A 144,179-nucleotide genomic window follows, 5' to 3' on the forward strand; every position below is an offset into this window, starting at 1 on the left:
GACACGGGTGGGGGATCGGCAGCTGACATCACCGGATGTTAAACATCCATTCGCAGCCTGTGCGTGGGAACACACGCTGCAAGGGGATAGGAACAGAATAGCAGGTGCACCATTCAACATTTACATTTTTTTATATATAATATATTAGGTTCTTGGCGTAGTATGAGCCTGCCTCCTCCTCATCAAGGTGACCTCGTGGGACCTCATATATTATATTATATATAAAAATGTAAATGGTGTATGGTGCACCTGCTATTCTGTTCCTATGCCCCATTGAGATGCACAGGAAAATCTGCATGTTGGGCTACTGTAATTCCGAATGATGTGCGCAGCCAGCCATCGGTTATAATTGAATTGCCCCCACAGTTTATTGTCCAAATACATGCCAGCAAGAGAAGGTGTGACTCATGTAGGAGGGAATATGCCAGGTAGCCCATCAATTACCCCAGGTGAGTAACCTTTTCAGGCAGGGTTGTACTTTGAAATTATAGAATTTTCAACTTCTGGTGTAATTCTGGTTTTACTAATTATTATCATTTGAAATATTTACTGAGCCATAACCTACATTCACTTATTACTGTCACTGTAGTGTTGTTTGTTTTAATTGCATTGTGATTCCATGTGTACTAAGCCTGACATTGTTGTCTATGCGAGTTAAACACCCGGGTTGTGTTCCCCTACAGGTCCACATGCTGATACCGCCAGCGGATGCCAGAATCTGCAGTGTGGTTTTCGGGCCTGCTGCCGATCTGGTGAATGATCTGTTCTGAATTCCCCCACCCACATGCAGCCATTCTTTCATGCACTTTACCTTTTTACCACACGCTGTGTGCTAGTCAGTTTTTGGAATCCCTCTCAGAGCGCAGCATACATCATAGTTCCTGAGCAAACTGTCAAGTGTAGAAGCAGTTTTCGCTTAATAAAACTTTGTTGTCTGAAGTAACTTTTGTCTCTGCCTATTTTGTTTCATTAGTCTATTTAGTATACAAACACATCTAGCATTGGGGGTCTTCATGGCTTATCTACATTACAACGTAGATCGTTTTTCTTAAAGGGTTGTGAAAATGTCAACATGTGCTAAAGAAAACCTGCCTGGAGCCATAACCATCAAACAATCACCGATTAAGTTATTAGTGGAAAAGATGACCAGTTATAAGGTTGAAAGCAGTGGTTTCCAAACTCTGGCCCTTATTCTGATCGGTGCGGTAATATCTGCGTGCGTTCGTGCCGCTGATGTTTTGTGTCTGCGCATGTGCAGAGGCGTCTCTGCGCATGTGCGAGCGGGGCGTACGGCCAAATCCCGCATGAAATGTGTACACTCCGAACAAGGGGTGGAGAGGGGCTTGAAGGGCTATTTGGGCTCATTACCATATGTATACGCCCCGCGTTTCATGGGCATTCCCATGCAAACGCTTGGCGTACGTATGGTAATGCGGCCGTGACGCACGTGTAGGGGGCGGGCATATGACATCGCCGGATGTCAGCTGCCCGCCCAGATCTCTGCTTTTGCACGGAAAAATGTCCGTGTGGTCTGAGGTTGCGGGAGCTGGTGGAGCACTCGGTCCTGCATTCGATGGTCTGCGACCATCGAATGATGGGGGAGGTTCCCTGAGATGGTGGAGGCGTATTCCGTGAAAAATACACGTGCGGTCCGTTCGGCCAGCTTCTTACTGCGTACGGACGGAGTTGGCGATCCGTATGGAAGGCGGGGTTTAGCACGCACGGTCCTGGCCGCATATTCGGATCCGGCTGCACCGATCAGAATAAGGGCCTCTGTGCCGTAGCACCCTGGGTGCCTTGGGACGCTTGCAGGGGTAGGTTGGTGGTCAAGGAGTAAATCAAATTTGAATTGGTCAGTGTAATAAGCAAAAGTAGTGCTTGTGGCTTACCATCATAAAATATATGGACAAATAGAAGTGAATCCTGTCCATCACTACGTAATTGATCTTAAGGATGACTATCGTGTTAAAACCTGTGGCAGGGCATGCTGGGAAGTTTAGTTCCACAACAGCTGGAGAGCCATGAGTTGACACCACTACTCTAGTGCGCCATGATTGGAAAAAGTTTAAGAACCACTGGTTTAAAGCAATGAAGGAATAATCAATGTAGAAGACAAGAGTCAGACAACTCTCTTGCAAGGGTCTGTTAAAGAGCCAGGCAACATGTGCATCCAGTGACCATGTCATATTCACTTTTATGGGATTAGTATTTAGTTACAAGCTATTGTTGTTGGAAATACATGTGTCCTGTAGTAGCTGTTGGTGACTAGCAGTCTGGATTTCCAGGTGTTAAGAAACTAATCTGATATTCACTAAAATTAGGCCATATTTAGTACCTCTCCTCTTGATCCTATACCCTCACAAATAACACTCCTGTACACATACCAACCTTAACTAAAATCTGTAATCTCTACTGCGATCTTTCCTTTACTGTTCAAACATGCAGTGATTACTCTCATTCTGAAAAAAAACCACAATTCTGACCCTAACTGTCTCTCTAACTACCATCCCATCTCTCAGCTCCCATGCCTCTCCAAGCTACATGAGAGACTTGCCTACACTCACCGCACACACTTTATTGGACCCACTTCAGTCAGGCTTTTGTTCCCAGCACTCCAGAGACAGCACTGACTAAAGTTGTGAATTATCTGGTCACTGCTAAGTGTAAAGGCCACTACTCCTATTTCTTTTTGATCTCTGCTGCTTTTGATACTGTTGATCATTGCCTTCTCATACATACACTACAATCCCTAGGTCTTCAGGACGCTGCTCGAAGGTTCTCATCCTATCTATGTAACCACTCTTTTAGGGTTCATTTCTCGGATTCCACTTTCTCTTCGCTACTTATATCAGATGGGGATACCTCAGGCCTTATGGGGCCTACACACAGGAAGATGTGCTTATGAGCGTTCTGAGAGATGCTAGATCGCACATCGCTGCATAGCTATGTGCAACTGAGCGATCCAGTGAGAACACTGGCCTTGACATCGGTGATTTATAGACACACACACTGCGATGCAGGGCTGTTTTCTGAACAATCTAGTTAAATTAAGTAACATCGCTCAGAAAATAGCCTGAAATCGCCATATGTGGAGGCTCCATTAAGTAATTTTTTTTTTCAGTCTATGCCACTTCTCTTGGCAAACTAATACGCTCTTTTGGACCTTCAGCATCATCTGTACGCAGCCCCTCTATTATTGGTTACCTGTATTCTACCATATTCAATATAAAATACTGCATGACATCAAAGCATCTTACCTTTTTTTTTTTTTTTTACATACTTACAATAGTGCTATTATTCAGAAGAAAGAAGGGATGACTTGCACAGACGTAATGGTGGTGAATTTCTCCTTCATCCACTAGGTGTCACTGGAGTTACACTGGGGAATAGAAGGCGACCACAGGGAGCATGGGCACTTTAAAATAATTAATCAGTGTGACCAACTCCTCCCCTTCTACTTCCCCTCCCGGGCAGTTTTAGATCGTGCCCAAAAGGGAGCAGGTCACATTTGGCATATCTCCTGGGCTTTTTGATAATTAGGGCATAAAGCAGCAAGTTTTGCCTTTGAGGACAGGCAGATAGTTGCTGCTACTATCTGCCTGCGACGTGGGAGCCTGCCGGAGGGAGCCGGCTGCTGCTTATAGGGTTTGCGCCCGGCTCCCTGGCTGACCGAGACCACCGTCTCTGGAGCTGTAACGGGCGCCGCTCACACGCAGTTTGGGCTGTGTCTCAATTAAGAGCTATAGCGCTCCTAGGTATATGCCATAGCGCTGTACAAAGCTCTGTGACGGCTCTTTTACTTTTACTGTCTCTCCCTTCCAGTATATATTGCTGCCTATCCTATACCTACTATCTGTGATCAGTGTGGTAGTGTGTGGTAATTGCTGGGTGTTCTGTTGAACCATGGCAGGGGGTAGCTCCAAGAGGGTTACTTGCAAGAAGTGTGCTGTAAAATTTACACCTTCTAAGGAGGGAGACTCTGTATGTGATAAATGCACTGCTTTACCCCCAGCTCCAGAGTCCCCCGTGCATACCCCTGTTTGGGCATCACAATTAGCTGATGTAATGTCTCATTTAGCTTGCGAGCTCTCTGCATCAAAAAGACAGAGAGACTTCCAGAACTCAACAGGCTTCCTTGACTTCTGCTGTGCAGAGTTTAACTAAAGCCTTGACTCCAGCAGAGGGCGCCATTGCCTCATCTTCTAGGCAAAATCCCCCTCCCTTACTCAGGAAAAGGGTATTACAGCCCTCTGGGGAGTATGAGGATATGCCTGATCTGGAGGAGGGCGAATTTGCCCTTCCAGATACTTATGATGATGATGATGATGATGTGGAACCTGAGGCTCAGGTGTTTACACAAGAGCTGGCCCCAGCCTCTCAAGGCCTGGAGGACCTTATACATATGGTAAAGATTGCCTGCAAGGTGTCAGATGACACAGACATACCTGCTCGTCCTTCTTTCTTTGGGAAGAGACAAAGGCAGTGATCCCACCTTCCCTCCAGCGGAGGAGTTGGATGAACATATTTTGCAGGCTTGGAATCACCCTGACAAAAAATTCCAGGTACCTCAGAGGTTTCTGGCTGCTTATCCTCTTCCACCAGAGGGTAGAAAGAGGATTGAGATACCACCAGTAGTGGACTCTTCAGTCTCACAACTGTCTAAAAAGACGGTTCTCCCGGTGCCGGTTGCAACCACTCTTAAGGATACTTCTGACCGTAAATTGGAAGTAACCCTTAAGAATTTTTTTTTCTGCAGCTGGGATTATTCAGCGTCCGTCCCAGGTCGGGTGCTGGGTAAATAAGGCCATGGGGTTATGGGCCTCTCAGATCCTAACAGAGGTTTGTGAGGGCTCTGACCCTGCCTCCATTGTTCAGCTTGCTGAACAGATCCAAGAGGCATCCAATTATTTAATAGAAGCCTCATCTGCCGTCTGCATGGTTGCAGCCAAGGTTTCGGCCTTATCCATCTCAGCTCGCAGAGCTCTCTGGTTACGCCAATGGCAGGCTGACGCAGAGTCCAAGCGTGCGGTGGAGGCCCTGGCTTTCAATGGGGAGGTTCTTTTCGGGCCAGAGCTCGACAAGTGGATCTCCCAAACAACGGGAGGTAAGTCCCACTTTCTTCCCTCAGCGGCTCCTCCGACTACACGCAGGACCCCTCAAAGGCCCTCCTTTCGGCCTACGGCCAGATTCAGAGGTCGTTCCAGAGGCGGAGCTCCATCTAGAGGTTCCAGAGGTCGGGGCAGAGGCGCCTCGGCAGCTGTCCAGGAGCCCAAGTCCTCCAAGCCAGCCGCATGACTGTCCACGGTCTCATCTGGGGGATCCCAGAGTCGGGGCCCGACTGCTGTCCTTCTGTCACATCTGGCTGCAGTCTTGTCAGGACTCATGGGTAAGGGATCTGGTAACCCAGGGTTACAAAATCCATTTCCGGTTGGTCCCTCCAAACCGGTTTTTCGAGACCGGTCTCCCAGTCTCAAGAGACAAGGCGCAACTTCTGTTGTCAGCAATCAACAAGCTGCGGACAACAGGAGTTGTGATACCAGTTCCCGAGGATCAGCGTACTCAGGGATACTACTCCAGTCTGTTCCTTGTACCCAAGCCGGACGGCTCGGTAAGGCCGATTCTAAATCTAAAGGATTTGAATCCGTTTCTACAAGCTGTCAAATTCAAGATGGAGTCCCTGCAGTCGGTGATACAGGGACTGGAACAGGGAGAGTTCCTGGTATCTTTGGATATCAGGGACGCTTACCTGCACATCCCTATCTGGCCTCCTCACCAGGCCTTCCTCTGGTTCTCTATACAGGACCAACACTGGCAGTTCCAGGCCCTGCCGTTCGGTCTCTCATCGGCCCCCAGGGTCTTCACCAAGGTGATGGCGGTGATGATGGAGGTCCTCAGGGCTCAGGGGGTTACCATCATCCCCTACTTGGACGATCTTCTTCTGAAGAATCGTTCGAGGGAGGCTCTGTTGTCCAACATACGGCTCACCCAGGAGACTCTCATCAGTCATGGGTGGATTCTGAACTTTGCAAAGTCTCAGCTACAGCCGTCTCAACGTCTTCTCTTTTTGGGGATGATTCTGGACACCCAGCAGATGAAGGTTTTTCTGCCTCCCGACAAAATTCAGTCCCTGCAGGTCCTGGTCAGGTCGGTCTTGCGACGGCCACAGGTATCGGTGCACCTTTGCACCAGACTCTTGGGGAAGATGGTGTCCTCCTTCGAGGCGGTACAGTACGGCCGCTTCCACTCGCGCCAATTCCAGTTGTCTCTCCTTCACCAGTGGTCAGGGTCTCACCTGCATCTTCAGCAGCGGGAGACCCTGTCTCCTCGAGCCCGTCTGTCCCTGCTGTGGTGGCTCAACTCCGAAAACCTGCAAAGGGGCAGGAGGTTCGGCATATGGGAGTGGACTCTCCTCACCACAGACGCCGGCCTTCGAGGCTGGGGAGCGGTATCGCTGGAACACCAGTTCCAGGGTTTATGGACGAGGCAGGAGAGCTTACTCTCCATCAATGTGCTGAAACTCAGAGCAGTCTACTATGCTCTTCTGCAGGCGGGACACCTGCTGCAGAGCAGGGAAATCAGAGTCCAGTCCGACAACGCCACAGCCGTCGCCTACATAAACAAGCAAGGCGGCACTCGGAGCAAGGCGGCGATGAAGGAAGTAAGCAGGATCATCCTCTGGGCTCAGGACCATGCTCAGGCCTTGTCAGCAGTGTTCATCCCCGGAGTAGACAATTGGGAGGCCGACTTTCTAAGTCGGCAGCATGTCCACCAGGGGGAGTGGTGCCTCGACCCTCAGGTATTTCAAACCCTAATACATCGTTAGGGGTGTCCTCAGGCGGATCTGATGGCGTCCCGCCACAACTTCCAGCTCCCAATATACTTTGCGCGGACTCGAGATCCTCAGGCCGCAGGGGTGGACGCTCTGGTCGCTCCTTGGCCGTTTCAGTTCGTTTACCTCTTCCCTCCCTTTCCGCTGATACCTCGGGTATTACAGCGCATTCGCAGAGAGGGGGTAACAGCGCTTCTGATAGCGCCGGATTGGCCCCGGCGCTCGTGGTACACCAACCTGACGGATCTTCTAATCGACGAGCCGTGGCCGCTACCTCATCAAGAGGACCTCCTCAGTCAGGGTCCTTTCATCTACCCAGATTTAGGACGTCTACATTTGACGGCGTGGCTGCTGAGAGGTCCATCTTGAGACATGCAGGTATCCCTAGGGCGGTGATACCTACAATGATGAGGGCCAGGAAGGAAGTCACCTCCAGACACTATCATCGGATTTGGAGATCCTATGTGGCGTGGTGCGAAAGAAGCAGAGTGTCATCTACTCTGTTCAAGAAGGCTCGACTTCTCCTGTTTTTACAGGAGGGTTTGAACGCTGGATTTAGGCTGAATACACTGAAGGTGCAGGTTTCAGCCCTTTCAGTTTTTTTTTAGAAATGTATAGCCCTCGTTCCGGAAGTCCACACTTTTTTCCAGGGGGTGCTGAGGCTTCAGCCCCCTATTCGTCCACCTACGGCTCCCTGGGACCTAGAGTTGGTCCTCAGATATTTAAGATCATCGATATTTGAGCCGTTGGAAGAGGTGGATTTTCGATATCTCACCTGGAAGGTGGTTCTCTTGGCTCTGGCCTCGGCCAGACGTGTTTCGGAATTGGGTGCGCTTTCTTGTCGCTCACCGTTCCTCCAGTTTCATCCGGACAGAGCGGAGCTCCGTACCAGTCTTTCCTTCCTTCCGAAGGTGGTCTCAGCGTTCCACGTGAACCAACCCATCGTGGTTCCAGCATTCACAGAGGCTTCACCTGAGGATAGGTCCTTGGATGTGGTGAGGGCCCTGCGGATTTATGTCTCTCGACAAGACGGATGTCTTGTTTGTTACCTACGACCCGGTGCGTCGTGGATGGCCAGCTTCGAAACAAACGCTGGCCAGATGGATCAGTCTGACAATTCGTCAGGCATACCTTGCTGAGGCTCAGACGCCTCCTGCTAACATAGGCGCGCACTCCACCAGATCGGTGGGTCCTTCATGGGTGGCTGCCCGTGGGGTCTCCCTGCAACAGCTCTGTCGTGCTGCGACATGGTCAGGTCGGCACACCTTTGTGCGATTTTATAGGTTTGATACCTTTGCGGCACCAGCTTCTCAGAAAAGGGGAAACAACTGTGAACCAGTAAAAAGAAGTGAGAAAGAGAAGCAAAGAAGGGGTGAAAGGAAGAGGGGGGAGAGGGGGAATTGAGAAGGGGGAAGGGGAGGGGTTTGAAGATAGGGAAAAAAACACGGGGAGGGGGGCAAGATGGAATTTTATTATGTCCAAGTGTAATTACATGTCACATTTCTTTATATTTTTCGCAAATTTAAATATGTATGTGTCCCTGAACATATGAGAAATGACAGTTTTAGACAGTAATCCACAATTTATTCAGCTAGTAGGTGAAGTGATATGTGAATTCAACAATCCATAAATTAATATATTAAACAGTGACCAATTAGTAGGTTGTCCAAGCGACCAATTGATAAATTAATAAGATTGTATCAGCCTGGGTGATTAAATGATCTCCACTTTAGGGTCCTTTTGGGATCCCCTGGGTCATTGTTTAACTTGGCTGAAGTTAATGAAATAATGACGTTTTATTAAAGTGACAAAACACTATTTAGTGACTATTAAAAACAATAGGCGAAAATATAAAGGATTATGGTGTTGGCCACAGCATGGATACCACCATTCCTGGTATGAGGACAATCAATTAAATCTGGCTAGCGCCCATACATATTTCATTACCACACTCTTAGTAATAATACATACACATTTTTAGAGCAGAGATTGAAATAAAGATGTATTCCCTTGGAGTCCCAACTGTTTCTCACCCGCCCGTGTACCACATGGCTAGTGAACGGGACAGTAGGAAATACAGAATAAGGGATTACCAAAGTTGGGAATAACTGAAACTGAGGATAACTGGGATCTGCTTTTGTGAGCTAGCGCCGGGATCACCCCTGTTGGTAACCCAGCGCAGGGGATCACACTCCAGCTGCCCACAATGAGAGTCCCTTAAATAAGATTGCAATGACAGTATATTCTAGTAAGGAGACATGACATTATAAGGCTTAAATGCTATGTTTATATAAGTGTATCAATCTCCCACAATTGCTTAAATGTATCTATCACATACAATCGGCAACATATGTATCTGCTTATAAAGAGACCCGGTTAGCCTTCTCCGAATGGCTCTGGAGCCATCAATTGCAGTTAAATACCACAATAGTTAAACAGTTCAAAATTGTGGTTATACTTAGCTCTGCTCATGCTGAGAGTGTGTGTGGGGGTTAGGTTCCATCTGTGGCCGCCATGACACCTTCCTGACATGCGTTTCGCCGTTAAGGGCTTGTTCACAATAGTGCTATTATCCAAACTAGTTGGGACAGAGTGTAATTTGATTAGTTTATTTGGATAATTTAACATTTATTAAACAGTTAGCTTTGTTCCCTTTTTTTTATGATACAATAATTTATTACATAATTTATGGGGAAATGTACCATCACATTAGTAATTGCGTCAGTTTATCAAAGATAATTGTCATTTATATAATCTGAGTTCTAATAGTTGTATGGTTTTCAATAAGCCAGGGTCACTTATTATACAGAGAGCCAGGTTTAACCCTTTTTATAACCAGGGCTTAAATGCTGGGTTGGTTGACCTGGGTTATAAGCTTTGGTGCTTTCACATCGCACCTCGACACTAGTCGACACATCAGCAACCTGGCAATAACCTGGGTCCGAGTGGCGGTGTTAAAGGGGTATTAGAAATATGTGCACTTTAAGTGAACACATGAACAGGCCCCATGCAGCGCCAGCTATGTCTAGTATATCTGTGAAATATGGGTCTTCCTGTATTTCAATGCTTCCCAAACCCATATCTCTGTGTTAGAGCACCAGTGTATTCATTAACCCCTTGAGTGTTATGCCAGGAAATTTTCCGGGCTCAGCTGCACTGCCGCAGCGGGCTGTCCCGCAAAATTTCCGGGCATACCCCTAATATAGAATAGGTGCGCGCCAGTGGTGTCCAGGTATGCACCACTGACGCAGCACCTCTGGAGCCCACTCCCCCTCCCAAACACCACATCCCTCCAGTTCCCTCCATTACCTTTGCTCCGGCGATCGGTGCGCATTGGGCTGTCCCGGAAAATTTCCGGGCGTACCACCAATATAGAATAGGTGCGCGCCAGTGGTGTCCAGGTGTGCACCACTGATGCAGCACCTCTGGAGCCCACTCCCCCTCCCAAACACCACATCCCTCCAGTTCCCTCCATTACCTTTGCTCCGGCGATTGGTGCGCATTGGGCTGTCCCGGAAAATTTCCGGGCGTACCACCAATATAGAATAGGTGCGCGCCAGTGGTGTCCAGGTGTGCACCACTGACGCAGCACCTCTGGAGCCCACTCCCCCTCCCAAACGCCACATCAATCAAGTTCCCCCCATCACCTTTGCTCCTTCGATCGGTGCGCCCCTGACCCGCCTGCCAGCCGTCACTCATTTTACAGTGACGTTTGCGGCAGGCTCGGGTATGGTCGGCGCGGCTTGGGGGGGGACTCAGGAGCGCTCAGGCACCGAGTCCTCCTGAGCCGCCATGAACATCCCCCAGCCTGCCGCCGACGTCCCTGCTGAAACTGACAGGCAGCTGGGACAGCGGCTGCAGGGAAGCTCCGGCGTACTAACGCCGGAGCAGAGGTGAGGGGGCTTCCAACTTCCTGTGGTGGGTTTTGCTGGGGCAGGAAAAACCTGCCCTGGTAGGTTTGTCCTGCCCCAGCTAAACCCACCACTCAAGGGGTTAATGACAACCATATGTGAATCTTTCAAAATGTTTCATTCTTTCACTGTCGATTCTCTGAGGATATCTGGAAAACATGCACTGTTATTGTGTCCCGAAGACTGGATTCCGGAAGCACTGCTGCATTTCACCACGGATTGCTTATTTTTCGAATGCCAGTGGTGCATATTGCACAGATCCTATGACTAGTACATACAACACCACTGCAAGGTATAATTTGAAGAAGCTTGATAATTTTTCATGACAGATGACTTGACCTGTACGTGTGGCCTCATTTCTGCTTCAACATCACCTGTTGTTATCTTGACACTTATATAACCTTTTAATTCTAACCTTGTCTATTTCCTGTGTCTGCATCTGTTCGGCAGGCACCCTGCCAGCTCTTTCCCTGTGACCTATATAATCTGGCAGTAGGTATCAGATGCAGGTGGCTGTTGTTTTACCATTACTAATCCTGCCCATACCTGGTTTCTGCTCCTCAGGTCACTCATGTGCTTTGGTTTTGTAACCACCCAGCACTTACTGTATCCTTTTTAACATGTGTTATGCTATTTTTATTTGGTTCTCATTTATTAATAACATTTATTTTCTAGATGGCTAGCATACACATGATGATATTCAACATTTCAGGACGCAGTGGAACTACAAATCCCAGCATGCTCTAATAGAATGGAGCAGAGCATGGTGCGATGTTTAGCTCCACAGCACAACACGTGATAAAAATGAGTTTAACCCCTTCCCGACATTTGACGTATATATACGTCATGGCCGGGATGTACTTCCCGACACATGACGTATATATACGTCATGACTTTAAACTGTCACCGCGTCTAGGGACGCGGTGACAGAGGGACGATGTCTGCTGTCCCTGACAGAAGACATGTCCCAGCATGCCCGGGGGGGGGGGGGCGGCGATGCCTCCCCCCCGTCGGCGATCGCTGCGATTGGCTGTTCAATGTGAACAGCCAATCGCAGCGTTTTCCTGTGTTACCGGCGAATCAGACGCTCGGTAACACAGGGATCAATCACCGCCGGGTGTGAGGGGGCGTGAGGGGGTCACCGGTGATGACCACACCTCACCCCACTTGCCCCCAAGGCTGTGATTGGTCCGACGGACCAATCACAGCCATGGCGCGTGATTTAAACTAACGGTGACTGCGCTGCAGACGCCATTCCGGTCTGGAATTGCGTGCAGAGCGGTCACCGTGCCAATCTGTCGTGATATACTGACCTGATCCTTGCCTGATACTTACCTGATCACCGCTGGTAGCGTGCTGCCAGCAGCTGGATCTTGTGACTTTCTGTGTGCTGCTGCTGCAGTGTCATAGAGTGACAGATAGTGACAGAGAGTGCTATATTTTGTGTCTGCTGCTCCCCCTTTTGTGCTGATCAGTATATCTGTGCTGATCAGCAACTTTTTGGGGGTGCAGGGTTTTTTTTTTTTATATATATATATATATATATACCTGTCAGTTGCACCAAAGGTTGTGCTGCCTGTGCAACTGACTGCTGCCCCCCCTTTTGTGCTGATCAGTATAAATTAACTGATCAGCAACTTTTTGGGGGTGCAGGGTTTTTTTTTTATATATACCCTGTCAGGTTGCACCCACAGTTGTGTGCCTGCTGCCCCTCACTGCTAATCAGTGTTGCATCACTGATCTGCAGTTTTTTTTTTTTTTTTAGAGAGTGCAGTGGGGTTTTGTTTTTACACCCACGTTGCTTTTGTGGGTGTCCTGTGGCCGCTGAGCGCTGATCAGTGACGTACATCACTGAACAGCATTTTTGGCACAGGGTTGATATAATTTTTTTTCTGCAGTTTTTTTAAATTGTTTTTTTTTTGGAGAGTGCTGTGGTTTATTTTTTTTAAATTGTTTTTACACCCACGTTGCTTTTGTGGGTGTCCTGTGGCCGCTGAGCGCTGATCAGTAACGTACATCACTGAACAGCATTTTTGGCACAGGGTTGATATAATTTTTTTTCTGCAGTTTTTTTAAATTGTTTTTTTTTTTTTGGAGAGTGCTGTGGTTTATTTTTTTTAAATTGTTTTTACACCCACGTTGCTTTTGTGGGTGTCCTGTGGCCGCTGAGCGCTGATCAGTGACATACATCACTGAACAGCATTTTTGGTACCGGGTTGATATAATTTTTTTTCTGCAGTTTTTTTAAATTGTTTTTTTTTTGGAGAGTGCTGTGGTTTATTTTTTTTAAATTCTTTTTACACCCACGTTGCTTTTGTGGGTGTCCTGTGGCCGCTGAGCGCTGATCAGTGACGTACATCACTGATCAGCATTTTTGGCACAGGGTTGATCTTTTTTATTGGGATCAAATTCCTGTATAAAGTATTTTTTTTCTTCACTACATACACACTACACACTACATACCCCCCCGTGTTGAAATAAAGTTTGTACCCCCCCTACACGTGTTGAAACATTACACTTACAGAAACACAAAAATAAAAATGGCATCCCAAATGTCATCCCAGTCATCCAGAAGAATGTATTTAGCGGAGGAGGCATATGCCATGCTTGCCTCTGACTCTGACACAGCCAGTGATGCAAGCGGGGAATTTGAAGGATTCGTCTTAACCTCATCTTCCTCCTCTAGTGATGAGGGACCCCCTCAAAGACGCCCCCGTAGAGCAGCTGAGACCCCCCCCCCCAAATGATTGATCCCGTATGGACCCCACCACCAGACAATTTTGAGCCCCAGGTTCCTGAGTTTTTGGCCATCGCAGGAATCCAATTTGATTCAACAGGTCTCAGAGAAATTGACTTTTTCAAATTATTTTTCTCTGATGATTTTATAAATTTAATGGTGGACCAAAGTAATTTATATGCCCAGCAGTTTATTGCTCAAAACCCCACGTCATCATTTGCTAGGTGGACCCCTGTAGATGCAGTAGAGATGATGACGTTTTGGGGTCTGGTGTTACATATGGGCATAGTAAAAAAGCCAGAAATTAGGCAATATTGGAGTACAGATGTTCTGTACAGCACCCCACTTTACCGTATGGCCATGGCTCGGACTCGTTTTGAGACAATCCTTAAATTTTTACATTACACCGATAATGCACAGTGCCCACCCAGAGATGATCCCACCTTTGACCGGCTATTCAAAGTGAGGCCGGTCATTGATCATTTCAGTGCCAAATTTGCAGAGATGTACATCCCTGAAAAATTTATTTGTATCGACGAGTCCCTTATACATTTTAAAGGAAGGGTTAAATTCCGCCAGTACCTTCCCAGTAAGAGGGCAAGGTATGGCATAAAAATGTATAAACTGTGTGAAAGCACCTCAGGGTACACCCACAGGTTTAGGGTATATGAAGGGAAGGATTCAAGAATTGAACCGCCAGAATGCCACCCCTCCCTCGTAGGTGTTAGTGGAAAAATTGTCTGGGATTTAGTGCACCCCTTCCTGGATAAAGGTTATCACCTCTATGTGGATAACTTTTACACTAGCATCCCCCTGTTTAAGGCCCTTGGTTCAAGAGGTACAGCAGCTTGCGGTACTGTGCGCAAGAACCAAAGAGGCCTCCCAAAAACGCACATTGCCCAAGTACTGAGAAGGGGTGAAAGCAGGGCACAATCCACCGAAAATATGTTGTTGGTCAAATATAAGGACAAGAGGGATGTCCTTATACTGACAACAATTCATGGAGACAGTACCACCTCCGTCCCTGTACGAGGTACCAGTACCCACACCTCAAAACCTAATTGTATCCTAGATTACAATAAGTACATGGGCGGAGTGGATCTTTCAGATCAGGTACTAAATGGCCGTACAGTGCCCTGCGGAAAACAAAAATCTGGTACAAGAAGGTGGCCGTGTATATCATCCAGATGGCACTGTATAACGCTTACGTGCTATTCCGTTCTACCAGCCAGAGGGGGGCATTTATGCACTTTCAAGAGGAAGTCATAAAGGGCCTAATATTTGGGAACCAGCAGGCAGAGGGCCCCAGTACTTCTAGTACTGGCCCCCGTATTGTACCAGGGCAGCATTTTCCTAACGAAATCCCCTCCACTGCAAAAAAGGGCAGGACACAAAAAAGGTGCAAAGTTTGCTATAAAAAGGGAATAAGAAAGGATACTATTTTCCACTGTGAAACTTGCCCCGACAAACCCGGCCTATGTATAAAGGAGTGTTTTAAAATATACCACACATCTATGGATTATTAGGTTCATCATTTCACCGTGCTTCGGGGGTCTTGCTAATGCCACATAGCACCCACCATTCATTCTACCAGAATCTGTGCTGCAAAATCCAAAAATCACTCCTTCCCTTCTGAGTCCTGCCATGCACCCAACTGGTATTTTTTGGTCACAAATGAGGCATTGCCATACTCGGGAGAAATTGGGGCACAGATTTTGGGGTGCTTTTTCTCCTTCATACCTTATGAAAATGAATAAATTTTGAGCCAGAACTGCATTTTTGTGTAAAAAAATGTAATTTTTCATTTGCACAGCCCAGTTGTATCAAAATTGGTGAAACCCCTGGGGGTTTGAAATGTACACTATACCCCTAGATGAATTCCCTGAGGGGTGTAGTTTGCAAAATGGGGTCACTTGTGGGGGGGTTCCACTGTATTGGTGCTTTGGGGGTCTTGCTAATGCGACATAGCACCCACCAACATTCCACCAGAATCTGTGCTGCAAAATCCAAATATCACTCCTTCCCTTCTGAGTCCTGCCATGCACCCAAATGGTATTTTTTGGTCACATGTGAGGCATTGCCGTACTCGGAAGAAATTGGGGCACAGATTTTGGGGTGCTTTGTCTCCTTCATTCCTTGTGAAAATGAAAAATTTTGAGCCAGAACTGCATTTTTGTGTAAAAAAATGTAATTTTTCATTTTCACTGCCCAGTTGTACCACAATTGGTGAAACCCCTGGGGGTTTGAAATGTACACTTTACCCCTAGTTGAATTCCCTGAGGGGTGTAGTTTGCAAAATGGGGTCACTTGTGGGGGGGTTCCACTGTATTGGTGCTTCGGGGGTCTTGCTAATGCGACATAGCACCCACCAACATTCCACCAGAATCTGTGCTGCAAAATCCAAATATCACTCCTTCCCTTCTGAGTCCTGCCATGCACCCAAATGGTATTTTTTGGTCACATGTGAGGCATTGCCGTACTCGGGAGAAATTGGGGCACAGATTTTGGGGTGCTTTGTCTCCTTCATTCCTTGTAAAAATGAAAAATTTTGAGCCAGAACTGCATTTTTGTTTAAAAAATGTAATTTTTCATTTTCACAGCCCAGTTGTACCACAATTGGTGAAACCCCTGGGGGTTTGAAATGTACACTATACCCCTAGATGAATTCCCTGAGGGGTGTAGTTTGCAAAATGGGGTCACTTGTGGGGGGGTTCCTAACTTTTAGCATCTTATGGTGCCTAGAAACCTACATGGTGCCTAAAAAATAATCTCATAAAAAGGAGGCTCCAAAATCAAGTAGGTGCTCCTTCTATTATGAAGCCTGTGGTTTGGTCAACGTGCACACTAGGGCCACATATAGGATATTTATGAAAACAAAATAATTGGGGGAATCAATTTTTAGTCACATTTCTCTAGTAAAATCTACTGTGTTCCTTAGAAAAATGTATTAAAATTGAAAATCAGCAAAAAAAAATGAAATTTTGAAATTTCACCTACACTTTGTTTTAATTCCTGTGAAACACCTAAAGGGTTAACAAACTTCCAAAATGCTGTTTTGAATACTGTGAGGGGATGCAGTTTTTGAAATGGCATCATTTATGGGGGTGTCTCACATACAAGTCCCTCAAAGTCACATCAGAACTGAAGTGGTCCCTAAAAAAATCAGTGTTTGAAATTTTCTTGAAAATTTGAGAATTTGCTATTCATATTTTAAGCCTCCTAGTGTCCAAAAAAATTAAAAGGAGGTTGAAATAATGATGGCAACATAAAGTAGACATATGGTCTTTGTTAGTTATTAACTATTTTGAGTGGTATGATTATTTGTCTCACAAGCAGAAAATTTAACATTTTGAAAATTGCAAAATTTTCCATTTTTTTACGACATTAAGGTATTTTTCACAAAAAAACACAGACTGTATCGACCCAAATTTACCACTAACTTGAAGTACAATGTGTCACGAGAAAACAATCTCAAAATCACTGGGATAAGTAAAAGCAAAAAAAAGTTATCCCCACTTAAGTGATACATGTCAGATTTGAAAAAAAGGGCTCTGTCAGGAAGGCAAAAACAGGCTGCGGCGGGAAGGGGTTAAAACAAAACCTATTATGCTGCACCATATACTATTTTATTTATTGAGATATGTGGTGATTCCCAACAGTGATTAAAACTAAAATAACTAGCGTAAGTCCACAAGACAGGTCCTGTTTGAAGGTCATACTGACCTACACTACTGTGTGCAGGTAATACTATTTCCACAGTGTAAAGTTGACATAGCAAATGTGTGGACTGTTCCAGTAACATTAGTAGTCTAATATCATTGATGGTCCAAGTGTTAAAGAACAGGAACAAGCAGGAAATAAATATTTGCACTGCTGGTACTCTTTAACTAGCACGGCGCCCACGATCTTGATCGTGGGCATCGTGAGGTAAAAAATCGCGTCGGTCGCGTCGTATGCGGGCTAAAGATGCCCGGACGCGACGCGACCGACGCGATGTCCACGATTTCCCCATTGAAAACCATGTTAAACATGGACATCGCGTCGGTCGCGGCCGGCCATAAATGTGCACACGATGGCCGCGACGCGATGCCCACGATTTGCCATAGGAATCAATGTTAAAAGGCCCGATGGACACGATTTTCATGTTAAATGGCTGAATGGACCCGATTTTACCATAGGAAACAATGTTAAATGGGCCTTAGAGCCCAAATAGTTACCCTGAACTCTGAAATGGCCCCCCCAATTGTTTACGCCACCCCACGATCAACGTCAACCCGAAGCGTGGCGAGCGCAGCGGTACGCGTCCTCCGACCTTTTCATACCCCCACTATCCACGTCGGCGTGGAGTTGAGAATAGAATAGTGTGGCGAGCGCAGCGAGCGGACGCGGATACCTTCACAGGTAAACGCGTCCCTTCGCGGGCTTCACAGGTGTCCGCGTCGCCATGGACACCTGTGAAGCCCGCGAGGGGACGCGTATAGCTGTGAAGGTATCCGCGTCCGCTCGCCTCGCTGCGCTCGCCACACTTTCTATTCTCAACTCCACGCCGACGTGGATAGTGGGGGTTTGAAAAGGTCGGAGGACGCGTACTGCCGCCCCTCGCGGGCTCGCTGCGCTCGCCACGCTTCGGGTTGACGTTGATCGTGGGGTGGCGTAAACAATTGGGGGGGCCATTTCAGAGTTCAGGGTAACTATTTGGGCTCTAAGGCCCATTTAACATTGTTTCCTATGGCCACATCGGGTCCATTGAGGCATTTAACAGTAAAATCGCGTCGGTCGGGCCATTTAACATTGATTGCTATGGGAAATCGTGAGCATCGCGTCGCGGGCATCGCGGGTACATTTATGGCCGGCCGCGACGCGACCGACGCGATTTCCATGTTTAACATGGGTTTCAATGGGAAATCGCGGGCATCGCGTCGGTCGCGTCGCGGCCAGACATAAATGTACCCGCGATGCCCGCGATGGGCGCCGTGATAGGTAAAGAGTACCGCACTGCTGTCCTATAATATGTGGGTCATTTTATATCTGTTGTTTTATTATCCATTTAATAAATATGTATTCAAATGGATTGTCCGTAGTAAAATTACTGTGTGATCTCTGTTTACATGTAGCACTACTCCTTGTGTGTTTTAGCATTACGTTTCTTAGGAACTGCCTTTTCCTCCAGGCGAGCAGGTGAATTTACCTTGGTAAATAAATTTTTCCTCCCAAACTAACACAAATAAATGTGAAGACAAATGTGTGTGTACCTAGCGATGGACTATGTTGCAGCTGGTCTCTTGTAAGGGGTTAATGCCCTAACCCAAATTACAATGGACAAATCAAAGAGGTTTACAAGTGACCACCGCTGTATAAATAACAATAAATGCTATCTTCAGTGAGATCCTCCTCACTTTCAGAAGGAAGTGGACTTAAAATATAGTTCAATTCAGGTGTGCCCGTAACAGTTTCTTTAAAACCTTCAGATAGCAGTGGATAACATGAAATCAACTTACATGGGAATTCTGCCCCGTGTTCACGAAAAGGTTTCTTTTCCGACAGATGACCGTGGACGCCAGGTGACAGGTAAGAAAGATTTATTACAGCGATCCAAGGATCCAAACAGACGACGCGTTTCGGATAGTGGGTATATCATTTTTGAAAAAGGATATACCCACTATCCGAAATGCGTTGATTGGGCCGCATGAATGGGAGTGTGAGCAGAAGCATCAGGACGTATGTACCACTGAAGCAGCGCAATACTAATCTCCTTCTCCCGGCGTTGTCTGCAGCACGCTGAAGTCTGAAGGAATAGCCGCCGGCATTTGCTTTACAAATTGCTCTCCACTGGACACTTTTTTATTTTTATTTTAATGTCGTCTGTTTGGATCCTTGGATCGCTGTAATAAATCTTTTTTACCTGTCACCTGACGTCCACGCTCATCTGTCTGAAAAGAAACCTTTTCGTGAACGCGGGGCAGAATTCCCATGTAAGTTGATTTCATGTTGTTATCCACTGCTATCAGAAGGTCCTGAAGGTTTTAAAGAAACTTTTACAGGCACCCCTGAATTGAACTATATTTTAAGTCCACTTCCTTCTGAAAGCAAGGATGATCTCACGAAAAGGATAGAGATTTCACTCTGAAGATAGCATATATTTGTTATTTATACAGCGCTGGTCACTTGTAAAAAAAACTCTTTGTTTTAACACAAATAAATGCCTCTTCAACCTTAAATCAAGGAGATGAACATACAGTGTGAACCTTTTAACCAATTTGATATTTCTTCCAATGTACAAAAATATGTGTTGCTCCATAGTGTGACATGAGAAGTTTAGCTACTAAAAAGAGGAACTGCGTAAAACGGCAAAAAATCTATTTCTGAATATGAACTAATGGCTCTTTGTAGGGCAGGAAAACCACCGTTATTTTTACTTTGGGGCAGATTCTATTCACCAGCAATTTCATGAAACTAAATGTGTATATTTGCCATTAAGTCAAGCTGCTTGCATCTATATGCCCACACTGCTACTTCTATGCATACACTTGTTCAAATAGCCATAATCATTACCAATGTGCACTGGCACCAGCCCTGTATCTGCAGCAAGAGAACTGTCTGAAATCAGCATAGTCCACATTCCAATTACTGAGGCCGAAACATGGCGATCAATAAACAAGTATAATATATTAGTGGAAAATAAATAGTGCTAAATCAATGTTAGGGTGTGCCTAACGAACCCAAGGAGAGCCGCGCCCCAAATCTTATAGAAAAATATACTTTCTAGCACTTCACATTTTAACCTCTAGCTTCTGCTTCTTTCTTATTAATACACTTTTAGCTCAGTTTTCGTATTGATAGCACATCAATACGACTATGAATTGCCGTATTTTCGGGATAGCAAATGTCAAAAATAAGTTTTTTCCTGGATACACATACACCTATTTTTTACAAATTTCCTTTAGTAAATTTCCCCCTTACTATCCCGAAAATACGCCAATTCGTATTCGTATTGATAGCACATCAATACGAATACGAATTGCTGTATTTTCGGGATAGTAAATGTCAAAAATAAGTGTATTTCTGAATACAAATACACCTATTTTTTTACAAATTTCCTTTAGTAAATTGCCCCCATCATGTATATAGGGTGTGCATTCTCAGATCTCCCACAGACCTCCAAACTACAGAGATCACGCAATACATCTATACTACCCTACACTCCTGCAAGTTGTGGGAAAGTCACGATTTTCAAGGGAAGTCCTCAGTGCCCATGGAAGAGTAAGCAGATCTCTTGCATCCAGGGGCGGATCCAGGATAAAATGACAGGGGGGGGCACCATGATAAAAGAGGATTTTGGTGGGGGAGGGGCGGTGTTAGTGGTGCCAGTGTACATGCTAAGAGAGCGGCAGAGAGAGGTTGGGAATGGGATTAAAAATAGGCCCTGGCATTTAAAGTACGCAGGCCCACCATGGCGACAAAAGTGAAGGATGTAGTTGTGCACGCGCCGAAGGCGCGCTCCGGAAAACTTCATCTAGTGAAAAGGGGGTGTGGTCACTCAACAGGGGGCGTGTCCTTGAGTGTAGTGTACAACACCATATACAACTTCTACACATTATGCAACAAAATACTAGACCCCATTATACTTGCCCCTTACACATGATGTCAAATGGAATGAGCCAAAATTCAAATAATGCCACATGGATTGAGCCAAAATTCAAATAATGCCACATGGATTTAGCCAAAATTTACATAATGCCAAATGGATTGAGCCAAAATTCACATAATCCCAAATGGATTGTGTCAAAATTCACATAATGCCACACGGATTGAGCCAAATTCAGAAAATGCCACATGGATTGAGCCAAAATTTACATAATGCCACACGGATTGAGCCAGAATTCACATAATGCCACACAGATTAAGCCAAAATTCACAATACGCTTCATAAACAGGGACATTGTCCACCAAAGGCATGCATTAAACATTTACACCATAATGTCCATTACACGTTAAGTTACACGCCATTATGTCCATTATGTATTATGCCAAACACCATAATGCCTATTAATAATTATGCTACATAAGTGCTGATTATCTACATGCTCATTGCCAAGGGTTCCATGCTTATTGCCAGAGGTTCCATGCTCATTGCCATGTGGGATTACATGCTCATTGCCAAGGGGGAATACATGCTCGTGGTAAATGGGGGACAGCCGCCGCCAGGCAGAAGTGATAGCCACTGACAGTGGCAGAGCCTGGCTGTATTCAGAGCACTGCAGGTCCCGGCTATTTGAAATAATACCCCTTTCACACCAGAAAATGCATTCCCAGGTTGGCCACTTTTACACCAGCCTAGTCCCTGCATTTTCTGGTGTGAGGGGGAGAGAAAACCACCCCTCCCCCCTTTTACCAGTTATCTAATTTAACCGACTATATCTTCGGAACCAACTGACCCATTTACATGAGACAAGTATCATATTGAAGAACTTTTGAGTGGGCTTTGAATGATTTAGGTCCAGTGAAACTGGAACGTTTGGTTCCAGAGTAACCTGCCCTCAAAAACATGAACAGCCATGAAATTACATTTCAAATATAAAAAAATCGGTTTACATGCAATATCTCTGAAACCCATTGAACGATATGGACCAGTCTGTTATCATATTGAAGGCCCAGCGATTTGGAATTGAAGGAAATCAACCACAAGCTTCTGTGATGCCAGGGGGGAAATGGCAGCCGTCGGAACCGGGTGGGGGTCGGAATTGACGGGTCCCATATTATCCTATGGGGAAAAACGTTAAACTTTGCCAGACGATATCTCCGGTTCCCGGGGGCTAGAGACACGGGGCTGGGCTCGTTGGAAAGCCCTGGTCCTCAGCTACAAATGAAATGACAGGGGGGGCACATGCCCGGGTGCCCCCCCCCCCCCTGAATCCGCCACTGCTTGCATCCCACACACTTCCTAGTAAAGCAGGCAGCATGGGGTGAATAACAAGAATCCTGGAGCCATGTAGAGGGAGGGACTAAATGGCACGATTTACTCCTAGGAGTCAATTTACTAAAGCTTCTAAAAATAAAGAGGTGATGTTGATTCTGATTAACATTTTCTAGGTTGCAATAGAGAAATGATTGGTAGATCTCAGGTCTGGGGTGGGGGGGGTCTTGTGTTCATGGCTGTGACAGCATTGGGTCAGTGGTTGGAAGCAGAGTCCTGAAAACTCGTGTGTATGATATTCTGAGGGATCCGATACGTAATCCCGGCGGTCGGAATCCCGACCGCCGAAATCCCGACATGGGGGGGACGTGGATCGCCCCCCCTTGCAGGCTCGCTGCGCTTGCCGCGGAGCGGGCCCGGTGCCTCGCTACGCTCGGCACACTATTTTATTCTCCCTCTATGGGTGTCGTGGACACCCACGGAAGGAGAAAGTTTTGGGATTTCAGCGGTCGGGATTCCAGTGTCGGGATTCTGAACGCCGGGATCCCGACCGGCGGCAAATTGACCGCATCCCATTCTGAGTACACATGCACTGGAATGGAAGATACGAAGGGCACAGCTGGGACAAGGAGTTGGCAAATATCCAAGACAGAGATGCAGAGGCTAAACCTACCGGTGGTCCCCATGAAATCATGGTTTTCACTGCAACCAACAGGCAGGTCGCAGCCCTCTGTCTAGGTGTCCAAGCACCAGGGCCGGCCCAACCACTAGGCCAGGTATGCTGCCGAGGAATGTAGCCACAAGCAGGTAGGTGCCGGGCAGCTGCTGATCGCAACATCAACGCTGATACTTCAAATAAGGTTGAGGGCAGCAAGCTAATTGGAGCTTGCAGTCCAGCAGCCAATCAGGCAGCAGTGGTTCCTGATTGACTGCAAGACCCCAATTGGCTTACAGTCTGGCATCACATAAACAGAGTTCCCATCATTCTGCATATAATAGTGTTCCAAGAGACGCACAATACTCTGGCGCAGCGCTGCTTCTAGAAGCATGTCCCTGCTCCACACAGCTTTCAAGATAGAGGTAAGGGCATACTTGCCTACCTGACCCTCTTCATGCGGGAGAAAATGCTCTGTTTCTGGACTTCCCTGGTAATGTATGATTGCCATCACCTGTGGGGAGCTAGGTAATTGATAAGAAAGGTGTTTCACCACAGGGGATGGCAATCCTACATTACCAGGGAAGTCCAGGAACAGAGCATTTTCTCCCGCATGGAGAGGGTCAGGTAGGCAAGTATGGGTAAGGGGAGAGAGATACCTGGCTGGGGTGTGGTCTAACACCCTTACAGTCGGGATTTCGACAGTCATTAGCCCGACCTTAGAATCCCGACTGCCTGGACTCAATGTCTGTACCCTTGTGGACTTTGCGCTTGCCACACTGCCGGCCCAGTGGCTCGCTACGCTCGCCACCTATTTTATTAAAGATTCACCATTTTATAGGCAGCCAGTGAAGGGAGTAGAGAATGGGAGTTATGTGACTAGAACGGGGCTGGTTGGTTAACAGCCTGGCTAATTGGAGGTACAATTGTGTGGTTATGCCCCTACCCAGTGAGATCACACCAAAGGTGTGGTTGGGGACACAGATGCTCTTTATGTACGTAGGTTTTTCTGTGCACTGATGTGCAATACTCTCTGATCTGTGCCCCAGCCCTAAATAATTCCTACAGTGAGCGCTATCTAACCCAAACTAATTAAATGGCAGTTTTACAGAACAAACCAAATCTAAATATGGCACATGTTTAACTCCCTCCCCTGCATTATGTGTTCTCTTGTGTGTATTTCAATATGGAGAATGATCTACACTTGTATGTTGTTATATTATTTTTCATATTTGTTATAGCATAGACTTAAAAGAGGGAGGGATCAGGAATAGTAAGGGGTGGAGTTTATGCCATGAGTGAGATGCTAGCGCCAAGGTGCGATTGTGTGCTTTAAATGCCAGGGCCTATTATTAGTTACAGTCCGGCTCAGGTACACACCTAAATGCCAGGAGGGATATGGTCACTAGGTCGACATGTATTGGGTGAATAACTGAAGGTCGGCATGTCTGAAGGTCAACAGGGTTATTAGGTCGACATTGGCTAGGTTAACAATCAAAAGGTCAACATGGGGTTTTTCACTTTTTTTTTTGAGCCGACGTGCTGCAGGCGGTATTTTTAATGCCCTACCATCAACTAGGGCATGGTGGAAGAATTAAATAGTGTGCCGAGCGTAGAGACCCATGGGAGGGGACACAGTGCAGTTTTCTAGTGTCCATGTTAACTGTCGACATTCAGGATAAAAAAGTGAAAAACCCCATGTCGACGTTTTGACTTTCGACCTTGCCCATGTCGACCCAATGACCCTCTCGACCTAACCCCACGCCGACCTTCAGACATGTCGACCTTGATGCACGTCGACCTTCAGTGATTGCTTGGCATTCAAATTCAGTGCCTGAGATAGGACACAAACTTTGTTTCATGGTTCAAAACCTTGTTTTATGCACAAATAAAATATATTTGTGTGTATTTTATGTGTTTGATGTGATTATACAACATAAATGCAAGACACCTCAAGATACATCTTTGCAAAATAAAAATATTGTGAAATACGGAATAATTTATCCAAACTTCTTCTGTTCCGAGCATTTTGGATAAGGGATACTCAGCCTGTATATATCATTTCTTTGCCTTCCTCTTTCCTCTTAAAGAATTACATTTAGAGGAAAGAGGAAGGAAAATAAATCATATCAATAAATAAACAGCCATCTGTGCTATCTGACAAACAAATAAGAACATCAAGCACAGCGAATCCCTATAATATTTTTTAATCACTTTTTTTCTTATCCTTTTCACACATACTATATATTTTTAAAATACTAAAAGCCTAGAAAAGAAGGAATTTCAATAAAAGTTAAGTTTTAGATTAAACCCCCAAAATTCCATTACATTACAAAAAAATATACAAATAAAGGGTCTCAAAGTGCAACTAGAGATCTCACACAACCTTTCTTCTTCTACAATTCATACCCCTTTTCCACTCGCCTAAATATCCTGGGTTTTTGCACGGGAGCGCGCAAAACCCACAATTTTAGGCAGGTGGAAACGCTCCCTGTAGAAATAACCCAGGTCGTAGGCGTTTCTACTCAGGTAGCGACCAGGGTTGAACACGTGTTAAACCTGGGTCACTGGGTAGTGTAAATGGGTAACCGGGGTCGATGCGACCCAGGACCCGTTCACTACAGTGCAAAAGCCGGCGCTGGGAGATGCACTCATCTCCCAGCGCCACCCCAACCCCACCTCCCGATGAAGTCACCCACCTGGCATTATGCCAGGTGGGGACTCTAGTGGGAATGGGTTTGCAAGCCAGGTCGCACCCAGGATGTAGCCCGGTACAAAATCCTGGGTGCGACCTGGCTTGCAGATGGAAAAGGGGTATCACTCTCTTGCAGTTATGTGCACATCTAACCAATCAGCAGGCACTGGGGGGAGGGGGGGGATATAAGGAGAGATCCCTCAAGTACCCAGTACCTTGAACAACTGTTGGATTCCTGAGTGACATTCCAGAGGCTAGTTCTAGGCTCCAGGCTTATACCTGTGTTACCTGTATCCAGAGTCCTGCTGCTGCTTCAACCAGACTTTGGGGGTTATTCTGCTTCACTCCTTCTGGCAAATTCCTTCTTTTACCACATTCTCACTGCAAGGCTAATTCCCGGGTCAAGCATGTCGACCCAGTAATTTGCCTTTTAACACAGGTTTTTTTTAGCAGTGTGAACGAGTCAACCCATGTCTGCATACCCGGATCTCATAAACGGGTACATCCCTTCTTTTTACCCGTGTGTGCGATCCGGGTATGCAGACACGGGTTGACCCGTTCACACTGCCAAAAAAACTGTGTTAAAAGGCAAATTACCGGGTAGAACTGCTTCACCCGGGAATTTGCCTTGCAGTGAGAATGGGGTCCCAGCGCCGTAGTCCCCAGCATTAAAATGCCAGGAAAAAGCAGTGTTGTTCACACTCGCAGTGTGAACATGGCATTAGATGGACAAAACCATGTGCACTGCACTGCAGGTGGGGCAGATGTAACATGTGCATATAGAATTAGATTTGGGTGGGGTTTTACTTCAAAGTGAGATCTCTATTGCAGTGTAAAAATAAAGCAGCCAGTATTTTCCCTGCACAGAAACAAAATAACTCGCCCAAATCTAATTCTCTCTGCACGTTTTACAACTGCCCCCCTGCAGTGCACATGGTTTTGTCCATCGAAGAAGGAATTTTCCAGAAGGAGTGAACCAGAATAACCCCCTCTATCCTGCTGTTACCATCTCCAGCTTCTCCTGAGGTTTCTGCTGCCCAAGTGTCCAGGATCTCACAGCACAGACTCTATCCACCATTGGTTCCAAGACCAACCAACCAAGGGATCCCACTACGATAAAACTCGCCATCGAATCCTAGCCCGACCATCAGTTCCCAGGCCAACATAATTATAACCATCGGTTCCCAAGCCGACACAGACTTACCATTGGTTCCCAGAACGCTACAGACTACCATCGGTTCCCTGACCGATGTATTATCTACCTTCGGTTCCCATGCTGACTCTTCTTGCACATTTGTACACAGCCAATAGTGTTCATCATCACTTTCTACCAGGGGTATAAGTTTATAACAATATCCCCCCATCCCTCTGCTTTCTTAAGACTAGTGCACTGGTAAGCCATCCTAATATGCACACACACACCTGAATAGGCACACATATACACACATAGGTACACAGCCATATATGCACATACACCCATGTATGGGTCGGTCTGGGGACCAATTGTTCAGGGGCCGGTCTGGGAACTGATGGTTCAAGGTTCGGTCTGGGAACCGATGGCTCAGGGATCAGTCTGTGAACCGATGATTCAGGTTTCCTGTGCTGTAGCCTGGAAGCCGTTGATAACACGGGAAGCTAAATGTGGTAATAGCAGAGTATCAGGAAAGTGACAGGTGAACCAGGGAGCATCTGCAGCAGCAATAGTATGAGGTAACGCTGGAGTCATGTGACCTAGAGCATAGGAATCAGCACCTGGGATCTCTCTCAGGATGAAGACAATTGTCCAAGGCCCTAAACTATGAACTTAATCCTTATATCCCCTTAGTGGCAGCTGATTTGAGTACTGTCATGTGATTGCAGATTGGTCTGGGATTGGACAGCAGTGATCATGCTAATTTGAATGTCACATGACACATACTGGGAATTGGAGCACATGGGTCAGCTGACCCCGGGTTGTCATGGTGGTGCCCATGTAGCCAAGCACCGGCATAGGATACTGGGCTGCACACCGGACCACAGTGATGAGGTGACACTGGGATATTATGCCAGCTCGCAGTACTGCCAGCGGTGTGGGTAACAGACTTGCGGCAAAGAATAGACCAATGCGCGGGTAAGATGCGCATGCAAGTGCTGCTATTCCTGACACATTGCCTCTGAGACTTCCATCACTGCTCTCTACCCTTCCTGTAACATATGTGACCCATGTACATCAGAGACCCATAGCTTGGTGCTTGGCAGGGCCGGCCTGAGCCTAATTTTTATGCTAGTCGAATACAGATTTTTGCACGCCTCACTGTGGATATTGTCGGTGCAGCTACAATGTGGGCAGGGCATCAATTGGTGCATAAACATGTTTGAAAAAATAAAGTCAAAGTTTGGGCTGTGCAACTTTTTCTCTCCAAAATCTTACACCCGGCGCAGAATGGTCTTATCCGGGGGCGTCATTCCGTGCACAATGTACGTATGCTAGTGGCAGGCATTTATCGTATACACCAAATGGATAAAAGGGACGCTATTATACACTGCTCAAAAAAAAAAAGGGTTTATCTAGTTCTTGTCTCAAGTTTGTTCGCATTATAAATTATGTGTGCCTTGTTTGTAAGCAGAGGTTTGAGATCTTTGACCAGTTTTAAAATATGCCAGTCTTCTTCTAGGATTTTTTCAAATGTGAGGTGATTAGTATCATCTTCCCTCCCTTTCCGATGCTTGCCAGGGTACTGATGAGAATCAAATCCCAGGGGATTGCTGTCATATTGATAGCTCCGGATTGGCCAAGAGATCTTGGTATTCCAACATCAGTATATCAGTAGAGTCGGGGCGTCTTCCTCTACGACCAGACCTTCTAAGACAAGGTCCATTCCTTCATCAGGATTTAGCTTGACTAACTTTGATGGTTTGGCTATTGAAACCGCCATTTTTAAGAATAAAGAATTCTCTGAGGCAGTAATTCATACTATGATTAAGGCCAGGAAGCATGTGTATTCAGCAAATTATTACAGGGTCTGGAAGACATATATTAGAGGGTGTGAGCGGCAGAAGGCTCACACTGCCAGATTCAAGTTGACTAAGCTACTTGAATTCTTACAAGACTGAGTCTTCAGGACTGAGTCTTCAGTCTCTCAAGGTTCAGATTTCGTCCTTGTCTATTTTCTTTCAGAAAAGAGTGGCTATGATTCCGGAAGTTTACTCCTTCCTTCAAGGGGTTACCAAGTTAAAACCCCCATACAAACAACCTGTTGCACCATGGGATTTGTCCTTGGTGTTGGAGGTTATTCAAAAATCTCATTTTGAACCTTTAAGGTCAGCTGACCTGAAATTTCTTTTTTTCCATCAATAAATTTTTATTGACACAAATTTGTGTATGGGGTACAGAAATGAAAAAAGGGGGAATACTAGGGGGGGGAGAGGGGGGGGAAGGGGACTGCATTCGGGGGCAAGAACAATATAAAACAATAAATTTTACACAATGAATTTTATACATGGACATATCAAACACGGTAGGTCGCTACGCAGAGCGAGCTGTACATATGTATATAAACACAAAGTCAGTTATAGAGTTAGCCAAGGGTAAGGAGAGCATCCATTAGACAGGGACTTGGGGTGAGGGAGGGTCTGAATCAGGGAGCTCATTCAGACTAAAGGTAGTTGATTGTCCAGACACGCCTGGGGGGAAAAATCTTGTGCCTTCCCTTTCAGTTGTGTAGGTGTGCCAGGGAGCCCATTTAGAGTGGGGCGGTGGGGCGAGGAGGAATTTGGAGAGTGGGGTTGAAAGCCGGTCTCCATGAGGAAATGATGATTCATTTTTAGAATAACCTGAAGAAAGGGGGGGGGGAGAAGGCTGCGTCCAGTGCTGAGCTAGGTTTGCCCTTGCCGCAATGAGAATGTGACCAAGGACATATGTTTTCCCTATCGGGAGATCCTGTGGGTATACATGGAATAAAGCTAAGAGGGGGTCAGGGGAAAGGGTTAGCTGAATCACTTCAGAGATCAGATTAAAAACTTCTCCCCAGTATGCCCTGAGTTTGTGACAGGACCAGAAGATATGATAAATGGTACCTATATCTCCGCACTGACGCCAGCACATATTGGAGCATGTTGGCCAAAAGGTGTGGAGGCGATCTGGGGTTAGGTAGAGACGATTGATCAATTTGATGTGCATCTCCGAGTGATTGAGGCAGCGGGACATTGTATAAGAGGATAAGAATATCTTACGCCATTGGGGGCCAGAGAGCTGGATGCCCAGGTCCGACTCCCATTTTCTATGTGCAGATGTTTTAGTAAACTCTGCAGGAGTTATCAGGGTGTCATACCAGAAGGAGATGTCCCCTTTGGAGAGTGACAGGGAGGGTCGGGAGAGGATCGTCTGGTGGCGGGGGTCCAGTGAAGGGCTTTTGGAGAAATGGGAGTTCCACCAGTGTGCCACTTGCAGATAGTGGAGGTACTCGTGGGGGGGGAGAGAGTATGTTTCTTGAAGGGAGGGGAAGGGTCGGATTGTGTTAGCGTCAACTACGTCTCCTAAGGAAGTGATCCCACTGTGTTTCCAGAGGGACAGGTTAAGGTTAGGTATTAGTCTTGCCACGGTGGTGATGGGGAGAGTAGTGATAAGGGAAGATGAGGCGCGTAGGGTGGAAAGTAATTGGTCCCATGCATGTAAAGTAGCAGACGTCGTTGGGAGAAGGGCGGGTAGTGGGGGTCTGATGTGTTTTGGAATCTTAAGGAGATCACAGAGATGGATATTAGGGGAGTGATATTGTTCAATGTCCACCCAGGCCCTATGTGTGGACATTTCAAAATAATGTTTAGATGGGGCAAGGAGGCAGGCTACCTGGTATTGAGACAAGTCTGGGAGGTCGAGACCTCCATATGCTCTTGGAATTGACATTTTGGAACGGGCAATAGCGGGGGGTTTAGATGACCAAATGTACTTTGTCAGGATAGAAGTGGCCTGTTGTATGGACTTTTTAGGGAAAACATAGGGGATAGTACGAAACAGGTACATTAGTTTGTGCAGGAGCGACATTTTAAATGCTGCCATCCTACCCATCCATGAAATTTCGTATACTGACCATGACCTGGATAGAGAAGCAAGGGAGGTTAGAAGGGGAGAAAGATTAACATCAAATACAGACGCCATGTTAGGAGGGATGTGGATGCCTAAATATTTTATAGAGTCGGCCTGACAATTGTAGGTATATGTGGTTTTCAGTAAGGGGAGGTGGTCTGTGAGGTTAATCGGTAGTGCATCAGTCTTGGATGTATTAAGTTTATAATAGGATGCAGCACTGTATGCGGCTAGTGTCTCGTGGACGTGTGGGAGCGTGTGAATGGGGTTTGTCACAAAGAGTAGCACGTTGTCCGCAAAAATGCTTAGTTTATGGTTGGTGGGGCCCACTTGAAGACCTGGTATGTTGGGGTTATTGCGGATGGACATAGCTAATGGTTCGATGGAAAGGACAAATATTAAGAGTGGGCAGCCCTGCCTTGTGCCATTGGTGATATTAAAGGGGGAAGAAAGAAAGCCATTGCTAAACACCCGGGCCGAGGGGGAGCTATATAGTGACATGATTGACGACAATATCTGATCCTTAAAACCAAAGCGAGATAAGACTTCCCGCATATATTGCCAGTTAAGTCGGTCGAATGCCTTTTCGGCATCGAGTGAGGCGAGGAGAAGATCTTGTTTTGCAGACAGTGAGTCTATTAAGTTAAAAACTCTCCGTGTATTGTCCGGGGCCTGACTTTCTGGGACAAACCCCGTCTGGTCCGGGTGTACCAGCAAGGGTAAGTAGAGCTTGATTCGGGATGCCATTAGTTTGGCAAAGATTTTGACATCACTATTCAACAGGGCTATCGGACGATAGTTTTGGCACAAGGCAGGGTTCTTGACGGGTTTCGGGATGGTAACGATTCTGGCCTCTAACAGTTCTGGGGGGGGCATGCCCTAGCGAGGAGAGTTCGTTGAACAGGTCTGTTAGGTAGGGGGAAAGCAAGTCACTGAAGGACTTATAAAAATCTGTAATGAACCCATCCGGCCCAGGGGCTTCATTGCGCGGGAGTGACTTTATGACCGACTGGACTTCCAACCGGGACCATGGGGCGTTTAAAAGGTCCAGTTGTTCCTGGGAGAGTGAGGGAAAGTGTAGGCTTTCTAGGAAGCTGTGGATAGAGGTAGAGGTGGGCTGCAGCGTGGAAGGGTCCATAGAGAGGTTGTATAGTTTGGAATAGTAGTCAGCGAACTGGTTAGCAATGTCTTTAGGGTTTTGGATTTTCTCTTTGCTAGGGGAAGTGATATATTTTATACGGTTTCTAGTGTGTTGGGCGCGCAGTTTCCAGGCTAACATTCTGCCCGACCTGTTGCTAGCTCGGTAGAACCTGTGTCTCATTCTATTTAAAGCCGATTGGGTACGGGCAAGGAGCATTTTCTGGAGCTGACTTCGTACTGAAGCCAACTCCCTCTTTAAGGAGTTAGAGGGGGCCTCCTTATTTCTAGTGTCAAGGTCTACTAGTTTTGTCTCTAAGGCTTTTTGGGTTGCGATGGCCTTACGCTTCAGAGTGGCTCCAGCCTGAATGGCAGCCCCTCTTGTAACCACTTTGAAAGCGCACCAGTGGTTAGTCACCGAGGTGTCTGATGTTTTATTGTTGGACGTGTATAATTCCATTGTTTTTAGAATGGTACTTTTGGCTGCGGGGTCTGTTAACAGGTGGGGAAACAAGCGCCAGGGCCTAGGGGGAGTTCTAGAGGGCAGAAAGTTCCATTGCCACACCACGGGGGCATGGTCAGACCACGTGATGGGGAGGATGTCAACTCCTGTGGAGTGTTGGAGGGACCACTTATCACAGAGAATATAGTCAATTCTCGAGTAAGTATTGTGGACTTGGGAGTGGAAGGTATATTCCCGACCTGTGGGGTAAGTTGTTCTCCAAGTGTCATACAAGTCAAACTCTAAGAGAAGGTTACGTAGGGCTAACGATTGGTTGTCTGAGTGAGATTGGTGGCTAGATGGGAGGTGGGATTTATCCAGACGGGGGTCAAGTGCTAGGTTAAAGTCACCCAACAGTATCAGAGAGCCTTTTGTGTTTTTTTGTACAAGGGTAAAGAGTTTGCGGAGGAAGGCCACTTGGTTTGTGTTGGGGGCATAGATAGAGACGATCGTCGTGAGTCTGTCCTCTAAAAGGCCAGTTATGATCAGATACCTGCCATTTTTGTCAGCAGTCTGGGAGTGACAGATGAAGGGGGTATGTCGGTTAAATAGAATGGCAACTCCATTACGCTTGAAAGGGCCATTGGCGTAAAAGGCAGTCGGGTAGTTCGAGTCCCTAAATGTGGGGGGATGGGACAAGGCGAAATGCGTCTCTTGGAGGGCCACTATGTCCGCCTTCTGTTTATGGAAATATGTCAACGCCATCCTACGTTTATGGGGGGAATTCAGACCTTTAACATTTAAGGAGATCAACTTAGGCATGACGGGGTATTAGGAGGTGCAGAGGAGTTACAAGTACATCCATGAGAGAGGAGCGAAAGAGGAGGGTAGGTAGAGGGAATGCAGTCTAGGGGGGGGGAGGTAAAGGGGGAGGACAGTATGTAGACAGGAGGGAAGGTATAGGGAAAGGAAAAAACAAAAGAGTCCAGTAACTAGGACCCGCATGACTACTGCAGGGGAAAGGAAAGGAGTTTTCATGCAGTAGTATATGGACAGGTTGGGGGTGGTGGCCCGGCGTCTCTGGAAAGAGGACAGGGGGATTGGCCACCCCACCAGTAACGACATTGTTAACTAAACAAAACAGTAAATATAACAGTCCGCCTGAGGAACCCAGGGGGGGAAACAAGCTATAACATTGCTTAAGTCTAATCAAGGTTACGGGAGAAAAAGAAACCCCAGCCAGTGGGGAGCAATAAACTATAAAGAAAACCGAAACCTTAAACAGGCTAACAGCGTGCTGCTACAAACAGTGAGCAGCATAGTCCCAGTGCCTAGAGACCAGCACCATTAGTAAATAGTAAAAGCTGATACTTATCGCTGAAGCCTCAACCCACAGTGGGGAGGTGATGGAGGTCTGGTGGCATGGGAAATCAAACATTAGGCAGGACTGACTGTAGAGGAGTAAGGGACATCAGGTGTCGGCCCATTCCTGGCGAAGGGGTTGTGGGCGCTTCTGCCCCTGGGGGGCAGTGGTGGGAATGTCCCAATCTAGCAGAAGTTTCATCCCGGCATCTAGGGATGATATTGTATAGGTGGTGTCTTCATGGGGGATGATCAATTTCACCGGGAACCCCCACCGGTACCGGATCTCGTGGTTGCGCAGTGCCAGGGTGATAGGGGCAAACGACCTCCTGCTAGCCAGAGTTGCAGGGGAGAAGTCTTGGAACACTTGGAGGCCACCGAGTGTGTCTGTATGTTTTGCGTCGCGGGCCGCCTTCAGTAGACGCTCTTTCACTGTAAAGAAGTGGACCCGGAGAAGTGTGTCCTTAGGTAGGTCGGCTGAGATCGCTTTGGGTCTTGGTAGACGGTGAATACGATCGATGAGGAGATCTTTGGGGTCAACGGAGGGGAGGAGCCGACGGAACAGTGCTGTGGCATAGCCTTCAAGTTCAGCGTTGGTCACCGACTCTGGGATGCCTCTGATCTTGATATTGTTCCGTCTGGATCTGTCCTCCAGATCAGCAAGTTTGGTTTTGAACTGGTCCATCTCAAGTTGCTGGCGGTCATACGAAGACACGAGGACATTGTGGGATGTGACCAGTTCCTCCATTTTCCTCTCTAAGTGGTCTGTTCTGTGGCAAATCGCGACTAGTTCATTTTTAACCTCACGAATGGCCAGCTTGAGATCCCTGGCCAACTCAGCCTGGAATGCCGAGAAAACCTGGCAGAGGGACAGCTGACCTGAAATTTCTAACTTGAAAATAAGCTTTTTTGTTGGTCATTTCCTCTGCAAAGAGAGTTTCGGAATTGGGAGCATTGTCTTGTAAGCCTCCTTTCCTTATTTTTCAGGATGATATGGCTGTGATGAGAACAGTCCCAAAATTTTTTACCAAAAAAGTGGTTTCTTCTTTTCATTTAAATCAGGATATTGTTCTTCCTGTGTTTCAACCCTCTAAGGGTTCCTAGAAAAGGGACAAATTGAGGAATTTATGTGGACAGAGTTAATGAATTCCGTAAGATGGATTCTTTGCTGGTGTTGTACGATGTACACAAAATTGGCTGGCCCGCTTCAAAACAGACCATTGCTAGGTGGCTAAGATCAGTAATTGCTTTTACATATACTAAGGTTGGTAGGCCTGTACCTGCCAGTATAAACGCACATACCATCAGATCAGTTGCTACCTCTTGGGCGGTGCTCCATGGGGGGCTACGGCTTAGCAAGTATGCAGGGCTGCCACTTGATCATCTGTTCACACTTTTACCAAATTCTATAGGTTCCATGAGTTCGCGTAGAAGGACGCATCATTCGGGCGAGCAGTGATGAGAGCTGCAGACCTGAGCGTACCCAACCAAAGGACAGGCTCTTGAACGTCCCAATGTGAAGCTGTGTCACCAGGACCATTGAAAGAGAAAAGGGGATTTTTGTAAGAACTTACCGTTCGAATCCCTTTCTCTGATATGGTCCTGGTGACACAGCGATCCCTCCCTTACGCTCAGTAAGTATTGCCGTTTCATGAGTTGTCATGTTATAATGGTTACAATTAATGTTTGTACATATCAGATGTTCAGGCGTTGTACTGAGTTAATGTATTCCAGTGGCTTTGAAAGTTGAACTGAGGAGTCTGGGATGCAGAAGGGAGGAGCCTACCTCTCTGAAAGCTTTAGGATAGGTGCCTGGCTCCTGCGGACCCTCCTACATGCCAATATGAAGCTGTGTCACCAGGACCATATCAGAGAAAGAGATTCGAACGGTAAGTTCTTACAAAAATCCCTTTTTTTCCAGTCTGTGCAAATGTGACCCTTCAACAACTCAGACTGATCGAGGCTGGCGCTGACGTCACAGACCCTCCATTAAAATGCTTGGGCATACCTGCGTATGATTAACGATCAGCTCTGGATCAGGGCCAATATTTAAACAAGAATGCATTATTGCACCTGTAAATTGCCCACCTATCTGTGTCCAACATGCCTTGTATGTTCCATTCCTCTTCTCTCTGTGTTCCAGATACCCTCTCTCACCTGCCTATAAAAAACATGCCCTCCCATCACTAGCCTGTGTTTAACCTGCCCACTCCTCTAGCGGCAGAACTTGTTAGTGGTGGGCCCAGGTGCAAAAATATTCTTTTGACTCCCCACATCAGGTTCACAATATGCCACATGGTAGAGAATGTTGGAGAGAGGGTGACAAGATGGGGATGACTAGGAGCAGCAGTGGATGGCAGGGAGGGGGTGGCATGGAAAGGCAGAGGCTGATGGGGAAAGGGTAACAGGGTGAAATGACAAGCAGATGGTGACAGGGAGAAGCAGTGGGTGACAGAGAGAGGGTGGCAGGGAGAGGCAGAGGGTGACAAGGAAAGCAGTGAGTGACATGGAAAGCAGTGAGTGACATGGAGAGGGTATCAATAAGAGGGTGGCAGGCAGGGCCAGTGCAAGTGATATCGGTGCCACAGGCGGGGCTTACCCGGGGGGGGGGGGGTGGATATGGCCACGGGTGGACGCTCACTTGGCTCCATGGGGAATGACTCCTCATTCCTGAATTGAAAAAGCCGCCTGAGCGCAGCGAAACGCGTTTTCGTGAGGAGTCAATTGTGGACATTGCAGCCAGACACCCAAAGGGATACAGCAGCGACACATGACCGACCTCTAACTACCGGTCCCCGGCTACGTTTACCAGCGAGGATCTGATCCCCGATATAGGCACCTTCAGACACTGCAGCGTGTTCTACTACTGCCGGCCGTGTACACTGAGGCCAGTGCGGTAACGCCGACACAGCATACTGGGCGCAAGCTCATGACAGTGAGAAGGTAACACCAGGGGATTCAGTCTATTCGCATCCACGAGTATCGGGTCTGCTGGAGTGACAACTACCCAGCATTGAATACCAACAATACTGACGTGTTGACCCCGAGGGTGATAGTGCCACCAACTAATATCGGGCATCCAACAGAGAGTGCTAAGCAAATGGTCTACTTACCTTGGATTACAAATTGTTCAGTATTACATCTCTGGACACTAACATCTTGCACAGCTCTGGACCCTTGTTGGGATTATAATTACTGGCATCCACACCATCCAATCAGGACTCGGTAATTATCTGATGCAGACTTTTTACTTTATTTTTATTTTTATTACATTTTTTATTTTTTAGCTTTTATCTCTTTTGCATGCATGCATAGGTACATGTTATGTGTTTGTGAATTGTGATACTTGTATGTTGATTGTTGATTAAAACTTTTTTTAGTGTACAGAAGGCGCCTACTGACTCTCTTTTCTTCGCTAAAGCTTTCTGTAAGGGCGGCAACCCTATACCAGAGGGCAGCATTCTGTACATCACACAGCACACGTGCCCCTAGCGCTCAAAATCACCCCCCAGTTTTGTCTCCTATTCAATTTACTGACGCCAGCATCCCGACTGCCTTCAGAACACCAGCGCCAGAACTTTGAAAATGATCAGGATGCCGACACTGGAATACCAGCAGCCGGCATCCCGAGCGGAAGTATGTATCGGGAAAGGTCGACATGGTTCTATGTCAACATGGGACCAGGTCGACATTGGTCTAGGTCAACAGGTCAATAGGTCGACACAAGCATTAGGTCGACAGTGTCTAGGTCGACAGTCAACAGGTCGACATGGGGTTTTTCCACTGTTTTTTTTACCTGAATGTCAACACCGTCGACATGGACACAGTTTTGCTTGCGATACTTCAGGCATGGTGCCTTGCTGCACTCGGCACACTATTTTATTCTCCCACCACGCCCTAGTGCACAGGTCTTCAACCTGTGGCCCTCCAGATGTTGTGGAACTACATTTCCCAGCATGCCCTGACAGTTTTGGCATGCTCTTATAGGAAAAAATGTGGCAATGCATATTGGAACATGTAGTTTCACAACATCTGGAGGGCCATAGGTTGAAGACCCATGCCCTAGTGGATGGTAGGGCATGAATTACCGCCTGTCGGCACATGTCGGCTTCGAAAACAGTGAAACCCCCCATGTCGACCTATTGACTGTCGACCTAGACCCATGTCGACCTTTTCCCAATGTCCACCTAGTGGTGTCGACCTAATGCTTTTAGTCCAACATGAGGTAAACCAAATGACCGTATCCTGAAAGTGCTTGGGCACCCTGACACTCCCAGACAATGCATTCTCCCTGACGCTCCCAGACAATGCATTCTCCCTGACACTCCCAGACAATGCATTCTCCCTGATGCTCCCAGACAATGCATTCTCCCTGATGCTCCCAGACAATGCATTCTCCCTGATGCTCCCAGACAATGCATTCTCCCTGATGCTCCCAGACAATGCATTCTCCCTGACACTCCCAGACAATGCATTCTCCCTGATGCTCCCAGACAATGCATTCTCCTTCACACTCCCAGACAATGCATTCTCCCTGACACTCCCAGACAATGCATTCTCCCTGACGCTCTCAGACAATGCATTCTCCCTGACACTCCCAGACAATGCATTCTCCCTGACGTTCCCAGACAGTGCATTCTCCCTGACTCTCCCAGACAATGCATTCTCCCTGACGCTCTCAGACAATGCATTCTCCCAGACGCTCCCAGACAATGCATTCTCCCTGGCGCTCCCAGACAATGCATTCTCCCTGACGCTCTCAGACAATGCATTCTCCCTGACGCTCTCAGACAATGCATTCTCCCTGACGCTCTCAGACAATGCATTCTCCCTGACGCTCTCAGACAATGCATTCTCCCTGACGCTCTCAGACAATGCATTCTCCCTGACAATCGCGTACAATGCATTCTGCCTGACGCTCCCAGACAATGCATTCTCCCTGACACTTCCAGACAATGGCCATTTACCACTCCCAAACAGCAGCTGACCAACTTGCAAAAGGTCAGCGATGAAAAAAGTAACAGAATTTTATCGCAGGCAGGCCTTGCGTATGCACACTACAATCTATATGCATGCCAGTGGCGTAGCTATAATATAAGCGCCCCCCGCTGATAATTTGGGAGAGCCCCCCCTCACCGGCCGTCCATGCCCCCCATGCCTTACCTCCATGCCCAGCAGCAGGCACCCGCAAATGTTGTCTGTGGTGCGGTCCAGCTCCCCTCCTGGTTTCTGCTATGAAAAATGGACCATCACAAAATGTCCACCCCCATTACAGCAGACAGGTTCACTGCTATATGGGGGTGGACATTTTATGATGGTCCATCTCCATAGCACCAAACGAAGCCAGGAGAGGAGCCGCGACAGCAGCGACAACTAAATCTGCGGGTCTGTGGCGGCGGCGTTACAATAGCCCCGCAGCCCCCCGGCTCCCGCACTTACACAATGCCTCCCCGCCACCGCGGGGGCATCGGGGCTATAGTTACTCCACTGACGCATGCGCTGATGTTTGAAAATCTCTCACGCTGCAAATTCAAAGCCGTGCAATCAGATCTGAATCAGGCCCCTTGTGAGCAATGTCTGTCTTTATGTTCTTTCACTCTTCTTTCAAAGATCATTCTTACTCGTAGTACGATCTTTCTAACACCCCAAACACTTGTATCATCATAAAGTCATACAGTCATATAAACATAGAATGGGATGCAATATAGCTTTTATTGTAGAAGCATGATACAGTATATATTAATTGTTGCTGAATAACATTGTATAGCAGAAATATCAGTTTCTGTTAGATGATCTAAGCTGCGATTACCCAGAGTACATGCACAGGTCTCTGGAAACATGACTACTTATTATCTGATTACATAATTGGCTATCACATCATCATAATTACCTTAGAGCAGGGATGAGGAACCTTCAGCCCTCCAGCTGTTGTTGAACTATACATCCCAGCATGCCCTGCTACAGTTTTTTCTATTTGGCCATACTAAAACTGTTGCAGGGCATGCTGGGATGTGTAGTTCAGCTGGAGGGCCGAAGGTTCCCCATCCCTGCCTTATAGACACTGATCAAGTAGACTAGCCCGCTCTACTGTACATGTACCTTTGCCACCATTTGTAGTTCAGGGGCCTACAATTATTATAAAATAAGACAATATCATGTGAAACATGCAGCAGCGCCTTCAGTCTGGTCTGAAGGTCTCTAATCTCAAGTTTAGCAACCTTTGCATCATCATATGCAGCAAGTGCAGCTCCGGATCTCATTGGCTGACCATTGTTATCTACACAGCAGTAAGCTTTCCACGCATGACTGGGGATAGTAACGCGTCCTTTGATTTTGTTATTTCCTGGGACAATGCCTGTAATTACATACATAGTTGTACATTCTTTAGATTGTTCGCGGACATGGGTCTCATATTCTTTCCATTGTCTATTATTTAACCGTGCTTGCATTGGCACCACATTGGTCAGAGTGTTTGTTGCGCTGTACTGAGCCTGTGTCACATGATCTGCACAGGGATTCAAATGCCCTCTATGATAGCCAGAATTTAAATAGTCTACATCCATAGCCTGACTTTTCCTCTTAAGAAACAGTGGTTTGTTTTTCGGTAAGTCTTTGTCAATGTACCAGAACTTGCTGTTATAATCTGTTATCTGTTCATGTAATTGTTGAGCCCGTAACATGTTTCCTGTGAGACCTCGATAAATTAGCTGGAAGATAAAATGTTACATTTTAATGTTTATTTGAAAAACAAAAATGTAGGACAGTTATATCATCAGAAACACCAGAATAACACCAGATACCAGAAACAGAGCAGCTTCATACACCAGTTAGACCACCTTCATTACATTATTCTCATTTAGGGGCCTATTTATCAGAATAACCTATTTGTGGTAATATGAAACTCTGTACACATCCAGCTGCAGGAGCTCTATATGTAAAGTAAAGTGAATGTACAGTATCAGCCATCGCTTTACTTTGTGCTGTGAGAATTTGTGTGGCCTACTGCACATGCTCGAGTGGCTGTTATCAGGGAGGGATCCGGTGGACTCTTCTCCCAGTAAAGTATGCCACATGTATAGTAGCCTATAGTCAAGGTACTGACCTTTGTAATGTTCTGTATTAGGCTCTGATCAGGTCTTCAATGTGTTTATAAATTCAAATGTCAATAGAGTTACAGACAGGGGGTGACATATAATAGGATGAGATTTTTACCATATCGCATGTTTTCAAATCGTGAATTGTTTGTAGAAATCGACTATTTAATGGAATGCGAATTGAGGTATGAAAAATGCGATGTGATGCGATAAAGTGCGAATTTTAGCCATTTGTTTTTTTTGCATACTTCTGAGTGACAGGAGCCTAGTGTTAGCACTGAAGCATTACGTGCAGGGTATCTGGACTATTTGTAGACAACAAGTAGATAGACAGCCATTAGGTCGACACCATTAGTTCGACAACTCAATAGGTCGACATGCTTTTAGGTCGACATGCCATTAGGTCGACATGTCATTAGGTCGACATACCATTAGGTCGACACTGCCATTAGGTCGACACTGCCATTAGGTCGACAGTGTCTAGGTCGACAGTCAAAAGGTCGACATGGTTTTTTCACTGTTTTTTTAGCCGACATGTGCCGACAGACGGTATTTCATGCCCTACTATCCACTTGGGCGTGGTGGGAGAATAAAATAGTGTGCCGAGCGCAGCGAGGCCCCGTGCCTGAAGCATCGCAAGCGAAGCGAGCGATGCGAGGGGCTGCGGTTCACTTCAAACTGTGTCCATGTCGACTGTGTCGACATTTCGGCCAAAAAACTGTGAAAAAAACCATGTCGACCTTTTGACTGTCGACCTAGACACTGTCAACCTAATGGCAGTGTCGACCTAATGACATGTCGACCTAATGACATGTCGACCTAATGGTATGTCGACCTAATGACATGTCGACCTAATGACATGTCGACCTATTGAGTTGTCGAACTAATGGTGTCGACCTAATGGCTGTCTATCTACTTGTTGTCTACAAATGGTCCCACATCCTACGTGCAGCACATGGCTCCTGTCACAGTGTAAGGGCTGGCAATGCAGATAGATGGCAATTTAATAAAGCTTCTAAAAGTGAAAAGGGGGGATGTTGCCTATAGCAACCAATCAGATTCTGTCTATCATTTTCTTGGATGTAATAGAGCAGGCATGTCCAAACTATGGGCCTCCAACTGTTGTGAAACTACAAGTCCCATCATGCCTTGCCACAGTTTTGCTATTAGGGAATGCTAAAAATATGGCAAGGCATGCTGGGATGTGTAGTTTCACAACAGCTGGAGGGACAGAGTTTGGACATGCCTGTAATAGAGAAACGATAGGATTGGTTTCTATGGGCAAAGTAAATTTATCCCACAGTTTCCGGGTGCAGCCCATCATCTCCGGGATGCCCGGAGCGATGAAAACAGGGATCGGGTGTCTTGAGGTAACGCCTTCCCTGTAAGGCCACACTCCTTTCCACCTTCAACAAGCGCATTGAGTATTTCTCATGCAGTAAGTGTCACCATGCACATTGACGGAAGTACTTATAAATAAGGTGTTGTTATAAACTGTTGCAAGATGGGGTTGCCCTTCCCATGTGTTTATTTGTATTTTTATATATGTGTTTGTGTATATATATATATATATATATATATATATTCCAAGGACCGGCACTCCCAAGAGGTCCCGATGTTCAAAATGCCAGGGTGCACACCAGAGAGCACATTATGCAGATTAACACGTATAAGCGGTACTCCCACGGGCTTCACAAAAGACAACTCGGACACAGCTTTCTATCTAGAAAGCTGTGTCCAAATTGTCTTTTGTGAAGACCGTCGGAGTGCCGCTTATACCTGTTAATCTGTGTACATATATATATATATATATATATATATATATATATATATATATATTGTAGGGGCTCTGCACTCACTAAAATAACTGATATTAACAAACGGTGGAGATTGAATTAATCAATGCATTTAAGCCTGCAGCCCCCTTCACGGGACCCCACTTTTCTGCAGGTCCTAACACTATTGCTCAAAATTGCTACAATACACATAGCTATGACATTAATGTTTGATTCCAGGCATGCTATCTGGTCTAAAGCTCACAGCACACTTTGCTTTTATAGGTGAGCAGTTACCAACACACCTGTCACTAATCATCTAGTAGTGTTCATTCTAGCACCCGCCATATTTGAAAACCCATACAGTTCCTCTTCCCTGCCTGGGGTGTTGCTGTCTGCTGTAGTGCTTCTAGCATAGTGTGGTCTATATATCAGCACTGATATGCAAACCAGTCCTGTGCTAGAAACATCACAGCAGACAGCGACACCCCAGGCAGGGAAGAGGAACTGTATGGGTTTTCAAATATGGCGGGTGCTAGAATGAACACTATCTAGGGAAATGGTTAACATAGCTTATGAAATATAAGTTAAAACAGGGTGCATGAGAGAATGTGACCACAATTTAATAAACAATATACACTAAACATCGGCACTCACGTTTCCTAGTTTTGGGGTGCCCTATGGCTTGTGACCACATTGTTTAAACAGAAATTGTAGGGGCTCTATGGGCTGCAGGACAGGAACCTCATTAGGTAAAATCTGCCACCTCCTCAGCATTTGTGAAGCTAGTGGCTTCTCTGTGGCTGGCAGTGACTTCCTATTGGAAGTCCTACATGACAGTAACCCGCTTGGCAAGCAGTCCCATTGGGAGGTGTTCCCTCAATCCGGGATTGCCAGTCCAGGCTGTGATAGGCAGAGAAGTGGCTTTCCTTAGGAAGCCACTCTCTGCCTTACCATGCAACCCAGTCCATAGAAGCCAGGCCCAAAAATGGGTTCATATTAGGTTAACTTAGAAACCCAATTCCAACCCCGCTGGGGGCCCAAAAGGGGTCCAGCCACTACACAAAGTGCATCAAGGAAGCAACATACGTCAGAGTTCCATAACATAAAGGGGTTAGAGAACATGGGGTTACAGAAAAAAAACTGTGGTCAGATCCGGAAGCCCACCACGGACAGGTGTATGCCGGTCACACCATGGGCATGGCGAGTGGTTAAGCTTAAAACAAAAGAAGGCTAAAGTTCAAGTAATGCTAATTGCACAATGCCGGGTACCTCAACTAGATAAGTTATAAAGAGTAATCAAGATATTAAGGTAGGTGAGTGGGGGAAATATTTAACCTTGCAGAGGTACAGTATGTTCTGTTGCAGGGGCAGTCAAGCATACAGCAAGCATGGGGCAAGCATTTCTTTGGGGGAGTTTCAGTGGAAATTCTTAGCCCATCTATATATATATAAAAAGCTAACCACTCCTCACCTCTATGAGGTGAAGTACCGCAAGTGACCACTAGAAGCCATTCGACAAACCAAATTACTAACAGAAAGTGAAAGAAAAGTTAAATTTTTGCAGGGACACTGACCATGTTTTAAACTTGCTGGATATGGAGAGAGGGAACTGTAGAGACAAAGATTTGGAGGTAGGAGCAGATAGGAACTGGGGTGGGGCAGTGAGTTTGTGGGCTACAAACTGTCACAGCTAAACATAAAAGTGTAAACTGTCACAGCTCAAAGTGACAGTACATTGCAGAAGCCATAGCTTTAATAATTATTTAATAATAGTCAGGGCCGGCCTTAGGCATAGGCAAACTAGGCAATTGCCTAGGGCATTTGGAATGCCTAGGGGCATCAGCAGCTTCTGCTGATTAAAATGATATGCAGCATGCCTATATTCTGTGTGTGAGTGAGGCTGTATCTGCATAAGAAATAGTGTATTCATGGAAATCACTGTAACATAGCATTCTGTATGCAGGTACAGCCACTGTCGCATACAGAATATAGGCATGCTGCATATCATTTTAATCATTGGAAGCTCCTTGTGTGTGCTGGTCATAACAATGCAAATAAGACAAATTTTCAGCAAAAAAGGCACCCAACGTTAGCAGAACTGGCCAGGAGCTGCATGGCCTATTGAGGCAAGATGTATGAGGAAACATCTGTATCCAAGCAGAGGCAGAGGTCACAGTGTTAGCAGCTGTGCGAGTGCTGTCTGCGGGTGGGTTGGTTGGGCAATAGTGTTCGGCATATGTGTAAGGGGAATTATGTGTGTCATGTATAAATGCATTAATAATGTGCGACATATGTGTAACAGGCATTATGTGTGTCATGTGTATAAGGGCATTAATAATGTGCAACATATGTGTAATGGGCATTATGTGTGTCATGTGTATAAGGGCATTAATAATATGCAACATATGTGTAAGGGGCATTATGCATGTCATTATGTGTATGAAGGGCATTAATAAAGGTTGGCATAATGTGTAAGGGGCATTATGGTTATAAGGACATTAATAATGTGTGTCATGTGTAAGGGGCATTACTGTGTGGTATTATCAGGGGTGCCGAGAGAAAGGGGTAGGGGGTACAAATTACCCAGGCCAAAGTCTGATGGGAAGGCCCAGTGGGGGCCCCGGGCCCCCTCCCTTTAAGTAACAGCAGCAGCTGAAGCTGTTCTCCTCTGCCCAGCACACACTGCTTTGTGCTGGGTTGCAGTGTGGCCATGGAGGTGGTTAAAATACAATATTTTCTCAGGATTTTTTTCTAAGGGTATAATGTGAATAATGTGAGGAGTAATGTATATAAGGTAAAGTGGTACTACAGTGTGAAGTAACGTGAATAAGGGACACCATCGCATGATATAATGTGAATAAAGTTGCACTACTGTGTTGCATAATTTGAATTGGGGGTAAAATTGTGTGGCCATGCCCCTTCCCAGCAAGAACACTCCCCTGTTTGGGCTGCGCACCAAATGTGTGCACTCTTTCTATTTAAAATATTGCAGGTAGGAGCACCAAAATGATGACTGCTATGATGAGGGTTGATGGTGCTGGGAAAGGGGAGCAGGGTCAGAGGCGGAACTAGTGGTGGTGCTAGGGGGCACCAGCCAAAATCTTGCCTAGGGCATCATTTAGGCTAGGGCCGGCTCTGATAATAGTAAATAATTATAAGTAAGAGATACACACCTGAGGTTCCAAACTGAAGAAACTATCTCTTTTACAGTCTGGGGATAATCCTCTTCTTTCCATGATGTGGGCAGAATACAGAGGGATGCGTCTACCTCTGTCATACAACGTGGCAAAGTAAGACTCGCCATTAACCATTTGACATATGCATGCTGGAGATGCCAGGTCTGCTGGGGTGTTTTTTATCGCATCTGGTAAATTTGAGTAATCAAAGTCAGCACGCCGTGCAATGCCTCCAAAGCCTGTGGGGACATGGCCGTTATAGAAATATCCGAGGCAAGTGCTAAAGTCATTATCAACTCTAGCATGGGTTTCACAGACAATGGCGATGCAGAACCAGATAAGGACCAATATCTTCTTCATGTTCTCAGTAGGGAAGTGAAGACTCTCAGCTGAAAACAGGGTCTGGTATAAATACAGAGAAAAGCAGAACATCTTAAAATATAGTGCAATCTAATTGGATGGGGCTTTCTGAGGTAACAAACACTTTAGAAGCTCTGCGCCGTGTTACTAAAATTGTGCCAAAAAATGACATATTGTGAAAATGCATGTATATGACAATAATTGAACTTCCCTTATTCACAATGACTGCGATTGCTTAAAGAATCAGAACATCACCAGATTTGGAAATAGGAAGCAAAAAAATAAATAAAAAAAGTAGCACAAAAAGTTGCCAGTTGGGGAATATGGTGCTGTACAATGTGACAGCTGCATGAAAATGGACAGCCAAGAAAAGCAAATAGAAAAATAAAATGTAACAATGTTAACCACTTCAGTGGCGTGACTGGAAATTTTCCAGGCTGAGCAGCCCATTGATATTGTGATTGTGTAAAAAAAAACCTTTAGGGGAACCCGGGGCACACTCCCTGTAGATGTGAATGGTAACTGAATCACAAACACGCGTGCTGCAAGAATGTAAAACCGGTCTTTACTCAGCATGAGGCAGACACCAAGTGGAAGTAATCAGAGAATCACAGGAAGTAAGTCCCCTCAGCAGGCCTACATCTCCCAGGATGCACGGCATGCATTTACATCCCCCCTTTTAACTGGAAGAATACAAACATGAATTGAACAAACACAACAGTGTTAGGCATGAGCAAAAGAAAATATATTATACAATAAAGTCTTGAAACTTTGGGTTGGGTTTGGACACTTGGCCCGATCTGGTAATGGTATACTGAGAACCCATAGGAATGTCTGCAGTGATACCATAGGGCTCTACTTCTGGAGTGGCCTCTGGGGAGGGGTTGTCCATGCAGGGCCGGTGCAAGGCACCTGAGCGCCCCAGGCGAGTCGGGGTGGGGGTGCCCCGGTGCCGGGGGGAGGGAGGGGGCGGGGGGGTGGTACCTGTATAAAAAAATTGCTGCCCCGGCGTCCCTGCAGTGCTGGGGCGGTCAGGGGTGTCCGTGCCGTAGGGGTACCTGCGGCGCCGTCATGTGTATAAAGCTGGCTGCGGCTGGCGGGGTCCCTGTAGTGAATAGCAAATAACTAGCGCTTCCGGCTCCGCCGCGCGCATAGCGCTAGTTATTTGCTATTCACTAAAGGGACCCCGCCGGTCGCAGCCAGCTTTACACACATGACGGCGCCACAGGTACCCCTACGGCACGGACACCCCTGACCGCCCCAGCACTGCAGGGACGCCGGGGCAGCAATTTTTTTAAACAGTTCGCTGGGGGTGAGGGGCGAACTGCCGCCCTCCAGGTGTCGGCGCCCTAGGCAAATGCCTAGAGCTGCCTAGTAGTGGCGCCGGCCCTGCGTCCATGCAGTGTGGATCATTACTGACATTGGTTGCAGCTGTGGTAGAAACTGGTGAGTCAGGCTGTGTAGAGCGTTCTTCAGGTACACTTAACAGATGGTGGCGGTTGCGTTCATAGAGGGCATTATCAGACTGCACCACGTAGCTATTTGGACGATCTGCAGGATGCTGAACCACTGCCATTCTCTCAAAACTGTGCTTGCTTTGCATACGGACTGGCTGGCCTTGAGAGTGGTGGCAAGTGGTATGCTGATCTGTCATAAGAAGCCTTGGCAGCCATTCTGCGCTTGCTGATGGTTTCCCGTACCTGTGGCTCTACTCTGGGTTGCAGGAGCTGCTTTGCCATTGGGATACCTATGCGAGTGCGCCGTGCTAGTAAGCATTGTGCAGGGTATAGGAGTCCATCTCGGGGCGTGTTTCTTAGGTTCAGCAGTGCCAAATATATGTCTGATCGATCTCGTGCACACTTTTCCATTAGGTGCTTTGCAGAGCGGACTGCACGCTCCGCCAACCCATTGGAATGTGGGTAGTGCGGACTACTAGTGATGTGCTGGAAGTCCCATGTATTCGCAAAGTCTTTGAACTCTCTGCTCTTGAACTTCTGGCATTGTCAGTGATCAGCTGTTGTGCGGTGCCATGTGCTGCAAAGTGTCTTTTCAGCTTTGAGATTACCATTTGACTTGTGGTGCTGGGCAAGTAGTTTATCCTGAACCATCCTGAATAGGAGTCAAGGTACTTGTGTATTTTGGCGGCGCCCGATTTCAGCATCGTGCGATGAACGCATCGCATCGCATGCCATGTGCCCGATGGCATGCGATGCGATGCGATTTTGACCCCCTATGCGATGAAAAATCGTATAAGCACCCTAAAGGGTGCTTTTGAGCACCCTAATGGGTGCTTACAATGTTAAATGCACCCCCACGCCACCCCCCCACTATAAACGTGAACCCGAAGCGTGGCGAGCGCAGCGAGCCCGTGAGGGGTGGCGGTACGCATCCTTCGACCTTTTCATACCCCCACTATCCACGTTGGCGTGGAGTTGAGAGTAGAACGCATCCCCTGGCGGGCTTCACAGGTGTCCGCGTCCCCTTGCGTGGCTCGCCACGCGGACACCTGTGAAGCCCGCTAGGGGACGCGGATACCTGTGAAGGTATCCGCTGCGCTCGCCACGCTTCGGGCTGCGCTCGCCACACTTTCTATTCTCAACTCCACGCCGACGTGGATAGTGGGGGTATGAAAAGGTCGTAGGACGCGTACCGCCGCAGTCCGGCTCAGGTACACACCTAAATCTCAGGAGGCATATGGTCACTAGGTCGACATGCATTGGGTCAACCACTGAAGGTCAGCATGTCTGAAGGTCAACAGGGTTATTAGGTCGGCATTGGCTAGGTTGACAATCAAAAGGTCAACATGGGGTTTTTCACTTTTTTTTTGAGCCGACGTGCTGCAGGCGGTATTTTTAATGCCCTACCATCAACTAGGGGGATGCGGTCATTTGGTCTACTGCATTATGGTAGAAAGTCATTAGGTCGAATCCATTAGGTCGACATGCTAAAAGGTCGACATGACTCTAGGTCGACATGGGAAAAGGTCGACATGATTCTAGTTCGAAAGGTCATTAGTTCGACAGGTCATTAGTTCGACAAGGTCATTAGTTCGACATTGTCTATGTCGACATTCACAAGGTCGACATGGAGTTTTTCACTGTTTTTTAAACCAACATGTGCCGACAGGCGGTATTTCATGCCCTACCATCCACTAGGGCGTGGTGGGAGAATAAAATAGTGTGCCGAGCGTAGCGAGGCACCGTGCCCGACGCATAGCGAGCGCAGCGAGCGATGCGAGGGGATGCAGTGCACTTTAAACTGTGTCCATGTCGACTGTGTTGACATTCAGGTAAAAAAACAGTGAAAAACCCCATGTCGACCTTGTGAATGTCGACATAGACAATGTCGAACTAATGACCTTGTCGAACTACTGACCCGTCGAACTAATGACCTTTCGACCTAAAATCATGTCGACCTTTTCCCATGTCGACCTAGAATCATGTCGACCTTTTAGCATGTCGACCTAATGGATTCGACCTAATGACTTTCTACTATAATGCAATAGACCAAATGATCCCAACCCCAACTAGGGCATGGTGGAAGAATAAAATAGTGTGCCGAGCGTAGAGACCCATGGGAGGGGACGCAGTGCAGTTTTCTAGTGTCCATGTTAACTGTCGACATTCAGGATAAAAAAAGTGAAAAACCCCATGTCGACGTTTTGACTTTCGACCTTGCCCATGTCGACCCAATGACCCTCTCGACCTAACCCCACGCCGACCTTCAGACATGTCGACCTTGATGCATGTAAACCTTCAGTGATTGCTTGGCATTCAAATTCAGTGCCTGACATAGGACACAAACTTTGTTTCATGTTTCAAAAAATTGTTTTATGCACAAATAAAATATATTTGTGTGTATTTCATGTGTTTGATGTGATTATACAACATAAATGCAAGACACCTCAAGATACATCTTTGCAAAATAAAAATATTGTGAAATACGGAATAATTTATCCAAAATTCTTCTGTCCCGAGCATTTTGGATAAGGGATACTCAGCCTGTATATATCATTTCTTTGCCTTCCTCTTTCCTCTTAAAGAATTACAGGTACTTATGTAGTATCTGGGCTGCCGATTTAGAAATCGGATCGCATCGCATCGGATCGTATCGCATGCGACCAAATCGTATGCGATGCGATGGTCAAGATTTTTCCATAGGATTCAATGTTAAAATGGTCTGAGTCCATTTTGACATAGAATTCAATGGGAAAAAGGGGTCCTTTTCCTTTCCCCACTATCCAAGTGGGCATGGAGTTGGATATAAACCTGTGGCGAGCGTAGCGAGCCACCGCGCCCGAAGCGTGGCGAGCGTAGCGAGCCCCGCGAGGGGACACAGAATACTTTTTAAGAAATATGCGGCCCCTCGCAGGGCTCGCTTCGCTCGCCACGCTTCGGGCTCGGTGGCTCGCTGCGCTCGCCACGCTATATAAAATCAACTCTATGCCCACTTGGATAGTGGGGAAATGAACAGGACCTTCTTAACATTGAATCCTATGCAAAATCGCATCGAATCGCATCGCATCGCATCTGATTGTATGCCTTAAGGTAAGGCATACAATCACAAAATCGGCAGCCCAGATACTACATAAGTACCGAATTACATTTAGAGGAAAGAGGAAGGAAAATAAATCTCAGCAATAAATAAAAAAACAGCCATCTGTGCTATCTGACAAACAACATCAAGCAAAGAGAATCCCTATATTTTTAATCACTTTTTTCTTTTCCTTTTCACACATACTATATATTTTGAAAATACTAAAAGCCTAGAAAAGAAGGAATTTCAAAGGATTCTCAATAAAAGTTAAGTTTTAGATTAAACCCCCAAAATTCCATTACATTACAAAAAAATATATAAATAAAGGGTCCCAAAGTGCAACTAGAGATCTCACACAACCTTTCTTCTTCTACAATTCATACCCCTTTTCCACTAGCCTAAATATCCTGGGTTTTTGCACGGGAGCGCGCAAAACACGCGATTTTAGGCAGGTGGAAACGCTCCCTGTAGAAATAACCCAGGTCGTAGGCGTTTCTACTCAGGTAGCGACCAGGGTTGAACACGTGTTAAACCTGGGTCACTGGGTAGTGTAAATGGGTAACCGGGGTCGATGCGACCCAGGACCCGTTCACTACAGTGCAAAAGCCGGCGTTGGGAGATGCACTCATCTCCCAGCGCCACCCCAACCCCACCTCCCGATGGAGTCACCCACCTGGCATTATGCCAGGTGGGGACTCTAGTGGGAATGGGTTTGCAAGCCAGGTCGCACCCAGGTTGTAGCCCGGTACAAAATCCCGGGTGCGACCTGGCTTGCAGATGGAAAAGGGGTATCACTCTCTTGCAGTTATGTGCACATCTAACCAATCAGCAGGCACTGGGGGGAGGGGGGGATATAAGGTGAGATCCCTCAAGTACCCAGTACCTTGAACAACTGTTGGATTCCTGAGTGACATTCCAAAGGCTAGTTCTAGGCTCAAGGCTTATACCTGTGTTACCTGTATCCAGAGTCCTGCTGCTGCTTCAACCAGACTTTGGGCTTTATTCTGCTTCACTCCTTCTGGCAAATTCCTTCTTTTACCACATTCTCACTGCAAGGCTAATTCCCGGGTCTAGCATGTCATCCAAGTAATTTGCCTTTTAACACAGGTTTTTTTTGCAGTGTGACCGAGTCAACCCATGTCTGCATACCCGGATCTCATACACGGGTAAAACCCTTCTTTTTACCCGTGTGTGCGATCCGGGTATGCAGACACGGGTTGACCCGTTCACACTGCCAAAAAAACTGTGTTAAAAGGCAAATTACCGGGTAGAACTGCTTCACCCGGGAATTTGCCTTGCAATGAGAACGGGGTCCCAGCGCCGTAGTCCGCAGCATTAAAATGCCAGGAAAAAGCAGTGTTGTTCACACTCGCAGTGTGAACACGGCATTAGATGGACAAAACCATGTGCACTGCACTGCAGGTGGGGCAGATGTAACATGTGCATATAGAATTAGATTTGGGTGGGGTTTTACTTCAAAGTGAGATCTCTATTGCAGTGTAAAAATAAAGCAGCCAGTATTTTTCCTGCACAGAAACAAAATAACTCGCCCAAATCTAATTCTCTCTGCACGTTTTACATCTGCCCCCCTGCAGTGCACATGGTTTTGTCCATCGAAGAAGGAATTTTCCAGAAGGAGTGAACCAGAATAACCCCCTCTATCCTGCTGTTACCATCTCCAGCTTCTCCTGAGGTTTCTGCTGCCCAAGTGTCCAGGATCTCACAGCACAGACTCTGTCCACCATTGGTTCCAAGACCAACCAACCAAGGGATCCCACTACGATAAAACTCGCCATCGAATCCTAGCCCGACCATCAGTTCCCAGGCCAACATAATTATAACCATCGGTTCCCAAGCCGACACAGACTTACCATTGGTTCCCAGAACGCTACAGACTACCATCGGTTCCCTGACCGATGTATTATCTACCTTCGGTTCCCATGCTGACTCTTCTTGCACATTTGTACCCAGCCAATTGTGTTCATCATCACTTTCTACCAGGGGTATAAGTTTATAACAATATCCCCCATCCCTCTGCTTTCTTAAGACTAGTGCATAGTGTTCATCATCACTTTCTACCAGGGGTATAAGTTTATAACAATATCCCCCCCCCCATCCCTCTGCTTTCTTAAGACTAGTGCACTGGTAAGCCATCCTAACATGCACACACACACCTGAATAGGCACTCATATACAAACAAAGTGACATGCAAATACGCACACACATATACACACATAGATACACAGCCATATATGCACATACACCCATGTATGGGTCGGTCTGGGGACCAATTGTTCAGGGGCCGGTCTGGGAACTGATGGTTCAAGGTTCGGTCTGGGAACCGATGGCTCAGGGATCAGTCTGTGAACCGATGATTCAGGTTTCCTGTGCTGTAGCCTGGAAGCCGTTGATAACACGGGAAGCTAAATGTGGTAATAGCAGAGTATCAGGAAAGTGACAGGTGAACCAGGGAGCATCTGCAGCAGCAACAGTATGAGGTAACGCTGGAGTCATGTGACCTAGAGCATAGGAATCAGCACCTGGGATCTTTCTCAGGATGAAGACAATTGTCCAAGGCTCTAAACTATGAACTTAATCCTTATATCCCCTTAGTGGCAGCTGATTTGAGCACTGTCATGTGATTGCAGATTGGTCTGGGATTGGACAGCAGTGATCATGCTAATTTGAATGTCACATGACACATACTGGGAATTGGAGCACATGGGTCAGCTGACCCCGGGTTGTCATGGTGGTGCCCATGTAGCCAAGCACCGGCATAGGATACTGGGATGCACACCGGACCACAGTGATGAGGTGACACTGGGATATTATGCCAGCTCGCAGTACTGCCAGCGGTGTGGGTAACAGACCTGCGGCAAAGAATAGACCAATGCGCAGGTAAGATGCGCATGCAAGTGCTGCTATTCCTGACACATTGCCTCTGAGACTTCCATCACTGCTCTCTACCCTTCCTGTAACATATGTGACCCATGTACATCAGAGACCCATAGCTTGGTGCTTGGCAGGGCCGGCCTGAGCCTAATTTTTATGCTAGTCGAATACAGATTTTTGCACGCCTCACTGTGGATATTGTCGGTGCAGCTACAATGTGGGCAGGGCATCAATTGGTGCATAAACATGTTTGAAAAAATAAAGTCAAAGTTTGGGCTGTGCAACTTTTTCTCTCCAAAATCTTACACCCGGCGCAGAATGGTCTAATCCGGGGGCGTCATTCCGTGCACAATGTACGTATGCTAGTGGCAGGCATTTATCGTATACACCAAATGGATAAAAGGGACGCTATTATACACTGCTCAAAAAAATAAAGGGTTTATCTAGTTCTTGTCTCAAGTTTGTTCGCATTATAAATTATGTGTGCCTTGTTTGTAAGCAGAGGTTTGAGATCTTTGACCAGTTTTAAAATATGCCAGTCTTCTTCTAGGATTTTTTCAAATGTGAGGTGATTAGTATCATCTTCCCTCCCTTTCCGATGCTTGCCAGGGTACTGATGAGAATCAAATCCCAGGGGATTGCTGTCATATTGATAGCTCCGGATTGGCCAAGAGATCTTGGTATTCCAACATCAGTATATCAGTAGAGTCGGGGCGTCTTCCTCTACGACCAGACCTTCTAAGACAAGGTCCATTCCTTCATCAGGATTTAGCTCGACTAACTTTGATGGTTTGGCTATTGAAACCGCCATTTTTAAGAATAAAGAGTTCTCTGAGGCAGTGATTCATACTATGATTAAGGCCAGGAAGCCTGTGTATTCAGCAAATTATTACAGGGTCTGGAAGACACATATTAGAGGGTGTGAGCGGCAGAAGGCTCACACTGCCAGATTCAAGTTGACTAAGCTACTTGAATTCTTACAAGACTGAGTCTTCAGGACTGAGTCTTCAGTCTCTCAAGGTTCAGATTTCGTCCTTGTCTATTTTCTTTCAGAAAAGAGTGGCTATGATTCCGGAAGTTTAATCCTTCCTTCAAGGGGTTACCAAGTTAAAACCCCCATACAAACAACCTGGGATGACTACGACATCATTGGTATTACAGAAACATGGTGTAATGAGTCGCATGACTGGGCATTAAACATGGAGGGATATACACTCTACAGGAAAGACAGGGAAAATAGAAGGGGCGGGGGTGTGTGCCTATATGTAAATAATAACTTAACATCATGTGAGAAAAATATGAGCACAGACCTGGAAGACGACAACTCGGAGACAGTGTGGGCAGAGATAACCGACAATAATAAGAAACCAAAAAACAAATTTATAATAGGGGTATGCTATAGACCACCAAATATAAATGAAAGGGAAGAGTCTCTTCTTTTAAACCAAATCAAACAAGCATCAAATCAGGGTCAGGTATTAATTATGGGGGATTTTAATTTACCCGACATTGATTGGGAAAACGAAACAGGTAAATCAGCAAGAAGCAGTGGGTTCTTAAGCTTACTTAAAGACCAGTTTATTACACAAACGGTAGAAACTCCAACTCGTGATGAGGCGCTCTTGGACTTAGTATTAACAAATAACACAGACTTAGTTTCAAACACAAAAGTAATTGAACAATTAGGGAATAGTGATCACAATATGGTTTCACTGGAAATTAACTTCAGTAAATTACATCAAAAAGGATCTGCAAAAATACTAAACTTCAGAAAAGCGAACTTTGAATTATTCAGGGAAGCCCTAACAGGAATTGGGTGGGAAACGGTTATGGAGGGAAAAAATGCAGAGGAAATGTGGGATACTCTAAAAAAGGTGCTTGATTCACTAACTATTGAATACATTCCTAAAGTATCTAAAGGTAAATTCAACAAAAAAAAGCCACCATGGTTGGACAAAGAAGTAAGGTCAGCTATCAACAATAAAACCAGAGCCTTTAAATTCTATAAAAATAACTTGAATGAGGAGGCGTTCGCAAAATACAAAGAATCAAACAAAACTTGTAAAGGGGTAATCAAAGCAGCTAAAATATTATATGAAGAGTGCATAGCCACTGAAAGCAAAACCAACCCAAAGAAGTTTTTTAAATACATAAATAGTAAACGTTTAATTAAGGAAAACATAGGCCCACTAACTGATACTAGTGGAAAAAGTGTTACTGAGGACAAGGGAAAAGCTGTTAAATGAGTTCTTCTCATCAGTATTTACTAAGGGAGAGCAGACTGTGGAACGAACATTTACCACAAACGGGACACATAAGCCAGATCTCATTGTGGATTTCATGCCGAAGGAAATAATACTGAGGCTAAGCAAACTCAAAACAAATAAGTCACCAGGGCCAGATGGGATTCATCCGAGGGTATTAATGGAATTAAGGGATGAACTAGCTACCCCCCTACATTATATCTTTAGCAAGTCACTATCGTCAGGTATAGTACCAAAAGATTGGAGAATAGCAGAGGTAGTGCCAATATTCAAAAAAGGAAGATCCCGCTAATTACAGACCCGTTAGTTTAACATCAATTGTGGGTAAACTATTTGAAGGATTTTTAAGGGATGGTATCCAGGAATATTTAGATCATCACCGTCTACTCAGTACTAACCAACATGGGTTCGTGAAAAATCGTTCATGCCAAACTAATCTACTAGGGTTCTATGAAGAGGTTAGCAAAAACCTCGATAATGGAAATGCTGTAGATGTGATTTTCCTAGATTTCGCTAAAGCATTTGATACTGTCCCACACAAGAGATTGATTAATAAAATGGAGAACCTAGGATTGGGTGAAAATATCTGCAGATGGGTAGGGAATTGGCTATGTAATAGAGAACAAAGAGTGGTTGTGAATGGTGCCGTATCAGATATGATACCGGTACTAAGTGGAGTGCCCTAGGGTTCGGTTTTGGGGCCCATTTTGTTTAACATTTTTTTTAACGATATTGGGATAGAGTTACTCAGCAATGTATCCATCTTTGCGGACGATACAAAACTTAGCAAAGTCATCAAATCACCAGAAGATGTCACCATGCTTCAAAATGATCTTGCAATTCTAGATGAGTGGGCAAAAAAATGGAAGATGAGGTTCAATGTAGATAAATGTAAGGTTATGCACCTTGGGAGACACAACCAGTGTGCAAGTTACAACCTTAGCGGAGAGGAACTGGGTAATTCCATACTTGAAAAGGATCTAGGAGTCCAAATAGACAGCAATCTAGGATGTAGTGCCCATTGTAATGTAGCTACAAAAAAGGCCAACAAAATTCTGGCATGTATTAAGAGGGGAATGGAAACTAGGGACTCAAGGGTAATTATGCCACTATATAAAGCATTGGTGAGACCTCACCTAGAGTACGGAGTACAGTTCTGGGCCCCACACTATAAAAAGGACATCATAGAATTAGAAAAAGTCCAAAGGCGAGCAACAAAGCTTATTAGGGGAATGGAGAATTTAAGCTACGGGGAGAGATTAAGCAATTTGGGACTATTTACATTAGAAAAGAGACGTTTAAGGGGGGACATGCTCAACATGTACAAGTATATCAAGGGCCAATATAAGGAACTGTCACACACCCTATTTTCTACTAGAAAGGAATCTAGGACGCGAGGGCATGAGTATAGATTAGAAGAAAAAAGATTTCATTCAGCTAGTAGAACGAATTTATTTACGGTCAGAACAGTCAAACTCTGGAACTCTATTCCCAGAGAGGTGGTAACGGCTGGCTCATTAAATGCGTTCAAGGCAAAGTTGGACAAACATTTACTGGAGAAAAACATCCATGGGTACAAATAAGAAATATAATTTGTCTGTAAAATACCAGAACCTACCAAATCAGCAATGGATATCTATACCAGGTTGAACTAGATGGACGCAAGTCTTTTTTCAGCCTTACCTACTATGTAACTATGTAACCTGTTGCACCATGGGATTTGTCCTTGGTGTTGGAGGTTATTCAAAAATCTCATTTTGAACCTTTAAGGTCAGCTGACCTGAAATTTCTTTTTTTCCATCAATAAATTTTTATTGACACAAATTTGTATATGGGGTACAGAAATGAAAAAAGGGGGAATACTAGGGGGGGGAGAGGGGGGGAAGGGGACTGCATTCGGGGGCAAGAACAATATAAAACAATAAATTTTACACAATGAATTTTATACATGGACATATCAAACACGGTAGGTCGCTACGCAGAGCGAGCTGTACATATGTATATAAACACAAAGTCAGTTATAGAGTTAGCCAAGGGTAAGGAGAGCATCCATTAGACAGGGACTTGGGGTGAGGGAGGGTCTGAATCAGGGAGCTCATTCAGACTAAAGGTAGTTGATTGTCCAGACACGCCTGGGGGGAAAATCTTGTGCATTCCCTTTCAGTTGTGTAGGTGTGCAAGGGAGCCCATTTAGAGTGGGGCGGTGGGGCGAGGAGGAATTTGGAGAGTGGGGTTGAAAGCCGGTCTCCATGAGGAAATGATGATTCATTTTTAGAATAACCTGTAGAAAGGGGGGGGGGGAGAAGGCTGCGTCCAGTGCTGAGCTAGGTTTGCCCTTGCCGCAATGAGAATGTGACCAAGGACATATGTTTTCCCTATCGGGAGATCCTGTGGGTATACATGGAATAAAGCTAAGAGGGGGTCAGGGGAAAGGGTTAGCTGAATCACTTCAGAGATCAGATTAAAAACTTCTCCCCAGTATGCCCTGAGTTTGTGACAGGACCAGAAGATATGATAAATGGTACCTATATCTCCGCACTGACGCCAGCACATATTGGAGCATGTTGGCCAAAAGGTGTGGAGGCGATCTGGGGTTAGGTAGAGACGATTGATCAATTTGATGTGCATCTCCGAGTGATTGAGGCAGCGGGACATTGTATAAGAGGATAAGAATATCTTACGCCATTGGGGGCCAGAGAGCTGGATGCCCAGGTCCGACTCCCATTTTCTATGTGCAGATGTTTTAGTAAACTCTGCAGGAGTTATCAGGGTGTCATACCAGAAGGAGATGTCCCCTTTGGAGAGTGACAGGGAGGGTCGGGAGAGGATCGTCTGGTGGCGGGGGTCCAGTGAAGGGCTTTTGGAGAAATGGGAGTTCCACCAGTGTGCCACTTGCAGATAGTGGAGGTACTCGTGGGGGGGGAGAGAATATGTTTCTTGAAGGGAGGGGAAGGGTCGGATTGTGTTAGCGTCAACTACGTCTCCTAAGGAAGTGATCCCACTGTGTTTCCAGAGGGACAGGTTAAGGTAAGGTATAAGTCTCGCCACGGTGGTGATGGGGAGAGTAGTGATAAGGGAAGATGAGGCGCGTAGGGTGGAAAGTAATTGGTCCCATGCATGTAAAGTAGCGGACATCGTTGGGAGAAGGGCGGGTAGTGGGGGTCTGATGTGTTTTGGAATCTTAAGGAGATCACAGAGATGGATATTAGGGGAGTGATATTGTTCAATGTCCACCCAGGCCCTATGTGTGGACATTTCAAAATAATGTTTAGATGGGGCAAGGAGGCAGGCTACCTGGTATTGAGACAAGTCTGGGAGGTCGAGACCTCCATATGCTCTTGGAATTGACATTTTGGAACGGGCAATAGCGGGGGGGTTTAGATGACCAAATGTACTTTGTCAGGATAGAAGTGGCCTGTTGTATGGACTTTTTAGGGAAAACATAGGGGATAGTACGAAACAGGTACATTAGTTTGGGCACGAGCGACATTTTAAATGCTGCCATCCTACCCATCCATGAAATTTCGTATACTGACCATGACCTGGATAGAGAAGCAAGGGAGGTTAGAAGGGGAGAAAGATTAACATCAAATACAGACGCCATGTTAGGAGGGATGTGGATGCCTAAATATTTTATAGAGTCGGCCTGACAATTGTAGGTATATGTGGTTTTCAGTAAGGGGAGGTGGTCTGTGAGGTTAATCGGTAGTGCATCAGTCTTGGATGTATTAAGTTTATAATAGGATGCAGCACTGTATGCGGCTAGTGTCTCGTGGACGTGTGGGAGCGTGTGAATGGGGTCTGTCACAAAGAGTAGCACGTCGTCCGCAAAAATGCTTAGTTTATGGTTGGTGGGGCCCACTTGAAGACCTGGTATTTTGGGGTTATTGCGGATGGACATAGCTAATGGTTCGATGGAAAGGACAAATATTAAGAGTGGGCAGCCCTGCCTTGTGCCATTGGTGATATTAAAGGGGGAAGAAAGAAAGCCATTGCTAAACACCCAGGCCGAGGGGGAGCTATATAGTGACATGATTGACGACAATATCCGATCCTTAAAACCAAAGCGAGATAAGACTTCCCGCATATATTGCCAGTTAAGTCGGTCGAATGCCTTTTCGTCATCGAGTGAGGCGAGGAGAAGATCTTGTTTTGCAGACAGTGAGTCTATTAAGTTAAAAACTCTCCGTGTATTGTCCGGGGCCTGACTTCCTGGGACAAACCCCGTCTGGTCCGGGTGTACCAGCAAGGGTAAGTAGAGATTGATTCGGGATGCCATTAGTTTGGCAAAGATTTTGACATCACTATTCAACAGGGCTATCGGACGATAGTTTTGGCACAAGGCAGGGTTCTTGACGGGTTTCGGGATGGTAACGATTCTGGCCTCTAACAGTTCTGGGGGGGGCATGCCCTAGCGAGGAGAGTTCGTTGAACAGGTCTGTTAGGTAGGGCTAAAGCAAGTCACTGAAGGACTTATAAAAATCTGTAATGAACCCATCTGGCCCAGGGGCTTCATTGCGCGGGAGTGACTTTATGACCGACTGGACTTCCAACCGGGACCATGGGGCGTTTAAAAGGTCCAGTTGTTCCTGGGAGAGTGAGGGAAAGTGTAGGCTTTCTAGGAAGCTGTGGATAGAGGTAGAGGTGGGCTGCGGCGTGGAAGGGTCCATAGAGAGGTTGTATAGTTTGGAATAGTAGTCAGCGAACTGGTTAGCAATGTCTTTAGGGGTATGGATTTTCTCTTTGCTAGGGGAAGTGATATATTTTATACGGTTTCTAGCGTGTTGGGCGCGCAGTTTCCGGGCTAACATTCTGCCCAACCTGTTGCTAGCTAGGTAGAAGTGTCTCATTCTATTTAAAGCCGATTGGGTACGGGCAAGGAGCATTTTCTGGAGCTGACTTCGTACTGAAGCCAACTCCCTCTTTAAGGAGTTAGAGGGGCCTCCTTATTTCTAGTGTCAAGGACTACTAGTTTTGTCTCTAAGGCTTTTTGGGTTGCGATGGCCTTACGCTTCAGAGTGGCTCCAGCCTGAATGGCAGCACCTCTTGTAACCACTTTGAAAGCGCACCAGTGGTTAGTCACCGAGGTGTCTGACGTTTATTGTTGGACGTGTATAATTCCATTGTTTTTAGAATGGTACTTTTGGCTTCGGGGTCTGTTAACAGGTGGGGAAACAAGCGCCAGGGCCTAGGGAGAGTTCTAGAGGGCAGAAAGTTCCATTGCCACACCACGGGGGCATGGTCAGACCACGTGATGAGGAGGATGTCAACTCCTGCGGAGTGTTGGAGGGACCACTTATCACAGAGAATATAGTCAATTCTCGAGTAGGTATTGTGGACTTGGGAGTGGAAGGTATATTCCCGACCTGTGGGGTAAGTTGTTCTCCAAGTGTCATACAAGTCAAACTCTAAGAGAAGGTTACGTAGGGCTAACGATTGGTTGTCTGAGTGAGATTGGTGGCTAGATGGGAGGTGGGATTTATCCAGACGGGGGTCAAGTGCTAGGTTAAAGTCACCCAACAGTATCAGAGAGCCTTTTGTGTTTTTTTGTACAAGGGTAAAGAGTTTGCGGAGGAAGGCCACTTGGTTTGTGTTGGGGGCATAGATAGAGACGATCGTCGTGAGTCTGTCCTCTAAAAGGCCAGTGTTAATGCCGCTTTAATATAACCAAGAACAATAAGTGAAAAGCGTAGGTTACGTGCTATGTCTGTAACCAGCGTATCTCTTATACCTAGCTACGTGCGAACAAAACGTAGCGCAGCGTAGCGTACCTTTATCGTGTATTATACACCAAAGAACCAATACCTTAATAAGAGATCCCTTCGCAGTACTTTGTCTCTAATCTGCGAATACACCTTTAAGGACAATGTCCGTAATATACCTTTATCGCTATATGCGAATAACAGACGAGACCACAGTATAAAGGTGCGGAGATAGAGACTCCGTAAATAATGTATTTAGTCCCTAATGGACAAAAGGGGATTACAGAAATAAGAAAAAACAGGTATAACACGTAATGCAATCGTCTAACAATGAATATAATAATCAAGCTCTACTAGGGGAAGAAAAACAGACACAGGATACAATCAGCCAACAATACAATAAAAGCAAGTATAGTGAATGCAACCGTTTACCGTCTCATCAAATATGCGCAGCGCAGTCCGGTCGGAGCTCACTATGTTCAGGTTTGAACTATAGTCCGGTCAATGGTCAGGGAAAGGAAGATGTGCCGAAGTGACCGAGGCCGCCCTGGGTCACCTATCTTATAGGGTCAGAAAGGGGAGGTCAAAGGCCATTCCTATTGGTCAGGGTTCGTATGTCAAGTCCTCTGTGATTGGGGTAAAAATGAAGCACCTGGTTTGGATAGGTGCAGGGGAGTGACCTTTGGAGTCCTTTGTTTGTTGGTATCGTCGTCAGGGGTTGTAAATAGCAGTAAGAACCGGTTACAACTAGATTCTTTTGTTATACACTTTTTAACAGAAACAGTCTTGGGAATATGGATTTTGTCCATAACTATCGGACCGTATGAATTGCGAAATATTCGCAATGACCGGAATACTGCGCATAAGAAACGGAACGTAACGGTACTAAACATCATACAGACGGATGTATGTAATGCTAACTAAGCTATGTGTGGTGCTCTAAACCTTTAACTATATTTTATTTAGTGTAAGTATGTTATTATGAATTTATGTGTAATAGTATGGCTGCGCTTATGGTCCACTTTGTCACACAGACTCGGGTATGGAAACTTTATTTGCGCAACTCTGCGAACCAAAATGGCGGCCATACTATCCTAAAATGGCGTGTGTGCAACTCGACTTTAACAGTCCACCCTTTGACAGTAAATATAAAACTGTCACAGTACAAACATTTTACATAACAATACAGAAATTCATAATCCTAACAGAGAAATTGGGATCCGTGAATTAAACATATAAGGGGAGTAAACCATCTGCTCTTTGGCCGATCCAGGATCATGGATAAACGATGGGCCGCATTTATCGAACAAATCTACTCAGGGTGACGAAGGATAATGTACAATTTTTGGGATAAAAATAAAAACAAGGGAGGTTACAACATATACACTTTCACAAATATGGTTTCTTTAAAGGGTGGTGGTTTCGATTCTAGGGTCATATACCAAACCCTGGTCTTCCTCTGCATCTCTCATTCTTACACTCATGATTTCAGTACGTTTTGTCTTTCCCCGGGTCACCACTTTTAAACATTTGAACAATAACACAAAGACTATGATTGCACCACCGATACAGAGGAGGAGTTTACCGATGTTAGCTATAATTCCTTGCGCCCATTCTCCTAAACCGGAGAACCAGTGCATTGGATTCAACCAGGAGGTCCATTCACTGACCTTATCACCTATTTCTGCCAGGCTGATATTGTGTTCCCTTCTAAATTCCCATTTAAGCTGAAGAATCTCATCCATCCGATGATCGATGATTTATTCTGGGTCTTCAGTATTGTTGGTGATGTATGTACAACATTTCACCCCAAACTGTGTAGAGAGGGTGACACAATATCCTCCTGTCATGGCTGTCAGATAGTTCAACACCATCCGATGTTGAACTAGCTCTCTTTTATATGCTTGTAACTCTCTCCCAGTGTATCTGAAGGTGTCATCATAAATCTCAGTGATGTTATCTACCAAGCTTGCTAATGCTTGGATATACTTAAAATTTATGACTCCTCTGGCGGTATGGGTGATATCTAATGCAATGAGGAGTTGGATACCGAACGATTCGTGTATCAATTCAGAAGCTAGGGGTTCTTTCTTGATTGTTAAATCCCTTTTATGGATTTGGTCATAATGGGTATGAGTGTAAGGAGGAGGTATACCTTTGTGTATGCTTACCATTTCATCATGTGTAAGGGTCATCACTTCAGGTAACACTCTACCTAAATAACAAATTCCCACGTAGTTCATGGAGAGCCATTTGTACGCCCTTCTACCACAAATATAATAAACATCGTCAGGGAGAAAATAAGGGACAGAATATTTCATGATCTTGTCACACACTATCCATAAGAACATTCCCGTCCCGTGCTCCCTGACCTGTTCCTCACAGATTTCTGGCTGTAGGGTCATATTACAATAACCGGCTGATACTCTGCCGGCCATCATTTTACTTTTCTTCACAGTGTAGACATATTTATAGTGTCTCCCACTGGTGCGGATCTTTAACAATAATTCTTTATCAATAGGCTCTCCATCTGGATGCTGGGAGTAAGTTATTGTCTGGTTGTGCCATGTCACTTCCCAAGTACCAATCATTCTGGAACTAGAGAAGTTCATACATACCAGGGACTTATCCACTTGGTATGGGTGTAATCTAAGACTAGGGGACCTGGTATACAGGTATCTCTTATCCAGTGGCCTCCCTTTATTTAATACGCTTATCTCAGAGATATTAAGCGGGTATGGGACTAGGCCTACACTACTTCTTTTATGTAGTACTTGTGAACACACCCAGCATTCTGTTTGGTTTAAGACCTTACCCACTAGTGAGTGGTAATCACTCAAGGGACGTCGGCCCGTAGTTGCCTTACTCATCGACTGACATCGCTGGATGCATTCTTCTTCCATTTTCGGTTGACAATATCTACAGACACAGTACTCACCAGACAATAACTCATCACATAGCCCTTGAACTACGTTTTCCTCATACCTTTTACCTTCTCCTGTTATGGGTAAAGTATCAAGCTGGTTTAGGGATTCTACTTCACCCATATCTGGGTCCATTATTACACTGTCAGAACTCCGCTCCGATCGCTCTAGAATGTGGCAGCCACCGAGTATCCTTGGATGAAGAAGAGGGAACAGGAAGAAAACAAAGAAATAGATACATAACTGTGAACCTGTTGCTTAGAGTCCTTCCATCATCTCTACCAGGGGACTTTTATTTGCTCTGTTCTTTGACCTTTGCTCGCTCAGGTTGCTTGACCTTGGCTGCCTTTCAGTCTTCCCGGAACAATGCTTCTAGCGATACTTCTTCTCTTTCGCTCTCTGCACACGGGAACTCTGGGTTACTGGCTTTCTTGCAGTGGGACGAATGTATCCAAGTCTCTCTCTCTGCGACTTTAATCGATGTAGTGCTGGTCAACAAAACTTGGTACGGTCCTTCCCAACGGTCTATCAAACAACCTGAGCGTAAAAAATTTCGGATCATAACAAAGTCTCCTGGTTTAAGATTATGACAGTTCTCGATAGGCATATCAGGTGTCAATAAATTCAGCTCCTTTTGTTGTTTCCTTAGCTGTTTGTTTAGCTTTAGGATATACTGAACAGTTAGCTCATAGTTACACTTGAGATCATCCTGTGGGTCTATCATGATGTGTGGCTGCCGACCAAACAATATCTCGAAGGGGGACAGGTTGAGCGGAGCCCTGGGAGTGGTCCTAATGCTATACAGCACAATGGGCAGTGCCTCTGGCCATAACAACCCTGTTTCAGCCATAACTTTACCCAATTTGTTCTTAATAGTACCATTCATTCTCTCAACTTTAGCGCTCGCCTGGGGACGATATGGAGTATGAAGTTTACTATTAATCCCCAGGAGTTTACACATGATTTGGAAGACCTCTCCTGTGAAATGAGTGCCTCTGTCACTCTCAATGACCTTTGGCATACCATATCTACATACAAACTCTTGACATATTTTCTTTGCTGTAAAGGTAGCAGTGTTGGAGGCAGCGGGGAAAGCCTCCACCCAGCTGGAAAACATGTCAACACATACTAACACATACTTCAAATTTCTACAGGGTGGTAACTGTATGAAGTCGATTTGTATTACCTGGAAAGGGCCTTCTGTAGGAGGGATGTGGGATGGCTCTGTTGGGATGGCTTTTCCAATGTTCTTCCTCAAACAGGTGAGGCATGACATAGCCACTCTACCTGCTTGAGAAGCGAACCCTGGTGCACACCAGTAGGCCTTTACCAGCTTGCACATACCTTCCTTCCCAAGATGTGTCAGCCCATGGGCCGCCTCGGCTAGACTAGGAAGGTATGCCCTGGGGGCCACTGGTTTCCCATGTCCATCTCTCCAAAGTCCGGTGGACCCTTGGCCACATCCCTTCGACTTCCATACTGCTCTTTCCTGTGGGGAACACAAATTCTGCATGTCTATCAGTTTGGATGTGGATACCATGTTCAGTGTACAGAGGTTTGTAGGATGAGTGGAAATATTTACAGGGCATGCGGCCCTTTTCGCTGCCTCATCAGCGCGGCTGTTACCAAGGGACACTGGGTCCTTCTCTGATGTGTGAGCTTTGCACTTGATAACAGCCACTCTGTCTGGAAGCTGGATAGCTCCCAGAAGTCTTCTAATGTATGTCGCATGCCCCACTGGTGTGCCAGCCGCCGTCATGAAGTTTCGGAGGCGCCATAGGGCTCCAAAATCATGTACTACTCCGAAAGCATATCTGGAGTCGGTATATATGTTAACTGATTTTCCTTTGGCCAGTTCACATGCTCTGGTCAGTGCCACCAGTTCTGCTACTTGTGCTGAGTGAGGTGGTCCTAAGGGTTCAGCTTCCACAATACCTTCTCCATCTACTACCGCGTAGCCTGTGCACAGCTCTCCCATTTCCGTTTGTCTATGACAGCTACCATCAGTGAATAAGGTTATGTCTACCTCACTTAATGGGCTGTCGCTTATGTCAGGACGTGCTGTAAAGGTCTGATTCAGGTAGGTCATGCAATCATGTTTGTCCCCACCTTCACAAAACTCTGCCTTACCATATTCAGCAACATTCCCATCACCCTCCACCCTTTGTGCCTTGGAGGGCACATGAGGAAGGAATGTGGCTGGGTTTAGTGTGTTGCATCTTTTGATGGTAATATTTACTGGGGCCATCAGTGCCAGTTCCCACTTGGTGAACCATGCTGAGGACACATGGCGTGTTTGGGCAGAATTTAGGAGGGCAGAGACAGCATGGGGAGCATGAACAGTTAAATCGTGTCCCAACACCACATCCTCACTCTTGTTTACTAGTTGTGCTAACGCAGCCACACTTCGTAAGCAAGTTGGGAGTGAGCGTGCTACTGTGTCCAGCTGGCCACTGTAGTACGCTACTGGTCGATTGGCATCACCATGCTTTTGAACAAGTACTCCTGCCGCACACCCAGCTGATTCAGTTCCGTACAGTTCAAAGGGTTTCCCATAATCTGGCATTCCCAGTGCTGGGGCCTTTGTTAGGCTCACCTTTAGTTCCTCGAAAGCCAGCTCAGATTCCTCAGTATGAGAGACCCGGTCTGGCTTAGTTGAGGAAACCATCTCTTGTAGTGGTAATGCCAGAATAGAGAATCCTGGGATCCAATTGCGACAGTATCCACACATGCCTAGGAACGTACGGATCTGGTGCTGGGTCTGTGGCAGTACCATGTTTTGAATCGCTTGGATTCGGTCGTCGGTGAGGTGTCTCAGCCCTTGGGTAAGGCAGTGGCCCAGATACTTAACCCTGGTCTGGCATAATTGTAGCTTATCCTTTGATACTTTATGTCCTGTCTCTGAGAGATGCATCAGCAGCTGTCTAGTGTCATCCACTGATGACTCCAGTGACTCAGAACACAACAATAAGTCATCGACATATTGTATTAGTATCGAACCACTCATGGGTTGAAAGGATTGTAAACAATCATGCAAGGCCTGGGAGAAGATGCTGGGGCTGTCTATGAATCCCTGGGGGAGTCGTGTCCAGGTATACTGCACTCCTCTGTAGGTAAAGGCGAACAGATACTGGCTGTCAGGGTGTAAAGGGACAGAGAAAAACACAGAACACAAATCAATGACTGTGAAATGAGTACAGTGAGGTGGTATTTGCATCAGGATGACAGCTGGGTTTGGCACTACAGGGAATTGGCTCTCAACTACTTTGTTTACCCCTCTTAGATCCTGCACTAGTCTATAGCCCCTCCCCCCGCTCTTTTTCACAGGAAAGATGGGACTATTGGCCGTGCTTGAAGTTCTAACTAGGATTTCTTGTTGAAGCAATCACTGGATCACTGGGTATACTCCTAGTTCAACTTTGGGTTTTAAAGGGTATTGCGGTATTTTTGGGGCTATCCTGCCTTCTTTTAAGCGGATCTCTACTGGAGCTACATTTGCCATCAGCCCAGCATCCTGTCCATCTTTAGTCCAAAGGGAACCCGGTATTTGTGCTGTAATTTCAGCTACCCTAGATGGATTCGACTCTACAACAGTGGAATACAACATTAGCCTCTGAGGACTGTCCAGCATATCTTGCACTTCTTGTATAAGATTTCTAGGAGTGTCCAGAAATACCCCATCGGGGGTGCAATAGATGACACATCCCATTTTACATAGTAAATCTCTACCCAGGAGGTTAGTCGGGGCCGCTGCAGCCAACAGGAAAGAATGTTTGGTGTGCAGAGGCCCGATTGTAACCTCCGCTGGTTTCGTCAGTGGGTAATGTTGTATTTTTCCTGTTACCCCAATTGCTGCTACTGATTGGTCTGTGAAACCCAAGTGAAGAGGTGTGTTGAGAACAGATCTGGCCGCCCCTGTATCAACCAAAAAGGTTTGCCTTACTCCAGCTATGTCAACCTTTACCTGAGGTTCCTCTCTAAGGTGTTGTGCTAATCTAACTGGCTGTAGGATACAGGTATGACCTGTTTCCTATTGTCTTACCTGGGTTGCCCTTAGTACCGTGTCAGCCATCAGATGGGGAGGAGGCATGTTGCGTGACCTGTCTGTCTCCTCCCATTGTCTAGGGGTTGGGTATCTCCGCGTCTCACCCTGGTGAGGCTCCCAGTCTCGCCTATGTGTTTTGTAACTCCTAGGGTTTCCTGACCTGCAGTGTGCGGAGTAGTGTCCTTCCTTATTGCAGTTGTAGCAAATTATTGGCTTTCTACCTGCGTCTCTGGTGTTTCGTTGGTATGCAGCTTTATTTGGGACATTTGTAAAAGCTTGGATGCTAACCGCCATTAGTTTTTCGGTTTGCATCTCTCTGTTTTTTTATATGTTTTTGTCATGGGCTACAGCAGATTCCCGTAGGGCATCTACTGTCATTCCTTGCCAATTTGGGAACGATGTCTGGACCCTGGTCCTCAATTTCTCTCTCAGCCCCTCCACTAACACAGAGACAACCATCTCCCTCAGGTGTGGGTTATCCTTAGGGTCTGCGACACCAGTGTGTTTTGATACCGTCATCAAACCCCGGTTGAAATATTCGCTAGCTGCTTCACCATCTTTTTGTTTGATAGTGAATATCTTGCTATATTCCACTGCTTATAAGAAAAGGAAGGGGGGAATGGGATAGAGACCGCACCAGTTTTATTGAGCACTATGTTATGATAATTGTTTAATAATGGTCTAATCTATGTATTTTGGGACTACTGACTATATGAGTATCAACTCATAATCAGTCACCACACCCTTGGACAAATTATTGGGTTAAATGTGACAGCCAGTGGTGCACCCCGAGTTTTGAAAATGGGTCAATTATAACTATTAGTTCGAGGGAGAACAAAAAAGAAAAAAGAAAACTCTGTTTGGGGGCACCCTTATGTCCCAAAATATTGTGTGTACTATGACTAATCTTTAATACTTAGCTTTTATTTCATTCGTTAAAAAAATAGACCACCTCTCATAAGTTATCACACACCGTGAAAATTATGGTTATTTTAAACTATCCATGTTTTTATTTGTAGCAAAATGCGGATCAGTACATTTACCAACATGAGAAATTAGAAAAATCTCAAGAAAAAATGTAAAAATGTAAAAAAATGACCATCATATATCCAGCCACTTCTTACCCATTAACTCGGGTTGGTTGTGTGGTTAAATCATTGGTCATTATTCTCATACCATCTCATTACGCAAGAACCCTGTTCCACTGCATGATATTTTCTCAGGATTTATGACACATAGGAGAAAAAATAGGAGAAAAAATAGATAGTCTGCCCTCTCAGACTTGTATCACTTCTGCTGTTCACCCTTCATGCCACAGGCGGCAGAGGAAAGGGAATGAGAGAGTTTATTGTCCCGGGGTTTAAGACTGAAATAGATAAGACAGCCAACCGTTATACCTATATGGTTACCTCTGGCAACCCTGTTGCCATGTAAGGCATTGCAAGGTACTTCCAGTAGATACCAATCGGCTTTTTGGTTTGCTATGAAAAAAAGGGGAGTATTTTACTCTGTAGATAATAGCGGTCACCCCTGCCAGCGAGACTCCACCTCTGCTTTTCTCCCTCTTGTGTCCCACAGAGGAGGGAAAATGAGAGAGTGGGGTCCACCCGGGTTTTGACCTAAATAGCCAAATGACCAATTACAGTGCCGGCAAGTCCTGCAAGATGTTCCTGGTACTATATAAGCATTGCAGAATGCTCTTCTTGCTGGAAGTCGGCTCTCATATTGGTCATGAAACAAGGAAAAGGTACAGTACAATTTATGAGCATACAAAAATTGTTTATCTCATCTATTTGCTGCCTTTTTTATATAATATTCTTTTTGGCATATTCAGTAATAAATTACTTCTCTATAACACCCCAATTCTTCTCCTCTTATCTAGTTTTTTACTTGATAATCTCTTAATCTCCAGTTAGTGTCTAAATCCTATTATAGATAAAAGTGGAAATAAACAGGTTATGCGTTGCTTTTGTCAATACTTAAAACGTGTACCGCCACATAATAGTCGTATAACAGTCTCCATAAGGACTGTAACCAGTAGTATTTATTTGTAGATAGTATCAATTAATTTCTGATTACAAAAATTATTTTCAATGTCTATTTAGTACCAGGAAGCATCAATTCATTCCTAAATGGGCAATTAGCAGCATTAATTATGTATCCAAAGGATATAATCTCATTAACTCCTCAAATGGATTAATTAATTTCCTACCCAAAAAAGAGCCATGTATCCATACATATTTTGGGCGCAGTTCCGGAGACAATAAACAATAAATACTTTATTCAGACTGCATAAAGGATTTTATCTCACTATTTCAGCACATCAATTGTGATAAGTTACAAAGTATGCAGACAATTGCAGTTGTGCCGCTCACATACCAAATGTACAACACAGCTGCAATGTCTGTTAGTCAGATTCTTGTAACAATTATTTCAGTACAAACAATAGGAGTGGTACAATTCCCAACAACATGTGTATCAGTGCTGTCTCGTTAGAACAACTACTAAGGATCCCGCTTATCAGACAACCTGTCTTTGTATAAGCGTACTAATGTAGATAGATCCCCAGCTAACATTCAATTTGGTACAAGCAATTAAAGTGGTACAATTCCCAACATCTCCTATATATCTTTCTGTGCTGTCTCATTAGAACGATTTACTAAAATTCGCGCTTATTAACAAACAGCCTGTCTTTGTATGAGCGGGCTAGCGCAAATGGGTCCCCAGCGTCCGCACACTCTATCTTAGACAGTGCGTGACAGCTGGTTATCCCAATACCGCCCGTTAAATGTACCGCTCCCCCCCTGAGGGTATGTGTATGTGTCCCTCCGGCTTCTATTGGCGGGGCGCCAGTGTATACTCGCACTGCCGCGAGGTACTCCTGGCATCCCCCCGTTACCTCTCCCGTCGGCAGGAACAGTTAACTCCACTGCGTCTCTCTGCTGCGTCTGGCTCTGTGGGAGGCTTTCCTGGACTAATTAGGATTACAATTCCTGTGGTCCCGTGTGTGCACCACGTGACCTCTCAATCTCCTGACGTACGTTTCGCCTGGGCTTTCTCAAAGTAGATTGTGTGTGTCCTGTCCATTACCCCTGGCAGCGCTTTTATCCAATGGGGAACTGATTGCATCTAATTAGCGCAGAATCGGCTATTCACACTGCTTTCTTTATTATAGTGGTTTAAATCTCAAATTCCCTCGAGATGTTTGTCGTTATCAGCCTCTGGAAATATATATTTTCAAATATCTATATTCTATTGCTGAGAGGAGTAAAAAACGGTTTTATATTATTAGAAGAATCTTTTTTTGTGGAGTTTTATCTATGAAGGGAATGATTTTCTTTCTGGCCCCTAGGAATTGCTGTTACTTCAATTCACGGGGATTGTTATCAAAAACTCTGCCTTTGGCTGCATGTATATCATTTAATTTTGAATTTATATTTATTTTGATCTTTATTTTTACACCCACCTCCATTGCCTTTTTAGTTTTTTAGTTTTTTTTTTAAGGGTTTTCTGAAACTCTATTTTTAGCTGTATATTAATTAATAATTCTAATTTATTGTAAATTGGCCTTCTATTGTTTTTCAAATATATTGATATAGTTTTTATTACTGTGCTGGTTGATAATGTGCTAATATTGGTGATCAAATTATTTTATTTTATTCCTTCCCAGAAGTGATGAGTGTGAAACCTCTAGTGGATATAATTTTTTTATTTAATTACCTCAACAGTTATGTAGGATAATAGCAAGAATAAAGACTTATAAGTGAATTATAATTTTAATAAATTTAATAAATTGTGTCTGCCTCCCATACATATGCATATATATAGGACCTCTAACTCGTGCATATGTATATATATATATCCACCTATACACGTGAATTTATATACTCTCATAGTGTAGAAAACATTTTTTTGTGAAAAACAAAAACAAAAAACACAAGTGATAACCATCATTTAAAAAGTGTGGTATTATGAAATATTTAAACTATATAAGAGCTATTTGTTTACTTGTATATTGATTATAATAGATTATTATATATTATGATACCTACTATAAAAGGCCCATGGACATCTGGAAGGAGGTTTTATATATCACAGCTGTAATATTAATTAAGAAAGGCACCATAGTTTATATATTCGTTTAGTCCATTCGGATTCATGGCATTTAGGCAGAAGGTCCATTCACTTTCCTTCTTTAGGAGGGCGTTCATCAAGTCACCTCCCCTAATTCCTAGAGTGATCTTCTCGAGACCACATACCTTCAATTCCTGCCACCTGCTATTATGGTACTTATGGAAGTGACGTGCCACTGACGTCAGTTTTTTCATTTTTCCCAAGTCAGATGCAGCATTGTGTATAGTTCCTACATGCTCCAATACCCGTTGTTTCAATTGTCTTGTGGTCATGCCCACATATCTTTTTTGACATTTGCATGTGAGGCAGTATACTACCCCCTTAGTATTGCAGTTAAAAAATCCTTGGATTCTGCGTGTTTTGCCAAAACGATCTTCTATTGCTTTGGTTGCTGTCATGTACTCACACGCTTTACAACCTCCACAGGGATATGTTCCCACTATCCCTGCTTCCTTTTTAGTTGTCCTAACATAGTGGCTGGAGACAAGGTGGTCCTTGAGATTTTTCGCCCTTCTCCAGCTCATGGACACTTTATCATCCAGGTTTCCTGCTAATACTGGGTCTAGGTGTAAGACTGACCAATGTTTTTGCACTGCTTGTTGAACCTCCTTCCATTCCTGGCAATAATTGCCAACAAATCTGATCTTATTTTCTTGTTTCTTTTTCTTGGTACCAAATATCAGGGGCTGGCTGGCAACTTTCAGCCTGGGGGACAACACAAGCAAGTGGCCCACCACCACCACCGCCGCCGTTCTGCCTTCCGCCCTAGTATGCAGCAACAATTAAACAGCAGCTGGTGCTGCACTTACAGTATTCATAGATAGGGTGCTGTTACGTAAAGTATTCAGCCATATATACTGTATATACTGATAGCGCACATTGCACAGACCACCGGGCAGCTGCCACAGCACATTGCAGGGATTGGCTCTTTATGAAGCCCATGTTCCTGCATGTTTGCGATGGCAAATAGGGGATAGGATTCATATTGGCAAACACTACAGTGACTTCTCCCATCGGAGAAGTCACCGGCGATACCCCTTGAGCTGCCTGGGACCTTCCTGGGCAGCAGGATCATATGAATTATATGGTATGCAATCCCAGCAATCCTGCCCGGCTTAGAAGCAATCCAAGAGATTGACTTGCAGGCTCCGGTGCAATGCGCGTGTAATGCTGTCATTCACATGCAGTTTGGGCTCTTTTTCTGCGTATTTGCAGGAAAAGAGCCCAAATAGCAGGTGAATTACCCGAGTGTATGGGGGCCTTAAGTTTGTGGAAGTGCCACTTTTTACCTATTGGATTCATACCTGCTTTAGACACTCTGATCTCCAGCAACAAAAGCAGCGCCCAGCTCATGCAAGTATATATCCAGTAGGTAAAGAGCAGCATTCCAGCACGACTAGAGTTTGGAAGAGGGCAAGGTCAGGGACACTGAGGAGGTTAGAGGGGTGGGCAGGGATGCTGTGGAGGCTAGAGGAAGGGTGAGGGCAGGAATGCTAACGGGGAGTTAGAAGGAAGGCAAGGGCAGAGACACTAAGAGGGGAGATTTGGGACGATTTTACCCATTCCCAACGGCATGGGCCAAGAAATTGACCCAAATCGGGTCAGTGTGATGTTCCCTCAGGTCCGACGTGCGGTCCCAGCATGCAGCTCCAACTTCCCAGTGATGGGCTGAGCGGGGAACAGGGGTCGCATGCAATCCATCACAAGTTTAGGACCATACTCTGCTGCGAGAAATCACAGTAGTGAATGCCAAGCTTTAGAGGGAGGGTGACTTAGGGGTGCTGAGGGGGGGGGGGGGTTAGAGGGAGGGTGAAGAGATGCTGAAGGGGCGGTGGGAGTCAGAGGGAGAGTGACTTAGGGGTGCTGAGTGGGGGAGGGGGTTAGAGGGAGGGTGAAGAGATGCTGAAGGGGCGGTGGGAGTCAGAGGGAGGGTGAGGTTAGAGACACTGAGGGGGGAGATAGAGAGAGAGGGTGAAGGCAGAGACGCGGAGAGGGAGGGTAAGGGCAGGGACACTGGTGGTAAATAAATGTGTGTCTAATATAAATAAAAGCATTAATTGAGTAAATAAATGTGTGGGGTTACTGAGAAGAACTTTATATGCCGATTGCCTGAGATCCTGCTTAAGCTGTGCCTCCTGTTGAATGCACACTGTCCCTTTATTACAGGCCAGGCAGTCAGCGAGGGGTACGCAGGCTCCTCTCTTATTCATGCCAGTGCCGCTACTGCCTGTCAAATAGTTTGACAGGTTGTGGCAGCCAGCACTGATAGCGCACCGCATTAAGGTAGCAAAGCGGGCGCCTCCCTGCTCTGCATACCTTGCTGAGCGGGTAGCGCTGACGGCCCTGATGATGCACACTGTAGCGGGTGGGGGACAGTTTACATTACAATATATTTACTGCCGCTCCTGGTCACGCCGCTGCCGCCGCCGCCGCCTCCTCCTCCTCCTGATTATCTAGCTGCCGCACCGCTTCCACTGCCGTCGCTCATGCTCCCGGCGCTCTCCGCGGTGGCAGGCATTTAAATAACTGGACGAGATTTCTTACGTCAACGTCAAGACGTCACGCATGCTGGTCCTGCCCCCAGGACTTCAAGAATCGCGCATGCGCAGTCTGTGAGGAAATGTCCTCAGTGCAGGGGGCCGGCGGCCATTTTCCTGTAGCCACGGCCAGCTCAGTTGAGAGGAGGAGGCCTGGAGGAGGTGAACACTGCGCCGGATCCAGTGCGGCCCGCAGCAGTAACTGGTAAAGCGGCCCGGGGGGCACATGGCACTCTGCCCCCCGGCCCAGCCCGCCCCTGCCAAATATCAGATGTTCCCTGTCCTTGGACTCAGCTGTTCTGATTGCCTTCTTAATAGCTGTATTGCTGTATCCTCTTTCCTTCAGTCTACATGATAGATCTTTGCTCATATTTTTAAATTCCAGATCGTCCGAGCAATTTCGCCTTAGGCGAAGAAATTAGCCCTTAGGAATATTTTCCACCGTTGGAGGAAAATGTGAGCTTGTTTGGTGGAGGAGTGTGTTAGTCGCAGTCTCCTTTCGGTAGAGTTTGGTCTCTACTCTCCCTTCCTCAGTCCGATGTATCAATAGATCCAAAAATGGAATCTCTTTTTGACTGATTGTATATGTCAGGCGCAAGTTGAGATCATTGGAATTAAGAATCTCTATGAAAGAGAGGAGCTCCTCCTTGTCACCCTCCCATATCATAAAAATATCGTCGATATAACGATTCCACATAATTACATTCTTAGTCAAATGTGCATTCTGTTCGTTAAAAACTAATTCACGCTCCCACCAGCCTAGGTAGATGTTCGCATAGGTTGGGGCACAGGCCGCCCCCATAGCCGTGCCCCTCACCTGTAAATAGAACCGGTCATTGAACGTGAAAAAGTTATGATAAAGCACAAATTTCAATAATTCCATGAGAAAATCATGAAATTCTTCATAGCCACTAGTTCGAAGAAAATACTGTACTGCTTGTAGTCCTCTCTCATGCCCTATTGAGGTGTACAGCGCCTCGACATCCAGGGACACCATGTACTGGTTATCCTCCAGGGTGACATCATGTAATTTTCTGAGAATATCTGCTGTGTCCTGAGTGAAGGAGGGTAATTCCAGGACATATTTTCTCAAATGTAAGTCAAGAAAATTACTAGCCCTCTCTGTCAGGCTTCCTATCCCCGAGACTATTGGGCGTCCCGGGGGGTTGGTCAGATTTTTATGCACTTTTGGAAGTGCATAAAAAGTGGCTATTTTTGGATTGTCAGTTTTCAAATATCCATATTCATTTTTTGTAATTATACCATTTTTGAACGTGGTACCGATAATTCGATCATATAACCTTTTGTAATTCTCCAATGGGTTGAACAAAATGCGTTGATAGCATCTGGAATCGTTTAACTGACGGTTAACCTCTTTAAGATATTTTTCCTCTGACCAGAGGACAACATTGCCCCCCTTATCAGAGGATTTGATGATGACCCCCTTCCACTCCTGCATTTCCTTCAGAGCTTTTCGTTGTTTCTGGGTTAAATTAGACGATCTAAAACTTTTGAAACCTCGTGTGTAGATTTTATCAAACTCCTGGGATACCAACTTGGAGAAGATCTGTACCTCTGGTGAGGTGTGTTCCAGAGGGAAAAAAGTAGATCTCTTTTTAACCTGAGGTCTTGATATCTCTTTATCTCCTTCTATTGTTTCCCCTGCCAGTTCACATAGTGCTTCCAATGCTTCTTGCTCCAGGGTGTCCAACTCACTCCCAAGGATTAATTCCTGTTGTTGATCTATGGAAGGTTCACCCCTCTCCCCATACATTTTGGTCAGCAGGATTTTTCTACAGAAAAGTTTTAGGTCTCGTTCCCACTCAAATCGATTAAAGTGTTGAGTTGGTGAATAAGTCAGGCCTTTTTGTAGAACTGATATTTGTTCTTCAGTGAGTGTCTGTTCTGTTAGATTTATAATTTGAAGAGGTGCAGTTTGTGATGTTATACCTTGCACACACTCTTCTTGGGGTCCTATTTCCTGCGTGTGGATCTCTGCGGATAACGACGATTCTGTGGTAAATCCCACCGCGGAGGGCTTCTTGTGTTTCCGGCCCCCCCTCCTCGTCTTCTTCCTCTTGACTTGTTCCACCCTCTGCTTTCCCTGACATCCCCTAAAAAAGGGGCCGATGCAGAGTTAGAGTCCAATACGCGTTCACCTCTAGGATTTTGATTGTTCAGATGACTCCCCATATGTTCCACCTCCTCGTCTACACCCGATGTCTCTGCCTCTGATGATGTATATTGCTCTGAGTATTTCCGAGGCACCCTCATTGGTATTGATTTTTGCCACCTGAAAATTCTCCCGGTTGCAAAATCCTTCTTGTCCCGTGCAAACTTATTCTTTTTACGATCAATAATCATTTGTTCATACTTCCTTAGTTCTTCTTTATTTTTCTCGAAGCATTTCTGGAACTGTTGATCTTTTTCCCATTCCTCCAGCTTTTTGCCTACTTCCACTAGATCCTTCTCACACTCATCCAGTGTTAGGGTGTTGTGTTTGACAAGAATTTGCATGAGTTCCGTTGAGCATTTCAAAAGTGCATCTTCCCAATCTTTTTTTAGGGTTTCATTCGCTAACTCGAATGTCGGGAAGACCCTTGGGCGTAGTCCTCTTGGTGAGATCTTATTCTTTAGGTAGTTTTCTGTTGTAATCAGGTCCCAATTCACCCTTGCCTGTTTCTGTAGTAGTTGTTTTAATTTTAAAAATTCCGCTTCCCAGTTGTTATGTGGGTCATCATTGATGACATCACTAGGGAAGATTTCTTCCAATTCATCCTTATTCTTGCGTCTTGTTGACAATTCTTGTAATAAATTGAAACTCATTTTCGATATCTGATATTATTAATTCGATGTTTTCCTAGATTTGATGTTAATTAGCCTTCCTGCATTAATGTGAGAGTGATCTATAATCCTAGTACTCCTTTTCTGTGCGGGTCACTTTTGAAAGCTGTTGCCAGCCAATGTTAAATGTATATAAGAAAAGGAAGGGGGGAATGGGATAGAGACCGCACCAGTTTTATTGAGCACTATGTTATGATAATTGTTTAATAATGGTCTAATCTATGTATTTTGGGACTACTGACTATATGAGTATCAACTCATAATCAGTCACCACACCCTTGGACAAATTATTGGGTTAAATGTGACAGCCAGTGGTGCACCCCGAGTTTTGAAAATGGGTCAATTATAACTATTAGTTCGAGGGAGAACAAAAAAGAAAAAAGAAAACTCTGTTTGGGGGCACCCTTATGTCCCAAAATATTGTGTGTACTATGACTAATCTTTAATACTTAGTTTTTATTTCATTCGTTAAAATAATAGACCACCTCTCATAAGTTATCACACACCGCGAAAATTATGGTTATTTTAAACTATCCATGTTTTTATTTGTAGCAAAATGCGGATCAGTACATTTACCAACATGAGAAATTAGAAAAATCTCAAGAAAAAATGTAAAAATGTAAAAAAATGACCATCATATATCCAGCCACTTCTTACCCATTAACTCGGGTTGGTTGTGTGGTTAAATCATTGGTCATTATTCTCATACCATCTCATTACGCAAGAACCCTGTTTCACTGCGTGATATTTTCTCAGGATTTATGACACATAGGAGAAAAAATAGGAGAAAAAATAGATAGTCTGCCCTCTCAGACTTGTATCACTTCTGCTGTTCACCCTTCATGCCACAGGCGGCAGAGGAAAGGGAATGAGAGAGTTTACTGGTGCGGTCTCTATCCCATTCCCCCCTTCCTTTTCTTATATACATTTAACATTGGCTGGCAACAGCTTTCAAAAGTGACCCGCACAGAAAAGGAGTACTAGGATTATAGATCACTCTCACATTAATGCAGGAAGGCTAATTAACATCAAATCTAGGAAAACATCGAATTAATAATATCAGATATCGAAAATGAGTTTCAATTTATTACAAGAATTGTCAACAAGACGCAAGAATAAGGAAGAATTGGAAGAAATCTTCCCTAGTGATGTCATCAATGATGACCCACATAACAACTGGGAAGCGGAATTTTTAAAATTAAAACAACTACTACAGAAACAGGCAAGGGTGAATTGGGACCTGATTACAACAGAAAACTACCTAAAGAATAAGATCTCACCAAGAGGACTACGCCCAAGGGTCTTCCCGACATTCGAGTTAGCGAATGAAACCCTAAAAAAAGATTGGGAAGATGCACTTTTGAAATGCTCAACGGAACTCATGCAAATTCTTGTCAAACACAACACCCTAACACTGGATGAGTGTGAGAAGGATCTAGTGGAAGTAGGCAAAAAGCTGGAGGAATGGGAAAAAGATCAACAGTTCCAGAAATGCTTCGAGAAAAATAAAGAAGAACTAAGGAAGTATGAACAAATGATTATTGATCGTAAAAAGAATAAGTTTGCACGGGACAAGAAGGATTTTGCAACCGGGAGAATTTTCAGGTGGCAAAAATCAATACCAATGAGGGTGCCTCGGAAATACTCAGAGCAATATACATCATCAGAGGCAGAGACATCGGGTGTAGACGAGGAGGTGGAACATATGGGGAGTCATCTGAACAATCAAAATCCTAGAGGTGAACGCGTATTGGACTCTAACTCTGCATCGGCCCCTTTTTTAGGGGATGTCAGGGAAAGCAGAGGGTGGAACAAGTCAAGAGGAAGAAGACGAGGAGGGGGGGCCGGAAACACAAGAAGCCCTCCGCGGTGGGATTTACCACAGAATCGTCGTTATCCGCAGAGATCCACACGCAGGACATAGGACCCCAAGAAGAGTGTGTGCAAGGTATAACATCACAAACTGCACCTCTTCAAATTATAAATCTAACAGAACAGACACTCACTGAAGAACAAATATCAGTTCTACAAAAAGGCCTGACTTATTCACCAACTCAACACTTTAATCGATTTGAGTGGGAACGAGACCTAAAACTTTTCTGTAGAAAAATCCTGCTGACCAAAATGTATGGGGAGAGGGGTGAACCTTCCATAGATCAACAACAGGAATTAATCCTTGGGAGTGAGTTGGACACCCTGGAGCAAGAAGCATTGGAAGCACTATGTGAACTGGCAGGGGAAACAATAGAAGGAGATAAAGAGATATCAAGACCTCAGGTTAAAAAGAGATCTACTTTTTTCCCTCTGGAACACACCTCACCAGAGGTACAGATCTTCTCCAAGTTGGTATCCCAGGAGTTTGATAATATCTACACACGAGGTTTCAAAAGTTTGAGATTGTCTAATTTAACCCAGAAACAACGAAAAGCTCTGAAGGAAATGCAGGAGTGGAAGGGGGTCATCATCAAATCCTCTGATAAGGGGGGCAATGTTGTCCTCTGGTCAGAGGAAAAATATCTTAAAGAGGTTAACCGTCAGTTAAACGATTCCAGATGCTATCAACGCATTTTGTTCAACCCATTGGAGAATTACAAAAGGTTATATGATCGAATTATCCGTACCACGTTCAAAAATGGTATAATTACAAAAAATGAATATGGATATTTGAAAACTGACAATCCAAAAATAGCCACTTTTTATGCACTTCCAAAAGTGCATAAAAATCTGACCAACCCCCCGGGACGCCCAATAGTCTCGGGGATAGGAAGCCTGACAGAGAGGGCTAGTAATTTACTTGACTTACATTTGAGAAAATATGTCCTGGAATTACCCTCCTTCACTCAGGACACAGCAGATATTCTCAGAAAATTACATGATGTCACCCTGGAGGATAACCAGTACATGGTGTCCCTGGATGTCGAGGCGCTGTACACCTCAATAGGGCATGAGAGAGGACTACAAGCAGTACAGTATTTTCTTCGAACTAGTGGCTATGAAGAATTTCATGATTTTCTCATGGAATTATTGAAATTTGTGCTTTATCATAACTTTTTCACGTTCAATGACCGGTTCTATTTACAGGTGAGGGGCACGGCTATGGGGGCGGCCTGTGCCCCAACCTATGCGAACATCTACCTAGGCTGGTGGGAGCGTGAATTAGTTTTTAACGAACAGAATGCACATTTGACTAAGAATGTAATTATGTGGAATCGTTATATCGACGATATTTTTATGATATGGGAGGGTGACAAGGAGGAGCTCCTCTCTTTCATAGAGATTCTTAATTCCAATGATCTCAACTTGCGCCTGACATATACAATCAGTCAAAAAGAGATTCCATTTTTGGATCTATTGATACATCGGACTGAGGAAGGGAGAGTAGAGACCAAACTCTACCGAAAGGAGACTGTGACTAACACACTCCTCCACCAAACAAGCTCACATTTTCCTCCAACGGTGGAAAATATACCTAAGGGCGAATTTCTTCGCCTAAGGCGAAATTGCTCGGACGATCTGGAATTTAAAAATATGAGCAAAGATCTATCATGTAGACTGAAGGAAAGAGGATACAGCAATACAGCTATTAAGAAGGCAATCAGAACAGCTGAGTCCAAGGACAGGGAACATCTGATATTTGGTACCAAGAAAAAGAAACAAGAAAATAAGATCAGATTTGTTGGCAATTATTGCCAGGAATGGAAGGAGGTTCAACAAGCAGTGCAGAAACATTGGTCAGTCTTACACCTAGACCCAGTATTAGCAGGAAACCTGGATGATAAAGTGTCCATGAGCTGGAGAAGGGCGAAAAATCTCAAGGACCACCTTGTCTCCAGCCACTATGTTAGGACAACTAAAAAGGAAGCAGGGATAGTGGGAACATATCCCTGTGGAGGTTGTAAAGCGTGTGAGTACATGACAGCAACCAAAGCAATAGAAGATCGTTTTGGCAAAACACGCAGAATCCAAGGATTTTTTAACTGCAATACTAAGGGGGTAGTATACTGCCTCACATGCAAATGTCAAAAAAGATATGTGGGCATGACCACAAGACAATTGAAACAACGGGTATTGGAGCATGTAGGAACTATACGCAATGCTGCATCTGACTTGGGAAAAATGAAAAACTGACGTCAGTGGCACGTCACTTCCATAAGTACCATAATAGCAGGTGGCAGGAATTGAAGGTATGTGGTCTCGAGAAGATCACTCTAGGAATTAGGGGAGGTGACTTGATGAACGCCCTCCTAAAGAAGGAAAGTGAATGGACCTTCTGCCTAAATGCCATGAATCCGAATGGACTAAACGAATATATAAACTATGGTGCCTTTCTTAATTAATATTACAGCTGTGATATATAAAACCTCCTTCCAGATGTCCATGGGCCTTTTATAGTAGGTATCATAATATATAATAATCTATTATAATCAATATACAAGTAAACAAATAGCTCTTATATAGTTTAAATATTTCATAATACCACACTTTTTAAATGATGGTTATCACTTGTGTTTTTTGTTTTTGTTTTTCACAAAAAAATGTTTTCTACACTATGAGAGTATATAAATTCACGTGTATAGGTGGATATATATATATACATATGCACGAGTTAGAGGTCCTATATATATGCATATGTATGGGAGGCAGACACAATTTATTAAATTTATTAAAATTATAATTCACACTTATAAGTCTTTATTCTTGCTATTATCCTACATAACTGTTGAGGTAATTAAATAAAAAAATTATATCCACTAGAGGTTTCACACTCATCACTTCTGGGAAGGAATAAAATAAAATAATTTGATCACCAATATTAGCACATTATCACCCAGCACAGTAATAAAAACTATATCAATATATTTGAAAAACAATAGAAGGCCAATTTACAATAAATTAGAATTATTAATTAATATACAGCTAAAAATAGAGTTTCAGAAAACCCTTAAAAAAAAACCTAAAAAACTAAAAAGGCAATGGAGGTGGGTGTAAAAATAAAGATCAAAATAAATATAAAATCAAAATTAAATGATATACATGCAGCCAAAGGCAGAGTTTTTGATAACAATCCCCGTGAATTGAAGTAACAGCAATTCCTAGGGGCCAGAAAGAAAATCATTCCCTTCATAGATAAAACTACATAAAAAAAGATTCCTCTAATAATATAAAACCGTTTTTTACTCCTCTCAGCAAGAGAATATAGATATTTGAAAATATATATTTCCAGAGGCTGATAACGACAAACATCTCGAGGGAATTTGAGATTTAAACCACTATAATAAAGAAAGCAGTGTGAATAGCCGATTCTGCGCTAATTAGATGCAATCAGTTCCCCATTGGATAGTAGCGCTGATAAAAGCGCTGCCAGGGGTAATGGACAGGACACACACAATCTACTTTGAGAAAGCCCAGGCGAAACGTACGTCAGGAGATTGAGAGGTCACGTGGTGCACACACGGGACCACAGGAATTGTAATCCTAATTAGTCCAGGAAAGCCTCCCACAGAGCCAGACGCAGCAGAGAGACGCAGTGGAGTTAACTGTTCCTGCCGACGGGAGAGGTAACGGGGGGATGCCAGGAGTACCTCGCGGCAGTGCGAGTATACACTGGCGCCCCGCCAATAGAAGCCGGAGGGACACATACACATACCCTCAGGGGGGGAGCGGTACATTTAACGGGCGGTATTGGGATAGAGATAAGATAGAGTGTGCGGACGCTGGGGACCCATTTGCGCTAGCCCGCTCATACAAAGACAGGCTGTTTGTTAATAAGCGCGAATTTTAGTAAATCGTTCTAATGAGACAGCACAGAAAGATATATAGGAGATGTTGGGAATTGTACCACTTTAATTGCTTGTACCAAATTGAATATTAGCTGGAGATCTATCTACATTAGTACGCTTATACAAAGACAGGTTGTCTGATAAGCGTGATCCTTAGTAGTTGTTCTAACGAGACAGCACTGATACACATGTTGTTGGGAATTGTACCACTCCTATTGTTTGTACTGAAATAATTGTTACAAGAATCTGACCAACAGACATTGCAGCTGTGTTGTACATTTGGTATGTGAGCGGCACAACTGCAATTGTCTGCATACTTTGTAACTTATCACAATTGATGTGCTGAAATAGTGAGATAAAATCCTTTATGCAGTCTGAATAAAGTATTTATTGTTTATTGTCTCCGGAACTGCGCCCAAAATATGTATGGATACATGGCTCTTTTTTGGGTAGGAAATTAATTAATCCATTTGAGGAGTTAATGAGATTATATCCTTTGGATACATAATTAATGCTGCTAATTGCCCATTTAGGAATGAATTGATGCTTCCTGGTACTAAATAGACATTGAAAATAATTTTTGTAATCAGAAATTAATTGATACTATCTACAAATAAATACTACTGGTTACAGTCCTTATGGAGACTGTTATACGACTATTATGTGGCGGTACACGTTTTAAGTATTGACAAAAGCAACGCATAACCTGTTTATTTCCACTTTTATCTATAATAGGATTTAGACACTAACTGGAGATTAAGAGATTATCAAGTAAAAAACTAGATAAGAGGAGAAGAATTGGGGTGTTATAGAGAAGTAAATTATTACTGAATATGCCAAAGAGAATATTATATAAAAAAGGCAGCAAGTAGGGGGGCGTGGCCTGGTCGTCCAGACAGTAAGCCACGTTTTGCTGGAGCTCCCTAAGTTTTACCATTAAAACATATGCTTAGGCCATCTGAACTAACAGCAGTACCCCATCCTAAGAAGACCCCACCATCCCAACACCCTCCGGTGCGTGGTTGACGGTGCTGCAGAGCCGGGAGGGGGAGAAATCCCACTCTGCAGGTTGCGGCCCTCACCTCTCCTGAAGCCGCGGACTAAAGTTGGACTCTGTTACCCGGCAGCCAGGCTCCGTGGACGGATCATCGTGGGCGGCGGGTCCTGGAGGCAGCCAGCCAGCTGGGCAGCATACCTGGAGGTAGGATAGGTGCGCCCCAGACCCCCCTTGTCAGTCCGGCTCTGTCTGAGCGGCTCCGGAGCCGGAGGGAGAGTGAGTGATCTCCGGCTCACAGCCGCGGCGGCCATCTTGGATCCTGGCGCACGGCAGTCTCCAGCCCAGGCACTCAGCATAACAGGGGGAGCGGCACAGGAGGGAAGCGGGGGGTACCTCTGCACACCCAGTGAGGCACTACTGTACTCAGGAGGCCAGGGGGACGAGAGGCGGCAGCCAGCTCTCTCTCCCCATATAAAACAGCGGCGGCTATCTTGGATTAGGTATAATAAGAGCAGGCAGTGCACCAACACAGTAGCTGCTGCTCCTGGCTCCCATACACCTCTCCTGTGACCCCTGGAGATCACTTAGGGGCCCTGCCAATTGGGAGTATTATTTTGTAGAGGGACAAAAATAAATAAAATAAAAATAAAGTACAGGCGGGGGCGTGGCTTGGACGCCATACCGCAAAGACGCACTTAAGGGGAGCTCCGTCCTCAAGGGGTAAATTTAGCCCTAATACTCCCCTTCCCCGCGGCAATAACCACCCCAGAAGATCCCCCAGAACCCCCAGAGCACAAGCGCTCACAACGCGCGCAGGTTGCAGAGCCCGGGAGTGCACGGAGCGCTCCTGCGGGTTGCGGCCTAGCGCGCGACGGAAGCCGGGGCCTCGAGTTACTCCTCGAAGCCGGGAGCAGCGCTGCGGCTCAGACGACGTGCCCGAGAACCAGAAAGCCCCACCAACAAATCACCCACCCTCAGCAACCCCCCGACAGGAGCCTGCCTGTAAGCAAGCCCAACTGGAAACCGCCAGTGAGTGGAAAGGGCAGAAGCTGAGAGGGAACTGCGGCCGCCATTACCTGCACGGAGCTGCCATCCCCAGACCCAGCAGTCATAACAGGCAAGTGCCACACTTCAGCTGAGCCAATCGCCCCATAGGGGACTCCCCAGGAAGCTGCAACTCCCCCCTGCACATAGTGCATGACCCCCCAGGCCCTCCACTTCTGAGCACCTTTGAGCTCACTGAGGCATACATCTCCCCCCCCTCCCCCCCTCTGCAACCTCCACCCAGTGTCCCACCAGTGTCTGTCTTTCCCTGTGCCCTATCTGAGGAACCAGCATCGGATATAATACAGCAGACTTACCACAACCTGGGCTGGCAGAGAGCAGATCCCCCACGCAGAACCCCCCCCACTGCTGCACTTCTTCTCCCCCCCTTCTTTATTGAGCCTAGGCCTGTAAGACAACAACTGCTGCCTTGCTGATCCTGTATTCAACACAGGCAGAGAGCTCCACCTTGTGGCCAAACGGCAATACTGCGGCCACACACTGTATACAAGTACACCACATAAATAAACCAGTCGACCTAGCCTCACTGTCACGCGAATTTTAGTAAATCGTTCTAATGAGACAGCACAGAAAGATATATAGGAGATGTTGGGAATTGTACCACTTTAATTGCTTGTACCAAATTGAATATTAGCTGGAGATCTATCTACATTAGTACGCTTATACAAAGACAGGTTGTCTGATAAGCGTGATCCTTAGTAGTTGTTCTAACGAGACAGCACTGATACACATGTTGTTGGGAATTGTACCACTCCTATTGTTTGTACTGAAATAATTGTTACAAGAATCTGACCAACAGACATTGCAGCTGTGTTGTACATTTGGTATGTGAGCGGCACAACTGCAATTGTCTGCATACTTTGTAACTTATCACAATTGATGTGCTGAAATAGTGAGATAAAATCCTTTATGCAGTCTGAATAAAGTATTTATTGTTTATTGTCTCCGGAACTGCGCCCAAAATATGTATGGATACATGGCTCTTTTTTGGGTAGGAAATTAATTAATCCATTTGAGGAGTTAATGAGATTATATCCTTTGGATACATAATTAATGCTGCTAATTGCCCATTTAGGAATGAATTGATGCTTCCTGGTACTAAATAGACATTGAAAATAATTTTTGTAATCAGAAATTAATTGATACTATCTACAAATAAATACTACTGGTTACAGTCCTTATGGAGACTGTTATACGACTATTATGTGGCGGTACACGTTTTAAGTATTGACAAAAGCAACGCATAACCTGTTTATTTCCACTTTTATCTATAATAGGATTTAGACACTAACTGGAGATTAAGAGATTATCAAGTAAAAAACTAGATAAGAGGAGAAGAATTGGGGTGTTATAGAGAAGTAAATTATTACTGAATATGCCAAAGAGAATATTATATAAAAAAGGCAGCAAGTAGGGGGGCGTGGCCTGGTCGTCCAGACAGTAAGCCACGTTTTGCTGGAGCTCCCTAAGTTTTACCATTAAAACATATGCTTAGGCCATCTGAACTAACAGCAGTACCCCATCCTAAGAAGACCCCACCATCCCAACACCCTCCGGTGCGTGGTTGACGGTGCTGCAGAGCCGGGAGGGGGAGAAATCCCACTCTGCAGGTTGCGGCCCTCACCTCTCCTGAAGCCGCGGACTAAAGTTGGACTCTGTTACCCGGCAGCCAGGCTCCGTGGACGGATCATCGCGGGCGGCGGGTCCTGGAGGCAGCCAGCCAGCTGGGCAGCATACCTGGAGGTAGGATAGGTGCGCCCCAGACCCCCCTTGTCAGTCCGGCTCTGTCTGAGCGGCTCCGGAGCCGGAGGGAGAGTGAGTGATCTCCGGCTCACAGCCGCGGCGGCCATCTTGGATCCTGGCGCACGGCAGTCTCCAGCCCAGGCACTCAGCATAACAGGGGGAGCGGCACAGGAGGGAAGCGGGGGGTACCTCTGCACACCCAGTGAGGCACTACTGTACTCAGGAGGCCAGGGGGACGAGAGGCGGCAGCCAGCTCTCTCCCCCCATATAAAACAGCGGCGGCCATCTTGGATTAGGTATAATAAGAGCAGGCAGTGCACCAACACAGTAGCTGCTGCTCCTGGCTCCCATACACCTCTCCTGTGACCCCTGGAGATCACTTAGGGGCCCTGCCAATTGGGAGTATTATTTTGTAGAGGGACAAAAATAAATAAAATAAAAATAAAGTACAGGCGGGGGCGTGGCTTGGACGCCATACCGCAAAGACGCACTTAAGGGGAGCTCCGTCCTCAAGGGGTAAATTTAGCCCTAATACTCCCCTTCCCCGCGGCAATAACCACCCCAGAAGATCCCCCAGAACCCCCAGAGCACAAGCGCTCACAACGCGCGCAGGTTGCAGAGCCCGGGAGTGCACGGAGCGCTCCTGCGGGTTGCGGCCTAGCGCGCGACGGAAGCCGGGGCCTCGAGTTACTCCTCGAAGCCGGGAGCAGCGCTGCGGCTCAGACGACGTGCCCGAGAACCAGAAAGCCCCACCAACAAATCACCCACCCTCAGCAACCCCCCGACAGGAGCCTGCCTGTAAGCAAGCCCAACTGGAAACCGCCAGTGAGTGGAAAGGGCAGAAGCTGAGAGGGAACTGCGGCCGCCATTACCTGCACGGAGCTGCCATCCCCAGACCCAGCAGTCATAACAGGCAAGTGCCACACTTCAGCTGAGCCAATCGCCCCATAGGGGACTCCCCAGGAAGCTGCAACTCCCCCCTGCACATAGTGCATGACCCCCCAGGCCCTCCACTTCTGAGCACCTTTGAGCTCACTGAGGCATACATCTCCCCCCCCTCCCCCCCTCTGCAACCTCCACCCAGTGTCCCACCAGTGTCTGTCTTTCCCTGTGCCCTATCTGAGGAACCAGCATCGGATATAATACAGCAGACTTACCACAACCTGGGCTGGCAGAGAGCAGATCCCCCACGCAGAACCCCCCCACTGCTGCACTTCTTCTCCCCCCCTTCTTTATTGAGCCTAGGCCTGTAAGACAACAACTGCTGCCTTGCTGATCCTGTATTCAACACAGGCAGAGAGCTCCACCTTGTGGCCAAACGGCAATACTGCGGCCACACACTGTATACAAGTACACCACATAAATAAACCAGTCGACCTAGCCTCACTGTCAGAAGCCACCGACAGGGCTCACAGGCCGCGCCACGCCACGCGACCTCATCTCTATATTACCCCCTATCAGCTTCTGGGCGCCCACTATCTAGGAAATACTGATCTTATCAATGTCTGCCTAAACCCTTGACCTTGACCACTGGGACGGGCATACTTCAGTTGAGAAATCCCTGCCAGACCTGATTCAGACACGCCACGCAACGGCCTGAACAACTACCACCACTTTCACCCCACTTTTTTCCCATAATGTCTCAAAAGGGCAAGAAAAATACCCAACCCGCGGGGAACTTCTTTGGGTCCAAATCCAAAACCTCGGCGGGCAACACGCAGCCTACAGACTCCCCCACCCGCCCGGACCCGATGGACTCATCCATTGACCCCCAAATTCAAGCAGTCATGACGGGCCTGTTGGAGGGCGTCCAAAATGCCTTCAAACTAGAACTGTCCAAGGCGGTTTCAGAGATAAAATCAGACCTGACGTCTCTGGGAAACAGAACTGATGCCTTGGAAGCTAAAACAGATGATCTCTGCCGTTCACAATCACGCCTAGAGAAAGAAATATCCCGCCTTCACGACGAAGTTGAATTACTCAAAGAAGGCCAAGAAGATCAAGAAAATCGCTCCAGACGTAATAACTTACGCATTCGCAACGCGACAGAAGACATCACGGGCCCATCCCTGTCGACGTTCCTAAAGGAACTATTCAAACACATTGTCCCGGCCCTCTCCGAGGAAGACTGTCTCCTAGACAGAGCCCATAGAGCCCTGCGCCCGAAACCACCCAGCTCAAAACCTCCGAGAGACATAATAGTCCGATTCCATTATTTTCGAACGAAAGAAAAGATTCTCATGGCCGTTAGAGACTCTCCGACGATCCAGTATCAAGAAATGCAACTCCAAATTTTCCAAGACCTAGCCCCCTCAACGATACAGAAAAGACGCGATCTTCAACCAATCACCAGAATTCTGCGGCAACATAACGTTAGATACAGATGGGGCTTTCCCTTCATGCTTCATGTCATGGTCAACAACTCAACCCACAGCATTAAAAATCTGCCTCAAGGACAAGAATTGTTGGCCAAACTAGACCTTCTTCCGCCCTCGACCGAACCTCCCCTGATGTCTCCCATCGTGAGACAACAACAATCAACCCCCTCAACCCCGCCCCCGGAGTGGACAAGAGTGTCGCGACGTCGAACGGAAGATACTGATCCCACCTGAACTCTCCTTCATAGGTCACTGGAACTCTGTCGTGGTAGGCCCAGAGACTTTTCTTGTTGTCCGGTTCACTACTTGGTGATCCGCACCCCTCAGTTGCATTGCCAGATTTAATGTTTATTTCTTGAATGAATAATGCTCACCTATGTTTTGCTGTATTGACGTGGCCTTAGTCCTGGGGTGCCCCATGGCATCCCCCCCTGACGTGGGTGTAATTTCGCCCCGCTCCTGTGGGGGTCATCCATGGGGTGGGCCCAGAGGGGGCTACTATGTTATGTTTCTATGTTTATTGCTTGCCCGGTCCTAGTGGTTAAGGTTGTTTTGGAGCTACCTCCACATCCCCCCACAACTACCCTTCTCTTTGTATGTTAAATGTTTTTGCAAATGTTTATTTTCATAGCGGTCCCAAGTCGGGACCCTCTTCTCAAGGGTTTCTGCCCATATGGGCTCTTTTTCCTCCTAAGTTTAACATTTTACCTCTTCCCTCCCCCCCAAAACCCACCCATACCCCCTTCGGGCTCTCTCCTCCATCCAGACAAGTTAACTCTCACCTCTACGACCTTCCCTCATCACTTAGACGGCTTGCAGATAGATTCCCCCATTAGGATCCTCCATGGCACTTAAAGTGTTGTCAATAAATGTTAACGGCCTAAACTCTCCCAAGAAAAGAACAATCCTCCTAGGGGCATGTAAAAGGGAAAAAGCAGCTTTAGTGTTACTACAGGAGACCCACCTCACCGGCAACCATTCCCTGCTTAAAAATCGCTCCTTCTCCCAGACTTTCTTCGCCTCCGCCCCCGCCAAAAAAAGGGGAGTGGCAATTCTGATTCGCCGAGATGTGCCTTTTGTTCCGTCCAGAACTATTGCTGATCCGGACGGAAGGTTCCTCCTAGTGATCGGAACCCTCCGCACTCTAACCCTGACCTTAGTCTCCGTATACGCCCCAAACCAAGAACAACCAAAATTCTTTGACTCTTTCTTCAAGGTCCTAGATCGATGTGCGCAGGGCCATATCATCCTTGGAGGAGATTTCAACACGATCATAGACCCACTTCTAGACAAATCGTCCCCTCCGGCACAGACCCCCAACTACATTGTCCCAAGAGCTTCCCGCACCCTGATTTCCTCCCTAAAAAGATTAGGTTTATGTGACACTTGGCGAATTAAATTCCCACATAGCAAAGATTTCACCTTTTTCTCCGCCCCACACCAACAATACTCAAGGATAGATATGTTATATGTATCAACCGCCCTTGTGTCTCATGTGGAGGAAGCAGGTATCTCCCCCTTTACTTGGACAGATCACTCAGGAACGTATGCGCTATTAGACCTCATCGAACGCCCCCCTAGAGTGTACAGATGGAGGTTAGACGACACTCTGCTGCAGCACCCCGCTGCACGAGCAGAAGTAAAACTGGCAATAGAAAATTACTTTAAAGAAAATTCCTCTCCCGAGATTTCCCAGAGTACTTTATGGGAAGCTCATAAAGCAACGATCAGAGGCCAACTTATCGCCAAGACTTCCTCCATGCGGAAAAAAGCAAACCTTCAGATCCAGTCTTTAGAATCACAACTCTCGACTTTACTCGACCAACACAAGCAATCACCCTCCCCCCTCCTATTGGCTCAGATAGAGACCATCAGAGGTCAATTAAACACTCTCCTCTCCCAACGAGCTGCGGTCATACTTAAAAAGCTTCAACAACGCTTTTATGACAAGGCAGACAAAATAGACTCGCTTCTGGCCAATAAATTACGTAAGCAACAAGCCTCCAGGAACATAGACAAACTCCACTCATCACAATTAAACACGCTCACATATGACCCCAGAGAGATGGCCGAGGAGTTTCGCTCATACTACAGGTCCCTTTACAACCTGCCGGAACCCCCCCAAACCTCCTCCGGTACTAATAATGATATCCCCTCATACCTACTAGATACCCCATTGCCCTCGCTCACAGAATCTCACATTTCACTCCTAAATGGGAAAATCTCTGCAGAGGAAGTTATCACAGCTATTCGTACAATGCGATCCACAGCTGCCCCAGGACCCGACGGCTTTACAGCCCAATATTATAAACTGTTCGCAAAGGAACTGGCCCCACAGCTGGCAAACTTATTTAACAACATACTAGAGGGCGACCCCATCCCCCCGGAAGCTTCAGAAGCAGACATAGTGGTAATTCCAAAACCAGACAGAGACCCGACCAGTTGTGCGAACTACAGACCCATCTCGCTACTTAACGTAGACCTTAAAATCTATGCAAAGATCCTAGCAAATCGGTTAGCCCCAATACTCCCTCTCCTGATCCACCCAGATCAGGTAGGATTCATTCTCGGACGTCAGGCGTCAGATAATACAAGGAGAGTGATCGATCTTATTCACGCAATCCAGAAACAAAAAAACCCCTCCTTGGTTCTGGCGCTAGATGCGGAGAAGGCCTTCGACCGCATCTCTTGGCCTTTTGCCTTCGCGGTCCTGGAGAAAATGGGGTTTACCGGAGCCTTCCTAGATGGAATCAAGGCTCTCTATCAAACACCTTCAGCTCGGGTCTTTGTCAATGGAGCCATGTCCGAACGTTTTGGAATTGCCAATGGCACCCGCCAAGGATGCCCCCTCTCCCCACTGATTTTTGCACTAGTTATGGAGCCCCTAGCGGTTAGAATTAGGGATAACCGCTCTATTCACGGTACCCGTATCGGCCCCACCGAACACAAAATTGCACTTTACGCCGACGATGTATTACTCACTCTAGCCAACCCGTCAACTTCTATCCCCGCCCTCCTCTCTGAAATCCACACCTACTCCCAACATTCAGGCTACAAGATAAACGTGGAGAAGACAGAGGTGCTTGACTTTTACATCCCAGGCCCCCTCAAATCCGAGTTACAAAGCCTGCTTCCATGTAACTGGAACAGGAAAAAGATTAAATACCTCGGGATATATCTCACACACCACCATCACCAACTCTTTCAAGCTAACTTTCCACGACTATTAGACGCCATTAAAAATGACTTAACCCAGTGGTCCACATATTTCATTTCTTGGATTGGAAAGATAAACTCTATTAAGATGAATATCCTCCCACGTCTCCTCTATCTATTTCAAACCCTTCCTATCTACATCCCCCAATACGTATTTAAATCCCTACAACACCAAAGCTTACAATTTATTTGGGACAAAAAACGCCCCAGAGTAAGACTCAAATTACTTCAACGCTCCACCACTCGGGGAGGGTTGGGGATCCCAGACTTCAAGAAATATTACCAAGCCGCTCAACTTTCACAGATGGTCCAATGGTGCAACCCATGGGGGGCAAGCAAAGTATGGGTAGCTATTGAAACAGCGGAACTGGGACTATCCACGTTGTCCTCTCTGCTATGGATTCCTAAAGCCAACCGCCCACGCGCAATCCTCTCACAGCCAATAATTTCACATGCACTAACCACCTGGGACAGACTCAATAAAACCTATAGCTTAGCCCCCCCTCCGTCCCCTCTAATACCATTATTCCACAACCCAGAATTCCCCCCAGGGATGGGTAAATCCACTCTCACAAACTGGCTAAAAAACAAGATATACTATTTAAATGACATTTCAGACAAGTCCAGCTTTCCCCAATTCTCAGATGTCCGGGAGGGCACAACAATTCCGAACATAGACTTCTTCCGCTACTTACAAATTAGACACTTCCATTCAAAAACTGTGGCCATTATTACCTCCAGACCACTCTCCTCATTTGAGTATATTTGCTGGAAACGCACCACCTCCAGAGGTTTGATATCCGCAATTTACTCCCTTCTGGACCCCGGTTCCCCCTCTCCCCGAGCCCCACACGAACTCGCCTGGGAAAGAGACCTAAACCAATCCCTAGATGACGAAGACTGGGAAGAGATCCGCGATAACGCCGCCAAAAGTTCAATGTGCGTTCGGATCAAAGAAAACATATATAAACTCCTATTCCGCTGGTACTATGTGCCCTCACGACTGCATAAGATGTTCCCTGATTCTTCAGATAGATGCTGGAGAGGCTGCCCGCTAGAGGGCAGCTTCCTCCACATCTGGTGGACATGTCCGAGGCTAACAATCATTTGGAAAGAGGTAGGAGCCCTACTCTCAAAAATGTTCGGTATAGACGTCCCCTTAGATCCCAAATACCTTCTCCTCCCACTAAACATCCCTACACTTTCAAGACACCAGAAGAAGTTACTCCGACATGTCTCCTCAGCAATGACATGCCAAATTGCAGTAGACTGGAAAAACCCCAACCCGGCCCCATTCCAGGCGATACTTTCCCGTGTCTGGTACGTCTATAAAATGGAATATATGACGGCATTAATACGCAACTCATTAAAATCCTTCCATAAGGTTTGGTCACCATGGCTAGATTCTCAAGACTCTCCCCCCCCCCCGTATGAGCTATAAGCAAGATGGCCCGTCGTCCCCCCTAATCCCCCCCCCTCCCTCCTTACCCCCCCCCCCCACCCCCCGCCTCTTACTCTCCTTTCTTTCCTCTTCTGTCAGGGTCCCCTGACCCCTGTTATACCAAAAAGTTAAAAAGCACAATGATATAACAGAATCTCTTAGAAATCCGCATAATTTTATCATTCCATGTTTACAAAAGATTCTCTGTTACTTCTACATGTCTCTATATGTGTTTTTCCCAATAAAGTGTGTTTAAAAAAAAAAAAAAAAAAAGGCAGCAAATAGATGAGATAAACAATTTTTGTATGCTCATAAATTGTACTGTACCTTTTCCTTGTTTCATGACCAATATGAGAGCCGACTTCCAGCAAGAAGAGCATTCTGCAATGCTTATATAGTACCAGGAGCATCTTGCAGGACTTGCCGGCACTGTAATTGGTCATTTGGCTATTTAGGTCAAAACCCGGGTGGACCCCACTCTCTCATTTTCCCTCCTCTGTGGGACACAAGAGGGAGAAAAGCAGAGGTGGAGTCTCGCTGGCAGGGGTGACCGCTATTATCTACAGAGTAAAATACTCCCCTTTTTTTCATAGCAAACCAAAAAGCCGATTGGTATCTACTGGAAGTACCTTGCAATGCCTTACATGGCAACAGGGTTGCCAGAGGTAACCATATAGGTATAACGGTTGGCTGTCTTATCTATTTCTGTCTTAAACCCCGGGACAATAAACTCTCTCATTCCCTTTCCTCTGCCGCCTGTGGCATGAAGGGTGAACAGCAGAAGTGATACAAGTCTGAGAGGGCAGACTATCTATTTTTTCTCCTATTTTTTCTCCTATGTGTCATAAATCCTGAGAAAATATCACGCAGTGGAACAGGCAGTGGTGAAAGTGTGGCGGTACGGGGTGGTACGGCGTACCGCTATAACATATTCCGCCGGTACCCCGTACCGCCATAAAATCCCGGCACGCATGTCACTGCGCATGCGCAGGTTTGCGCAGTGACATCAAGCCGAGGCACGGCGGCAGCACGAGCGGCTCAGAGTCTCTTTTTACCTGTGGCCGTCCGTGCTTTCACACGGGGCAACCGCCGGCTGCAGTGCTAACAGTGGAGCACCCGACGGGGCCCGGGCCGGAACATATCTGACATTTCAGCCAGCAACGGGCAGCGGCAGCACAGCCACATACATTGCTGTGTATCCCCGCCCCCTGCTAAGTCTCTACTTCCCCGGCGTGACACGCTGCCGGGCAGCCCAGGTTTCAGCAGCAGAGCATCAGCATTGAGAGAAGGGGAGGCAAATGGAGGAACTTCTACTGTACACAGTGAGTGTACAGTATCTACCCTGCTGCGCCTGTGTGCAATGTCAGGATGGATGGGAAGAGGATGGGGCACTATATAGTCTGTGTATATGTGACTCTTCATGTAGGTGTGTGACTATGTATGTTTGTGTGTACAAGTATCTGACTGTATGTGTGTATGAGACATGTGTTTGTGCTTTTGTGTAAATATGTTTTTTTTTGGTGTATATATTTATATTGTATATTTGTATGACATAATTGCCTAAGCTCCCGCATTCTGCGGGTGTCTTCTGTCGAGGCAGTCTGTGTCCCGCTGCCCCGGAAAGCCCACTTAATCCCCCGGAATCCCCAGTCATGCGTGTTGGCGGACTGCGACTTTGGCGTATACAGCCGCGATGGTAGCGGAGCTTGAGTTATGGACGCGCACCTCAGACAGCATAGCTGCACAGCAGAGGCTGTGAGTTCCGATCTCCCACCCCCCCCAGTGTTGGGCAGCAGGTATGGCGTTATGGCATGGGTAATATGCAGGGGTGTAAGCATGAAACATTGAAACCCCTGGCATTGAGCATGAAACCCATAGCAATGAGCATGTAGGTAAGCGGCACTTATGTGGCATATTATGTAGTGAGCATTACAGCGTGTGTAATGTATGTAATGGGTATTACAGTGTGTGGTATTATATGTAATGGGCATTACAGTGCGTGGCATAATGGTGTTTGGTATATAACGTGTAATGGGTATTACGGTGTGTGGTATTATTTGTAATAGGTATTACGGTGTGTGGCATGTGTAATGGGCATTACTATGTGTGGCATAATGTGTAATGGGCATTATAGCATGGGTAATATGTATTAGGTGTGTGACGTGTAACCGGCAGTCCTGTGTACATTTTTGCCATGCGCCTTCGGCGTGCAATATCCCTATTTATGGTTTGTCTGGCTCCTACCCTTTTTATCCTGACCCCTACATTTTGTGTTCAGGATGCAATGCACAAGCCCAAACAGAAATGTCATTGTGCTCTAAAGTTTTGTCATGTAGCCACTCCCCCTTGTGGCATATGACCACGCCCCTTAACTACGCCCTGACCACACCCATTTTTCGGTGCGTGCCTTTGGCACGCAGCACAGTACCACTAGGACTTTTTTTCTACTTGCACCACTGGGAACAGGGTTCTTGCGTAATGAGATGGTATGAGAATAATGACCAATGATTTAACCACACAACCAACCCGAGTTAATGGGTAAGAAGTGGCTGGATATATGATGGTCATTTTTTTACATTTTTACATTTTTTCTTGAGATTTTTCTAATTTCTCATGTTGGTAAATGTACTGATCCGCATTTTGCTACAAATAAAAACATGGATAGTTTAAAATAACCATAATTTTCGCGGTGTGTGATAACTTATGAGAGGTGGTCTATTATTTTAACGAATGAAATAAAAGCTAAGTATTAAAGATTAGTCATAGTACACACAATATTTTGGGACATAAGGGTGCCCCCAAACAGAGTTTTCTTTTTTCTTTTTTGTTCTCCCTCGAACTAATAGTTATATTCCACTGCTGCAGGAAAATATACCCCCAACTGTAGGTTTATTAGGCGTATATTTTCCTGGTTGACCTCATCATTTATTTCCTTGTCGGCTCTCAACCCGCTATCCTGAATAAATTTCAAGATATCGATGTGAGTAGGGAGACAGGCCCTCAACATGATTCTCCAATCCTTGTTGGTGGGTTCATCAGAGTTTCCCAGATCCCTTACAAATTTCTGACATAATGTCAGATTTTTCCTAGGATCAGGGAAATCTGAAATGATGGACCGCAGTTCTAACCGTGTCCATGGGTTTAGCATGGTCATCTTTCTGGTAGGTATCACACCCTCTCTGTCTGCCTTACCATAAGGAACCTCCAGCGTGCGTACAGGGTATGTTTGCACCACATCCGCATTACTGGGTCCTGGCGTGGGGCTGTCTGTGTCTGTGTTGTGTAGTGCTTTCTTACCTGGGTCCAAGACTATGCTGTTGGCATCAGCCGTCTCCTCTTCCTGTGCTGGAGCCCCAGCAGCAGGTTTTGCTGGCTCAGCCTTTCCTTCAATCATATTAATTGCATGGGAGACGGCCAGTGCCAAAAGCTGCTCGTTTTCTTCTCGGGTTTCCTTATAAGGGGATAAGACAGGATACAAGTTAGCAACTGTTACATTATTACTCATGTCTTGCTTATTAGTTATTAACCCCTTCGGCACATATGGGGGTGGGGGAGCTGTTGCGGCTGCGGTTGCATTCTTTTGGCTGATTGTATCTGGTATTGCCAGACATTTGATTCCCCATTGTTCCTGTCCTTCCTTCTGCCACAATTTAAGAATTTCTATGTGCTTCACTCTCTTCTTACGACTGGAGAGTAGACATATTTCATCTTTTACTGCTGATAAGATTTCTGGATCAAAGCTACCAACACTGGGAAATTCTAGCTTGCTGCCTTGTGTCATTCTTTTCCATTTCTTTTGGTAAACAACTGCTCGTTCACTGTGCTTACAGCACATTATGAAAGCAGCCGACCCTTTGGGTCGACTAGATTCCTCCCTAACTGACTCGGTATCCCTGTGTGACCCGTTATTACCCATAATTACAGGAATAAACGTTCACAGCTAGCAGAAACCGGAGGGCCGTTTATCAGTGAGTCACTCCCAAATCACTCCTTCTCCACAAAATGGCACTATTCCGCAATTAAGCGTGAAGCCCACTATGCGAGGTAATGTACTCAATCACCAAGTCTTTCAACTAGTAGCGAACTACTAGCCAACTTGCAAGGTGCGACCAAAATTTTTCCAGGACACAGCAAAACTTGTTTTTCCTGTACCCCCAAAAACTGGTATTTCTAAGGCAGCTGATCGGATCACTGGGTTCCGATTTAGCTTCTTGTACCCTCCCAGTGGATCAAAATAGGTAGTTCCACGGAAGATGCAGTTCCTATGGGCACGCCGTCACGTGCACCTTGTCCTACACCGGACTGTCCTACACTGGACTGCGATTCCTGTCCTACCCTGGACTGCGCTGAGTCGTGTCGTCACACACCCGTTCACCTCAGTTTTGTTTCACACTGGGTGCTAGTTACACCTTGGTCTTATGCTTACTTGAAATATTTCTGTACAGAAAAATCTTCCCAGGCTGGTAGCTTCTCACTAGGTACTTATGCAGGTATAAATCCCTTTTAAATAGCTATAGGAATCTATTAAAATAATGCTTGAGTTGCTTGTTTATAAGAAAATGAACAAAAAGGAAAACTTATTTTCTCTTATTAATCACCGCTTTATCCACAGTATATTACTATACTGTTTTAAATAAAGCTAGTGATTCAATTCTGTTCACTAGCCTATAGTGAAGGTACTGACCTTTGTAATGTTCTGTATTAGTCTCTGATCGGGTCTTCAATGTGTTTATAAATTTAATATCAATAGAGTTACAGACAGGGGGTGACATATAATAGGATGAGATTTTTAGTAAGGTTCTGATATCACACCATATCGCATGTTTTCAAATCGCAAATTGTTTGTAGAAATCGACTATTTAATGCAATACAAATTGAGGCATAAAAAATGCGATGTGATGCGATAAAGTGCGAATTTTAGTCATGAAAATGTGCAAATTAATGCACATGTGTGATGTGTTTATAAAAAAAAAAACGGCATGGGGTCCCCCCTCCTGAGCATAACCAGTCCCGGGATCAAAAAATCGGTCCTGGTTTTAGAAATTCATGGGACAAAAAACATAGGGGATCCCCAGGTTTTCTAAAAGGGCCAGGCTCAAGGGCCGGTCCTGGTTCCAAAACAATGGGTAGGGGTCCCCCGTATTTTGGCAACCAACACCGGACCCAGGGTCCTCCCTCCAGGGTGTGGTATTGACCTGTTGGCTGTAAGGAGGCAACCAGTACTGGTTGCCAAAATACGGGGGACGCCTACTCTTTTTGTCCCCTGTAGTTTGGGAACCAGGACCAGCCCTTAAGCCTGTTCTATATTAGGGGAACTCTCAGACAACTACAAAGGTGGTCTGCAGCCAATAGGATACAATGGGCTATCGCAATCTTCATTGGTGGGGCCAATATCAGGAATGCTTTGCATTCCAGATATTGTTAAATATGGAAGCATTGCATCCCCCACAGAAAACTATGGGGATGCGGCTGTAGGCAGCAATGGAGGGATCTCAGTAGCTATTGGTGATACCTGCTGTGATCCCTCCTTATTTATTTATTTACAGTTTCTTATATAGCGCAGCAGATTCCGTTGCGCTTTACAATAGTAGACAGTGATAAAACAAACTGGGTAACAACAGGCAGACTTGGAGGTAGGAGGGCCCTGCTGCAAACTTACAATCTATAGGGATATAGGAGGGAAACACAAGGACAGGCACCAGTAATAGCATAGCAGTCCCACCAAGTTGCAAGTACAGGAGGGAAGCTATATAATACATAAGTGCCTCAGAGGGTTATGCGTGTGGTACTTAAATATGATAGGCTTGCCTGAAGAGGTGAGTTTTCAGGGAACGCTTAAAAGTTTGGAGGCTAGTGGAGAGTCTTATTGAGCGTGGAAGGGCATTCCATAGGATGGGAGCAGCCCGATTAAAGTCCTGTAATAGTGAATAGGAGTTAGTGATCCGCGCAGAAGAGAGACGCAGATCTTGTGCAGAGCGGAGTGGTCGAAATGGGAGATAATTTGTGATAAGTAAGGAGATATAAGCTGGTGCAGTATGGTTAATAGCTTTATATGCGAGTAGAAGTGTTATATTGAATACGGTAAGATACAGGCTCCTTCTTACATTCCAGAGATACATAATATTTGCAGCTAACCCCTGGGAACATAAACTAAAAATATTGGTTGATAAATGGGCCCCTTAATGGACATACACAATGGACAATTTTTTTTTTTAAATGATATGCAGGATAACAATATTGTAAAGGCCCCCATACATTAGTCCGACTTGTCCTAAGGACAAGTCGGACCTGATTTCCCCCTGCAGCTCCCCGGGAGGGGGACACACGATTTGGCACTCGATGTGCCAAGTTTTGCAAATGATACATCGCATGCGATGTATCATTTGCAACTCCCGGGGAGCTGCAATGTGGAGGGAGCAGGGGGGCCGGGGACATCGAGGTGGCGGGCGGGGGATGCTGCAAGGCAGCTGGGGGGACGGACGCACGCTCCTAGTAGTGCGGACGCTGCGGGGGACACAGGTGGCAGTGACATAGAGCCGGGCGGGGGGAGCCGGGAGCTGTCAGTACTAAAAAACAAAAAGCCCATAGAATGAATGGGCAGCCTGTGATTGACTGAGCGCTCTCTCAGCCAATTGCTGACAGGCTGAGAGAGCGCTCAGCCAATCACAGGCTGCCCATTCATTGTATGGGCTTTTTTTTTTTCAGTACTGACAGCTCCCGGCTCCCCCCGCCCGGCTCTATGTCACTGCCGCCTGTGTCCCCTGCAGCATCCGCACTACTAGCGGCGTGTCCCCCCCCCTACCCGGACAGAGCATGACAGCTCCCTGCTCCGGCTCCCCCTGCCGCCCCCCTCCTTCGCCGGCGTCTCCCGCCCCCCTCCCTTGCCGGCGTCCTCAGAGTCCCCACGGCTGCACATAAGATTTATCTTATGTGCTGCACATAAGATTTATCTTATGTGCAGCCGGTCCGACGTCCCGACTCTGACCCGATGCGCACGGGACCGCGCATCGGGTAGGACCGGGTGTCAAAACCTGCGATTTGGTCCGATTTCACTGCCCGAACCATCTGGATCGGGTGAAATCGGGGCCAAATCGCATAGTGTATGGCGGCCTTAAGATATGTTGGTGCATATTATCTGGTGTGTGTGCACTTTGTCGCTGATGATGTGTGCTCCAGCGCATCAAGTCTTCTCTACCAATTACTACCTGATTCAGCTATACCACTAATATCACATCTATTTCCCCACCTCCCCTCCACTAACTGCCTAATCCTCCCCTATCTCTAATATCTCATTCTACCCTTCTCTTTATTAGGTCTCCCGCCTGTAGCTTCAAATGCTAAAAACCGTTTACCCTTATCATTGTCTCGCCAACACAGACAGAAAGTACATTTTCCCCAACATATCTAAAAGAAACAGAATGATATTGAGCACTGATTTCGTAATATCAAACACTGCAGCTGTTACCTAAGGAGGATTACCACAAAAACCCCTTAAAAGATAGGAAACACGAAAAAAACAGAATGGTACAGCGCTATGCTTAATATTAATAAATTTTTATGAAAAATAAATAGTATTAGATGTATATATAATTCATACATTAACAATGTGGCCAACATTGGGACAGACAAGACTTAAGGCCCATACAGACACTTCGATGATTCCTTAATGATGATGAACGACCCCATTATAAATCACCTCCTGAACAACTCAGAACGACTTCGTTCAGGGTCGTTCAGGAGGTGAATCTTTCAACATCATCTAGTGTTTATGCTGTGAATGATGGACGACTACAAACGATGCGCGTACCCGTGGGTCGTTAAAGACCATAGCCATCGTCCATGCATGCAGGTCAATTTGGCTATGGTCGTTAACAATGTTTGTTTTTTCAATAGAAAAAGGACCTGCATCGTTTGTGGTCGTTTCTCATCTGTCGTGCACCAGCGATCACTGCAATGCTGAGGTCTTTCATTTTCACTTCAAGGATGAAAATGAACGATGGTAGTTAAGATGTGACACATCGTAGTGTCTGTATGTACCTTTACACACATAAATTAAAAAGCTATTTTTCACTTTTAGTAACTCCTCTTTAGTATCAATGTTAGTTGGTTAATAGCAGCATGCAGTTTGATCAATTTTCCTTTGTTAAAACCAGTTAATAGAAGTTCAGTAGGTGATAATTGCCATTTTATGTGCACATATTGGTGGTTTAATACTCAAGTGAACATCCAGGTAAAACAACAGGGATCTCGGAGAGGATCGATTTGGACTGCAAGCAGGATCCCTGTCGTTCTACCCATATGGAGGTTATGGAGCAGTAGCCCCCTCCCCCCCTTGCAGGCTGCAGCATCAGTAAACTTACAGTAAGAAGTGACTACCCAGTACTCACTGCTGGGAAAGGCAGCAGGGCTGACAGCTGCTGCCTGAGTCAATGCTGCCCTGTGTCAGTAATGTCCTCCTAAGAGGAGCGATGTAATGCACCTCTTCATCAATGTCCTGTGACGAGGGGCAGACCGGGCGGCTGGGGTGTTGTATGAATGTGGTGCATGCAGACACCCTTTATTAGCCCTGTCAATTCATTATTGACAGGGGGAGGCAGATTGGCGGTCGCTGGGGGTACCGAGCACCCCCCTCCTCACCTGCATGTATCAGGGGTGGAGGTAGAAATGTCCACGGTGCAATCAGGAGGGAAGGAAGCCCACCAATACAGCTGCTGCTCCCTGTCTGTTGGACCTGGCGCTCCATGCAGATCCTGCTGCGGGGTCTGCAGACAATATTGTACCGCCACTGCCTCTTGCCCACTCCAGTCCCTCTCTGCAGTGCAGCCTGTGTGCCGTCCAGTCATCGAGCCACAGGCTGCACATTCACATTCCATTGGACAGCCGCCGGAAGTACAGAACTGCTCTCCGGTGGCTGTCAGTCAGCAGCAGTGCAGCAGATTGGAAATAAAGATCCGATCCGCGGCCAGATTCAGAAAAAGGAGCATAGCAGAAATGCCCCCTTTAGGGCTTGGCACCCGGCGGCGGGAGCCTCCTTTGTCTCCCAGAGTTCCGCCACTGTACACCTAATACTATTTCTTTTTAATAAAAATTATTTAATATTAAGCACAGCACTATATCATTCTGTTTTTTCGTGTTCCCCAACATATCCTTCCTTTTTCACTACCTGCAAGTTACAAGTCCCCCAACACCACTACCAGTGACGTAACTATGGCACTGAGAAAGTGTAGGCACCGGGGGTCTGTGGGGCTATTGTCACACCGCTGCCGGGACCTGCCACCTCTCTGGCCGGGACAGCAGATTTACTTCTACAGCTCTCCTCCTGGCTCCTGCTGCTATTGAAAACTGGCCTTCAAAAACTGTCTGCCCCCATACAGCAGACAGTTGTCTGCTATTAGGGACAGCCATTTTGTAAGGGTCAGTTTTCAATAGAAGCAGGAGCCAGGAGGAGAGTAGTACGAGCAGCGCCAGGACCACAGACAAGACTGTGGGGGGCACCGCACATGGAGGGGTAAAGCAGGTTTGGGAGGGTTAACTTTACTTGGGGGGGCACAGCTGGTAGGGGCGATGGGGGGAGGGGGGGGTCACACAATCAGTAGTAACACCACTTAGCACTACCCACAATCCCTGTTACCCCCCTATGCTCATGTGCTAAATGCTGGATCTAAACACAACCGGATTTGGCCTGCATTCTGATTGACCCGCAAAGTTGTGAAATTTGCAGCTTTGCGGGTCATCTAAACACCTCCCACCGCCCGCACGAAGGTCCGCCCACCATCACACGCACCGCAAATCTCCCCACACGCATGCAAATGGATGTTTTGCATGAACATCCATTCGTAGATCGAATGATTTCTCTAGAGCTCGCAGAGCGGAGACACTCTCTGATGTCTTAGATCTGCGGCGCCCCTGTACGGGAAGAGGGCGGGCAGCTGACATCCAGTGACATCAGCTGCACACCCCGGCACCCACGTAAGGGCCACATTAGCATGGGAACGCCCAGCGTTTTTGGCGCTACCTGTACACACCGCCTCACGCCCCCCACCCGCACTACTATGTGCGAATGGGCCAGTGAATAATCGATTCACCATGCCCGCACGCAAATGGAGCCTGCACATGGGCATAACTGCGAATTCACATGCACATGCGCAGTCCCAAACCATCGCTCCCTTGTGCAAATGCGCAGGAGAGCATAAGTATCAGAATGAGGGCCTTTATTCCATTCATGACATATGTCTCGCTGATTCATGAAGTATCTTTAATTTATTTCCATTTCAACTTAAATAATTGTTTATTTTTCATCAATTATTTTCTGCACCAGAGAAATGATTTATGTATAGAAATAGTTTAGTGGTATGTTTTTTAAGCCTTTAATAAATAAAGATGTACTACAGGTCGAGTATCCCGTATCCAAATATCCGTTCAGTAGCGCACGCAGGGGGGGTTTCTGAGTACCCAGAAACCCCCCTAGGAGTCTAAGGACCCTAGGCTGAAAGCTGAGGGTCCCCTCTTTCCATGGGTACAAGAATTTTAAAAATCGGCCCTTGGGAACTGGAGATATCTGACTTCAAAATAGTGGTCCCCATCCAAGCCTGTTAATTGCTCTTCCCAGTCAGATATTTCAGGTTCTGTCTGACTTAGAGTTTTTCTGAGGATATATTCCAAAAGCTGGGACTCTCCCCTTTTGATGACCACTAGCAGCTTGTCTCTACTGTTCCCAGAACCAGAGGTATCAGCCTTCCAGCAGCTGGTTACTGCTCCGGCTCCACACACCTGGTATGTAGTTTTATATACTCGTTGGCAGATTGCTCTGCCTCCTGAAGTCTGATCCCCTAGTGCCCAATAGCATTTGGTAGGTGGGATTCTCTAGTTTTTAATTCCATTAAAATCTAAGAAATCTAGTTCCTGGAAACTGGAGATATTTGCAGTCAAGCAAGCTGTCCTCCCACCTTCTCCCACCCTATCTCCCACCATCTGTGCAGTAAAGGGGTAATTAGTGGAAATTACTGATCCAGGACCTACATGCTGAGCGGTTGGTATAATACCCCCTACCACCTGCGGGACATCAAAGCTTCCCCCACCCCTACCGCTGGAGGATCGATAGGGGCCCCAATACATTGCTATGCCCAGGGGTCTACACTGCTGTATATATATATATATATATTTTATTATTATTATTATTATTATTATTATTTATATATATTTGGTCTATCTATAATACTTTAACTGACCCGGCATATACTGGGTCTCCTAAGCGTCCATCTCTGTGCTTTGCTCCGCCCCTTTGGAAACCCCCTTCTGAAAATCCTGCGTTTGCCCCTGCCGTTATCCAAATTATTCCGAAAACCAGACATTCCAGAAAGTGAAAAATTTTTTTTTTTTTTGCTAAGAACTCACTGGGGACATTTGTAACAGCATCACTGGGGACATGATATGTAACAGGCACTATATATGTGCAAGACAGTGATTGCTTGGCATTCAAATTCAGTGCTGAGATAGTACACACATTTTGTTTCACGTTTTGAAACCCTGTTTTTTGAACAAATAAAATATATTTGTGTGTATTTTATGTGGTAATAAAATATATTTGTGTGTATATTATGTGTTTATACAGCATAAATGCAAGATACTTCAAAATACATCATTGAAATATTAAAATATTCCGAAATACGGAATAATCCGTTATCCAAAATTCTCCTGGTCCCGAGCATTTTGGATAAGGGATACTCAACCTGTATTTATTTACATTTTACATGGTCAGTCTCTTTTGGTCATTACTACTTTATAATTAAGCTCACTGTGTCTTTTCACAGCGGGACACGGTCATTTAGTCTACAGCAAATTGGTCGACAATCATTAGGTCGACACCGTTAGGTCGACATGGGGAGAGGTCGACATGGTTATGGGTCGACATTGGTTAATGTCGACATGGGTTAAGGTCGACATGGTTCTAGGTCAACATGACATTAGTTCGACACTAGCGTTAGGTCGACATGGGCTAGGTCGACAGTCAAAAGGGTTTTTTCACTTTTTTGAGCCGACATGTGCTGACAGGTGGTATTTCATGCTGTACCATCCACTAGGGCGTGGTGGTAGAAAAAAATAGTGTGCCGAGCGCAGCAAGGCACCTTGCCTGAAGCATGGCACCTTGCCTGAAGCATGGCGAGCACAACGAGCTATGCGAGGAGACGTGGTGCATTTTAACCAGTGTCCATGTCGACTGTGTCGACATTCGGGTCCCAAAAACAGTAAAAAAAACATGTCGACCTTTTGACTGTCGACCTAGACCATGTTAACCTAATGCTTGTGTCGACCTCAAGCCATGTCGACCTAAAGCCATGTCGTCCTAGAACCATGTCGACCTATCCCCATGTCGACCAACTTGCTGTAGACCAAATGATCCCAACCCCTACCAGCAGTGGACATTTTTACCTATGGGCTGCAGGACTGCAGACCCCTCAGGTAAAATCTGCCACCTCCTCAGCATTTGTGAAGCTAGTGGCTTCTCTGTGGCTAATGGTGTGTCCACACGGCAGATATGACGTGCTATGCGAGTCCCGATACGATCAGATGGTATCGGGACTCGCATAGCACGGCATGCTGCAGAGGGACAATTTAGACTATATAGTACAGATCTGCACTATATAGTCTTGCCTGCCCTCACTATATCGCAGCCGATTTGCGCTCACTCGGGAGCGCGCATTGGCAGCGCATCGGGCTATTAGTTCACTATATTGGGAACATCGGAAGCCATATCGCCCCCGTGTGTACACCCCATAACAGTCCTACATGACAGTAACCCACTTGACAGGTAGTCCCATTGGGAGGTGTTCCCTCACTTTGCCAGTCTGGGCTGCGATAGGCAGAAAAGTAGGGATGGCCATCGGCACATCCTCCATCGATGGTTGCCATTGATCGCTTTTAGAGCAGGAACCATCGATGGCTATAAACCATTCTCCCTTACGCCATCTATGGTTCCTGCCATCGCTTAGCCGCGCATGCACAGAGCAACGGGAAGGGTCGTTGCGGGCAGCCTGCCCGGCCGGGATCCGCACGCATGCGCAGAAGAAACTTTAGCCATCAATTCAGTTTAAGTTTCTTTTGTGCATGCGCGCACCTCCCGGCAGGGGGGGCCACCCGCAGCGACGCCGCTGGACGCAATAATGCTGCGCACGCAGTGCGCATGCGCCCCCAACTTTTAGCATCGGAAGCCATCCATCGATGGCATAAAACTATTCAACCATCCACTATCGATGCCCAAAACATCGAGCACTAGGTCCCAACCATCGATGTTTTGGGAACATCGATAGTTGATTGCCATCCCTACAGAGAAGTGGCTTTCCTTAGGAAGCCACTCTCTGCCTTACCGTGCAACTCAGCCCATAGAAGCCAGGCCCAAAAAAAAGTCTGGCCACTACACAAAGTGGGTCAGAGAAGCAATTTATGGCAAAGTTGCATAACATAGAGGGGGTAGAGGACATTGATTTGGTTCATATTAGGTGAACTTAGACCCACAATTCACCCCGCTGGGGGCCCAAAAGGGGTCCAGCCACTACACAAAGTGTGTCAAGGAAGCAACATACGGCAGAGTTACATAACATAAAGTGGTTAGAGAACATGGAGTTTAAAAAAAAAACTGTGTTCAGATCCGGAAGCCCACCACAGACAGGTGTACGCCGGTCACACCATGGGCATGGCGAGTTGTTAAGCTTAAAACAAAAGAAGGCTAAAGTTCAAGTAATGCTAATTGCACAATGCCAGGTACCTCAACTAGATAAGTCAGGGTTGCCGACCCTCCCGGAATTACCGGGAGGATCCTGAAAATCGGGTCCTCCTCCCGGCCCCCCGGAAAGGTGGGCAACCCCCACGCCACCCCCCGATTGTGCCGTCTTCCCCATACCTTTGAATTGAAAACCGTCAATCCGCGGGTCTCAGGGGAGGGGGCGGAGCTAAAATCGTGCCATTTTAGCCCCGCCCCCTCCACGGAGATCCGTGAAGTGGGGTTTTTACCATCCTGGGGGCGGGGCTTAATGATGTAAAGCTCAAGCCCCGCCCCCCGAACTGCAGCTGGAAGTCTCCTCTCCGGGCTTCTCCCGGAGAGGAGACAGAAAAAGTCGGCAACCCTGAGATAAGTTATAAAGAGTAATCAAGATATTAAGGTAGGTGAGTGGGGGGGAATATTTACCTTGCAGAAGTACAGTATGTTCTGTTGCAGGGGCAGTTAAGCATACAGCAAGTAGGGGCAAGCATTTTTTGGGGGGAGAAGTGTCAGTGGAAATTCTTAGCCCATCTATATATACAAAAAGCTAACCTCTCCTCACCTCTATGAGGTGAAGCACCGCAAGTGATTACTAGAAGCCATTTGACGGACCAAATTACTAACAGAAAGTGAAAGCAATTTTTGCAGGGACACTAATCATGTTTTAAACTTGCTGGATATGGAGAGAGGGAGCTGTGGAGACAGAGATTGGAGGTAGGAGCAGATAGGAACTGGGGTGGGCCAGAGAGTTTGTGGGCTACAAACTGTCACAGCTAAACATAAAAGTGAAAACTGTCACAGCTCAAAGTGAAAGTACATTGCAGAAGCCGTCATTTTAATTATTATTTAATAATAGTAAATTATTATAAGTAAGATACAAGTAAGATATACACACCTGAGGTTCCAATCTGAAGCAACATCTTTTACAGCGTGGGGATAATCCTCTTCTTTCCATGATGTGGGCAGAATACAGAGGGATGCGTCTACCTCTGTCATACAACGTGGCAAAGTAAGACTCGTTATTAGTCATTTGACATATGTATGCTGGAGATGCCAGGTCTGTTAGGTTTTTTATCGCATCTGGTAAATTTGAGTGATTAAAGTGATCAGGCAATGCAATGCCTTCAAAGCCTTTGGGGACATGGCCTTTATAGAAATATCCGAGGCAAGTGCTAAAGTCATTATCAACTCTAGCATGGGTTTCACAGACAATGGCAATGAAGAACCAGAAAAAGCCCAATATCTTCTTCATGTTCTCAGTAGGGAAGTGAAGACTCTCAGCTGAAAACAGGGTCTGGTATAAATACAGAGAAAAGCAGAACATCTTAAAATATAGTGCAATGTAATTGGATGGGGCTTTCTGAGATAACAAACACTTTAGAAGCTCTGCGCCGTGTTACTAAAATTGTGCAAAAAATGACATATTGTGAAAATGCATGTATATGACAATAATTGAACTTCCCTTATTCACAATGACTGCGATTGCTTAACCCCTTCCCGACATTTGACGTACATTTACGTCATGGTCGGGATGTACTTCCCGACACATGGCATAAATGTACGTCATGAGTTCAAACTGTCACCGCGTCTATAGACGCGGTGACAGAGGGACGATGTCTGCTGTCCTTGACAGCAGACATCTTCCCTCATTGCCCAGGAGGGGCACCGATGCCCCCCCCCCTCAGCGATCGCTGCGATTGGCTGTTCAAGCGTGAACAGCCAAAAGCAGCGTTTACTGTGTTAGGTGTATAATTTTGACTCTGCTGCCCCCTAGTGTCCAAAAAAAATAAAAGGAGTTTGAAATAATGATTAAAACATAAAGTAGACATATGATCTTTGTTAGTTATGAACTATTTTGAGTGGTATGATTATTTGTCTCACAAGCAGAAAATTTAACATTTTGCAAATTGCAAAATGTTCAATTTTTTTACGACATTTTGGTATTTTTCACAAAAAAAAGACTGTATCGACCAAAATTTACCACTAACTTAAAGTACAATGTGTCACGAGAAAACAATCTCAAAATCACTGGGATAAGTAAAAGCAAAAAAAAGTTATCCCCACTTAAGTGATACATGTCAGATTTGAAAAAAAGGCCTCTGGAGGTTATTCTGATCGGAGCGGCCAAACGTGCGTACGTTCACTATTAACGTACGCTATCCGTACGCGGCCGTTGGGGTTAAGTCCACCCACAACTCAGCCGCATACGTACGGGCATAAACAACGTAGAAGGGGAGTGGCGTACAAATGAGCGTACGCCAACGTACACGGACGGGCCAGCCCTTACACTCCGACAACTGGCGTACAACTGAGCGTACGCCGCCGTTTACGGACGTCTCTCGTCCGTCTTCCCACCGCCTTCTTGCGGAGATCTGAGCGTACGCCAGCTTGCACGGACGGGTCCCTATTGTTTTCAATGGAAAACTCAGCTTATGTCACCGCTCGTGAGAGTGAGCGTACGTCCGTGTACGCTGGCATACCCTTCACATATATGGACCTGCAAATCTTGCCTTTCAACTAGAATTCTGACAATTGATTAATTAATCTATTTGTTATTCAATTATTGTTTTCTATTAACTCAATTGTCTACCTTAATAAAGACCTAATAAAACAACATTTTAACCCTCATTACATGTATATTTGTTATGTTCAAATGTGGCATTTTAATCACTATCTATGTGTCCCCATATTGCTGTTACTTTTAAATCAAGTTATGTTGGTGTTTCTGTATATGTACTAAATTATGCCCATAATTAGTTTGTCCACAATGTGTAACATGTATACCTACCCTGATGTTATGTGTGATGTTTTAATCGAACAACATTAAACATTCATGCATTTTCACTATGTGTTATTTTACTCAAAAACACACACATTCACACATCAATCATTACCCCTCACCTCAAATTACAAATATAACTTACATTACACATCTGTATGTACCTACCCTTACAAGCCCTCTAACATATTTATTATTAAAAACACAGGCAATTAATAAGACAATAGAAACGTTTATTTCGAACAAAAATAATAAGGGGGGGGGGGGGGTAAAAATAAATTAAATGCGGGCCTCCAGAAGGCCAAAAAGAATTTGTAAATACAGGAGGGTCAGGACGATCTCCCGCATGAGGGCTGCCACCTCCTCCTGCTGCTGTTCAGTGTCTGTAGTGAAGGGATAAAAAAAAAAATTAATATATAACATACACAAATGTTTGTTGTATTTGTACATAATAAAAAGTTCAGAGTTATGTGTGAAGGCCACATACATTTTTAAACTACATTGAAGATGGGTCTGCTGTAAACACAGTACTAAAAAATAATATGTTAACACACACATACTGTACATAGTAAATAACATTAATTCAATTACTCCTTCTTGGATGAATGTATGCTGTATCCCAATTGGTAGTTTGGTTTTGGGGGACTGTCCTCTAACCTCACAATTAGGCTGTGCTATTTAAGGGTTATGACATTGTTGTGGCTTAAGCACTCCTTACTATTTTAAATTTAGGACATTGCTGTACAAATTATAGGCCTACAGCTATGTTTGTAAAGCATGCATCCGCATGGCCTCACACACTATTAACAAAACAATCTCTACATTTATGTTGCACATCATGCTGGGAACTGGAGTTACCCTACACCTGGAGCCACATAACTACCACACCACTAATGTCGGATATCTCATTGGATGTACTGTTATGTCAATTATTCAAGGGGTGAGGCATGGCCACACTCAAAAAAACCACCAAGGGGACCCTTGTTCCTGGAGAAGGACAGGACACACCTCATGGTCGCCCTGCAGTGATATGTTGCAACTAATGTTGATGTTGGATACACATATGTGGTTGTTGTGATTGTTTATGTGTAGAAATGTGTAGGTAAACATTAGACACATTATTTACTTACGGCTACTTGAGCCATCCTGGTCGCCGCTGGTTGGCTGTGCGGTGGTTGGGGGGGTCAGGAGCAAGGGGGATGGGATGGGAATTTGGATAGAGGTAGTGGGTGTGAGTGGGGATTGGAGAGGTTTGGGGGTGGGTAGTGGAGAGGTGTAGGGGGGTTGGAAATGGGGTGTGGAGGGGGTGGGGGTAGGGGTGTGGGTGGGGGTGGGGGTAGGGGTGTGGGTGGGGGTAGGGGAGGGGGTTGGGGAGGGGGTGGGGGTGGGGGTTGGGGAGGGGGTTGGGGTGGGGGTAGGGGAGGGGGTTGGGGAGGGGGTGGGGGTGGGGGTTGGGGAGGGGGTGGGGGTTGGGGAGGGGGTGGGGGTTGGGGAGGGGGTGGGGGAAGGGGATGGGGAAATTGTGTGAGCCCCAGCTTGACCCATTGTCTCGGCCTCCTCTTCCTCCTCCTCCTCTTCTTCCTCCTCCTCTTCCTCCTCCTCTTCCTCCTCCTCTTCTTCCTCCTCCTCTTCCTCCTCCTCTTCTTCCTCCTCCTCTTCCTCCTCCTCTTCCTCCTCCTCTTCCGGCTGCTCCTGGGCTGCCTGGTCCCGGGCTGCCTGCTCCCGGGCTTCTATGCGGGCTCTTGCCCGTGCTGAAATGTTCATGTTGATGGCATAGAAATCGAAGATTGGGTTTCATAAAAAAGGGGGAAAGAAAAATTCACATTAGTCATGCTCATAACCTTCCAAATTATCATTGCTGTTATATTTCAGACATTTATCATGCAAACTAATTGATATGCTACACCCAAAAACTGAGCAACTACTTAAATCCCCCCCCTATACACCCATATACACCCCATATACACCCCCTATACACCCCCTATACACCCCCTATACACCCATATACACCCCATATACACCCCCTATACACCCCATATACACCCCCTATACACCCATATACACCCCCTATACACCCATATACACCCCCTATACACCCCCTATACACCCATATACACCCCATATACACCCCCTATACACCCCATATACACCCCCTATACACCCATATACACCCCATATACACCCCCTATACACCCATATACACCCCATATACACCCCCTATACACCCCATATACACCCCCTATACACCCCATATACACCCCATATACACCCCATATACACCCCCTATACACCCCATATACACCCCCTATACACCCATATACACCCCATATACACCCCCTATACACCCCCTATACACCCCCTATACACCCCCATACTCAGGAACATATTTATAAAAAGTACAGAAAACATTGCAAAAAAACGCAGGCATACTAGTAAATAAAAACTTACATCGGGCAATATGGCGGCGAAGTGATGATAGCAACACTGGCTGCCGCCGGCGCAGGTCAGACCAGCGCCGCTCAACTTGGCCCAGGCTCCTGTGAACGCCGGTCCGGGCGAAGATTAGCTGGCGGGCAGCATTATATGCCCGCCGCTTGTCATTATTTGACACATAAGGGCCCCTGGGCCCCAGGCGCCGGTCCATGACCTCAACCAAGGCCAATAGCTCCTGGGTAGAAAACGCCCTAGCCCTGGTTGAAGTCATAGTGGCAATGGCGCAGTTATTAATTGCAGGTACATATATCACTTTTGGTGCTTGCTGATTGGTGTAAAAAATTGTTTGTTTAGTATTAACTTTATTAATCCTTCTTACATGAACAAACTGGATGCGAATAGAAACTTACGCGGACCGTTCCGATATACACACCATAACCAACAGCATGCATTCAATGTATAGCGAGGAACTGTATATACAGTGTGCGTAAAAGAATACACGCAAGCGTCTACTAATAAATACGCTGCTAAAAGGGGCACAATACACCCATTTCCATGGAGAGACGTACTGTATATACAGTGTGCGTAAAAGAATACACGCAAGCGTCTACTAATAAAAACGCTGCTAAAAGGGGCCCAATGCAACATGTTGGTGTATGACAATTTCAGACTCATTACATATGTAAGGAAAGCATTATAACGTGATGTTTTGAAATGTGACTCACAAAGCATACACGAACTCCAACAGATACCAGCTGACAACACTCATCATTGGAATGACAGGTGCACACATTTCACGCTGCAGAACACAATGCTCCACAACCTGTGTATGTGCATATACAGGTGATTGATCAGGTGCGTGGAGACCTGCGTAATTTAAGCGGCAATTATCGGCGGGAAATATCGGCGTAAATTAGCAAGTACATTGCGGGGAAAAATATACGCCCCCTTATTCATGGCGGGAGATTAACATATAAATATTCAGTCAGATGCAGGCCACAATTGCTGCAAACATGTCTAGTTCAGACGATTCCGCAGCTGAGGACGCTCTCCAGAGAGCAAGAGCAGAATCCTTGCTTGAAAGGTTGAGGCAGAGGGAGCAGGAGAGGACAAGGAGGACCCAAGACCAAGCGGGCCCCTCAGTAACAGGCCCTGTTCAACCTCCACCAGCTCCACAAGGGCCAAGCAACCAGCCAGAACAAGAGGTTGCATCTCTCCAAACAGGTGTGACCCAGCAGGTGCATGGTGAGAGAACTGGGGCCACCAGAAAACAAGCTGCAACATCGAGGGTAAGCACTGAGCAGGATACCAACACCAGAAAGAGAAACCCTGCATTTGTAGAGGCCGAATTAAGAATTTTAGTGCCCAGAGCACGTGAATGGATAGAATTGCCAATCAGGAAGCCGGGTGCCAGTGCAAGGAGAAACCTTTGGGACAAGATAACAGAGGAAGTGAACCAGGTGTCACCAGTGGTCAGAGATTGGCAAGCGGTGAAGAAAAGGCAAGTGTGTTTGTCCCCCTGATAATGTCATATGTGTGTACATATGTTACATGTATGTTTTGAGAATAATAGAAAGGTGTGTTTGTAGATAGTGCTACACTTCAATGTCACATGTGAACACAACCATGTCTAATAACCCACATTGATATATGAAACATGCACCATTGGTGTGATGTGAGGTTATGGGCACAGTTCTGCTCATGTGAAGTATGTGAAGTATGTGATGGGACAAGAGAAAGTGTGTTTTGGAAAGAGTTGTTGTAAAGGTGCCCATACACGTTACAATTATTGTATACAATATTGTATACAATAATTGTAACGTGTATGGCCACCTTTACATGTTCCATATGATGCAACTGAAACAAGAATGAGCAAACTGTGCACATGTAGCTGGTGAGAAACTACACATCCCAGTATGCCATCCCATAGTTAAATGACTCCATAATAACCACACTGTCAAGCTATGGTGGAATGTGTAGTTTCACAACAGGTGGAGGTGCCTAATTTGGCCAGGGATGATGTCATTTCTGCATAGTGATCTATGTATGTGCATTTAGTGGCCTAATGAATGAGATGAGACACTGAAATGCCTCCTAATGGAGACATTAATGTGTGTGTGGGACACATATGGATAAAAAACATAAGATCACCCACACTAGGAAATGTAACGTAGTCATGATGTTCACTAGCACAGTGGTGCACATATCTCATGGGGATATTTGTATTTTTAAACTTGTAGGTGGACCGACTTCAAAAGTACACTGAAGAGGAAGATGACTGACCGGTACAACCACAGCATGTCCACCGGGAGAGGTCCTATGCCCGATACTTTGGAGTATACCCCCCTGGAGCAGGACGCCTTGGACGTCATTGATGTGGGCGAGGTCAGGGGGATCTCCAATATGGACAGTGAGCTCCCGGCGGAGGTCTTTGATGCTGCTTTTGATGGTAAGTCACAGTAATGCATTGTATTTTGAAAGAGATTTTTAAGTGCGTATGTGATGGTGACATTGTTTTCAATTATTATCCTAGCAGAAGCAGAAAGCCAGGATGTACCGGCAGCATCTTCCTCTGCAGAGCCACAGGTGGAGCAAGTGGTCCAGCCTCCACCAAGACGTCGCCCCCAGCCACAGGAGACATGGGATGAGAGCATGATGGTGATACTGGAGAGGATCGAGCAGCAAGGGCTGGATGCTGCGATCCGTCAACAGCAGGTGGCGGAATTTCTGGAGGAGTGGAAGGCCACAAACAGGCTGCAGTGTGAGGCCTTGAACCGCATTAATGACACTCTGGCGGCTGGCATGCTAAGCATTGGCCAACACCTCAGCCGCCAGAATGAACTTCTTGCGGAGCAGCTGACCACCGCCAGGTCCCTAAGGGACAATCCCCCATCTGCTGGCCCACCCCAAGCTGCTCCCCAACCTTCCACCTCTGCTGACCCTCCTGTGTCCACTAGGGGAAGACGCCGCAAGCCAGCTGAGCCAAAGGCCCCTGTCCCCAAGGCCCCATCTAAAAGGGGGAAAAAAGGGCCCAAATAATGAGACCTGGTTCACTTCCTCTGTGGTTGGACCCCAAATGTTTAAATTGCACTGGACATCCACTTCCTGAGTTGGCCATCTATCCATTTGCGTGCCATGGGCATTAAAGTTATTATTTTGACCTCTACAAATGCAGGATAAATTTTTGGTGGTGTGTATCCTGCTTAGTATTCACCCTGGTTGTTGCAGTACGTATTCTGGTGTCCCCATTTCTTTCACCATTGCATTTGCAGGGTAACACATGTTTGGAGATATGCAACCTCTTGTTCTGGCTGTTTTTTTATTTTTGTGTCTATTTTATTTGTTTATTTGATTTCTGACATTAAAGTGTGAAATAAGCTGTGATGCTGAACAGCAAATAAATTTATTTTACCAATTAAATCAAAATTGTTGTATGTGTAATTTCTTGTGTGAAACAAATACTAGATTTATGTGTACTTACTGACCAGGGTATTTTTGAACATTTGTTGAAGTGTGGTCGAAGTTTCCCATGTGTAACCCTCTCCATGGCCATTCCCATGTTCCTATCCAACTTTTCCCTGCTAATTAGTTTGTGTCAGCACATGTGCAGAGCAACTTAATAGGTGAGAAAGCAGTTTGTGTGCAGGTGAGGTAGCTCCTACAGTAGTAGGTAAAAGCAGGTCCAGAACAATGCTTTCCTCATGGAGTGGGTGAGGCAGACAAACAAGGGTGAAAAGGTAAATTTGTGTAGGAATGCATATGTGTCCTCCCTAAAAAAAGATGTGTGAATGGGCCAAACATGATAAAATTGCTTGTGAACAAACATGTATAAGTTTTTAAATATATATGATTTGACAGTATCATAAGCAGATGTAGGAATCCTTTGTTAGAGAGATGTGAGTGCAATAATGTTATTGGTGGCATCTTACATCCAGAGTGTAGTCAAATCCAATTCATAGCAGATGAGATAGTGGTACAGTTCTGTATTTTGGGTACTATACAAAGATTGTGTGCAAAATAGTGGTCATGGGCTTAAAACATTGCTTTGTAGGTGTTAGATGTGGTTTATGTTATTGTATCCTAAATACAAAACCTATGTTTGTATTAGAGTGAACACGTTGACACATGTCGACTTGTGTAGATTGAGTGTGCTACTGTGTAAAGTCTATGAAAGCACGTAGTGAATGTGTCTAACTGTTTAGCAAATACAGGAAAAATATTGACCACTAAAATGGAAAATATCAGGCGCAATAGATTAAATAATTAAATAGGTGTATATATATATGTAAAGAGGTCCACAGCTTGATAGGCTGCTCCCAAATACCTAGAAGGACTAAAAGCCTTTCTAGAATCAAATGAAAAGAACTAAATTAAATAAATAAAGAGAGCGCGCACTGTGTTGATCTATTTGTTTTTACTCAATAAAAAATAATGAATATATTTATACAATACATTATAATAAAAAATACACAATAATTAAAAATGCATATGCAAATACAAAGTAAATACTATATAAATCACACACCTGTGTGATTGGACTCTGTTACCCGCTGTACCATACCATCGTACCCCAGGTCCCCGATCCGAGTGCCACTCCAAGTACGTCTGTCCATCAGGACGCCCGGGCTACTATCCACCTCCTGCGACTTGACAGCTCCCAGCGCCAGCCCTTCTCCATCTGGGGCCACGCTGGTTGTCAGCAGCACACTTCGCGGCTTGTTAGCTCCCAGCGCCAGCCCCTCTCCATCTCGGGGCCACGCTGGTTGTAGCGGACGAGCACACGCCCGGTTCACAGAGTCTGCTCCCGGTGCCGGCTTATCAACATCAGGCTACACCGGTTGAAGCGGACACCTGTGACGAGTGAAATAACATCGCAAGCGGACGGGGACAGCGAGTGGTAATATTTAAGTCTCTACACACGAACTAAGACTCTGTGTCAACTCAACACTAATCTCTATAAAGAAAGTTACAAGTTGATCTTTATAAAGGATCCACACTCTGAACAGAGGCACTCTTTCAATATTCATGTTTTAATACATAAGTCGGATGCACATTTATATAGTATTTACTTTGTATTTGCATATGCATTTTTAATTATTGTGTATTTTTTATTATAATGTATTGTATAAATATATTCATTATTTTTTATTGAGTAAAAACAAATAGATCAACACAGTGCGCGCTCTCTTTATTTATTTAATTTGTTTAACAAATACCTACCTTAGCATATATAAGCAGGTCTTCAAAAGATTCTTACCTTAAATTAAACAAACCTTTAAATGTAGAGAAGTATAGAAAGATAAGCTTCCAATGTGTTTGAGTGCTGTGTGTGGCTTGCAGGTAGTGAAATCATGGTTTGGACTTAATAGACTGCAGCATTGCTTATTACATTCAGGTGTATGTGTTTGAGTAGGAATCAGCGTTAATTAGCAAACTCAGGCGCGCGCTGGCATGCGGTATCTGTAGGGGTGGTTTGAGATGGCGGTTGGCGGCCGCCTGTTTTGTGTCCGAAATGAACGGTGCCTTAGTCGATCGTGCGGTAGTAGCACCGCTCATTTTTGGTGCACACCCCCGTGTACGCCCATATTTACGCCCATTTTCCCTCATTATTTCGGCCGCTCCCCTCTTCACGCCCCTATGCCGCCCCCAATACCCGTACACTCGCGTACAGGTTTTTTCGCACGTAGAGACCCGTCCGTAAGCGTTGGTGAGTGGTCGCGCCTGCGCATTAGCGGATGTACGCATGCGCAGATCATAAAAAATCCCGGGACGTACGCGTACGGCCCGGCCGCTCCAACCAGAATAAGGCCCCCTGTCAGGAAGGCAAAAACAGGCTGCGTCGGTAAGGGGTTAAAGAATCAATACATCACCATATTTGGAAATAGGAAGCAAAAAAATAAATAAAAAAAGTAGCACAAAAAGTTGCCAGTTGGGGAATATGGTGCTGTACAATGTGACAGCTGCATGAAAATGGACAGCCAAGAAAAGCAAATAGAAAAATAAAATGTAACAATGTTAACCACTTCAGTGGCATGACTGGAAATTTTCCAGGCTGAGCAGCCCATTGATATTGTGATTGTGTAAAAAAAAACCTTTAGGGGAACCCGGGGCACACTCCCTGTAGATGTGAATGGTAACTGAATCACAAACACGCGTGCTGCAAGAATGTAAAACCGGTCTTTAGTCAGCATGAGTGGAAGTAATCAGAGAATCACAGGAAGTAAGTCCCCTCAGCAGGCCTACATCTCCCAGGATGCACGGCATGCATTTACATCCCCCCTTTTAACTGGAAGAATACAAACATGAATTGAACAAACACAACAGTGTTAGGCATGAGCAAAAGAAAATATATTATACAATAAAGTCTTGAAACTTTGGGTTGGGTTTGGACACTCGGCCCGATCTGGTAATGGTATACTGAGAACCCATAGGAATGTCTGCAGTGATACCATAGGGCTCTACTTCTGGAGTGGCCTCTGGGGAGGGGTTGTCCATGCAGGGCCGGTGCAAGGCACCTGAGCGCCCCAGGCGAGTCGGGGTGGGGGCGCCCCGGTGCCGGGGGGAGGGAGGGGGCGGGGGGGTGGTACCTGTATAAAAAAATTGCTGCCCCGGCGTCCCTGCAGTGCTGGGGCGGTCAGGGGTGTCCGTGCCGTAGGGGGTACCTGCGGCGCCGTCATGTGTATAAAGCTGGCTGCGGCCGGTGGGGTCCCTGTAGTGAATAGCAAATAACTAGCGCTTCCGGCTCCGCCGCACGCATAGCGCTAGTTATTTGCTATTCACTAAAGGGACCCCGCCGGTCGCAGCCAGCTTTATACACATGACGGCGCCGCAGGTACCCCTACGGCACGGACACCCCTGACCGCCCCAGCACTGCAGGGACGCCGGGGCATCAATTTTTTTACACAGTTCGCTGGGGGTGAGGGGCGAACTGCCGCCCTCCAGGTGCCGGCGCCCTAGGCAAATGCCTAGAGCTGCCTAGTAGTGGCGCCAGCCCTGCGTCCATGCAGTGTGGATCATTACTGACATTGGTTGCAGCTGTGGTAGAAACTGGTGAGTCAGGCTGTGTAGAGCGTTCTTCAGGTACACTTAACAGATGGTGGCGGTTGCGTTCATAGAGGGCATTTTCAGACTGCACCACGTAGCTATTTGGACGATCTGCAGGATGCTGAACCACTGCCATTCTGTCAAAACTGTGCTTGCTTTGCATACGGACTGGCTGGCCTTGAGAGTGGTGGCAAGTGGTATGCTGATCTGTCATAAGAAGCCTTGGCAGCCATTCTGCGCTTGCTGATGGTTTCCCGTACCTGTGGCTCTACTCTGGGTTGCAGGAGCTGCTTTGCCATTGGGATACCAGTGCGAGTGCGCCGTGCTAGTAAGCATTGTGCAGGGTATAGGAGTCCATCTCGGGGCGTGTTTCTTAGGTTCAGCAGTGCCAAATATATGTCTGATAGATCTCGTGCACACTTTTCCATTAGGTGCTTTGCAGAGCGGACTGCACGCTCTGCCAACCCATTGGACTGTGGGTAGTGCGGACTACTAGTGATGTGCTGGAAGTCCCATGTATTTGCAAAGTCTTTGAACTCTCTGCTCTTGAACTTCTGGCATTGTCAGTGATCAGCTGTTGTGCGGTGCCATGTGCTGCAAAGTGTCTTTTCAGCTTTGAGATTACCATTTGACTTGTGGTGCTGGGCAAGTAGTTTATCCTGAACCATCCTGAATAGGAGTCAAGGTACTTGTGTATTTTGGCGGCGCCCGATTTCAGCATCGTGCGATGAACGCATCGCATGCCATGTGCCCGATGGCATGCGATGCGATGCGATTTTGACCCCCTATGCGATGAAAAATCGTATATGCACCCTAAAGGGTGCTTTTGAGCACCCTAATGGGTGCTTACAATGTTAAATGCACCCCCACGCCACCCCCCCACTATAAACGTGAACCCGAAGCGTGGCGAGCGCAGCGAGCCCGCGAGGGGTGGCGGTACGCATCCTTCGACCTTTTCATACCCCCACTATCCACGTTGGCGTGGAGTTGAGAGTAGAACGCGTCCCCTGGCGGGCTTCACAGGTGTCCGCGTCCCCTCGCGTGGCTCACCACGCGGACACCTGTGAAGCCCGCTAGGGGACGCGGATACCTGTGAAGGTATCCGCTGCGCTCGCCACGCTTCGGGCTGCGCTCGCCACACTTTCTATTCTCAACTCCACGCCGACGTGGATAGTGGGGGTATGAAAAGGTCGTAGGACGCGTACCGCCGCCCCTCGCGGGCTCGCTGCTCTCGCCACGCTTCGGGTTCACGTTTATAGTGGGGGGGTGGCGTGGGGGTGCATTTAACATTGTAAGCACCCATTAGGGTGCTCAAAAGCACCCTTTAGGGTGCTTATACGATTTTTCATCGCATAGGGGGTCAAAATTGCATCGCATCGCATGCCATCGGGCACATGGCATGCGATGCGATGCGATGCGTTCATCGCGCGATGCTGAAATCGGGCGCCGCCAAAATACACAAGTACCTTGACTCCTATTCAGGATAGTTCAGGATAAACTACTTGCCCAGCACCACAAGACAAATGGTAATCTCAAAGCTGAAAAGACACTTTGCAGCACATGGCACCCCACAACAGCTGATCACTGACAATGCCAGAAGTTCAAGAGCAGAGAGTTCAAAGACTTTGCGAATACATGGGACTTCCAGCACATCACTAGTAGTCCGCACTACCCACAGTCCAATGGGTTGGCGGAGCGTGCAGTCCGCTCTGCAATGGGTGCTTACAATGTTAAATGCACCCCCACGCCACCCCCCCACTATAAATGTGAACCCGAAGTGTGGCGAGCGCAGCAAGCCCACGAGGGGCGGCGGTACGCGTCCTACGACCTTTTCATACCCCCACTATCCACATCGGCGTGGAGTTGAGAATAGAAAGTGTGGCGCGTGCAGCGAGCCACCGAGCCCGAAGCGTGGCGAGCGCAGCTAGCACCGCGAGGGGACGCGGTATCCGCGTCCCCTCGCGGGGCTCGCTGCGCTCGCCACACTTTCTATTCTCAACTCCACGCCGACATGGATAGTGGGGGTATGAAAAGGTCGTAGGACACGTACCGCCACCCCTCGCAGGCTCGCTGCACTTGCCACGCTTCGGGTTCACGTTTATAGTGGATGGGTGGCGTGGGGGTGCATTTAACATTGGAAAGGTTTTTTGTTTGCTCAAGAGAGGGCAAACACAAGAAAGAAAAAGGCTTTGTGGGCGCACTCTTATTTTTGTATATATATATAGTTAATTTAAAACATAACTTTTAATTCGATCTGTTAATATAAGATAGCAGAAAATTTTAAAGAATTTAAAGAGAAAAGTGTGATGGAAATATATAAGGTTAAGTACCACTTAATAATGGCAAAAGGGTTTTTGCATAAAAATGTTGTGTGATGGTCCTATTGGCTTTTCGCACTTTATTCTCCATTCGGCGCATCACGTCCTTATCGACATTGATATATGGACAATGCGATTATGGGCGAAAATGAATGGTTTGGGTCCCTATTCGGTTTAAATAACCCGTAGGGATATATGTTGCCCCAGCAACTGTTGCTGGGGCAACATATATCCCTACGGGTTATTTAAACCGAATAGGGACCCAAACCATTCATTTTCGCCCATAATCACAATGTCCATATATCGATGTCGATAAGGACGTGATGCGCCGAATGGAGAATAAAGTGTGAAAAGCCAATAGGACCATCACACAACATTTTTATGCAAAAACCCTTTTGCCATTATTAAGTGGTACTTAACCTTATATATTTCCATCACACTTTTCTCTTTAAATTCTTTAAAATTTTCTGCTACCTTATATTAACAGATCGAATTAAAAGTTATGTTTTAAATTAACTATATATATACAAAAATAAGAGTGCGCCCACAAAGCCTTTTTCTTTCTTGTGTTTGCCCTCTCTTGAGCAAACAAAAAACCTTTCCTCAGTTGCTATACTGAAACCGTGGGTGCACCACCAATCACATGACTATTAGAATACACTTGTTATAGTCTTAATATTGGTTTCTCCATAAATTGCTACTTAATTACTACTTGTCAGTGCGGTTCCAACCCCCACCCTGCAGTGCATTTAACATTGTAAGCACCCATTAGGGTGCTTAACATTGTATAAGCACCCATTAGGGTGCTTATACAATGTTTAATCGCATTGCATCGTATGGCATTGTATGCCATGTACAATGGCATACAATTTGAAAATTGTATGCCATCGCACACTATGGCACGAAATCGCGTCGCATCGCATACCATCGCATGCGTTATGGTATGCGATGCGATGGGCGCCGCCAAAATACACAAGTACCGGAGTCAACTAGTACCAGGTACTCCTTCCCCCTCCATTTGAATAAATCAGCTGCCTGAATGGACCATGGAAGATCAGGAATGTCATGGAGTAGCATGGGCTCCCGTGGGTGGTGTGGACGTAAAACATTGCAGGGTGCACAGAGTGAAACAGCACGGTCAATGTCGCCATACATGGAGGGCCAGAATGCGGTTTCCCGGGCCCTATGCTTGGTGGCCTCCAGGCCGGCATGGCCATGGCGCATCCGCTGGGTGTAGGACATTTGAAGGGCAGCCGGGATCACAAAGCGGTGACCCCGCAGGATGATACATCAGATATAGTGAGTTAATCTCTCATACAGTAAAAATGGCAGAGACAGTGCGGCAATTCCTTAGAAGAGGAAGGCCAACCATTGAGGATCACGGCAGAGAGGCGCTGGGAAAGATCATCCGCAAGTGTGGCAGCACACAGCTCTTCCAGCTGCTTGGTAGGGAGCACCTCCACAGCCATGACCTCATAGTCATCCTCTGCATTGTTCATGTCGGTGGTCACAAGGAAGGCTCTAGATAGAGCATCAGCAACATACATTTCCTCGCCTGGCTTGTAGATGACATCCAGGTTGTACTGCTGCAGCTTGAGCATCATGCCCTGAATACGGGAGGGGGCAGAGTGGATGGGCTTCTTCAGTTTAGTGATGAGGGGCTGATGGTCAGTTTCTACTGTGACAGTACGGCCATAGATGAAGTCATGGAAACGGTTGCAGGCGAACACAAGTGCCAACGATTCTTTCTCAATTTGTGCATACCTGGTTTCAGTATCGGTGAGGGCCCTGGAAGCAAAAGCCACTGGCCTGCGGTGTTGGAGGCACATGGCCCCTAGACCACTCTGTGAAGCATCGGCGGAAAGGACAACTGGGTCATGCATGTTGAAGTATTGCAGGACCAGTGGATTTGTCAGCATGGTCTTCAATCGATCAACAGCAGCTGTGTGTGTGTGTGTGTGTGTGTCCAGCCAGCACCATTCTGAGTCCTAGTGGAGCAGCTGGCACACAGACGCAGTGGTTTCACTGTATTGCGGAACAAACTTGGATAAATAGTGTTAGTTATCCCCAGCGCTGTAGTGCCTGTTGGTCAGCTGGAAGCGGCATTTGCAAGATAGCAGTGACCTTATTCGGGTCTGGCTTGACACCTTGACTGGTGAGCACATGGCCCACGTACGCCACTTCTGTGACTCTGAACTTACATTTGTCTGGGTTGAGCTTGAGGTTCAAAGCACGGGCCTGTTCCAGCACCTGGTGCAGTACCTGGTCGTGTTCTTCCATGGTACGGCCCCATATCAGGATGTCATCAACGATGATGTCACAAGGATAGCCTGCAAACAGTTGCTCCATACAACGCTGGAAGACCTCACTGCCCGTAGTGATTCCATAGGACATACCGCCCTATCGGGGTCATGAAAGCAGTGAGCAGGGACGAGGCTCTGTCCGAAGGGATTTGCCAGAAACCGCACTTTGCATCCAGAGTGCTGAAGACTGTGGCACCTGGCATGTCAGCAATCACTTGCTTGATGGTGCGGAGCGGATGATATGGACGTAGGAGTACTTTGTTCAAGTGTACTGGATCAATGCAAAGACGTACAGTCCCATCTTTTTTTGATGCGGCCACCATGGTGGACACCCACTGTGTTGCTTCCTCTATGGGGGCAATGACACCCATTTGAGTCATTCTGTGGATTTCTTGGACAATTTTGTATTTCATTGCAATAGGGACCCTCCGGGGGGCATAGGCAGTAGGTACAATGGAGTCATCTAGCCTCATATGGTACATGACAGGAAGCTTGCCAAGTATACTGCAATCAAATAAGTCCTGAAAGTCTTTCGTTTCCAGAACGGTCACCTGTATTGCATGTACATCAGGTCCCAATTTACTATCAGGGAGGCCCAACAGTGATTTGACCTGCTGATCCACAATGTGGAATAGTAACTCAGCACGGGTAAAACTGTATCTGTGTGGTGCCCAGTGTGGTGATGATTTGGCCACCATATGCTATCAAATTGATCCTGTCCTGTGGGTTTATCTGTGCAGTTGGATCTATTTCATGCAGTTGTTTGTAGGACATGACATTGCACTTCGCTCCTGAGTCTATTTTGACTGTGGCCACCTTGTTCGCATGCTTTGCTTTCAGCTTGATAAATATTTCACCATACCTCCCAACTTCTGTCCGTATGAAATAGGGACACTCGCGCAAGCGCCCGAAAAGGGGGCGGGGCATATGCAAATGAGGGCGCGGCTTATGCTAATTAGCCGCAACCTCATTTTCATACGAGAATAGACGCTGTGCGCATGCGCACAGCGTCTATTCTACTAGATTGGGGGTCTCCCAACTGCCACCCCCCCGCAGCGGGACAATGCCTGCCGCGGGTGGGACAGCGGGACAGGACCCGAAAATCGGGACTGTCCCCAGGGCCGGCGCTACCCACTCAGCAGCTCCTGCAAAGCAGGGAGGCGCCATGCTGAAAAGGCGCTGTCTCCCTCCCTGCTCTGCTAAAGCTGCCTCAGCCCTCACTGTCACTGCCTCCTGCACGCCGCTCGCAGCGCCTGTCTGACAGCGGGCGGTAGTATGGAGAGGCCACTGCCAGTCCTCAACACTCCGCCCCCTCTATCTCCTCCCCTATTCTTCCATCTCCTCCTTCTCTCCCCTCCTTTCCCCCTCAGTCATGAGAGGGGTGTAATGGCATCCTCAGCATCCTGCCTATGCAGATAGAAGAGGAGGGACTGCACAAGAGTTAAACAGCAAAAGAACAGTGAGTCTTTTATTATACATGTTTCTAACAATTTTTTAAATAATTGTAGATGTTTTTATATTAATTTAGACACTTTTTAAATAATGGGCTGGGTTATGTGCCTAAAGGTGGCCATACACGCTGAAATCGGGCATCGCATCACACAGTACAAAAAGTATGTGCAGCATATACTTTTTGTAGTGCTTTCGGATCGCATTGCACATACATTGCATGCCGTGCGATGCAATGTGATCTAGCCTATAACATATGCGATTCTCGCAGCGTGTATGGGCACCTTTAGTGCCTGCAAAATTTTGTAGACACAGCACTGAGATGATGTATGCATTGCATATATGTACATGCACCCGAGATCCTCCATAAGATCGCATGTTGCATATGCTCCCACAATCGGGCTGCAGCTTCTTGCAATGGCAATGTGAAAGGGCGCAAAATGTATGGTTTGCAGGAGGGCGCCAGACACCCTAGCACCGGCTCTGACTGTCCCTCTAAAATCGTGACAGTTGGGAGGTATGTTTCACCCTTCTCATCCAAGTAGTCTACACTGTCACAGACTGTCATGCGAAATGTGTCACACCCTGGATCCGTTTCCACCTAATTAATCGGCCAGGATGAGCAGCTATAGCTTGACTCTGATTGTTGCTTTATGGAAGCTTGATCTTTTGAGTGGCAGCACCTTGCAAAATGATTCCACTTGCCACATGCATTACACCGTTTATCATATGTGGGACAGCTTTGCCTAACAGGAGGTTGCTGTGCTTCGCAGTTCCCACATGTGGGTGATTGGTGTGGAATGGCCGCCATGACACACACCTCAGCGTCCTTTTTTTAGCTCCCTTGTGCCCTTTTCAGACTGTTCATGTAGCACACAGATGCTTATGGCAGTTTCTAGTGTGAGGCCCTTTTCCCGCAGCAGCTGTGCACGTACCTTCTCACTGCGTATGACGCATACGATTCTGTCACAGATGAGCTCGTCTGTGAGGAATCCGAAATTGCACATCTTTGAGAGCAGCTTTAACGTGGAGGCATAGGACTGTATGGTGTCGTCACCCTTTTGGGTTGTGCTGTTGAAGATATGTCTGTCCATGATGACATTCTTTACCGGCATGCAGATCTCTTCAAACTTTGCGAGTAGGATGTCAGGATCCTCTCTGTATTCTCCGTCAGCGTATAGAAAAGCATGTGACTTGTCCACGGTATCGGTGCCTGCGAGGTTCAGCAACGTGTATGCCTGGAGTTTTTTTGATTTGTCTGAAAGTGCGGCTATGCAATACACACGTCATTCCCTCTTAAACCTCAGCCAGTTGTCAGCAATGTTTTCATTGAATACCAGCAGATCTATTCTTCTCAGACCGTGTGCCATGTCGATCCCTCTTCTGACACCATGTAGATGTGTATGGTAACTGAGGGGTAGATTTATTAAGGTCGATGAAGTGATAAACTGTCTGGTTTTTATCACCGACCAATCAGCTCCTACCTGTGAAGCTACAGGCTTGGTTTGAAAAATGACAGGTAGGAGCTGATTGGCCGGTGATAAAAAACAGACAGTTTATCACTTCACTGAGCTTAATAACTTTACCCCTTTATCACAAACACGCGTGCTGCAGGGATGTAACACCGGTCTTTACTCAGCATGAGGCAGACACCAAGTGGAAGTAATCAGAGAACAACAGGAAGTAAGTCCCCTCAGCCTGACTACATCTCCCAGGATGCACAGCATGCATTTACACTCCCAATCCTTACTCTTCCCAGCAAAAAATCGTGGAACCCCTATTTGCCGGGTTTCCTGATTTTTTAATACCAGCCCCGCCTCTTTCAGCCTGGTGGTGGTTACGGCTGTGGGGGGGACCCCACGCCGTTTAAAAAAAAAAAAATTTTAATTCTTATTTTTTTTACACTGAAGGCTGCAAATTCGACAGGAAAATAAAGTGTATTTTCCTGCCGTATTTGGCACGCCATTAGCGGGCGTTTTACGCCAATTAGCGGCCGTATTTTCAATACGGTTGCTTAGTAAATCAGGAACCACCATATATAGTGCTTTTTGATAACGGGGGCACAGAGGACAAAACTTTATCCAAAGTGAATGTTCACAATACAGCTGTCCGGGCATTGAGTCCCGGCGTGCTTGGCTGTGGTACTGGAGGCTGCTCATCAGCACTCATCACAGGATGGCAGCCGCGGTGCAGGTCCAGACTGTTTCCAAGACTTCCGCCGGGCGGCAGATGGCAATTTGTGTCTGCCTGGGTGTTGGAAGGACCCACAAGGTTGGAAAGGTCTCACCACCCTAGCTGGTTCCTCCAAAGTGTTCTGGCACATTAGGCGAAGGATGCCTCGAATCTTGGAGTCCTGGCTGTTCGTAGGTGTACTGTGGCTGGAGATGAGTGTTTGTGTGAAGACCACTGATGCGTTTCGCTCCGCCTGGGGCTTTCTCAAAAAGTGTAATATTCTTTGGATTGACGCCTTTTTATTTGTATTATTTAGCAAGGATGCCCTTCTCATTGGTTAGCATTAATTAACACCCGTGTCGCCGTAAATGATTGCACATTAAATGGCATGGTGTCTAGCACAGAGACAGTATACCCTAGTATATCAACTTAAAACATCAAAAATCATTAGTTCACAAATTTAAATTAGGGATGGGGTGGACTATATTCATATAGCATGAGTCAAAATAAGGGAACTCTTTGTTTTGATTCATGCGGCCATCTTTAGAGGGGTGCATGATATCTCTGTATGTAACATAGAAAAAGATAAAGTGGCGCTGGTTTGATGAAAAGGTATATAAACGTTTAATAACAATTAAAAGTCAAGGTACAATTACACAAAATTAAAATGAAAAATAATAAATAATAAAAAATATTAGTGTAAAACAAATGAATAATGAATTGATATATCTGGACCGGAGGCTGAGTTGATGAAATAATTAATTGATACAGTCCCAATGAATGAAGGGGTGTGACAATGAATAAAGAAAGTAATAGACGCCCAGCGGGCTAATAGTTACCACGCAATATTTCAGATGGTCCAATCCCAGGTGTGATTGCGAGGGTATCCTCAAATAATTGCAATGGTGTGTGTGTGTGTGTGGGGGGGCCACAGTGAGCAATGACCCGATGATGACGGGGGCTAAGATTGTCTGTAGCCAAGATTTCCCACTTCGCTAGAGGTCCCAATTTGGCGGCTGGTAAACGGCATGTGATGAAGAATGAAAGTGGCCAACCTCAATTCCTGCACTCGCTGTACACAAGATGTCTGGCTGGGATGGTGACCGATAATTGTGGAGTTGATAAAGCTGTGAAGGTTTCACTGTCATGGGGTGACAGGCTAAGAGAGCATGGGTGACAAAGTGACAAGTGATCCAGATGAGGAGGGGATGGGGGATGATTCAATGGGTATCAGCTGGCCCGGTCCAGGGGTACTTCTAACGCGTTTCACTGCTTGAGGGGTGCAGATTTTTCTACCCATTGAATTCCCCCCATCCCCTCCTCACTGGATCATCGGGTCATTGCTCACTCCCCCCCCCCCCCCCCCACACACACACACACACACCACGCAATTATTTGAGGATACCCTCGCAATCACACCTGGGATTGGACCCATAGGAGAATCTAGGGGGTGGTCCGGGGGTGCACCGGACCACCCATTAGCCCATTTTGTAGCTGAGGAATGGGGCTTTCCAACGAGCCCAGCCCCGTTCCAGGCAAAGCTGGAACGTTTTCCTATAGGATAACATGGGACCCGCTAATTCTGACCCCCACCCAGTTCAACGGCTGCCAGTTCCCCCTTCGGCATCACTGAAGCTCGAGGTTGATCTCAGTGGAACCCAAATTGCTGGGCCGTCAATCTGATACCAGGCTGGATCCATATGGGTTAATTGGTTCCAGGGATATTGAGGTTAAACCGTTTTTTTTATTTCCTAAATGTAATTTCATGACTGTTTATGTTCTTTGAGGGCAGATTTATCTGGAACCAAACAGCCCAGTTTCACGGGACCAAAAATCATTCGAAGCCAACTCAAAATTTCTTCAATATGATACTTGTCTCATGTAAATGGGTCAGTTGGTGCCGAAGATATAGCTGGTTGGTTAAAGGGGGGTAGGGAGAGGGGAGTAGTTGTCTCTCCCCCTCACACCAGAAAATGCATCCTGGGACCATATTCCCGGGTAAATCCCTCCATTTTCTGTTGTGAAAGGGGTATTATTTCAAATAGCCATGACCTGCAGTGCTCTGAATACAGCCGGGAAGCCCCCTCGTCTCTGCCCAGCTGTCAATGACTGTCTTTCCTGCAGCTTCCCCTCCAACCTTTAATCATGTGGTGCCGGCGCCCGGCATGCTCCCCCGACGTCACGCACAATAACAGCGCGCACAATATTTCAAATGTCCACTCGGCTAGAGGGGACACCAGGAGGGGAGTGGGAGCGTGCTCTGCGCTGCGCTCTGCTCCTCTCCCCATAGAAGCAGCTGCACCGCTCTCCATCTCTCCCTGCAGCAGAAGCGAAGGCTCATGTAAAAATTTACAGTAAGTGGCACTTTTGGGGGCATTGCTTAAGGGACAATACAAGTGGCGGTATGTGGGGGCATTACGCATAATGTGTGGCTGAATGTGTAAGGGGCATTACGGTGTGCAGCATCATGTGTAAGGGGCATTATGTGTGCAGCATCATGTGTAAGGGGCATTATGTGTGCAGCATCATGTGTAAGGGACATTATGTGTGCAGCATCATGTGTAAGGGACATTATGTGTGCAGCATCATGTGTAATGGGTACTATGGTGCGCGGCATCATGTGTAATGGGTACTATGGTGTGCGGCATCATGTGTAAAGGGTACTATGGTGTGCGACATCATGTGTAATGGGTACTATGGTGTGCGGCATCATGTGTAATGGGTACTATGGTGCCATCAAGCAAGAACCCCCTAGCAATGAGCACATAGGTAAGCAGCACTTATGTGGCAAATATGTAATGGGCATTACGGTTTGTTATATAGTATGTAATGGGCATCATGATGTGTGGCACAATGTGTAATGGGCATTACGGCGTGTGGCTTTATGTGTAATGGGTATTACGGAGTTTGCTAAAATGTGTAATGGGCATTACTGTGTATGGTCTCTAAAGTGTAATACCACACCCCTTTTTGTGATGCCACACCTCCTTCCCATGAGACCACGCCCCCTTTTGGTCACGTTGCTACGCCGCGCAAAGGTCCCCCTGCTGTTATGTCTAGATCTGGGACTACCCATTACCATAATTCTAGATTCGCCTATGATTGTTCCATCTGAAATATTTTGTGGTAACTATTAGCCTGCTGGGCGTCTATTACTTTCTTTATTCATTGTCACACCCCTTCATTCATTGGGACTGTATCAATTAATTATTTCATCAACTCAGCCTCCGGTCCAAATATATCAATTCATTATTCATTTGTTTTACACTAATATTTTTTATTATTTATTATTTTTTATTTTTCATTTTAATTTTGTGTAATTGTACCTTGACTTTTTATTGTTATTAAACGTTTATATACCTTTTCATCAAACCAGCGCCACTTTATCTTTTTCTTTGTTTTGGTCTATTGGGGCTGACAACCCCCTTTTTAAGTGGCAGCTCTTAGCGAAGCACCCTTGGTAGCGCCTGTCTGTGCACCCTAGGGAGCACACATTTCCTCTCTGTATGTAACATGTCTACTTTTATAATCCAACGTAATTAACTATCAGGGAGAAGTAGAGTAGGCTTTTTCGCATCATCTAAAAAGTTTTATACTATATATAACCAACTACAGAAATACTGAATTACAGCAAAAACTGCAGAAATATGGTGCAGTCGTCAGTTGACTGGATGATTTGGCTGCATGCATCTATCTGGTGCTGCCACCATGTGGCAAGACTGGTGAATTGCTGATTAAAAACACAAAGTACTAAGAGGCTCATTTATGAAATTGTAAAGCCCTGTTGAAATAGTGTTTATCCTATTTTTTTTTTTTTAAATGCTGCATCACCCTGCACCCAATGCTGCATTGCTGCCCCTGCCATCATTTCTGTGGTCGCATTGTTCTGAATGCAACTTCAGTGCGAGGGCTCAAGCATGCATGTCGTGGTGTGCACGCATGCAGAAAAGTGCTAACATCGCTAAATAGTGGTTTCAGCACTTTTGCAGGTCAAGTTGAAGTAGGCCCTTTGGTAGGTCTAATGTCAGGCAGCATAAACAGTCATGAAATTACATTTAAGAAATGAAAAAAAAAAAAAAACGGTTTATCCTCAATATCCCTGGAACCAATTAACCCATATGGATCCAGCCTGGTATCAGATTGAAGGCCCAGCGATTTGGGTTCGACTGAGATCAACCACCGAGCTTAAGTGATGCCAAAGGGGGAACTGGCAGCCGTTGAACTGGGTGGGGGTCGGAATTAGTGGGTCCCATGTTATCCTATAGGGAAAACGTTCCAGCTTTGCCTGGCCGTATCTCCGGTTCCCAGGGGGCTAGAGACATGGGGCTGGGCTCGTTGGAAAGCCCCATCCCTCAGCTACAAAATGGGATAATGGGTGGTCCTGTGGACCACCCCCTAGATTCGCCTATGATTACATACAGTATCCAGTGTATAAAATGTCTAATTTCAGGGCTGTTACCGCTCCCCCCAGACTCCCGTACTTCCTCCAAAGTGCTGCAGAGAGATTTGGATTACATTTGGAAACCCTCCTCTAAAAATCTTGCGTTTGCCAATGATATGGTTTATTGGTCATGGACTGTAAACTGTACATGAACAAGTTTTGGGGGTGCACAAATGTATTTGCCTGTCTGTAAAAGCTGGTTCTTTAACCAATTTAACCAGAAGTATGATACATATTGTGAGCAGAGACTGTGCTACAGCTAACAATTTAAGGGCAGGTTTTGTGTCCAGGCCTGACAACAGAAACTTGGGGCCCCATACACTGTTATCTCTGGGGTTCCCCACCACATCAAACGCTATCAACCCCCTTCCATGCTGGAACACACTTGGACACACTCCCTCATCCTGTGCTATATCCAGGGCTGCCAAGAGAAATCCTGGGCCCCAGTACAACAATTTCTTGGGGCCCCACTGGAGGGTGTTCTACTCAGGGCTCTATGGTCACAGTGGTCAAAGTGGAAATTTTTAAAGTGGGAGTATGGAAAAATTAAGGCTTTTATTCTGTGCGTGCCAAAGGCGTGCTCGCTCCGGAAAAGAGGTGTGGCCACTCAATAGGGGGCATGTCCTTAAGTGTAGTGTACCACACCATATACTCTATATACACCACAATAGTGGGATCCCTTATACTATCTAGTACTAGTACTCCTTACACATTATGCCACACAGAATGAGCCAAAATTCAACATTATGCCTCACGGAATGAGCCAAAATTCAACATTATGCCACACAGAAAGAGCCAGGGATAGCAGGGACCTAGGGACACAGAGGGAGAGGGACAGCAGAGGCAGAGAGAGGGATATAAGGACCGGGAGAGGGACAGAGAGTTACAGGGACTGAGAGGGACAGCAGAGGCAGAGAATGGGACAGTAGGGACAGAGAAAGGGATGACAGGGACAGAGAGAGGGATGGCAGCGGGAGGGAGAGGGATGGCAGGGGGATGGAGAGGGACAGCATGGGCAGAGAAAGTGATAAGGACAGAGAGTGACAGCAGGGACAGGTAGAGTGACAGCAAGGACAGAGAGAGTGACAGTAAGGATAGAGAGTGAAAGAAGGGACAAAGGGAGTGATTACAGAGAAAGTGATAGGGAAATACAGGCAGCAGGGTAAGATTACCTTACCTTAGTCTATGATCGGCGATGGCCTTGCAGAGGAGGAGGCTGGGTTCGGTGGCGATGGTTTGAAGGAGGAGGCTCTGGTCAGCAGCAACGTTGTGGAGGAGGCTGTGGTCGGTGGTGGTGTGGAGAAGGCTGTGGTTGACTTCTGCAGCAGTGAAAAGGAGGTTGTGGTCAGGAAAGGGAGAAGGACAGCGGGGACACAGAGAAGGACAGCAGGGACACAAAGAAGGACAGCGGGGACACAGAGAAGGGCAGGGGGTACTTGTGTATTATCACGGCGCCCGCGAAATCGTCGGAAAATCGTCCGTAAATCGCATGCAAAAAATCGGATGCAATTTAGCGGCCGATTTTCCGCCAATTTCCCGCCGATTTCCATGCTATTCCATCCTTGCACACCCCCACTATCCAAATCAGCCCGAAGTGTGGCGAGTGGACGCGGTACACGTCCTTCAAACCTGTTCATACCCCCACTATCCACGTCGGCATGGAGTTGATTTTATAAAGCGTGGCGAGCGCAGCAAGCCACCGATCCCGAAGCGTGGTGAGCGAACGCGTAAAACCATCCCGAAGCATGGCTAGCGGACACGGATTACTTGACGTGTATTCCGCGTCATTTTCCACGTCCCCTCGCGGGGCGTGCTGCGCTCGCCATGCTGCGGGCTCAGTGGCTTGCTGCGTTCACCACGCTTTATTAAATCAACTCCATGCCGACGTGGATAGTGGAGGTATGAACAGGTCGGGAGGATGCGTACCGCGTCCGCTCGCCACGCTTCGGGCTGACTTGGATAGTGGGGATGGAATAGCATGCAAATTGACAGGGAATAGCAGAAAACCAGCTGAAAATCGGACGCAAATTGGCCGCTAAATTGCATCGCGGATCGAATCGGCCGCAAATCGTATGCGATATTGTATGCCATTTAGATTAAATCGGGCGCCGTGATAATACACAAGTACCGGGCAGGGACAGAGTGACAGTTGGGATACGGAGAGGGACAGCGGGGACACAACGAGGGACAGCAAGGACATGATGAGGGACACGAAAAGGGACAGCGGGGAAATCGTACAAAAGTTCACCATACACTTTATTACATTCTTTAGTTAGTATACATTTGTATTTCACCTTAATTTACACGTAAGAACCCATTAATTTAAAATGTCAAAACCACTGTTTACGAATACTTAATGTAATATTTTAAAGTACATATTTGTTACATGTTTTAGTCACCTGCTCCACAGAAGAGATACATAAGGCATTGGGAGGGTGGAACCTCTTCTTAGGGGAAGAGCATTCCCCTTATTATAAGATGGATAACTTAAAACCTTCTGTGCATTTTCTCTGTGGGCTAAGTGCACAATGTATGGTTTAATCCTAGGCTGGTCACCAGGAGCAGGTAAGGTAGCACCTGCTACACCTATATAATATAAAATATACCATACACTCTCATACTTAGCATAATATTTCAAAGAACATATTGTTTATATGTGTAAGCCACCCTTGCGCCCAAGAAGAGGTACAGTGGGCATTGGGAGGGTGAAACCTCTTCCTGGGGGCAGAGCATTCCCATTTATAATACGTAAATGGAACACCCTAAAACCTTCTGTGCATTTTCTCTTGCAGGTATATGTCCGGATCACTGGGGTTAGTGTGCGCCGTGGTTGGTTTCTTCATAAGCTTGTTGTCAGGATCAGGTATGGTAGCACCTACTACACATCATAATAAAAAGGTTTACTATACTCTCTCAAACTAGTGTAATATTTTAAAGTATGTACTGTTTATATGTGTAAGCCACACCTGCCCACAAGAATAGGTACAGAGGGCATATGGAGGTTGGAACCTCTTCTTGAAGGCAGAGCATTCCAATTATAATCAATGGAACACTCTGAAAATGTCTTTACAATTTCTCTTGCAGGTATGTGTCCGATACACTGGGGGAAGAGCACCAGGAAAAGGTAAGGTAGCACCTGCTACAATTATATCGTACAAAAGTTCACCATATACTTTATTACATTCTTTAGATAGTATACATTTGTATTGTACCTTAATTCACATGTAAGAACCCATTATTTAAATGTTGAAATTACTGTTTACGAATACTTAATGTAATATTTTAAAGTACATATTTGTTACATGTTTTAGTCACACTGCTCCACAGAAGAGATACATAAGGCATTGGGAGGGTGGAACCTCTTCTTAGGGGCAGAACGTTACCCTTATAATAAGATGGACACCTTTAAACCTTCTGTGCAGTTTCTATTGCAGGTATATGTCCAGTTCACTGAAGGTAGATTGCGCCGTGGTTGGTTTCTTCATAAGCTGGTCACCAGGAGCAGGTAAGGTAGCACCTGCTACACCTAAATAATATAAAGTTTACCATACACTCTCATAAGTACTATAATATTTTAAAGTACATAATGTTTATATTCTTAAGTCACCCCTGCCCCCAAGAAGAGGTACAGAGGGCATTGGGAGGGTGGAACCACTTCCTGAGGGCAGAACATTCCCCTTATAATCAATCAGCGGCGTAGCTTTGTTTGGGGCGCCCCCCGCCATTAATGGGGGGGCGCCCCCCTCCCTGCCCGTCCGGCCGGCCCCCCATGCCTGCCCCCCCGTGCCCCCTCCCCCCATTGCCGCATGCTTACCTGTCTGCGCGTCCCAGCTCCCCTCCTGGCTTCAATAAATTCTATGCAGACGGACCACGATAAAATGGCCGCCCCCATACCGCAGACCGTTTCAGAGAACAGTCTGCTTTATGGGGCGGCCATTTTATTGTGGTCCGTCTCCATAGCATTGATTGAAGCCAGGAGGGGAGCCGGGACGCGCGGACAGGTAAGCATGCAGGGGATGGGGGATGGGGGGATTACTATAGCACCGCAGCCCCCCCCCCCGGCACCCCCATATGCACAGCGCCCCCCGCGACCGTGGGGGCTGCAGTGTTATAGTTACGCCACTGTAATCAATGGAACACACCAAGGCCTTCTGTGCCGTTTCTTTTGCAGGTATGTTTTCGGATCACTGCGAGTAGTATGTGCCGTGGTTGGTTTCTTCATAAGCTGGTCGTCAGGAGCAGGTAAGGTAGCACCTGCTACACCTATATAATATAAAATATACCATACACTCTCATACTTAGCGTAATATTTTATAGTACGTATTGTTTATATATGTAAGCCACACCTGCCCCTAAGAAGAGGTACAGAAGGTATTGGGAGGGTGGAACCACTTCCTGAGGACAGAACATTCCCCATTATAATAAATGGAACACACTAGGACCTTCTGTGCAGATTCTATTGCAGGGGAATATATCCAGTTTACTGGGGTAGATTGCGCCGTGGTTGGTTTCATCCTAGGCTGGTCACCAGGAGCAGGTAAGGTAGCACCTGCTACACCTACAGTATATAATATAAAATATACCATACACTCTTATACTTAGTGTAATATTTTAAAGTACATATTGTTTATGTGAATGCCACCCCTACCCCAAGAAGAGGTACAGAGGTCATTGGGAGGATGGAACCTCTTCTTAGGGGCAGAGCATTCCCCTTATAATAAAATGGACACCTTAAAACCTTCTGTTCAGTTTCTTTTTTCAGGTATATGTCTGGATCACTGCGAGTAGTATGCGCCGTGGTTTGTTTCTTCATAAGCTGGTCGTCAGGAGCAGGTAAGGTGGCACCTGCTACGGATTCAGTATGAAATCCCGGTGGTCGGGATCCCGGCTTTCAAAATCCCGACGCCGGAATCCCGACTGCCGAAATCCCGACAAGGGGGGGACGTGGATCGCCCCCACTTGCGGGCTCGCTGCGCTCTCCACGCAGCGGGCCCGGTGCTTCGCTACGCTCGGCGCGCTAATTTATTAGTGTCGGGATTTCAGCAGTCGGTATTCCAGCGTCGGGATTCTGAACGTGGGTGTTCGGGATTTCGGCGGTCGGGATTCTGAACGTGGGGATTCCCGACCGCCGGGATTTAAACTGCATCCCCCTGCTACACCTATATAATATAAAATATACCATACACTCTCATACTTAGCGTAATATTTTAAAGTACGTATTGTTTATATGTGTAAGCCACCCCTGCCCCCAAAAAGAGGTACAGACAGGGCCGGCGCCACCACTAGGCAAACCTAGGCATTTGCCTAGGGCGCCGGCCACTGGAGGGCGGAAAATGCCGCCCGGGTACCTGTCCTAGCTACGGCGCTGTCTATTTAAATCTGGCGGCGGAGGCAGCGGGGGTCCCTGCAGTCTATTAAAAATCACGAGCGCTATGCGGAAGCGCTTCTAGTGTGAAAACTCTGGCAGCCAATCAGCGTGCTGCCAGTGTTTTCACACTAGAAGCGCTTCCGCATAGCCCGGCGGATAGCGCTCGTGATTTTTAATAGACTGCAGGGACCCCCGCTGCCTCCGCCGCCAGATTTAAATAGACAGCGCCGAACGCCAGGTACCACCCCACCACCCCCCCCCCCCCCGGCACCGGGGCGCCCCCAGCCCGACTCGCCTGGGGCGCTCCGGTGCCTTGCACCGGCCCTGGGTACAGAGGGTAAAGGGAGGGTGGAACCAGTGGCGTAGCTACATATCTGTGGTCTGTGGTGGGCGCCACTGGCTGAACTGACAGATGACCTAGGCAGCAGTGAGAGCTGAGCTGGTCCCGCTCTGTGCATATTTAATGAGCGGGGACCTAGCGCAGTGTATATTTAATGAGTGGGTCCCTGCCCCGTGCATATGCTCAGCGCTCACTGCTGCCTGGGTCACCTATCAGCTCAGCCAGTGGTGCCCCTAGTCAATCGCTTCACCCCTTCTTGGGGGGTGCCAGAATTGTTTTGGCAGGGGGGAGAAAAAATTCTAGCTACACCACTGGGTGGAACCACTTCTTGAGGGCAGAACATTCCCCTTATAATAAGATGGACAACTTAAAACCTTCTGTGCAATTTCTTTTGCATGTGTATATATGCAGTATCCTGGGGGTAGATTACACTGTGGTTGGTTTCATCCTAAGCTGGTCACCCGGAGCAGGTAAGGTAGCACCTGCTACACCTAAATAATATAAAATACACCATACACCATAGTGTTATATTTGAAAGTACATATTGTTTATATGTGTAAGCCACCCCTGCCCCCAAGAAGATGTATAGAGGGCATTGGGAGGATGGAACCTCTTCTTGGGGGCAGAGCATTCCCATTATAATGAATGGAACACCCTAAAACCTTCTGTGCAGAGTTTCTTGCAGGCATATGTCCGGATCACTGGGCCTAGTGTTAACAGTCATTGGTTTCATCATAGGCTGCTCTTCAGGACCATGTAAGGTAGCACCTGCTACACTGATATAACATGCAAGTTTACCATACGCTCTCAAGTTTAGCATAATGTTTAAAAGTACATATTGTTTATATGTGTAAGCCACCCCCCACCACTAAGAAGAGGTACATAGGGTATTGGGAGGGTGGAACCCTTTCTTGAATGCAGAGCATTCCTCTTATAATCAATGAAACACCCTAAAAACTTATTTGCAATTTCTCTTGCAGGTATGTGTCCGGTATACTGGGGGAGGAGCACCAGGAAAAGGTAAGGTAGCACCTGCTACAATTATATTATACAAAAGTTCATCACCATACACTTTATAACATTCTTTAGTTAGCATACATTTGTGTTACACCTTAATTCACAAGTAATAACCTATTAATTTAAATGTTGAAAATACTGTTTACGAATACTTAATGTAGTATTTTAAAGTACATATTTGTACATATTCATCCTAGACTGGTCGTCAGGAGCAGGTAAGGTAGCACCTGCTACACCTATACAATATAAATGTTTACCATACACTATCATTATTAGTGTAATATTTTAAAGTACATATTGTTTATATGTGTAAGCCACCCCTGCCCCCAGGAAGAGGTACAGAGGGCATTGGGAGGGTTGAACCTCTTCTTGGGGCCAGAGCATTCCAATTAAAAGAAATGGACCATTAAACCTTCTGTTCTCCTTTAGATATATGTCCAGTACACTAGGGGTGTAGTGTGCAATGTATGGTTTCATCATAGGCAATTAGCAAGTAAGGTAGCACCTGCTACACCTATATAAAAATTTTTACAATGCATTCTCATGATTATTGTAGTATATTAGAGTACATATATTGATTATATTTGGAAGCCAAGCCTGCCCCCAAGAAGAGGTACAGAGGGCATTGTGCGGGTGGAACCTCTTCTTGGGGGTAGAAAATTCCACATACAATCAATGGAACACCCTCTTTCTGTGCAATTTCTGGTGAACTGGGGGTGAGCACGCAATGTATGGTTTCTTCATAGAGTGGTCACCAGGAAAAGGTAAGGTAGCACCTGCTACAATCATATTGTACACAAGTTTACCATACACTTTCTTATATTCTTTAGTTAGTATACATTTGTTATTGCACCTTAATTCACAAGTAAGGAGCTATTAATTTAAATGTTGTAAATACTGTTTACAAATACATAACATAATATTTTAAAGTACATATTGTTTATATGTGTAAGCCATTCCTGCCTCCAAGAAGAGGTACACAGGGCATTGGGAGGGTGTAAACTCTTTTTGGGGCAGAGCATTCCCCTTTATAATAAATTATAACACCTAAACCTTATGTGCAGTTTCTCTTGCAGGTATATGTCCGGTTCCCTGCGGGTAGTATGCGCCGTGGTTGGTTTCTTCATAAGCTGGTCGCCAGGAGCAGGTAAGGTAGCACCTGCTACACTTATAATACAAAAGTTTATCATACTCTCTCAAACTACTGTAATATTTTGTCGTCTCTCCTCCACCCTGATCACTGCTTCCCATGCTAGAGTACAGGACTTTGCTCATGCTGCACCCCTTCAGTGGAACGCACTCCCTCGCTCCATTAGACTCTCCCCGACCTTGCAAAGCTTCAAACAGGCACTGAAAACTCACCTATTCATCAAAGCGTACCCTTCCACTGCATAAACCAGCTGGTTCTCCGACCCCTTGCCTGTTTACATCCTGCTATCTAACCACCACCCACTCGCTTGCACCTCTTGTAATCTGTCTGTCTCCCCTTCCTACTAGATTGTAAGCTCCTCCGAGTAGGGCCCTCTTCCCTCCTGTTGTCAAAGCCCACTTCTCTTCACATGTCACTCACAGCTCTCCTTTACTCCAACACTCAGTGACCATCTTCGTCTGCATACTCATCTCCATCATTGGCCTCAAGCCTCTAGTTGTATGTTGATTGAGTCCTCACTACTTACATTTAAGCTGTAATGTGTATTGATCTGTGGTGCTCTTTATTTGTACTGTATTTTTGTTATTTATTCAATGTTATGCAAAGTTTTGTCTCCCTGTATTGTTCCTTTGTACGGTGCTGCGAAACACTTGTGGGGCCTTATAAATAAAATTATAATAATAATAATAATAATAAATATTTTGAAGTACATATTGTTTATAGGTATAATCCACCCCTGCCCCCAAGAAGAGAGGTTGGGATCATTTGGTCTACAGCATGATGGTCGACAGTCATTAGGTCTATGCCATTAGGTCGACATGGGAAAAGATCAAATGGGAAAAGGTCGACATGGGTCTATGTCGACATGGGAAAAGGTCGACATGGTTATAGGTTGAAAGGACATTAGTTCGACAGGTCATTAGTTCGACAATGTCTAGGTCAACAGTTAAAAGGTCGACATGGGGGTTTTCACAGTTTTTTACCTGAATGTCAACACAGTCAACATGGACACAATTTAAAGTGCACCACATCCCCTTGCTGCACTCGCTATACATCGGACAGGGTGCCTTGCTACGCTTGGCACACTATTTTATTCTCCCACCACACCCTAGCGGATGGTAGGTCATGAAATACTGCCTGTCGGCACATGTGGGCCATGGCATTCTGGGAAAATAACACCATGGATGAAAAGTTGGCGGAAGGGGTAAACCTGGTGTCATGGTGGCGTTTTATTGACGATATTGTATGTATTTATTTGGAGAGGAACTGATGATATTTTAACTAGTTTTTGTGATATTTTAAATCAGAATGATCTTAATATTAGATTGACTTTTAATATCAGCAAAACCGAAATTGTATTTTTAGACTTAAATATCTACATTGAGATGGGAAAAATCCAGACAAAAACTCACCGAATGGAAACAGATTCAAATTCCTATATACAGAGAAACAGTGAACATCATGAATGATGGCTAAGTAGCATACCTTTGGGGCAGTACATGCGCCTCAAAAGGAATTATTAGAAAAACAATTTGAAGAAATTGACTGACGTTTCCTGCAGAAAGGATATACTGAGAAATGTCTGAAAGATTCTAAAATAAAAGTAAACGAGATAGATAAAACCAGGCTATTACAGCAGAAACAGATCGTAGATTCAGCTAAAAATGACTCTAATTATAAAGAGTGGGCATTCTTTTCGCAATATGGAGCCCACCACAGGAAAGTGGAAAAAATGGGACCACTGTGTGAGTGAGGGGATGGCCCGGGTCGTGTCCGCCCCCAGATAATACTGTTTTGTAAATTCACGTCTTTTTCATTCTCAATGTGAATTGTGTTCCTATATACATGTGTCAAACGAAACAAACAAAAAGTAATGCTTTCTGATTTCGTGTGATTTTCGAAAGTTTTACTAAGGTTGAAAATATGTTACAATTTTGCTCAATCCTTAATAAAAAAAAAGTTATTAAAAAAAAAGGAAAGTGGAAAAAATCATAAAAAACAACTGGCGAATAATTTTGGATGATCCAGTTTTGGGAAATGTAGTCCCAAATAAACCCAGTTTCATTTATAGAAGAGCATCTTCTTTGAAGAATTTATTAGTAAAGAGTGCCCTACCTGAAAGACCTCTGGGTAGTGAACGAAATAAAGGCTTTCACAGGTGTGGATCCTGTTTAATGTGCAGAACCACTGCGAACAAACCATATGAGAAAAAATTAATTAGGTTTGAAGTGACCGGGGTCCAACACAAAATAATTTATCACCTGTAACTCAATAAATGTCATTTATCTTCTTGAGTGTGAATGTAAAAAACTTTATATAGGTAAAACTAAAAGAAATCTAAAGCTGAGATCAGCCGAACACATATATAATATTCGTAAAGGGCTCATCTCACATCCATTATCAGAACATTTCTTGAAACAACATAATAAATGTGAGGGGGCAATAAAAAGATTTATAGGAATCCAGCAGATCTTTCCCCACTGGAAAAATAGAGACATTGAAACCAGATTAGCAAGGAGTGAAATGAGGTGGATTTTTCTTTTAAACACATTGTTGCCAAATGGACATAATGTAGATTTTGAGTTAAAGTGGTTTTTAGAATAATCTTTTAAACATTATCTTTTAAATGAATTTTATATAGGCATTTTTACTAATTTCATATATCTCTCTTATTTTTTCATGTATCAATGGAAAAAACCTACAAGAATGGTTAGAAGGGGTGCATCACTCTCCCGGTAAATAGGGGCGGACTTTACCGGAATACAAAGTACGGTATAGTAGGTAATATGAGGAGAGTGATGTTTAACCCCAGACATAATCTTGTAGAATGTATTGCCCATCGTTCATCCCTTAACCAAGATGGCCGTTCTGGACTCCTGGAATGAAACGGAGAGAAAATTCCAGGAATACAGCCAAATAAGAAATATGGAGCGATTTGAAGAGACCAGTCAGAGATATA

At 45.9% G+C, this 144,179-nt stretch overlaps 2 protein-coding genes across 2 annotated transcripts in view; one reads left to right on the forward strand and one right to left on the reverse strand.

Moving 5' to 3' along the window:
- Positions 1-943, forward strand: part of FBXL5 (F-box and leucine rich repeat protein 5) — a 45,218-nt gene extending 44,275 nt beyond the window's left edge. Inside the window, exon 11 of the mRNA XM_083163793.1 lies at positions 684-943. Within this exon, the coding sequence (XP_083019919.1) occupies positions 684-760 (77 nt within the window). The 3' untranslated portion in view covers positions 761-943. The remainder of the gene's footprint in view (positions 1-683) is intronic.
- Positions 944-39,769: 38,826 nt separating this feature from the next.
- LOC146026063 (endonuclease domain-containing 1 protein-like) lies at positions 39,770-86,230 on the reverse strand. Its single transcript, XM_083156417.1, has 3 exons — positions 86,169-86,230; positions 45,790-46,194; positions 39,770-40,451 (listed from the first exon to the last, which is right to left on the reverse strand). Exons 2-3 carry the CDS (start codon positions 46,150-46,152, stop codon positions 39,819-39,821), a joined length of 996 nt encoding a protein of 331 aa, XP_083012543.1. The 5' UTR covers positions 46,153-46,194; positions 86,169-86,230; the 3' UTR covers positions 39,770-39,818.
- Between the last annotated feature and the right edge of the window lie 57,949 nt (positions 86,231-144,179).

This window comes from Crinia signifera, chromosome 1, assembly GCF_055691185.1.
Source record: "Crinia signifera chromosome 1, ASM5569118v1, whole genome shotgun sequence".
NCBI lineage: Eukaryota > Metazoa > Chordata > Amphibia > Anura > Myobatrachidae > Crinia > Crinia signifera.

Coding starts and splice junctions, on each gene's coding strand:
- LOC146026063 (XM_083156417.1), bottom strand. CDS start 46,152: ATGAAGAAGATATTGGTCCTTATCTGGTTCTGCATCGCCATTGTCTGT. Junction 40,452..45,789: donor TCTTCAGTTTGGAACCTCAG/GTGTGTATCTCT, acceptor TTTATCTTCCAG/CTAATTTATCGAGGTCTCAC.